At 41.3% G+C, this 144,179-nt stretch overlaps 5 protein-coding genes and 1 non-coding gene across 6 annotated transcripts; 3 read left to right on the top strand and 3 right to left on the bottom strand.

Moving 5' to 3' along the window:
* Window positions 1-29,996: 29,996 nt before the first annotated feature.
* LOC145392300 (5S ribosomal RNA) lies at window positions 29,997-30,115 on the bottom strand. The gene has a single exon (XR_013895971.1). It is a non-coding gene; the product is annotated as a 5S ribosomal RNA (ribosomal RNA).
* Window positions 30,116-47,862: 17,747 nt separating this feature from the next.
* LOC145392227 (proprotein convertase subtilisin/kexin type 7-like) lies at window positions 47,863-72,233 on the top strand. The gene is made up of 11 exons (XM_080266681.1): window positions 47,863-48,053; window positions 48,598-48,796; window positions 51,462-51,648; window positions 52,967-53,115; window positions 54,250-54,392; window positions 57,836-58,003; window positions 60,516-61,154; window positions 62,878-62,981; window positions 68,584-68,769; window positions 70,783-70,897; window positions 71,707-72,233. Exons 1-11 carry the CDS (start codon window positions 47,925-47,927, stop codon window positions 72,217-72,219), a joined length of 2,532 nt encoding a protein of 843 aa, XP_080122807.1. The 5' UTR covers window positions 47,863-47,924; the 3' UTR covers window positions 72,220-72,233.
* A 5,152-nt stretch (window positions 72,234-77,385) lies between these two features.
* Window positions 77,386-85,451, bottom strand: LOC145392049 (apolipoprotein D-like). The gene is made up of 5 exons (XM_080266506.1): window positions 85,320-85,451; window positions 84,259-84,392; window positions 83,711-83,805; window positions 79,593-79,688; window positions 77,386-77,519 (listed from the first exon to the last, which is right to left on the bottom strand). Exons 1-5 carry the CDS (start codon window positions 85,449-85,451, stop codon window positions 77,386-77,388), a joined length of 591 nt encoding a protein of 196 aa, XP_080122632.1.
* A 4,947-nt stretch (window positions 85,452-90,398) lies between these two features.
* On the top strand, window positions 90,399-102,294 carry LOC145392048 (schlafen-like protein 2). Its single transcript, XM_080266505.1, has 6 exons — window positions 90,399-90,568; window positions 92,913-93,005; window positions 95,135-95,276; window positions 96,730-96,819; window positions 99,252-99,413; window positions 102,083-102,294. Exons 1-6 carry the CDS (start codon window positions 90,399-90,401, stop codon window positions 102,251-102,253), a joined length of 828 nt encoding a protein of 275 aa, XP_080122631.1. The 3' UTR covers window positions 102,254-102,294.
* Window positions 102,295-108,034: 5,740 nt separating this feature from the next.
* On the bottom strand, window positions 108,035-123,621 carry VhaPPA1-1 (Vacuolar H[+] ATPase PPA1 subunit 1). The gene is made up of 7 exons (XM_080266680.1): window positions 123,556-123,621; window positions 123,129-123,221; window positions 119,218-119,350; window positions 117,434-117,581; window positions 114,488-114,620; window positions 113,954-114,069; window positions 108,035-111,501 (listed from the first exon to the last, which is right to left on the bottom strand). The coding sequence occupies exons 2-7, from the start codon at window positions 123,193-123,195 to the stop codon at window positions 111,469-111,471; spliced, it is 630 nt and encodes a 209-aa protein (XP_080122806.1). The 5' UTR covers window positions 123,196-123,221; window positions 123,556-123,621; the 3' UTR covers window positions 108,035-111,468.
* Window positions 123,622-124,259: 638 nt separating this feature from the next.
* Window positions 124,260-136,486, top strand: NC2alpha (negative cofactor 2 alpha). The gene is made up of 10 exons (XM_080266504.1): window positions 124,260-124,301; window positions 127,770-127,842; window positions 129,630-129,723; window positions 130,436-130,683; window positions 131,934-131,989; window positions 132,795-132,906; window positions 133,042-133,160; window positions 134,185-134,333; window positions 135,616-135,946; window positions 136,469-136,486. Exons 1-10 carry the CDS (start codon window positions 124,260-124,262, stop codon window positions 136,484-136,486), a joined length of 1,242 nt encoding a protein of 413 aa, XP_080122630.1.
* Window positions 136,487-144,179: the final 7,693 nt, after the last annotated feature.

Below are 144,179 nucleotides of genomic sequence, written 5' to 3'. Positions count from 1 at the left end.
ATTAGTTGTCATAGCGACTTCACCGTGTGTGTTATTATGCGCTAATATTACGCTATATATTTACGTAAGGCCTGAAATAATCTCAAAACAGTTCTATAAAGTTGAAAAGTGTATAATAATATTAGAAAGGTATTATGTTAGTAGAAAAAGCACAATACGAGTTGAAACATCAGTCACAGCGAGTTCACTCACTACGTAAATTAGCGCTAGCATTACGCTAAATGTTATCAAAAGGCCTGTGAATACGTAAAAACAGTTCAATATAATGTAAAATGGTATAATGTTATTGTAGAAGTATTATGTAAGTAAAAAAATTATATGTATCATGATTTTAGAATGTTAGCGATTCATGGGAACCAAGTTGGCCGATTTTGCTCGTTTCTCACGATGGTACAATGGTTATTTCTGCTCTATTTTTGTATATAATCCAATATACTCTTTTATCACATGTTTTTATGTTTGTAATAAATTCATTTCTACTTACTTTCATTGGTTTCCCAAACTTATAATACCATAGAAAACGTTTGATGCTCACACCGCATAGGGAGAACACGGGGCCAGGTGGGACCATTGCATACCTGGTTAAGCTAATTAGGGACCCCAGGGACCACTTTCTTTGCCACCGGCCATTGTTTCTGACCAAAAGCGAAAGTTTAAGCAAAAAAAAAAAAAGTCGAAAATTGCCCGGGATTGGGGGGTACCAGTGGTCGAAAAGTTGCCGGGACGGGGCGGGTTAAAAGCAGGGATATCACTTGGTGTGGCGTGTCTTCTAGAGGGTTGCTGTTGATGTGCCAATTTCGGAGAAAACGGAAAAATGACTTCTCGGTTCTTCAGTGCCCGCGTGTATGGATTAGATTGGAATACAATGACTGTTTCTGTTGCCGTGCGGTGACTTCACCGCTAGCACTAAGCCATGCGTAACAAGCGCACTCCATCTATAGAACTCAGTGGGAGAGACATCCGTTCAACCTTTTCATTCAAAAAAGAAAAAATAAAGTATATCACGTTTACAATGTAACGCCTGAATCTCTATAGCAACCGTTCTTCCCTGCTGTGACCCTTCATCCTCTGAATTTCAGTCCTTATTGATCACGCAAACGTAAATACAGTATCCGAAGGCAGTGAAGCACTGGCATTGTTTCTAAATCACTCTCCATAATGCACTCTGTGACTTCATTTTTGCGGGCACACACACACACACACCACTTTAAAGTGACATTTGATAAGACATATAGGAAAGTCTTGAGAGTTCTCTGTTGTTTTTTTCATTGTGCTGCTTCAGGACTCTACCCACCTTATTGGTGGTTGGTGGTGGCAACCATTATCCTCTCACTTGATTAGGTATTGCTGCCTACTTATTTCCTCCCCTTTCTCATTCTTTCCCTGTCTGCATTATTTTCTCTCATCCCACTTTTCCCTTTCCTTTCAGTCACTTTTAATTATTTTTTCCACTTCAGGTGGCTGTACAGTGTGTGACAAGACTAATGGTTTCCTGTAACTCAGGAAACCATTTACAATATCAGGTGGTACCCATATAACTGAATTACACGGTGAAGTGGAACCTGCTATGGTGCCCCTGTTAACTGGTTGGGGACACAATTGCATCGTGCATCCAGGGACCAATTAAACTTCCACACTGTTACCTGCATCTCACTGTACTGTGGTGGTGTCAGCCACAAGGGACAACCCTGCAGCATCAGTTGCTTGTCTGCGACTGATGGGTCTGCTCGGCCAGCCAGACTGGGGTTGATCAACAACCAAAGGGTAATACTGTACAGTGATCCCTTGGTTACTGCACTGTAATTGCTACCGGACATGGTGTGTGATAAATGAACTGTACAAAAACGAAAGCACAAAACCTTTGGGATTCATCCTAACTGGTACCAGACATCCCAAGTGCAAACCCAAATTTTCCTTTTTATGACAATTAAGTCACACAATACATACGTAGTGTTATGCTGGTAGGATTAGGGTAGCGTTTCAAATGTGGAGATGCAAGGAACTCGTGCTCGGGACAGAGAAGCCGTTAACATTGACAGACATCTGGTGGCAGATGATTTCCAAAGGTCATCCATTCCACACTGATGACATGAAGCTGTTCTTCTGAGCTTGCCTATTTCATCTCCTGATCTTATCTATTTCCTCCTTCAGTCTTGCTCCTCAGTGTATGTATGGATTCACTATATGATTCACTGTACTAGGAGGTGTGTATGCATTGTTCATTTCTGCACCCACTAGTACTGTGCTACAAATAATTTTCAAAAAAATGACAAAATATACTTTTTCATTTTATGTTATAAAACAACATACATTATCTGCTCAAGCAGTACTGAAGATAAAAAATATAGACCAGATAGGAGGTATACCTACCTGCCACGAAATACCCAAAATAGTTGTAGTAGTTGTGCAACCTGGCTCAATTACTAAGCAGACCCATCAACCACATACAAGCAGTAACCCCTGCAGGACCACCCCATGCAGAAAAATTATGTTCCCTTGCAGTTGGCAGAACCTCACCATAGCGAGACACGGGGATTAATGTGGAGGTATAGTTCCTGAATGGATGCCACATTTGCATCTGTACACACACTTAACAAGAGTACCATGGTACCACAGTAAGTTCCATGTCACCCCATTATTTGATTATATGGTTACCACCCAGCTCTGTAATTAGTTTTCTAGGTTACAGAAACTATTAGGCTCGACAAATAAAGTGAAAGGAAGAAAGTAAGAATGTGAGAAAAAAGGAAGAGACTAAGGCAGACAAAGAAAAAGAATGACGTGAAAGAAGTAGGCAGCACTACATTAAAGTGAGTGCACAATGGGCGCCTCCACCTACCACCGCTGATACAAGTAATGAACTACTCTGGATCATCCTTTTCTGTACATGTAGAACAACCCAGAATCCAGCACTCTGAACCAGATAATAAAGCCACCACCAAAACCTTTATTCTCCACAAATTCTTAAAGGACAAATTACTCATCACAGGCACCCAAGAGGAGAGCAAAGTAACATAACTGGTCCCATGATTTAATGGACAGAGATATAAAAGTCTCAGGAGAAATCCTACATGCTGAGAAATATGTAACAATATACAGCAGACCATCATTAAACCCTCATCATACAATGAACGGGTAGTGGTTTGTGATCAACTGTTTCTACGACGATGAAAAAGTTACCTTCTTCAATATATGATAGAATTTTCACTTATATGATGTTTATCCCATACAATGCCTCACTGGTCAATATACAATCATTATTTTTGCATACATGATCGCCATAATGCAAGTCTACAGTTATCTGTTTGTTTTAAGACAGCATTTGCACGCGTGACTATCAAGTGTGTTAGGGTCAGTGATGGAACAATAATGTGATGTTGGACTTAAGTAATAAGCGAAGTGCAGTGAAGTGAATTAACTATCAGGTTAGGTGAGTTGGAAAGCTTGTTTTTTGACATTTTTGGGTAGTACTTTAGATGAGCTGGAAACTTTATTTTTTTAACCATTTTTGGTGGTAAGCAGCAATGAAGAAAGTCAAAATGGAGAAAGTCCCAGGAATTGATGGAGTGTGTGGTGAAATGCTGAAGCATGGGTAACAGACAGTAGTAGAATGGATATGGAAGATGTGTTGACTGGCCTGGAAGGAAGGCAGAATCCCGGAGGACTGGAAGCCAGGTATAACGGAAATGGGGAAAAAGAAGCTTTTTCAAATCAATTTTCTTTACATTCACCTCTCATCCAATCTTTGTCTACCTTTCCAAAGCTTTGCTTTCTCAAGTTTCACTGCCTTCTTTAAACTTCTCTTTCATTTCTCCCGTACTACAGCAGATATGAAAATTTAAATTAACTAAAGTAGGTGATCATTTGACTGGAGCAGGTTGTGGGGACAAACTTCTTCTCCTTTTCTCATTCTCAGTTTGTATCTCTTTAATGCTTTCATTTAAGGTTTCTGTTTCCTCTCGCATTCTTTTTCTTGCCTCCAACCCTCCCTCCTTTTCTCTTCTGCAGGGTTGAGCATATGACTCGAATACCCATGAACGGAATGTGATCATCTCATTGAAGTGGACGGCTGGGATGAGTCTTGTCTCAGTGTTGGAGTCATCAAAGACATCCCATAACCCCGTCCTCACCCGCACCACCAAGGCTGGCCGAGACCTGAGAGAAGTACCTCGTCATTATAATCAGTATTACTGTTTTTATGCATTTTATACTTACACATTTATCTATCTATAATCCGGTCCTTTAATGCCTCATCAAAAGTGTAGTGACCTAGGGCTAGACTACTCACTACATTACTGGCTAGAGTTACCAGTCATTATTTCCCATCTGGCATTATTTGAGTTATAAATTCCCACCACCCCTTTGATGCAAAAATACAGTACATTGATAAATTAAGCTCCACACCTGGCTGGAACATCTTAACCTGCTAGACCACCAGGCATCATACCTGTATATACAGTACATTTATATTTAGAGACCACTGACCAAGGCTGCATTTGTAGTCTTCCACTTGGTGGCAGCCATCCATGTGTTGCTATTATGAGCAATTTCTCTCTTAAATTCCCTAACCAAGGGGTCTCCATGCAGAACCTCACCTGTTTTCCCATCTGCCTCGGCACACTTTCTTCCACATTCAATTCCTGTGACCCTCCTCAGCCAGTTCCTCTCCCCTCTCTTCTCAGCATGTCCAAACCATCTCCACTTTTAGCACTGGTTCCCATCATTTCTCTAATATTCCATTAAGAAAAGACTCAAACATGCTTGATTGCATCGGCCATAGTCACCTAAAAGCAGTTCTCCATGCTGATCAGTTTCTGGTAGCCTCTAAGCTCACCTCTTACTGAGTTAAAGAGCCAAGGATGTTCCATAAAAATATAAAGTGGTAGGTCTGCCACAACCTGATGCGATAAAAGGCGACAGGTGTTTCCAGCCCTTCACTCCTCCCCCTTTTTTTTTTGGTGACTTGAGTAACACACAGGGCATACTCAAGCAGTTGTCTTGTTTTTGTCACCTTGGACACACCTGCAACAAACTTGCTTAACTCTTTTCCGTTATACCAATAAATAAATAAATAAATAAAATCACACATACATGCCTATGTTCATTCTCAAGAAACTTACGAGGTACGGTATTTCCTAGTGATTGCAGCACACTTGGATTTGGGAGTGTGACTCCCAGCAACAAAAACGAACACAATGGAGGGAAGGTCCGAGATAAGGGTATCCAGTCCCTTTAAGTTCAGCTCTCGTCCATCACTCTCAGACAGCACAAACAAACGCTCCAGCCGTTCACATCTGCGCAGGCCCGCCCACAGATTGGTAGCTGGTGCTAGGTAGTTCTGCTCTATCCTGTGGAGTGGATCAAGGAGGTAGGAGTCATTTAAAGGTACACCAAAATAAAAAATAGTCTACATTCATCATCACAATAATAATGCAGTTAAGTGCTGTTTTCAAATAGGACTTTTACTCTAAATGGATGATGTACAATGAGAAGTGAAAGCAAGAACACTTAACCCCTTAACCGCGGGGCGTCACTTTCGTGACGCTTGGGAGCAAGGGATCATACTGCGGGGCGTCGCTTTTGTGATTCTGTGTTATTTTGAATTCACCCGGGCTTCCAAGTGGGGGCTTGTATCATCTATCAGTACTGCCAATGTCCAACACTAGTCAGCACTCCTAATCTCATCTGTACTCCCATCCATTGTTGACAATTTAGCCATTTCTCCCCGTTCTTGACTCCCCTCCCTACCCCCCCTCCATTACCCTATCCTCTCGCCTGCCGGGCCGTGCTACGGTAAGTAAATCTTCCCTGGAATTTTTCACTGATATCATCCATTGAAATAAGCCCTATGTCCTATTCTTATACCAAATAATATATACAAGAAAGAAATAAGGTAAGTGAGAGTGCCATACACCTGGAATTGGCTAATTATCACCTGACAACACCTCACGTGCACTCGTTCGCTAATTTTCGCTGTTTTTTTCCCCTTGAAATATGCCGTATAATCTATTTTCGTAATAAATATACGAGGGGTGATTAGAAAGAAATGACAGTGAGTCCATAAACTTTTATTAGCATGAAGAACTATCAAACTATGACTCACATTCCTTCAAAGTACTCCCCTCCAACCTCTATGCAGCGTTCCATTCTCTTTCTCCACTTCATGAAGCAAGCGTGGTACTCTGAAGACGGTATACTTTGGAGTTCTGAATTGACGGTCCGTGCCAAGTCTTGGATGCGATGAAATTGCTTCCCAGCGATGGCAGATTTAATTTTTGGAAACAACCAAGTCACAGGGAGCCAGGTCAGGGGAGTAGGGTGGGTGGGGGAGCAGAGTTATACCTTGTTGTTCCAGGTACTGCATATTGAGGCGAGCTTTGTGGGGTGCAGCATTGTCATGGTGCAGCAAAAGGCGAGACCGACGGCGGGTTGGTGCGGTGTTGGCCTTGTGTTCCAAGACTTGTGGAAGGACCTGGTCTGTGTAGTATTGGGCTGTGATAGTGGACTTTTCAGGCATCACATCCACGGATATTGGTCCTTGAGAATTGAAAAATATGGTGAAAAGGCGCTTCCGGCTGCGAAATCCTTCCTTCAAAATCTGAGGTCGAGGGTCTTCATCGCCCAACCACACCATGTTTGACTGCTTGTCACGGGTTGTGAAGAATGAAATCCAACACTCATCTCCAGTAGCAACATCTGAGAACCTTTTTGGACCATTTGGTTCAAATTCAGCAAGCCAGACACGACAAATCCTCACCCGTTCAGCCTTTTGCTCATCAGTCAACAAATGGGGTATCCATCGAGAACACTTCTTCCTCAGGTGTAATTGTTCATGCACGATGTCATATGCACTCCCATAACTGATATCAAGCTCCAAGGCTAAGAACCTAAGAGTTACAGTTGGATCCTCGTCAATGATGGACCGTGCACGGACAGTTGTTGCTTCGGTCACGGAGGTCCGGGGGCGTCCAGAGCGTTGTTCATCTTTCAATTCAGTTTTTCCTGCTGTGAAAGCACGAATCCAGCAGGAAACAGTTTCCAGGGAAGGAGTAGTGTCTGGATAAACTTGTAATAATTCCCCTCGAATCTCTGTTGCTTTCTTTCCCAGTTTCCACCTCGTAAAAATGTAGAACCTGCAGCCTTCTTTCGAGTAATCCATGTTTCTGGCCAGAGAGCAAAAACAAGAGTGAAGCATTCACTCACAACAATAAAACAAGAAAAGTCAGGCATACAGCGACAAGTTCAAACTCGTAAGGACAGGCAACTCTGCACTCTCCTTGCTCCCCTACCTCCCATCATTCAAGGTTTTCATGTTATAGCACGAACTGTCATTACTTTCTGATCACCCTTCGTACATGTAAGGAGGGAAGGGAGAAGCCTAAGTGATATTTACATTCACCTGGAACTACCTAATTTATAATGTATTGTCTAGATTTCCTGCCAATCATTTCAGTGCTAGACATAGCTGTTTCAAGAGCTAACATTGGTAGCTCTGAATATCCCCTAAAGTAGGCTTCTACCCCAGCCCTCCGTTATCAGTTTACTCTCATCTTCCGAAGTGAGGGTACGTATGTTTCTTCTTGCTGACTTCAAGGACTTTTTCACCCCCATGCAAAGGGCCCTGTGACCTTTACCCCCTACTAAACCTCGTGTGGAAAGAGGTAAAGGGCTGACAATTGATAAAAGAGTGACTACGATCTTTATATTGAGTAAAACAGTGCAAGTGGAACTGTGAATAATGTGTAAACAGCAAGTGAAAGTAATGAATGTAAATATACGTGAACAATGGAAAATAGTTTTATAAGTTACTTCAAGTGACAGTGCATAACACAGTGTAAATAAAATAGAAATGTAAATAATGTAAATAACGTAAATAAAATAGAGAACGTAAATAGAAATGTAAATGAGTAGTATTATAAGAATACGAGTATATACCCTAGGAGTAATGAAAGTGAAAGTTTCACTCTAGCATGTCTGAATGCTATGAGTTATGAGAGTGAAGATGAAAGCGACATTCACTCTCAGTGCTAGTGTACAGGACGAGAAAGTGAATGCTACGTATTTTACTGAAAGAAATTGAATCCCTACAGTGACAATAAACTAATACTACTGAAGGAAACTTATGGATAAAGACTGCAGATATATATAAGTGTTATATAGTAATAGAAATATAAAGTGTGAGGGGTTTTATGAATAATAAATGACAGAGTACCAAGAGCGAACTAGTGCCAGTGCGACGATCAGACGCGCTCATAATTTCCATTGCTTTCACAGTGTTTTTTTTTTTTTGAGTATGGATCCCAAACTACTTGAAAATTGTAGAATAGTGTTTATAGTGTTTGTATCTGGCTGTGGTAATCATATTACGGGTTGTCGGGAAGTGTAAAGTGGAGACTTCATTACCCTACTTCAGAGGTCTCCACAAGTCCTACGGTAATCGACGAAGGCTCAACAATCATTCCAGGAGAAAGCTGAAGGTATGTGCCATAAGGATATGTAATTTTATTATTCTAGGACTAATAAGTGATTTTTGGCAAATATTTTTTGAGAGTCTGTCGGAGCCCAAATAACCCAGCGGGACACGCAAGTCATTGGTAAACAAGCCCGCGGTGTAGGGGTTAATAAAGGAGTGGTTTTGAAGCAAGGAGGTAGTGAAAGGCATGTGATTAAAATCTTTTGGGAGGACACACACAGATACAAAACTCTGTGTTGAAGTCCATATTGTGTGAGTGTGAGGCACTGGTATGGCCTGAGTATCAAAAATCAAGAGTGACAGCAGCAGAAATGGAACTGTTAAGGAATGTATGTGGATACTGCAGGTAGGGTTGGGTATGAAATGTAGAGATGTATTACAGATACCAAATAAGGAAGTCAACTCATCAGAGGTAAAAGGGTGTGCTTTGATGGTACAGTAAGCATTTACATTTATGTCTCTATTTATAGAGATTCCAACATGCTTGCATGCATCAGCCTTGGTCACCTAATGGCGGCTCTCCATGCTGCTCGATCACTGGCAGCCTCCCTATTCAGTCCCTTATCCCTGAGGTCACACTCTATGGCCTTATCCTAGGTCTTTTTCGGTCTGCCTCTTGCAACCCTACCCCCAACATTAACACTTCTCACTTACTGTACCTAACTGTCATCCCCCATCCTCTTCACATGCCCAAACCATCTCAATTTACCTCTCCTCATCACAACACCAAAACACTCCAGTCCTATCCTTCCTCCTAACTTTTCCATCATAAACCTAGCCCCTCAAGGCCTCACACTCAAGGATGCAGTGTACATCCACCTAATCATTGTCATTTCTGTATTTTTGAGCTTGCGAATATCCTCTTCCTTTACTGCCTAAGTCTCACTACCATACAGAATTACACTCCTAACACATGCCGCATACAATTATCTCTTTGCACGGAGGGAAAGCCCTCTCAATGTGAGGAGAGGCAACAGGTCCCTGAACCTCTTCCAATCACTTCCCACTCTAGACACAGAGCTAGCTCCAGCCCCCTCCCTCCTCCAGCACATACCAAGTCTCCCAAGTAACAAAACTCTTACACACATTCGAGAGACTCACCAGCAAGATCAATCCTTTCATGCCTGACAATCTCCACATGCTTTCTCCAACACACCACACACATGAAATCAGCATTATCTCACACTCTACCTCTAACACCAATACATCTCATATGCACCCACTTATCACAAACGCTGCACAAGATGGAATTACTTCCGATACAGGAAACTAGTTATGAATAAGATAGGAAAAAAAAATGTGACTGAGTTTAGGGCTGGTAGGAGGCCTGAACAGCCACAAAGATGAATGAATATACATCAGTGCTCGAGAAAACAAAGTATGGAAGTTGAGTAAGCATATGAGTGAATAAAGTGTATCTGGTGATGCCTAAGACAAAGGTTTCACTCTTTTTTCAACTTTAGAGTCTATGTAATGGTTCTATCTTGTGGATGTCTGAGTGGCAAATGTGAAATGAGAGGAAAAAATATGCATGGAAGGTTTGTTTGTTACAGGAAGCTAAAATTCTGAGGCTTTGAATGATAAATGAATGACTGTATAGCCCATCACACACTGCAATTTCTTGACAGTTCTCCTATTTATATGATCTGCTATTTTACTTCTGCATCTCCTGGTATATTTTAGCGTGAAGCACGGGTTCGGTTGTAAGAGTGTAAGAAAGTTTCCAGATGTCATGTCCTAATAAACTTAACCCTCCACTTCATGGACATCTTTATTTTATCTTGGCTAAAGCCAGGAAATATAATTCAACTTCAGTAAGACCTGCTCAAGCCGAAGGGGCTGGAAACGATCTTAATTAACCCTTCAGCCTTAGTATATACACACATTCTGTAAGGCAGTGTTTCATTTCCATATGGGTCAGTCTTCCTTGACATGATGGCTACTTTCAAAGAGATCACCTGGCAATTTTATTAAGCTTGGGAAGGATGTCTATGGAAAAAAAAAAAAAAAAAAAAAAGGAGATTAGAAACAAATTCACTGTAATTCGTTCAATGTTCAATCTGAAGACATCTTTCAAAGTCCTACTCTAGCTAATACCAGGATATTTCACTTAGCTTCAGAAAGATGTTTTCCAGTAGTACTGTAGTAGTAGAAATTGTAGCCCCAGGTTCATAAGAAATGTGAACCCAGTGGCGTGCAAGCAGAAGCAGCCCTTCTCTTGCAGCCCACCATTCTCCTTTTGAGGTACAGGAAGGGAACTGAAGAATGTTTGTATAACCAAGTAATGGAGCTGCCCAGTTATATCAGTGCCACCACATGAAGTGTTCCTCTTCAGCACCAAGTTTTTGGTGAAAACTGTTAAGCTATCATACATGAATACTGTAAAAAATACCTTCATAAATCTTAATTCATCCATCCATCCATCATCCAATCCTACATTGCCCCATAAGGAGCATAGAAGCCCAGGGCTAGGCAAGTTGATCCTAGCATTTAAGATGAGAGTGACCTGCCACACTCATCCCTGAGTGGCATTACGTGAGAAACAAACCCCAACCACTCCTTGGATATAAACCTTCACCAGCTCAATTGCACTGGAGTGCTGTAATTACTCACTAAACCACCAGGCACCAAGAATTCAAACTTGGGTAAGTAAATCACTCCATTTTATCGTATTGTACTGTAACGTCTAAAAGGCTCCACCATGCTCACAAGCATTGGCCTTTGTCACCTAATGGCAGCTCTCCACGTGACTTGATCTCTGGTAGCCTCTCTATTCAGTCCCTTATACATAAATGAGGTCACATTCTATGACCTCATCCCAATCTTTTTTGGTCTGCCTCTCACAACCCTCACAATCTTTGCTATAACAAACATTCATACTTACTTTCAGCACACAGTGTCATCGTCCATCCTCCCCATGTGCCCAAACCATCTCAGTCTACTCCTCTTCATCACAACACTAATACACTCTAGTCCAAACCTTCCTCTCAACTCTTCAATCATAAGCTTAGCCCCCAAGGCCTCGCATTCAAGGACACATTACACATCCATCTAATCACTGTCATTTCTGTATGTTTTGGTCTATGAATATCCTCTTCCTTTACTGCTTGTTTCACTACCATACAGCCTTACACTCCTAACACATGCTCCATACAAAGAGCCCCTAGCACAGAGGGAGAGTCATCTCATCAGGAAAGGCAACAGCTCCCTGTGTAACAGAGATACTAATATCAACTGAGAATTTGGTATATTCTGGAAGTATGGACAGACCTGAAGTGGCGGAGGTTGTGGCAATGAGGAAGTGCCTGAGACAGGTGGTTCAGGTATGTGCAGGAGCCAGATGGACCAAGATGATGCAGTCTCAGGAATTCCAACTGATGACATCCTTGGGCAATCTGACGACCAAATATACATTATCAAAGGATATGGACAAGTATTCTCACCAGCTTATTAGGCTTTCATGCATCTTTTCCTTTGTGATGTAATGTCAGTACTACACCTTAATTTGTCTTGTATGTACTTTGTCTTTCAAATATCGACACAAGTGGCATAATTAACATACAAGAAAATACAGTAATCACCGTACTATCCGGACGCCCACTTTCCAGACACCCCACTTACCGGACATTGTGGGCCTGGAGCTTTGGAACCCAAAAATGGCCAAAAAAAAGAAAAAAAAAAAATCCCCCTAAAATCCAAATTTTTTTCCCACCCGTAATTTGAAATTGCCGCACAGCGTCGAACAGCTGTTTACACCATGGCCCATTCACCCCTTCCTTCCTCCCCCCTCCCCCATCAGGGTTGCCATTTGGTATTTTTCATTACCAAATGTGGGCCAATTTGGTAATGAAAAATTCATTTGGTAATGAATCAGAATAATGCATTACCAAACGGATTTTTCACATGTATGAGGATAAACAGGATGGAGATGGTGGATTGTCTGCTCTCTCTGATTAATCTGCTAGCCTGGATAGCGTGAAAATAATCAACATGCTGCTGATTATAAGGAGGGTGATTACATGTATTTCCACTTGTACAGTATATATAATTAGTGAAGAATAAATGATAGCTTTAGGAATTTGGTAATGAAAAGTTAAATTTGGTAATGAAAATTGAGGAGTTTGGTAATGTGGCCGTTGCGATCTGGCAACTCTGTTTCCCCGTCACCAACAATGTCCAACAGTTACTGCCTAACTTCGATCGTGCGTAGATGCTTATTGCAATGGAAGCCACACATGCTCGTCTTTTGTGAATAAACAGTGAATAAACTGCAATACCTCGTCACCAGACCACACGGGAATTTACAGTGTTGTGCAGTGTTAAGAAATTAGATTTTAGAGTGCAAAGGATTAACTGTGGAGTGCAAATTGGCGGTTGAAACTGGCGTGGTGCAGTTAAGAACAATGTGCAGTGTTAAACAATTATTACTCACAGTGCAAAGAATTAAGTGCAGCACAACATTGGATTACTGTACGTGCTTGAAGAGCATTTTTACCCATGCCAAAGCCTTAGAGAAGGCAGCCACAGACGTGCTGTAAGTACCCTGGCTGAGGTAAAGTCACTTCTAATTCCTCATTCTTTGGTTCCTTTTCATTTATTTCATGCTTTATGTCCATTATTGGCATGGATAGGGTCTTAAATCAGTTTAAATAGGTGCTATGCATGTCTGGTAGGGAGTTATATAGGTGGCTGCCAGAGTTAGGCTGGGTTAGGGTCCTTAATTACCAGTCCAGGAACCAGGGGCCCACTTTCTGGACGGGACCAATTTCCGTACATGCCTTTGGCTCTATTACATCGGACAGTAGAGGGATTACTGTACTGCCATTTACTGACCTTAACTACTGATGAGGAGGTACTATGGACCCTCCATAACCAAAGAGCATACAGTTCTTGGTCTTAGTGGATGGTTAACCCCTTGATCTTAATGATGCACTTCCTATTTTATTCTTCCTACTTTCTGAGGCTTTTATTCAGCTATGAGGAGCCATTTTGAACTTCTGGGGTTACATACAGTAAACCTTCGCTATAACAAATTCCGATATAGCCAGTTGAAATACATGTCTTTCCTACCCTTTTACTCCATCCTGGCCTGTAACTGCCCTCTTTATATCGTGACTGCTGAGTTGTGATGACAAACTAGTCATGAAATAGTGTTATGACAAGGATGCGAAATAAGCTGCAAAAGGGCAAAATTATGGGCCTAATTAATGTAAAATGGGCATAGTTTACATTTCTAGCACTAGAATATGCTGCTGTAATCGTTTATTTTCTAACATATGCTTGATATCCCACTTCAAGGTGCAGGCATCCTTGGGTATAACGGACTATCAGCTTTAACAAACCTGGCCTTTCCTCAATTAATCCAAAATAGCAAGGGTTAACTGTATAGCCATCCATCCATCCATCCATCCATAGCCCGACGCCCTAATCCCGCAAAGGGTGGCCGCAGACAAAACGCCTCCAAGTCACTCTGTCACCCACCATTTGACTCCCCTCCCCCCAACTCACCCCCCCCTCCCTCATATACCTCTCAACTCCATCCCTCCACCTCATCCTCGGTCTACCCCTCCCTCTCCCTCCCTCCACCTCACCTACATACACCCTCTTAGTCAGTCTTTCATTCTCCATCCTCTCCACATGTCCAAACCACCTCAGTGTATTTCTCCTAATCTTTTCAACCACATCCACATCTACCCCACAACGTTCCTTCACTTCTTCATTCGTCAACCTGTCCCTCCATGTCACTCCACATGCTCCTCTCAAGTAACTCATTTCCACTGCTCTCACTCTTGACTTGTTCCCCTCTTGCAAGGTCCACGCCTCGCTTCCATACGTCAGGGTAGGGATCACAATACCATCATGCAGTGACTTCTTAACTTCCATACTCACCTCCCTATTTCTCATCACTGCTTTCAGTGTGCCAACAACCTTCCTTCCCTGCTGTACCCTTTCACGTACTTCATCCCCCAAAGTTCCATCCTTACTCATCACACTACCCAAGTACTTGAATGCACTCACATTCTCCATATCCTCACCATCCAACCTCACTGCACACTCTGTGACTTCATTCCTCTCAAACACCATAACTTTACTTTTGTTTACATTAACTTTCAGCTTCCTCCTCCTACACACTGTCCCAAATTCATTCACCAAACCTTGCAACTCCCATTCATCTTCACTCAACAATACTGTATCATCAGCAAATAGCAACACCGGAAGCTTCCAAAACTCACCCTCATTCATTAGGGCCACCCCCACATCCACTGCCCTACCTTGTACCTCCTTTACGACCCCATCCATATATATATTAAACAGCCATGGAGACATTACGCACCCCTGTTTCAGTCCCACATTGAGATCAAAGAACTCACTCAGCTCACCATCCACGCACCGTAGCCTAGCTCCCTCGTACATACTCTTCACAGCACTCAACAATTTCCCCTCCACTCCATATATTCTTAATACCTTCCACATACCTTTCCTATCTATTCTGTCATAAGCTTTCTCCAAGTCCATGAAGGCAGCGTACACTTTCCTTCCCTTCTCTAGATACTTCTCCACTAAACATCTTAGAACAAATATCTGATCTACACACCCTTTTCCCTTCCTAAATCCCCCTTGTTCTTCTCCAACTAGCTCCTCTGTCATATGCCTAACCCTATCAATGAGTATTCTACCATATATTTTACCAGTCACACTAAGAAGGCAAATACCCCTATGGTTACCACATACTTCTCTCTCCCCTTTTCCTTTGTACAGAGGAACAATTATACCTGATTTCCAGTCCTCTGGAACCCTTCCCTCTTCCCAAGCCAATCTACACAACTTCCATATCCACTCCACAACAATCTCACCCCCATACCTAAGCATTTCACCACACACTCCATCAATTCCTGGGGCCTTTCCCAGCTTAATCTTCTTCATCGCTTCCACTACTTCCGACCTACTGATCTCTTCCTCCCTCCTCTCATCTCTTCTTCTCCCAGCCATTCCCCAACCACTTATACTCACACTGCTCTCACTCTCTACATTCAACAAATCCTCAAAGTGCTCCTTCCATCTCCTCAATTTCTCTCTTTTCTCCACCAACAATCTATTATTCCTATCTTTCACTCCCCTACTATTTCCCCTTTCACACTGCCTTACTTTCTTTACCTCCTTCCAAAACAATTTCTTACTCTCCCTCCATTTCACACTCAGATTCCTCCCAAACTCTTCATCCACTTTCTTCTTACTCTCCTTCACCAGTCTCTTAACCTCCCTTCTCCTGCTCACATATACCTCTCTCTTCTCTCTCTCATCTTCTCCCCTACCTCTACTCGCCAACCATTCACCATATGCCTTCTTCTTTTGTTCCACAGCTCGTTTCACCTCATCATTCCACCATGCTGTCCCTTGCACACCCTTGCATCTCCCTCCTCACTCCACAAACTGCCTCACACGTTGCGCTTATCTCTTCCGTGAATATCTTACATACGTCTTCCACCCCTTCCATCTGCTCTAGCTCATACCTTCCCAATCTTTCTTCCACTATGCTCTTATACTCTGTCCTCTTCTCACTATCTTGCAATTTCTCCACTCTTCTCACAGGAGCTGCTTCCTCCTGTCTTCCCCTTCGCCTCCTCAACCACTTTCTTTGCAGCTCTACCTTGGCCATCACTAAGTGATGGTCCGAGACTCCATTCCCCCACCCTCTCCACACTCTTGCATCCAACACTTGTCTTCTCATTCGCTCATCCACACACACGTAGTCTATCATTGCCTTTCGTTCAACAAGTTCACCATCCATCCTCCTCATTACTCTCCATGTATACCGGTGGATCATCTTATGTCGAAAGTAGGTGTTGGCTATTGCCAACCCCTGACCAGCACAGATGTCCACCAAAGCACTACCATTCCCATCTACTTCCGCTGGCACACCCCACTGACCAACCACTCCATCCACTCGTACATTCCCGACTTTGCCATTCATGTCTCCAATCAACAGCACTCTCTCGCTCCTCTCAAACTTGTCCATACATGCTTCTACTCTACTTCAAAACTCATCTTTCACTCTTGCCACTCGATCCTCAGTTGGAGCATACACACATACAATCGCCCATGCTTGTATACCTACTTTCATCCTCACCCATACAATCCTTGCACCCACTGTTCCATACTCTCTTATATTCTCCTTCCACTTCTTGCTTATCATCAGACATACTCCCTCTCTTGCCCTCTCATCCTCACTGACTCCCGCACATATACCTACACCGTATTCCCATTCTCTCATCCTTTCACCTTCCATTTAGTTTCAGTCAATCCACATATATCCACTTTTGCATCCTCAAGCACCTGGACAATCTCTCTCTCTTTCACTTCATCATTCACTCCTCTCACATTCCACGTTCCTACTCTCAGAATGTCCTTTGTCCGTTCCTTAGTCGTCAACGTATGGTCCGTCCGGGTCCGAGGCGCTTTATTTGCTTTTTTAGTTAGTTCTTTTTACGGGGTGGGGCACTAACCCACCACCAACCCTTTTAGTCGCCTCGTACGACAAGCAGGGATACTGGGGGAGTATTCTTGAAACCCCCCTACCCCCAGGGGGGGTAGCCATAATTATCATAATTCATCACCAGCAATCTTTTCTGAGCTTAATGAAATCGTCTCAAAGTGGTAAAAATAATAGACTAATGAGAAGAGTGTATGTTAGTGAGGTGGAAGAGGGGGAAAAGCGAGGGGAAGACCAAGGATGAGATGAAGGGGTAGAGTGGAGAGATATGAGAGAGGGGGATGTTTGAGATGAGGGGAGAGCAGTGAAATGGCAGGGGACAGGGAAACATGGAGACGATTTGTTTGTGGCCAACCCCTTACAAGATTACGGCATCTGGCTATACAGTAGATAGATAAGACAGAAAATATGTCCTCAGACTTGATACAGTTGTCAGCTATATCACTAGTCTTGTATCCTTGAGCTACAGCTGGAGTACAAGTTTACATATCTCAGACAATATCATCAAAGGACACTATCTATGCATCTAACTATTATCCTGGTATCAAAGGACAATCCTCAAAGGGTAATATCTATGCATCTATCTATCATCCAATCATCAAATGACAATATCTATGCATCTGTCTACCTACCATCTAGTCCTTTATTGCCCCCATATGAAGTACAGGGACCTAGGACTAGGCTACTCAGTCCTGACGTTTGAAGCTAAAAATGGCAGTTGTGAGTTGGTAGAAAGGCTGTTTGCTGGTCCAGTGGACAAGGGGTTCAAATCCCATTTGGGGTTGGGAACAGTTTAAATTTTTGAATTTCATTAAAGTAGATTTAACTAATCCACCAATTACTCACCAACATGTTGTAAAAACACCCCCACTAATACCAATGAACCAGTTCTGTATGAGACAGCCCTAAATGTACTCAATATGGATGGTGGGTGTTTGTGCCAAAGTGGTGACATGTGGAGGTGTACGGAATGTAGGAGGACTGCTGGACTTTAGGGAACAGACTTATGCTCAGAGTGGGGAAAAAGAAAAAAAAAATGTTTACTTATGGGTGGGATTATGTACGCAATAAAACCCAACCATCCCCAGGATGTAAATAGCCTTATGGGTCACAGGTGGTTGAAGTACCTTAACCCACGACATTATAAGTGCCTTAACAGAATATTTACTTACTGAAAGTACTGTATATATGTTATACTACACTGTCAGATAAAAAGATTATACTATTTCAAAAAAAAATAACTTGTTACACAACTGTTTCCTAACCAACTGTAATCAAACCAGATAATGAATGTTCAGAACTAGATTATACATGGATAGACGTCTACTAAGAAGTTAAGAAAAGTATTTAAAAATATACATATACTGTATAAGTGAAAAGAAAAGTAGGAAGCAAAATAAAGGCCATCTGCAATCCTTTATCACTGACCTGAATGAAAAAGGTGCCACTCCTCACAGGGATGCCATTTAAAGTGAGATGTGTGAGGTTTGACAGTTTCTTGATATTTTCAAGGCACTCCCACCAAATGCGGCCAGGATTGCAAGAAACTGCACTGAGGAAAGATGAAAGGGTGGTTGATTACTGTTTTACATGGGTGGCTGGTACAGGTACTTGAATTTGGCTCTCTTTTGTATTGTTTTTGTTTTTTTCTTGGAAGGAATGGATTGTGGGCTCCTGGCCTTTGGTTCCTTCTTTCTTGCATAAAAAAAAACAAAAACACACACACACACACATGGCTAGGTTAACCTAAAACATGTAAGAAATTTTACTGCCTACCAAGAGACAGGTCGCTATTTTTTTTACTTTTAGCTTTCCCTACGGAGAAACTGTCCTTATTTATGTTGATTCCATTTCCAACACTTCACATTTATGACTCCTGATAACGTTATGAACTGCTTCAAGTTACAAAGATATCTATACATTTATGTGTAAGGTTGTTTAGTTTCATATCATTTTGAAAGGTCTTGTTCATGCTGGCATATATCAGCCTTTTTCACCTGATAGTGGCATTCCACGTGGCATGACCTCTGGAAGCATTTCTGTTCAAGGCCTTAGTTCTGGAGTCGTTTTGTAGGACCTCATCCCAAATGTTGTAACTCTACCTCTTGGTGCTCTACCCTCCACATCCACACTCACAGAACTTTTCACTGGATTTTCATCCTCCATTGTCACATTCTTATCCACGGAATCTGATTTAATACCTGTTGGTGAGAAGCCCTTATGATCGCTGACACACTCTGGCCACAATTTCTTACAGCACGCATTGACTGTTTCAACTCCATCATGGCTGATTGCAGGATACTGACACTGTGTGCAATGTTGAAATTGTGCCAGTGTGTAGGAAGATTAAACTCAGAGTCACGGTCCATGACTTTAACAATTCTCTGCATGCTCCGGCAGGTGTACAGGGGTTTCAATGCACGAATTACTCACTGATCCATTGGCTGAGTAAGGAAGGTGGTATTTGGAAGCAGGTACATAACCTCATTCCCCTCAACTTCTAAATGCTGTGGATCTGGGTGACCGGGGGCATTATCTAAGATGAAGAGAACTTTAAATTCCAGGCCCTGATCATTTAGGTACCGCCCAACCTCTGGAATAAAGCATATGTGAAACCAATCACTGAACGGAAGTTTGGTCATCCAGGCCTTGCTGTTGAACATCCAGTAGACAGAGAGAGACAATTTTGTTCAGTTTTTCAAAGCTCTTGGGTTCGCTGCCCTGTAGATAAGCCTGGGCTTGATGAAATGGCCTGATGCATTGGTACACATAAGGAGTAAAGCCATCTTTTGCAGTCTTGCAACCTGGTGCACTCATCTCCTGCATACTTGTGTAGGTCCTGGTAGTCTTTTTTCTCCAGAATAGGACTGTTTCATCAGTGCTGAAGACCTGTTCTGGTTTCCAGCCCTCCTCATCTATCACTTTTTTTTAAGATTGGATAGGCGGTGGCGGCCTCATGATATGTTGACACTGATTTACCATAGATTTTAACATGCTTCAGTGAAAACCACTTTCGAAAACGATTAAAGCAGCCCTTGCTTGCAGTGAATGGCTTTGGGTCATGGTCTGCTGAACAGCCTGGCTTAGCTGAATCTTCAGTAATGTAACAGGTGTGAAGAATGAGAGCTTTTTCACGAATGAGGTTTGAATCCAGTGCCATATTTTTGTCTCAACAATCATCTAGCCACAAACAGAGTGCCGTTTCCATGTGTTATCATTTTGTCCCTAACATTTGCTGCATTTCTGGCACTACCACCGACACTCGTAGTCACAGCATGCCGTATTTGGGCCTCGTTTTTTAATGTACCGCACAGCACTTTCATTCACATCAAATTTCCTGGTCAGTGCTGAATTTGTTTGTCCACCTTTCACCAAATCAAGGATTTTCACTTTGTCTTCTAGAATCAAGGTTTTCTTAGGACACTTGCTAGGCTTTGGCTGATACTCATTTCTCCATTACCTAATTAAACTTTACTATCAGTGTTGACTGAAATCAAGTTCCAAATCAGATCTATGAATCACAAAACCCACTCAATACCATCACAATGACCCAAGTAGGCTGCACATGACTCATAATTTTCTGCCTTCTTCAGCCTTGAATGGTTTTCCTGATATTACGTGGGAAGGAACACTTAATATAACTATGGCTCATTCAGTGATCTCGCTGTTGAGGTGCAGAAGGTAGAAAACTGCAGCCACAACAATAACACGTGCAAGATAAAGAATCAGACGAGCTGGTACTACATCAAGGACCAACACTACTCCAGTTAAATCACCTGTTCCCTCTTGATGACCATCTCAAGGACTCTGCTGAACACTGGCAAGTAACTTATCCAGAGCTGAACAAAATCAATGAAAATACGGTGAAAATGAAAAAAACATCCCTATTTGATACAACCCCACCCCAAAGTACCTGACGTTGAAGCCAATCTCCAGCATCCTCAGGAGTGGGCAGTTTTCCAGCACCAGATTGAAGGCAGCGTTGTGAGCCGCCTGCCCTGGACTGAACCCCACACGTTGCTTTGTTGACCCAAATGTAGGTGCTGGCATATGCCCATCTTTCTTGGGATCTGTCACCTTCTTTTCCAGTGTCTCTATACAAGGAGGGAGAAATTTGGTATAGGAATCAGACAGACCAATAGGCAAGTTCATGTAACACTATCATAAGCATATTTCCACAAATCTTTTTAGAATTTCACATGCTTATCTGAAGTATCCTCTTATTCCAAAACTTCTATCATATTTATCTTCACCACCAGTACTATAGAAAATTGTTTTCTGGCTGACTGGTAGTAGCACATAAAAAAAAAAAAAAATCATCATCATCGTCCAGACCTCTTTTCCCACCCTAGGGCAAGGTGAGGAATAGCAAAAATAAAAAAAGTAAAAGCTGTCAAACTAAAAATACCTGTATATCTTCAATTGTGAGGAGGGGTAAAATGAAACTGTATCTGACTATTTTGTATTGTGCTTAATGTGTGGGGTTTGTGGTTTAATAGTTGTTTTAACTGTAATCATACTATATAACACCAGTGACCTTTGGTGGGCTGTCAGGATCAGATAATGTAATCAATCAATCAATTACTCAGTCAACTCTGGGCCTAGGGCCCAGCAGTCCTAGGTGCCGTATAATTTTAAATGTCAAGGCTTTAGCTTTAATACCCATCATCCTTACTGAATACATGCTAGGGCTGTCCCATTTAGGAATGGTGTGACTGTATTGGTGGGGGTGTTCTTGACATGCTGGTGGACTTCGTGGAAGATTGGTATACTTTTTTCTACAAGATTCAAATACCTAAACTGTTCTCTGCCAGTCTGAGATCAGTATCACATACCGTACAGTATATCACACAGAAACAGCTGCTCTAACTTCTAGAACTTGTCAGCAATACCCAGGACCCTTGCTGGTTGATGAAAAGGTTGAATCTAGTGCTTTAATATCTTAACCCCCTTCGATTCAAGGTGACCCAACCCTAGTGCTTTAATATCTTAACCCCTTCAATTCAAGGTGGCCCACCCCTGGTGCTTTAATACAAATGATATTTTCCATTTTATTCTTGCTATTTTTATACAATCCATTCAGGTTAAGGGAGAGCAAAACAGTAATGAAGAGGTTAATGAAAGCTATATCAAATCCCTCGAATCAGAAAAATCTTCCCTGAGCTGAATGAAATTGCTCGAGGGAGTGGCACTAAACTGTAAGAAACTGTTGGATGTAAAGGGTTTGCAAGTAAAGTAAATCACCTCCTACTGTTCTGAAGCTTCCTGACACAGGTGAGAGCCAGTTCAATGAAAGCAGGTAAATCACTTCCACATGGCCTATCTATACAGCTTACTCTGATGTAATGACATTTTACCCTTACCTTCTCAAAGTCAGAGAGTTTACCTTTTACTACTCTTTACTACCCTTTAGTACCCCTTACCACCCTTCACTGCCATTACTACTACTACTACCATGACATCTACTACTAATAAAATTACCAAAATAAGGCAATGACATATTTTTAATTTTACTCAGGTCATTGCCAGATGATATTATTCAAGTTAAGAAGAATCTTTACTAGTGAAGGAGTTAATGGTGGCTATTATCTAGCCCCTCCTGTCCAAAAAGTCTTCCATATGCTGAGTAAGTTGTTTGGTGCCACCAAAAAAAAAAGTAATGAAACAGACAACATTAATTATCCTTGAAATCATCTTTATTAAACCCCTATAACTTCAGCTTGGCCTTAAAGTGATATCTCTCTATTCTGAATGTTAAGTTGTTGAAACAGAGTAACAAAAGTCTGTGTTGCTAGTACAGTAGAATATGTTGCTAGTCATGAAGAAATGTGAAAACGGTTGTAGAGCGTCCTGGTCCCTATCGAGATGTTTTAAAATTATCCAGCTTCACTTCCACCGATATGCTTTTACACTGCTGCTTAGCCTTCCCATCACCATCAGTACCTTCAGTGAGATGCTTGGAACTAAGCTTGGCACTGCTATCACCACTAGAGCCACTGGCACCACCTCGTGGAGCACCTTTGCCAGACATGATTTCCTTATTTACGTCCCCCCCAAAAAAAAACATACAAAATCACTCTATCGTTACATACACTGCATTGATCACTAGCACTGCAGTAACACAGTTATGATGAACAACGATACATTGAAATGCAAGAAAAGGTGAGGTAACACGATGTAGCACAAGCAAGTGCTAGGGAGGTCTTCACTCGGTCACAGATGCAACGAGAAGGACAGTGCAGAGAGTGGGACCCCGCACTATGAGAAAGACATGGCTCACTAATGCTGTGATGCGTGTTTAGTTCTACGCATGTAAACAATGTCAGCCATCCTGCGGGGCACAGTTGGGCACCAAGCGCACACAGTTCAAAACATCATCATCATCATCATCATCATCATCCGGACTTCCTTTCCCATCCTAGGGCAGGATGAGGAGTAGCAACGCCCAGACAGGCCGAGTCTGCCCAGTGCAATGGGCCACGCTTCCATTCACTCATCATTCAAGCCCCAGGAATCCTGGCTCTATATGTACCAAACAACCCATCGGATAACTGGAGACTGGCCATTGATAGGCAGGGAAAAGCGTTAATTTTTTACATCGCTATGGTATCGTTTAGCAGTTGACTGCACAGTGGGGTATGTCTATGTACAGTATAAATACCGCATACAGTATATACTGTACATACTTTATATGTTTATATACAGTAAAACCTCACTACAACAGACTACAGTAATACCTCGATATAACACACTTCAATACACCAGAATTCACTCTGAATCGAGGAGCTAGACAACTAAATTCTTGTATGATGGAAAAAGTCCGATATAGCAAGAAGCAGTCCAGACTACATGACCATTTCAGTTACGTTCACCCATAATAAGGTAAATAAAAGACGTGTTTATCAGTGTACAGTACAGTATCATTACATATATTACATCATTTGATTATTGTAGTAAATGTATAATACAGTACAGTACTGCAATGGTAGTGAAAACAGTTTAAAAAACACTGGTGCAATCTGGACTGAAGTCTGATATATTGGAAAAAGCCCTGGTTAGCAGAGGGAAGTCTGGGTGTCACTTATATCGAATTTTTTTCTTTTTTCTTTGAATGGCTTGGGCCCCAATTAGTCCATTACAGTGAGGTTTTACTGTAATTAGGGCCCAAGCCATTCCGAAATAAGTAAAACTCTGATAAAGGCAACATCTGGACTTCCCCCTGCTAACCCAGACTTTTTCCGATATATCAGACATTAGTCTGGATCACAATGACGGTTTTTCACCGTGGCAACACCAACTGCTTTCATTACCATTGCAATAATGTACAGTATTATCCATTCACTACAATAATCAAATGGTATAATACTGTATATATACAGTGAGTACCCGTGTTCAATGTTTGCTTTATTCTGGCCATGTGACATTGAACTCGATTATCGCCGAACTCGCAATACAGTACTGTACTGTATTTGATTACATGTAAATACCCGTGTTCCATCTGACTCACGACAGTATCCACACACACACACAGATATATATATATATATATTATTGGACTGAAGGGGTGGTGAGAACTGGAGGCAGGGCAGCCTGATAACAGAGGACAGGGTGACATGGAGGCCATCTGTGTCCAGATACTCTCTACAGGATTAAGGTGCCTAGTTATAAGCAGAAATATAGAATAATGCAAGAAATCTGAATTGTATGACAATAATTATTAAATGCTTTCATACAAGAGTTGCAGTACAAACCAATGAGGGCACAAATAGGCACACTGAGGTGAGTAAGGCGAGTGAGGGATGCGATGGCTGAGGTCTGGGTGGGGCCCAGCTGGGGTCGACAACACACGCTCAGCTGCTCTATGTTCGGAACTGCTTCTTGTAAATGCTTTAGGTCCTGAAGAGAGGTAAATAAAGTACAGAGAGTATAACTATATGGTACTCTTTTACTTTAACTTGGCCTAAAATTGCCATCTCACCATACTGAATGCTCAGCAGTAACAAGATAATCCATCCATCCATCCATCATCCAATTCTTTGTTGTCCCATGAGGAGTGTAGGAGCCTGGAGCTAGGCAAGTTGGTCCTGACATTTAAGATAAGAGTGACCAGCTTCACTCATCCCTGAGTGGCACTAAGTAAGCAATAAACCCCAACCACCCCTTAGATATAAACCTCCACAGGCTCAAACCGATTGGAGCGCCTTAATTACCGACTAAACCTCCAGGCGCCATAATTTGGTTGTATTGTTACCACCCAGTGTAGTAAACAGTTTCCTGGTGTACAGGAAACCATTTGGCTTGTCACTCAGTATATAGTCACCCATAGGAAGGGGAAAGAAAAAGGACAGAGAGAGAGAAGAGGGAGTATAAAGTTGCCCACGGGCAGAAGGAAGAGGAAAGAATCAAGGAAAGAAAGAGAGAAGAGGAAGGAAGGAAGAGGGAAAAGGGCAGACACCCAAAGCAGCACTACATCAAGTGATGGTGGGCGCCCCTGCCTGCCACCATAACAAGATAATACCATCCATCCATCATCCAATCCTACGTTGCCCCATACGAAGCGTAAGAGGTTGGGGCTAGTCAAATTGGTCCTGACATTTAAGATGAGAATGACCAGCCTCACTCATCCCTGAGTGGCATTATGTGAGCAATAAGCCCCAACCACTCCTTGGATATAGAGCGCCGCAATTACCCACTAAACCACCAGGCACCATGATTTGGTTATATGGTTATCATCCGGCATAGTAAATGGTTTTCTGGTGTAAAGGAAACCATTCAGCATGCCACTCAGTGTAAAGTCACCCACAGGCAGAAGGAACAGGAAAGAATGAAGGAATGAAAGACAAAAGGGGGAGTGTAAAGTCATCTGTAGGCAGCAGGACAAGGAAAGAATGAAGTAAAGAAAGAAAGAAGAGTTAGGAAGGAATGGAGGGAGAAGAGGAAAGGCAGACACCCGAGAGAAGCATTACATCGAGTGAGTGGATGGTGAGCGTCCCCACCTATAATACCACTAGAATATAATGCTAGTCATGAAGTGCTATGGAAAGGAGGCAGAACTGTGACATTATCTTATTCTGCCACCAAGCTATGTGAAATAAGCCTCAACACATGTTCTAGATGCCATCACAAGAGGCCAACACTAGCACACAATGATTTATTTCATCATTATCATCATCATCATTATCTAATCCTCTTTTGTCCCATGAGGAGCATAACAGCCCAAGGCTAGGCAACTTGATCCTGACATTTAAGATGAGAGTGACCAGCATCACTCATCCCCGAGTAGCACTGCATGTGCAATAAACCCCAACCTGCACATGCTCAATCTGACTAGGGTACCTAATTACCAACTAAACCACCAGGTGCCATAATTTGGTAATACAGTAGAACCTCTCTATAACAGACTAACTGAGGCCCAAGCCATTCTGAAAAAGGTGAAATTCTGATAAAGGCCACATCCAGAATTCCCCCTGCTAACCCGGACTTTTTCTGATATATCAGACACTGATCCGGATTGCATCAATGGTTTTTAAACTGTTTTCACAACCACTGCAGTCCTTTACTGTGTTATACATTTACTACTATAATCATATGGTATAATACATATAATTATACTATACTGCACACTGATAAACTTGTCTTTTATTTACCTCACTGTGGTGAACACAGCTGAAGTGGTCAGGCAGTCCGGACTGTTTTCTGGCTTTATTGGACTTTTTCCGATATAGAGTTTAGTCCAGTAGCTCCTCAATTTCGATAAAAGCAAATTCCGGTCTACCGAAGTCCATTATATCAAGGTTTTACTGTATGGTTAACACCCAGCGTAGTGAATAGTTTCCTCGTGTACAGGAAACCATTTGGCTTGCCACTCAGTGTTGTCACCCGCAGACAGAACGAAAAGGAAAGAAAGAAGGAAAGACAGACGAGGAAGGAAGAAAGGAAAGGACAGTCAACTGAGAGCAGCACTACATCAGGCAAGTGGATGGTGAGCACCCCCACATACCACAAATTCATTTATTTAAAATGTCACTTAATTTTAACCACCCTGTTAGACATAACATAAGACCAATTCATGTGGTGGGTGGATATAAGCAACACGAGGTAATTTTTAAAAAAAATTCATCAAAGTACAGTTTTATGACAATGAGATGGTATAGGCCATACTGAAATAAGGGTATGAAAATTCCAAGTTAATATCTGGCCTTTAATGAGCACAAAAACATTTTTCAATTTAATTTTCAGTTTGACACATATGATGTAGAGCATGCTGTAGTCATATACAGAACAGCTCATGATGCATGTCAGAATTTATGAGCAAATGATGCACAGTTTTTATTATAATAATTCTCCTCTCTCACTCACTTTCTCCCTCCCTACCCTCTCACCAGAGATATGTTGAGTCCATGGAGGTGTAGGCTGTGCAGGTGTGTAAAATTATGCAGTACAGAGGTGAGGCTGAGGGTCCTGGGTGTCTGCCCATTGATCAGCAGTTGACGCAAGTGAGGCAGCCACCTGGCCTCACGCAGCTGCTCGTATACATTTAGGGTCAGCAGTAGGTACAGCCGCCGGCACTTAGACATAATGTTAGCTGGGAGGTGAAATAGTCAATAAGAAGAAAATAGAAAAAAAAATACCAAAAAGAGAAGTGAGTAAAATATGAATGAGAGATCATCATCATCATAACCACAATTCAATCTGTGGGTCCAATCCAAAAACAAAAAAGAAAAAGCACAATAGTAGGAGAATTTTTAATGGAGTGCTTGGTGCAAGAGGCCAAGCAATCATTCACACATTATTGAAGTCTCTGAAATCTTGTCTCAGCTTCATAATTACAAACCATCTGCATATATAATTTTGCACTTTTCACTTTGATGATTTACTTCACTAATACCTGTATAGTTACCAGTGTTTCATCAATCCATCCATCCTCCATCCAATCCTACGTTGCCCCATGAGAAGCGTAGGAGCCCGGGGTTAGGCAAGTTGGTCCTGGCATTTAAGATGGGAGTGACCAGCCTCACTCATCTCCGAGTGGCATTACGTGAGCAATAAACCCCAACCACCCCGTGGATATAAACCTTCACCGGCTCAATCTGATTGGAGCACCGTAATTACCCACTAAACCACCAGGCGCCATAATTTGGTTATATGGTTACCACCCAGCGTACTAAATGGTATTTCCTGGTGTACAGGAAACCATTAGGCTTGTCACTCAGTGTAGAGTCACCCATAGGCAGAAGGAAGAGGAAAGAACGAAGGAAAAAACGACAAAAGAGGGAGTGTAAAGTCACCCGTAGGCAGAAAGATGAGGAAAGAATGAAGTAAAGAAACACAGAAGAGGAAGGAAGGAATGGAGGGAGGAAAGGAAAGGGCAGACATCCGAGAGCAGCACTACATCGAGTGAGTGGATGGTGGGCACCCCCGACTACCACTAAGTTTTTCATCAGTTACCAATTTAAAAAACGAGTGCACCTTGTACAACTCTATACATATTTCATTCATTTTTCTACTACCTCAAATTCCATCATAATAATCACATCATCATCATCATCATCATCATCATCATCACCATTATCACCTATACCCAAATTCCCACCTGCATGACTGGATGAAGCAGGATCCAGAAACAAAGGACGAGAAAGAACAAATGTATGAAAATTATCAGTCTGCCTAGCTGAATGGGCCACATAAGCATTTACATAACCACACCTTCCTTTATGTGTAAATGGATGGAGTTAAGGTAAAGTTAAAATAATGAGACAAAGCAAGGGGAGTGAAGAATTTCTGGTTCACCATCTGCAGATGATGATCTGCTGCTTGTTAACAGCAAACAAGACCACTGTAGATTGGTGAAGAATTAACGAATGTTTATGAGTGGTGTGTTATGAAAAATAAATGTGCACAAGAGTAAAAGCCACAGTCATTGAGAGAGGTGACTCACAGTGTGGTGTGATGTTGCATGGACACTTGAATAGATGGAAGAGTTTAAGTACAGTAATTAAAATAAACACAGTGGCACATCACTCAGTTGTGAGACTGATCAGGTGATTTTTTCCCTACCCAGGCAATTCAAACTATTAAAAAAAAAATAAAAGTGTTGGAGTGCATAAAATAATCCTAAATATGCAACTGTGCATACATGAGTTTCATGTCTGAGAGGCTCATGCTGGAGGGGATTTGATCGTTTTTGTATGTATCAAGGTTGTGAAGTCAGAGTCGGAGTTGTAAAGTCATCTGTTTTTGGTTGGAGTTGGAGTCAGAGTCAGTAAACTTCCCACAACTCCAACTCCAAGCTTTTTGGTTCTGAAATGGTATCAATCACAACTTTTCAATACTTTATTCAATTTATTTTGCAATCATGTACAATATAATGGTTTATTTGTTATCATGCAAGCACTATTAGTAAACAATAGGGTGGAGTCAAAGGCTTTTTGTCTCATTAACTCTCCTCCTCTTACTGGCTCCCTTCAACCTCTGTCTCTTCGCTGCACTGTTGCATCTTTATCTCTTTTCTATCGCTACTTCAATGGTCATTGATCCTCAGAACTTTCTGCCTGCATCCCTCCACCTCTACAATGGGCTAGTAGCACCTGTCTAGCAACAACCTCTCAGCCCTTTTCCGTCCAACTCTCTAATGCATGAGTTAACCATTACTCCCAGTCCTTCATTTATGCAAGAGTTAACCATTACTCCCAGTCCTTCATTTATGCAACAAGTAAACTCTGGAACTGTCTCCCTCTGTCCGTATTTCATACTTCCTATGATCTCCAGTCTTTCAAACGCAGTGTGTCCAGGCATCTCGAAATGAACGGATCTTGAATTTGGCTCTCTTTTTTTTATTGTGTTTGTTTTTTCTTGGAGGGAACAGTTTGCAGGCTCCTGGCCTTTGGTGCATAAAAATATATATATATATATATCATCATTCATTCATTGCCAGACGCCATGTATCCCAGACGGGGTGGCCAAGGGCTCAGAGTTAACTGTTTTACAGGGAGGGGCACCAATCCTCCACCAACCCCACTTGACACGTAGGGATGCCAACAGCATCTGGTGTTCCCAGGCGGTCACCCATCCAAGTACTAACCAGACCCAACGTTGCTTAACTTCGCTGATCGCATGGGAAGCGGTGTACTCAACGTGGCATGGCCGTTATATATATATATATATATATATATATATATAAAATAAAGATTTAAGAACTGCATCTTTCAAAATTCATGAATATTATTCATTTACCTGCATCATATCCATGTGCCATATTATCAGTACAGCATGTACTTAAGTCGGAGTTGGACTCAGAGTTGGAGTCAGATTTGAAAAATTTATGAGTCAGAGTCGGAGTCAGGAAATTTTATCAATGACTCCACACCCTGGTATGTATGTACCTATCTAGCTATCAGTCTACCTATCAATTTCTCTCTCTCTCTCTGTATACATACAGCGTGTGTGTGTATATATATATATATATATATATATATATATATATATATATATATATATATATATATGTTTCATATCATTTTTGAAGGCTCCAACATGCTTGCATGCGTCGGCCTTGGTCACCTAATGGCGACTCTCCAAGCTGCTTAATCTCTGGCAGCTTCCCTGTTCAGTTTCTTATCGCTAAGGTCACACTCTATGGCCTCGTCCCAGGTCTTTTTTTAGTCTACCTCTCACAACCCTACCACTAATGTTAATACTTCTCACTTTTTGTATCCAATTATCATCCTCCATCCGTTCCACATGCCCAAACCATTTCAAACTACCTCTCCTCATCACAACACCAATACACTCCAGTTCCATTCTACCCCTCAACTCTTCCATAGCAAACCTAGCCCCCCCTCAACCTCGCACTTGAGGATGCACTACTCATTGACCTAATCATTGTCATTCCTATATGTCTGACCCTGAAAATATCCTCTTCCTGTACTTCCCAGGCCTCACTCCATATATATATATATATATATATATATATATGTATATGGAGGTGGTAGGTGGGGGTACTCACCACCCACTCACTCGATGTAGTGCTGCCCAGGGTGGTAACCATATAACCAAATTATGGTACCTAGTGATTTAGTGGGTAATTAAGGCACCCCAATCAGATTGAGCCTGAGCAGATTTATATCCAAGGGGTGGTTGGGGTTTACTTCTCACGTAATGTCACTCAGGGATGAGTGAGGCTGGTCATTCTCATCTTAAATGTCAGGATCAACTTGCCTAGCCCTGGGCTTCTACACTCCTCATGGGACAACATAGGATTGGATGATGGATGGATGGGTATACTGTATATATATCCATCCATCATCTAATCCTGTGTTGTCCCATGAGGAGCTTAGAAGCCCGGGGCTAGACAAGTTGGTCCTGACATTTAAGATGAGTGTAACCAGATATTCATTTAGGAGTGACATTATGTAAGAAATAAACCCCAACCATCCCTTGGACATAAATCTGCACAGGCACAATCTCACTGAAGTGCCTTAATTACCCACTAAACCACACAGGCACAATCTCACTGAAGTGCCTTAATTACCCACTAAACCACCAGGCATCATAATTTGGCTATATGGTTATCACCCAGCATTGTAAATGGTTTCCTGGTGTACTGGAAACCATTTGGCCAGTCACTCAGTGTACAGTCACCCACAGACAGAAGGGAGAGGAAAGAATGAAGGAAAGAAACACAGAAGAGGAAGGAATGATGAGAGGAAAGCGCAGTCACCTGTGAGCAGCACTACATCATGTGAATGGATGGCGAGCAACCCCAACCTACCACTAATATAAATAAATAAATGTAGTGTCAGATGTGAGGGATGAGGGAGAGGTGAATTACTGAGAATGACGCTTACCGAGGGCAGACGGGTTGTACATCTTCATCATCGTCATGGGTGTGTTGATCCAGAAGGTCCTCCACTCAGCATCAACCCCAGCCCCTGCCACCACTGTGTTCACCAGTTCCCTGTACATCAGTAACATTATAAGTTACTTCTTACCTGAGAACCACTGATGATGCTACCACTTTCCAAATCACAAGTTCCAGAATTTCACAACCAACAAAAGTTCTCATTTCACTTAATATTACACACTGCACTATTTCTTATGCATCTGCACTGTTCTTTGACAGTAACAATGGTGTTTCAATGGCCTATCATGCACATAATGGAATGAAAGGCAGATGATCCCAGCAAATCTAAACACTGGGCTGCCATGTTGACTTAGAAAGCTGACTGTCGGTTGTGTGCATCACAGTGTCTGCACACGATTCTCGGAGATGGACATTGCAATTATCGTTCTAGCAAAACTGCAACTAATCTTTCATCGTTATTCACAAAAAAAAGTATAATTTTTTAATTACTGTCGTAGCAATTTATCACTTAGCAAACAGTTGTATAACAACACTTTACTGTATACCTTTGCCAATCACCTCACATTAGACAAAGCTGTCGGTCAATCATGGTCATGCCTGGCCCAGCAGACCAACTGCATGTAAGCAACTGCCCCTGTGGGGTCATCCTATATGTTCCCTGGACCTTTGATATGTCTGCATTTTAGTGTGGCATGTGTTATGCTTTCCTCCGTAAAGTGTGTTATACTGTGTGGGCCTATTCTACAAGCACGGCAGGTGTCATCTGTGATTTTACCCAACTCAAATCTAAGCTAGTAATTACTAGACTGGGTGATCCTGATAACAGCCCACCTAGGCAAATTCAATCAGCTGTATTTAAGAATACCTCTGACAGTTGGATGTTTGGAGTGAGGGCTTGTAGTACGGTGTTCTGAGTGAGATGTACTGCCTTGCACAATTAATGCATATGTAGGTGTTTCTTCATTGCTAGTGTTGGAGTGCCTAGATGTGGGGTGCTGCTGAAGAGGCTCTGGTAATGTTTGTGTGGTGGTTGTTTTGTGTGTAGTTCTCTCCGAGAAGGAGAGTATGTTTTCACCCCTATTTGTCTGTTTGATTGCTTGTCTGTTAGCAGGATTACTCAAAAACTAAAAGAGAGATTGGAACCAAATTTAGTGGGTAGATAGCCCATGTTCCAGGGAACAACTGATTAAATTTTGGGACCAATCTGGATCATATTACAGATTCTGAATCCAGGAAACATTTTTTGTGAAACCCCAATGCATGATGAGAAAACCTAACCCATTATTAAGAGTGGTTTGGAAATTACACTGCCCTTGTTGGAGAGATGCACTCCGCTGAGTGCCCCTCTAGCTGTGTTGTGTGGGTCTGTCATGCAATGTCAGGGGCCTTGTGAGTTGGCACAGGTTGCCACTTAAAACCGTGTGCCTCTAATATCAAGATATTCTCTAACATGGAGGACTTTGGTTTCAGAGCATATGCGAGCAATGGGAGTGGTACTGATGCAGCCAATGATGATACATTAAGCATAAACAAGTCAAAGTAAGATACCTGTGTGTCTCAACTACTGAAAGGAACAATGAGTTTTGTGACTTACCAACAGAACTGTAAGCTGCACTCTAATTATAGAAAAAAAAAAGTGATATACAAGGTGATTCACTACCCTAAAGCCCTAAAATAACCCTAATATAATGTATGCATCATTAATGAAACTTTGTACTTAGACACTACTGTACTATACAGCTTAATTCAGTCATACAGTATACTGTACTGAGAAACTCTCTGACTCTTGAGTTTAAAGAGGCATCCACAGCAAATGAAATGCCAGTCTCCTGCCAGCTCAGCACAGTAAGCATCAGTTCAGCTACTACACTGATCCAGTGATAATGCCCTACTTGATAACCTGGCATGCATTCTTAACCCTCTCATGCATGGAACACATTATTGCGTCAAAATGTCTTCACGTGAAAGTTCACTTGACTCACAAATGAGTAAAGAAAAATTTACAACCTCATACAGAAAAAAAAAAAAATTCTGAGCTCAGGGTGTCAAAACTTAATGCATCACAGGTAGACATAAATTCCTCAAAATAAATGAAATGGCACCACTGTAGCTTGCTACAACAAGCATAGCATCAGCTTTTTGTCATCGCTGTCCTCCCGGCAGGAACTAGTAACATGCTTATGCGGGTCATTTAAATTTTTACCAACTCTCGGGCTGCCATGTACATGGTATATAATTTCTACATGCCAGGAAGTATTATTTTTGTAAAGCAAATTACTGGCATTGCCATGCGATATTCCCATTTCATAAAGAATGTAAATACATATTTGTGTGTATGATAAACAGAGTAAGACATGGATGGAGACGGCCAAGATGGTGTGATGATGTGCGGTAATCTGTGAATTAGTGTTTACAAGAAAATGCACTGCGAAAGAGGACTATGAACACTAGAGATTAGCTGCTGCTTTCAGTTGTTACATATTTTCTGTAAAACTATTCCATGTATCAAACTGGGAATACCACCACTGGCATGCTTGTAAGCAGGGCATTCTAAGTACAGTACAGTAAATGGTGCATGTAAAAAACTTACAAGAAAAGTTTTGAGTTAGGAGATTGGGAAATTTTTTTATGCTTATTCAGGTTACTTCTTGCATAAAAAATAAAAAAATACAACACTTCATATAACACATTTTTTTTTATACTCACCTTACAGACCATTCTTTTGCAAAACCAGTGATGTATACTATATGCCCACTAAGGAGATTCTACAGGAAGAAAATTGTCTAAGAATTTATATGATGGGTGAACGAGCTTCTACAGCAGCCAAAGTGTGTCGTCGTGAAATGAAAACTTAATAACTTGAGTCATGTACAAGAGGGTTAATTATCCATGTTTACCTCTACATCTTTTCTGTGGACCCACCTTCATGGAGAAAAAACCTTGTACACTTCATGAGCTTAGAGGAAACAATATACAGATACTGCAACCATCCCTGAGGATATATGACACAGAACATTCACTAGCATTGATCACTGGCTCTAATTCTTTCATTCTTTAAATAGATGATTGAGATAATTTTCAATATTTAAAGAAACGGTGGATATCCTGTAACAAAATGAAGAAAATAATTACCAAATTTCACTTAAAGCATGTTCATTAATTACAAAAACATTACTCTTAGTGGTAGGTGGGGGTGCTCACCATTCACTCACTTGATGTAGCGCTGCTCTCGCGTGCCTGCCCTTTCCTCTTTTGTCTTTCTTTCTTTCATTGTTTCCTCTTGCTTCTGTCTATGGGTGACTCCACACTGAATGACAAGCCAAATGGTTTCCTGTACACCAGGAAACCATTGACTATGCTGGGTGGTAACCATATAACCAAATTATGGTACCTAGTGATTTAGTGGGTAATTAAGGCACCCCAATGAGATTGAGCCTGAGCAGATTTATATCCATGGGGTGGTTGGAGTTTACGTCTCATGTAACGTCACTCAGGGATGAGTGAGGCTGGTCACTCTCATCTTAAATGTCAGGACCAACTTGCCTAGCCCCGGGCTCCTACGTTCCTCATAGGGCATCACTGGGTTAGATGATGATGATGATGATGATGACGACATTATTCTAAAGTCTAACAGCAGTGAATCATCTTTTATGATACTGGATGATAGAACTACTGAGTAAGCAAAAAAAAAGAATTATTCTTACCCAAGGATGTTTAAGGAGAAATTGCCTCCTACATTGTCCACGATAAGGTCTGTGAGATGAGGTAGGGACACATTCAGTTCTGATCCTGCAACACAACACTCCAATCAATGATCTAAAAATTGGGTTAGGGTACATGCAGTGAAGAAGAGATCATTAAAATTTTCTATAATAAAATACAGGTACACCACCAACTTTCCAGCATTGGATCATCCAGCACCTCTTTTAATCTAAACAAAATTATGAGAGAGCACTTGAAATTTCCGTACCCACCAGACTAGTTTACCGGGCACCCACCAGTGGTGTTGAAAGTAGCATGTGGTCATTTGCACTGCTTACACTGCATGCCTTGGTGGTGATCTCTGTACTCTGTCTGACTCTTCGCTTATTTTAGCTACATTTAACCCTAGCTAAGGCTTCTGAAGATGTAAGTGTTGGTGGATGTGTCAAGTGTAACCACCAGTTTATATCAATACAGGATAAAGTAGAACTGTTAATAACACTGGACGATGGTTTTTCCCATGCGGAAGTTGTGACACAGATCGTAAACTGTTTATGATCTAAGAAGCAATGGGAAAAAAATATTGAACTTCTATGCAGTGATCTGAAGAAGCAAATCAACATTAGAAAAACTATAAAAGATGGTATGGGTACTAAGGATCACCGAGTGATGATGAAAGGGTTTTGACAATGCTGGAGTGATGGAGTGGACTTGTTGGGTAGCATGATAATGAACCTATCTATCTATCTACTGCCAAATGCCTCAATCCTGTAAGAAGTGGCCACAAACAAATCACCTCCATGTCGCCCTGTCCCCCACCATTTCACTACTGTGTTCCCAGCTCACACCCCCCTCTCTCATATACCTCTCCAATCCATCTCTCCATATCATCCTTGGCCTCCCCCTCCCTCTCCCCCCCTCCACCTCACTCACATACACTCTCCTCGTCAATCTCTCGCTCTCCATCCTCTCCACATGGCCAAACCACCTCAATGTGTTTCTCCTAATGCTTTCTCTCACATCCACACTACAATGCTCCTTTACTTCCTCGTTAGTCAGCCTGTCTCCCCATGTGCCTCCACATACTCCTCTCAAATAACTCATTTCCACTGAACTCACTCTTCACTTGTACCCCTCCAACAAGGTCCAAGCTTCACTTCCATAAGTTAGAGCTGATACCACAATACTGTCATGCAGTAACTTATTCACTTCCACGCTCACTTCCCTGTTTCTTATCACTGCTTTCAAAGAGCCAGCAACCTTCTTCCTTGTTGTACCCTTTCAAGCACTTCACCCTCTAAACTTCCATCCTTACTCATCACACTACCCAAGTACTTAAACATACTCACATCTTCCAATTCCTCCTCATCCAAACTCGCTGTACATTCAAAGACTTCATATCTCTCGAAGACCATTACTTTACTCTTCCCTACATTCACCTTTAGATTCCATTTCTTAACAATCTCAGTTATATCATAAAGAAATTAAACTAGAACATGAATGTGATTACAATGAAGGGTGGCTTCTAAGGGTCAAGAAGCATAATAGAATTTCCATGCATAAAGTGTGTGTGTGTGGAGAAAAATGGTCCACAAACCACAGAGGAGCTGCCCAGTATGTGGATGGATTCAGAAGCTTTGTAGAGTACATGATGAGATGAGTACCTGTTCTGGGCAGGTGTATAATTATATGAAACTGCATTATATTGGTGATGTACAGCTCTAAGGATGATAAGAGGACGAAGAAGGCCCCATAGGAGTAAAAAATAAAATCTAAGGACAGAGTTATTGCATTAGGGTGCCCAAATGCAGCAGGCATGCACATATGTAAACCACTGTTGAAAGAAAAAAGTAAATGCCCTAAGGCCTTGAAAGATGTTAAAGTTTACCCAGCAACATACTATGCAAAATAGAATGGCTGGATTACTTCCAAGAATACCTTAGATTTTTTTTCTCCTTCCACCCCCAAGAAGCCAGAGCACATCGCATATCTGTAGGCTTATCAGAAGACTGCAAAATTCTACTTATTCTGGACCATTATTCAACTCACCACACAGCTGAACTCAATGTCTGTACACTGTATCTACCATCAAACTGTACGTCATTGATCCAACCCCAAGACCAGGGAACATTGTGTTGTACGAAGGCTAACTATCGCTCACTCTTCGTGAAACATATGTCAGAGGTAGTTAATGCTGGCAAGTTCATATTGAAATTTATTCAAGAATTCAGAAAAAAAGATGTGCTGTGGCTTATTGTTAGGGCCTGGGAGAATGTACGAGCATCAACCCTAAGAAAGCCTGGCATAAGCTGTGGACTGCCTTGATGTTCAAAGATGCACAGGATGAAAATGCTGACAATGACTTCACTGGATTTAATGTAGCAATGAAAAGAAAAAAAATGTTCATAAGTTGCTTCAGTATGCAAAATGTATTACAGGACTTGTTGCTAAGGATATACCAAGTAACCTCAGTGGAGAAAATCTGGTCAAATGGATGAATGAGGATGAAGAAATGCCTATCACCATACTGATTCTGAAATTACAGACATAGTTTTGCATCTTGATAAACACAATGAAACTGAAAAAGGTGAGACAGATAAAGATGAAACATGTGGCTGAAAGACTTAGTACTGACAGGTTAACTGAGATGTTGGATGGTGTAATCAAAGAGTTGAAATGATGTCCCTTCATGATGGAACATGTGGTAACGAATTATTATTTGATGCATGAAAAACTGCACAGGGAAAGATCATCATCATCATCATCATCATCCGGACCTCCCTTCCCACCCTGGGACAGGGTGAGGAGCAGCAACGTCCACACAGCCCTAATTTGCCCAGTCCAATAAGCCATGCTTCCATTCACTCACCATTCAAGCCCCCAGAATCCTGGCTCTATCTGATGCCCCAAATTCTGTAGCTTCAAATAAACGTATCCAATAGAGGCTGAAAGATCAAAACATGAAATGAAACAAAGGCATTTGGGAACCGAATGCTAACTGCCTGCCAAAATATGTTGTTGGATAAGGTATAATTTATCTACAAACCAAATCTGAAGAAAATTTGCAAAACTCTACAGAATTTAGTCACCACATTTCAAAAGAATGCCAACCCATACCAAAAATACAGTATACGGCAGCTGGCATTTGGTTGTCTTTGGTCAAATCCTCACCAAAAGTAATAGGTGTCTGCACCTCCACATATTTGCTATTTCCTGAAAATTTGGTGAAAATTCACCCAAAGCTTTCCTAGCTATTTTGGGGTCACACACACACACACACACACACACACAAACTATATTGCCTCGCCTTGCTAATGGCGGAAGATAACAACTTCATGTGGATGAAACATCTAAGAGGAAAACTACCATTGTCAGACCAGTAGGCTACTGGTACTTTTTTTTTTTTTTTTAACATGTCTGACTCTCAGCATAGGCTTCACAGACTGCTCCCAAGGCCCAGTAATCCTCCTGCATACCATACACCTCCACATGTCACCACTTCAGCACTAACACCCACCGTCCATACTGAATACATGCTAGGGCTGTTTCATACAGGACTGGTGTATTGGTATTATTGGGGTTACTTTTACGATGTGTCGGTGGGTGTTTTGGTACATCAGTAAAGTCTGCTTTTATGAAATTCAAATCCTTAAACTGTTCCCTGCCCCAGCGGGGATTCAAGCCTGGGCCCATTAGGACTGCAGGCCACCTTTCTACCGATTCAAGTACAGTACACAGGATGTCCCACCTGCAACATGAGATCCATGATAAAACAATCAACTGTGAATCAAGACAGTAATACAGACAGTCTTAAACATCCAGATGTTTGTGATTAGCTCTATTTCGCCAGTAACACTGTAAAATTTGCCACTTTGACAGTGGTCATGTTGCTGTACTCTTTGTATGTACAGAAATTAATATCTGCAAACCTACCCTTTTACACATGTACTTCATATAATAACTTAATTTACATTTAATATTTGCAAAATTTAAGTTTCTAGCAGTCCATAGTGCTTTAGAGAACAACACTTGTGGTGACAGTGATAAGCATAGTGCCATAAACAAAGAACCAGTATCAAACACAGTAATGACAAAAACCCAATGACTGACCAGATGTAGAGCTGGGAGAGGCAAAGAAGCTTGAGGCATGATGGTTGGTTACAGTGAGGGAGGTGAGGGCTTCTGTGTGCTGCAGGAAGTGGAGGAGGCTGAGTGGGTTGCGACTCAATAGCACCGTCAGGGATCTCAGATGCTTTGCTGTGTCTCGTCCCTCTTCTAGACTCCCAGCTTTTACGTCATCTGGCCAGTTAATGGATAACTCTTCCAGCTGTAAACAATATCACTTTTTATGAGATGGGTCAATTCACCATCATCATCATCATAATAACCTTTTTCCACCAACCTAATGATGCTCTGCACATACAGCTGCTTCCCAGTCTACAAACTTAACTGAGAGAGACAGTTGGTTTGTAGCATGAAAAGTGATGTCAAAATTCAGTAACACCTGAGGTCAAACATAGGCACAGTACAGTATGTACAAATCATTGGTGAACATATGAGTGCAGGTAGACTCAGGGATAGTTCCTGAAGCCTTTGCCCAGTTGGGGTGAGGGGGTGGGCGAGGGAATGCTTATCCACACAGATGAGCTGATCTAATACTACTGATACTCTCCCTATCCCTTCCATGCCACATGAACTATGTGGCTGCTGGCAACAAGTGATGGGTAATACCAACAGATGCATAGCCCTGCAATCTACTCTTAACTCCTTATTTACAGAACTCTTGACTACAGACACCTCTGTGCTGCAAAGAGCTGTGAGATAAGATGAAGAGTAATCTAAAATCTGGATAATACATAAAACACTTCCAGCAGGAGCACCTCATTCTGATGAATGGTTTTCCTAGAAAGCATATCCTAAACAAGGGGATAAACATCAAGAACAATGGTAGCCTAATATCTGGTCACTAAAAACTGCTAGAGGATAATACAGTATGAGACTGGCTGTTATTGTGTTACTGTTAGTGTTTTTAAGACTGATGATTACTTGGTAATAAAACCTAGTGAGTGAGGGTGCTGTGAGCAATTATGGTAATAGGTGGTGACTATTTACTATGCTGGGTGGTACCTACAGTATATAATCAAATTATGGCACCTGGTGGTTTAGTGGGCAACTAAGGCGCTCCAATCGGATTGCGCCTGTGTAGGTTTATAGCCAAGGGATGGTTGGGGTTTACTGCTCAAGTAATGCCACTCAGGGATGAATGTGGCTGGTCACTTTCATCTTAAATGTCAGGACCAACTTGCCTAGCCCTGGGCTCCTATGCTCCTCATGGGGCAACGCAGGATTGGATGATGGATGGATGGTGGTGACAAAGAGCAGTCTTGGTAGCCTAAAAGGTGATGGCAGTGAGGTTTGGATGCCTTTCCGTTGTTGTCCAGTCACCCTGGATGAGTGATAAGCACCTTGGGACAGGCTGTGAGGATGGCCAGCAGCTGTGTGGCAGTGAGTGGTAAGCCCAGTATATGCAATGATGTCAGGTTCTTCAGCTTTGTTATAAAAACAGGGAACTTGATCCAGTAAACATGGTTGGCAGCGAGTGTTGTGATGTTCCGACATCGGGTCCGAGGCAACAAGAAGTCTCGCAAATTATCTGTGGTGATCTGATAAGCTCCCTGCAGGTCAACATGTCTGAAAGCAGACAAAAAAAAATTCTAAAACCTATTTAGTAATACTGTAGTATAAATTAGCTTTTGAAACTTCTGCAGTCTAGTTTTGGACCTGGATGAGGTACGGTTCAATCTTCACCCAAAAATGTTAACTTGGGAATGTCTGGTAAATTTCTTATTGAACCCATGGTATAACCTCCTTGTTTAATTACATGATTTTAGGCAGTCCATCTCTGTCATTAAGGAAAGGTTGCCTTTAGTGGATGTGTTGCTGCTGTTGTTTTTGCTTCAGGGTCACCTAGATGCAAACTCAGTGGACTGCCGGCTAACTGAATGTGTGAAGCATACAGCAGTGTGGCATCCACTGTGACCTGGTAAACAACAGCACTTAACTCCATAGGCCCATGAATAACTCCATAGGCCCATGAATAACTCCATAGGCCCATGAATAACTCCATAGGCCACATGAATAACTCCATAGGCCACATGAATAACTCCATAGGCCACATGAATAACTCCATAGGCCCATGAATAACTCCATAGGCCACATGAATAACTCTAATCTACCCATGGAAACTACGCAGAGAAACTTAGATATTCTGGTTGACAGTTCCCTTAAGTTTAACATCCACATCAGAAATACTGTCAACAAAGAGGCAGGTCTGGCAAATAATCTACTTTTACCCTCTCCCAAAACGGTAATTTTATGATAACCCAGTATTTATCTCACATCAGACAACTGTTGGAGTTTGGGCCTAACTATCTGAAACACTGGGTAAGGTACTACGGAGATCTGAGACTTCTTGAGTGCATGCAGTGTAGATGGGGAAAACAAACTGACAGCCCCTCAGAGTTATGCCAACTGCTTATAACCTTGAACTTCTACACTGTGCAAGGAAGGTTAGTTCAAGCTGACTTACTTAAATGCTGGAAATTTTTCCACTGTCAATCCTCTATTGTGCAACAGTACCTCTTCCCCACTCCAGTAACTAGCACTAGGGGGTCACAGATCCAAGGTGGTCAAAACCTCATATATCAACTGAATGTAGATAAAGGTTCTTCAGTGTTAGGTGCATCAATCATTGGAACTCCCTACCTGATGAGGTTGTCAGTACTATAGTCACAGCGCACAACACTGAGGTTGTCAGTACTATAGTCAGCGCACAACACTGAGGTTGTCATTATTGTACCCTGGCAACCTATCCATCAACTATGCTTCCGATTTTGTGTATAATTATACACGTGATTTATGTATAATAATATTCGAGTATAATATATTCGTGTATAATAATATGATTTGTGTATACAGTAATATGATACAAAATCGGACATACTGTTGACAGGTGGGTTGCCAAGGCATGATAATGACAACCTCTGAATTGTGCACCGTGACTATAGCTCTATCAACTCATTCAAAAGATCTCTACACTTATTACTAGGAGTCACTCTGTTCAGATATGTTGACTGATGCTCCTTACAACAATAATTCCAACTAGCTGTACAACCATGTGGCATATGGCACAACTCAACCCTTCCCATGGCATCAGTCTACCATGCATATGGTATAAAAGATTTGGCTGGCATGCCAGCAGATATTGGCTACCCTATTCACCAACTAAATTTTTGCCGAGCCAACTGTTAAACAGGGATAGACAACCGGGTGAGTACCGTGGTACAAATATTTCTCAAGTGTATGCGGCTGCTAAACTTCATAGTAATAAGGCAAAAACTTACCCAACAACTCGCCGGTCACTCACGATATTGCAGAATCTATTGCTGACGCGTGCAACTGCGAGCAAATCTGAAGTCGGCAGAAAACTTAGAATAACCACAAGTAACTCGTCAGGTAACAATTCGATGTACCCACTCATGGCTTGTCATTAAAGTTATAGTATCCTTGTATGAATTAAATTGTTTCTACAGTATCTATTGAAATCAGTTTTAATTCCCGCTATAGCGCATACTATCATGGAAGATAAAATTTGTATACCAGCGTAAAAATCCTACACTGTTTACATTCCATTTCGGATACTTGTTATCTCGGGACATTGCCATCGAGTAAATATAAATAAATCTTAGGTTGCGAAATTATAATGAAGTAAATGGGTGTGGGATATATAGTGTAATGAGCTAAGTTAGCATTAATGGCGAATTACATTATACGTCGAATAGTCTAGATGTAAAGAAAAAAAAAAAGATGGGGAGGGATGGGTACATTACATATCTATTTTGCTGAAGGTGTGTGTGGCAGGACCTACCTGTACCTCTTTTTGTTATGCACGGTATGCACAGATTTGTAACTCTGTAGTTTTGCTGAAGCGTGTGTTTGGGGCAAGACCCACCACCTCTTTTTGTTGTATAGCCTATACAACTAAAAACATTTATCAGTCACTAATGGCAAGTCCAAAGAAAGAAACAAGAAAACTGGTCTGAATAATGATTCTACTGAGAATCGTTTTTCCGACTTTATATTTGACATTATCAAATTTTACAGAGGTAATCTCCACTTCCTGCCGTAAATTAATACTCTCAAAGTAGTTATATCATATTATGCTGGCATATACGTGTCAAAAGTTTAGGATCGTAAAATCATGGTTTAATAAACTTGTATTGAATTATTGCAATAATCGGTCAAAATACGAGACCAACGCAGCTGAAGATGGTGCTTTATTTGTTGTGGTGGGAGGTGTCGGGGTTGATGGTGTGGCAGTTTTCCCATGAGAGGGTGGTTTAGCCGGAACTTAAGTTGCAACAACACGTAATGAGGTACTCATCAGATTTAATTCAGAAGTCTCCCGCATTTGACTAAAGGATAACTCTGAATCGTTAAGGCTTAAGGCCGTAGTGTTGGCCGCTTCCCTTGAAACCCTCAAGAAGTTTGGGGCAGTTTGTGATTGCCTCTTTTGTCACTGACTGTACAATTAATGATTTGGGTTTTAATTGAGGTAATAATGTAGGTTGGTAAAATTTGGGAAATACACCCAACTAACAGATACTGAAATTAATATGATTGTTGCTGAGTCTAAGCATTTTCTCTTAAAAAAGCTTTCGTTGCTAATGCTTTTCATTGTACGTATAGATGGGAGGTGGAAGTTTCCAACTCCTATCTCCACCTTTCTTTGCATCTAACCTAACTTTAATCTAACACAACCTAATCAAACCTAACCTGATTTAATCTAGTCTGGACGTAGATATGATAACAGATGGAGGTACGAACTGAACAAACCGCACTCCCATTCGATATCTACTTAGTTGGAATTATACCCAACCAGTGGAAACTGAATTTTATGTGTTCATTTAGTTTATGCAGTTTTTGGTGCATGGGGATGCCCATCATCCATTGACAATGTAGCGCTATTCCGGGGTGATTCTAAATTGTGTGACAAGCAAATGATTTCCTGTATCCAAAGGTATCATTTAATATAGTGGATGGTAACCATGAACCAACCCATACATGTTCCCCTATTTGTCAACAGGTGGGTTGTCAGAGGGTTGCTGCCCCTCCCCATAAAACCACTAACTAAATAGACAAAGTGCCTGGGACCTACAGGTGACTACCAAGGACCAGACAAAGGACATGATGAAGATGGCAAGATGGGATGTGGATTGCGAACACTGAGCTCTGTAATATGGAAGGGCTTTCTCATGGGCAGCGCCTGTAGTTGTGTGCCCGCTGCCTGGGCCCCAGGGCGGTGCTGATGTAATGGCAGCCATATTTACGCACCTTCCCTGACGCGTGAGCCCTTGAAATTGGCCGATGAATCTGGAAAATAGCCTATAGTGGCATGGTCCACTGCATAACTTAAACTTCTTTTCTTGAAAACTTGTGATCATCTTGAGGGTATTGTGATGAAGGATTATGGGATTTAGTTGATGCCTCTGTTCTAATGTAGCTAATACTAATTTTGAACTGGTAGTCATGAGATTTTCAGGTTTTAACCTTGAGTGAATTGTTTAGAAGAAGTAGCACATTCACTGAAAAATGGAATGGATGGAGAAGAAAACTACCAAACTGAAGAAAGATATCTGAGAAAAGCAAAAATACTCCTCAAGGTAACCATTTCTACATACTGACTGGACACAGCCTCTAAAAACTCCTTCTTACAGATACTGAAAAGTTCTTAAGAGCCAGTTTAATCATAGTGTAGTTCATAGTGGAATTCAGTTGAGCTCCCACTCCCATAGTACAGTACACATTGTCTTTCTTTATAAAATGGAATTTGAAATTATATTATAGTAAGACCTCACTATAACTGACTAATTGGGGCCCAAACCATTCCAAAAAATGCGAAATTCTGATAAAAGTGACATCCGGACTTCTCCCTATTAATCCGGACTTTTTCCGATATATCAAATGTTAGTCCAGATCGCATGAACAGTTTTTAAACTGTTTTGACTACTATTGTGGTACTGTACTGTGTTATAACTTCACTTCATTAATCAGATGGTAAAATATATATAATAATACTGTACTGTACACTGATAAACATGTCTTTCATTTACCTTATTGTGGTGAACATAGCTGAAATGGCCAGACAGTCCAGACTGCATCTGACGTTTTCCGATATATAGGAATTTAGTCCAGTAGCTCCTCGAGTCTGATGAAAGCGAATTCCAGTCTATTAAGGTCCGTTATATTGAGGTTTTACTGTAAATTATTGTTATAAGTTGTCAGTTTTGACATTCTGTTTACCATCTAATTAAAAGGTGTTTTGACATTCTGTTCACAACCGTATCCATTAGCCTTCTCCCCAGATACTCATGCCAGTACTGATCCATTGCATCATTTACAGGGCTAATGTCAACTTTCCTTTGCAGATCTCCATATTACACCACTCTAAAACTCATGGATGTTTATCACTCCATCCAGCTTGTCCCAACACCTGTCCTCTTCCACACCTCTGCAGTTATAGGGAGCATGAACAGTGTTATGTCTGTTACTTTCATCATCTTAAACATAAATGTGTCTCACATATACCTTGAATTGATTCATTAATGTCTTTTATTTCTCTCGTCATTCATCATTCAATATTAAAGCAACTGTCTCTGCTCCACCAGCTCATGCTTAGCCTATATGTGACCTTGCTTATTTCACACTTTTTTTTTCGGTGGTAGGTGGTGGCAACTATCACTCTTTCACGTGATGTAGTGCTGTGCTGCCTACTTCTTACTTCACCTGTGTCATTCTGTTTCTGTGTCTGCCCTCCTCTCATCATATTTCACCAATCTTTCCTGCCACATTTTATTATTATTCTTTCCACTTCAGGTGGCTGTACATTGAGTGACAAGCCTAGTACTGTACTTTCATGTAACACTCAAAACCATTTACAGTGCTGGCTGGTAACCATTTAACCAAATAACAGGGCAGTGTGGAGCCTACTATGTTGCCCCCGGTAACTGGATGGAGAGACACATGCAGCCTCCAGCTAGGAACCAAATGCCCACGCTCTTCCCTGCACCTTACTTTGGTGAAGTGTCTACTGCAAGGGAACATCAGTTCACTGCACAGGACAGCCATGCAGGAATGGTTATTTTCCTGCAATTAATGGGTCTGCTGTTGTTCAGCAGGAACAACAACACCTTTCCATTCCTTCACTTCACTCTCTTTCATCTTTATCTCACATAGTTCCATCACATCTTAACCTCACTTATCTGAGCACCTTCACTACCGAACTTCCAATACCATTTTCTAACCTTTATTATTCATATCTCACATGCCACTCAGCTATATGAGTCTGTGTACAGTACCGGTATTATTTTTTTTGCATTCTAGACAGACTTGAGATCCAAATCAGAGGCTTTCAGGATGTTTCTCAGTGGAATGTAGAGAATTTGAGTAGCTACTGTAACTCATGACACACCCTCCTTTATGCTTTTTTTTCTTGCTTCACAGGTTTTGCTATGGAGATACCAGCCTTCCTGCACACTCAGAAGAAGATCTCTATGAGCTCCCTAAGACCCCCCACTGCCACCTCCTTGTTCCAGCCTAAGCCACCTTGGAGCTTCCTCATCAGAGCATTGGTGCTGAATATTGCTCTGCTTGGCTTAACACTTGGGGAGAAGGTGGACCATTCAGAGCATCGCCACAGGGGAGATCTCCACTTGGTCCGAGGAAAGAATGTCCATTCTCTAGCCTGGGTGGTTGAAATTGTGGATGGTTGCTCAGTTTCCTCTGTCACTGGTTATATTAGAAAAAGTAACTTCATGCCAGAGTATGGGTTTGAAGTGCACAAAACCAACCAGTCCAAAGTTAGGTTAAGTTCTGGTAGTTTAAGAAAAGAGGAAAATATTGCATTGAGGACAGACAAAGAATCTTTAAATGTATATAACTGTAATGAAAACATTCCAATGCAGCTTGTACTAATGAAACAATTGACATTCTTTGAAAACATGTACATTCTTGCTCATCCTTTCTTTAGTGTATTCTCACATGAAAGTAGAAAGAGAAGGACACATTATAAGCGAAAGATTCTAAATTTTCACACAACTCAGAATCCCAGATGGAGAAACAGTTTTTCAGAAACAAGTGATGTTAATATATCTACAACAACAGAGAACTTGAGCCATGGTATGCACGTTTCTGATGTATCCAGCAAAAAGCCATCTCATGATACCAGTGCATCCAGTCAGACTCCTACCTCCAGTATACCCAACCAGTGTCACATCAGAGACTCTCTTTATCCAGAACCCACATCACAAAATCGAGACATCTTCCTAAATATAGAAATGTGTGTGGAGAGGTACCTCAAAAATCATCCATGTGTGCGCTATGCCAGGCAAGAAGTGTTAAGACTGAGGAAAAAGCGGAAGAGGATCAAATTTCCCGATCCTTTATATCATGAGCAGTGGCATTTGGTAAGCGGAAGTTGTAATTTGTGTGTGTACAAATAGAAGTCCTTTATCATTTGTATATTTATGAGATTGAGTTGTGTTCCTAATGTCCTTTCATCTTTTAGTTCTTCATTTTTTTTTTTTTTTTTAAATAATTTGGGTACACTCAACTTCCTCTCATAACTACTTCCACAAGCCTGTGCTGTCTCTGGAAAACTTAATATCCTTGCATGTTTATCACTTACCTGGTATTAATATTACTGTACTTTATGGTGTACATATTTTGACTGACGTTTTGTGTTGATAGGTACTATATTTTGAAGTCTTCCTTATCTGTTTCTTCTGTTTCTGGTACACTTTGCATCACCTTCATCAGTCATCTTTTCTTGTTCTCCTGATGAGGTACGTGTTGTACCTCTGTGTCTCAATGAGCATAAAAAATACTAGTAGAAAATTATCATTGTCATCATCAGTGTAGTTTAAAATAATGTACAAATTGTAATAAATGGAAATTGATTTCCTGGGTACCTGTACCATGTTTTAACAAGTGCTAACCAACTCCACACAGAAGAATGCAGAAACCGGAGAATATGACCTGAATGTGGTTGGGGTGTGGGAAAGCGGCATCACTGGTCGTGGTGTGACAGTATGTGTTATTGATGACGGTCTGGAATGGCAACACCCGGACCTCAGGGATAACTACAACCCTGCTGGATCTTATGATCTCAATGCAGATGATGCTGACCCATCACCAGTCAAAAATGGAGGTGAGAATTAGATATGATTTGTAAAAGCAGGCAGGCTTGTATGACTGTGTTGAGTGTGAGTTGTTAATTAAGAATGTGTAGGAGTGGAAATACCGGCAATCGAGGAAGCCAGGAATGATGTGATGACACTTTGCAAGATGAAGATGATAGGCAGTAAAATTGATGAATAGGAAGTTAAAATATGTTTAGGGTCAAGTATGGTGTGGATAGAGAAAAGAGAGAATTGCATTGTTGATTAACAATGAATTTTTAAAAAGAAATTTAGGAGTATATCTATTCAAGAAGTGTTTATGTCAAGTTTATGTCTGAGATGGTGAAGTTGTGCTGATTATTGAATATGAACCTTGTAATAATAGAGGTGTGGAAGAGGAAGACAGGCTTTAGGACCAGTTCGATAGTATTAGGATGTTTGACCAGAGTTATAGGGTGTTTGTAATGAGAGATTTGAATAGTAGAGTTGATGCTAGCCCTGTGAATGATGGAGTGGGTTCATTTGAAAGTGTGAGGGAAGAACAATAACATGGAGAGTGAAGAGCATGTGTCAGGAAAGGTTATGCATTAGTAATTCATATTTCAAACAAAGAAGCACACAGATTTGGATGGAAAAGGGAGACAGAAAATCTTGAAAGGAACCTGGTTGATTATATGCTTGTAAAGAGAAAATGGCCTGAGAGTGTTATTGACACAAGCAGTGAGAGGACATTGTGGCAATTTGTTTGACCAACTGCTTGTAATATGCAAGGTAAAATGGAAAGGATCTTAAAAGTTAATGTGTGAGAAGTGTACAAACAGTAAAGCAATTTCATGCCATTACCTTGGGTGCCTTCAAAACTAGCATTGGCATGCTTTGATGAAAAAATTGCCTTTTGACAACACAAGAGCTGGTACATACAGTAAAACCTCATTAAGTGGAACATATGGGATACAGGCCATTTTGACTGCTCTGAGTTCTGACTTTCAAGGTACAAATCATTCATTTGGTTTCAGCCACATTCAAAGTATATTAAAACATAAATTGACTCATATATATGATTCTGTACAGGTATTTACAGATTTTTACAGTGCAATATTTAAGCTCCTTAGATAGGAAAAGAAGTTTGGTTGATAATAATTATAATGATGATAAACAATTATGAATCCTGCAAGCAAGGAATGACACTTCTTTCGGCATTCTGGTAGGTGACATAGGGATGGTAGGTGATGGAGGTGATAAAGGAAACTCTTCAGTAAGCAGTAAATTACAGTACATTGCAACTCAGTTTGACAGGTATATAATATATCAAAATATTCTTCATTATATTTTAAAAATTCTTTGAGCATAGGTATTTTTACCTACCTGAAATTACAAATTTACTCTACTGGGTGCTGACTCGCCAATGTCTTACTGTACAGTATTAATATTATCATACTCATCATCATCATCATTATCATCATCATGATTTTTTTTCCATTAGCCTGTAGACATGGTTCCTATACACCTGCCAGATAGTTATTTAGTCATCAGTTAAATAAAAGGAAAAGGATGTGCCAAATCCTTGACCTGTGCATTTCTGTACATACTTCATCCAGCTGACTTGATCCCCAGTCAGTTCCCCAGCCTTATCAACTTCATCACCTCCCTCTTTCACACACTAATATATCGTTCCCACATACCCTGTTCTTGGCCTGCCATGCCGCTTTCCCAATTTAAAACTCAAACATATCATGTCGTACCTTTCTGCAGGGAGGACGGTGCACTGTAGGAGGAGGGCAGCATCAGCCTGCAGTCCACTGGGTTCACATTCAGATGAGCCTGGGGTTACAACAACAACTACTACTACTACTACTGTAATAAACGAACTGAAACTTAACGAATTACTGTAATCACATTGTCCTGGCCGAGATTCAGTCTCAGGCCTTCGCGCTTAATACGCATGCACGTTACCACTGAGCCAAAGAGAGGATCCTCTCCTTGCTTCTAAGCAACACAGGCTTTTATGTACCCCATTACACTACTACTACTACCACCCATCCATTTAAGTCTGTTTTCTGCATATGATCATACCATCAAAGAACCCTTTCTTCTGCCCAGTTATTAACAAACTTCTTTACTCTGCATCTTTCATGAATCATTGCATTTCTAATCTCACCCACTTTATGCACTTCATATATATTCATCAGCATTCCCATTTCCAGTGCTCATACTTTTGCATCTTTACACTCATGTCATACCAAAGTTCCACATCCACTTGTTAAAGTGAGCACCAACACACCTTCATGCTATCCTCTTGCAGCTCCTTACTCAGGCTTGTGTTTCTTATAAAAGCTGTCTTGGTACTTTGCCAAACTTCATCCCTGAGCCACCGTCCTCTTCTCCACATCCTTTGTAGTCACCCTAAGAAGTGATGTGGAGTATCCAGAAGTTTCCAATCAGTGATAATGCACATATAGTACAGTGACCAAAGCATTCTGAAACTATGCCATCGCTTCTTGGGGGGACTGTACATTTATCTCTTTTTCTGTTATTGCACCAAACTCTGTAAACCCTTTCATTTCCTTAGTTCATACATCTTCATTCACCTCATAATCTGACTCCTCTTCCTGTCTAACACTGTAGCAGTTTTCTTCATCGTCAGTGTCTCTTTAGTTTAATTTACCATCAAATCATCTCTGCTTGTGTTTTCAGAGCGCAATGAGCATGGAACCCGGTGTGCAGGTGAGATAGCAGCAGTGACTAACAGTGTGTGTGGCGTGGGTGTGGCATACCGGGCCAATATCTCCGGCATCCGGGTGTTGGGTGGTCGAATGACGGACTCCATGGAAGCTGCAGCGTTCATACAGGGGCTTGATGTAAATGATATCTACTCCTGCAGGTTAGATGTTGCTTGAGGGAAAAAAGGAATTTATGCCAGCTGCATCTGTTAATTGCCTGATGCAGTTTTCTTTGAAGGATGACTATCATAAAATAACCTGTAGACATGGCTGTCCATACTGTGTTCAGGAACAACCCATGCCCCATGACACATTACTTTCTCACATGTATACATCTGTCCATGCTATGTTAAAGAGTGTCCCTTGTTCCCTGACACATTATTTTCATGTACTTGTATATGTTTGTTCATGTCCCTTGTCCCATGGTACATTGGTGTAGTAGCCAAAATGTTGAAAGCATCTGGAGATATAGTGTTGAGATTAGTGAGTGATTCAATCAGTGTTGTTATAAATGAGTGCTTTGCACCAGACATTTCACTGAAGAAAGAGGTTGTGGACGTATATAAGGGCAAGGTTGATGCTCTTGATTTTGATAGCTACAAGGACCAAAGGCTGTTTGATCACATAAAGTTATGGATTGAGTTTGTGAGAGTGATTATGGAGAGTGAATTTTAATGAGATGTAGGCTGGTCTCATGCCTAACATTGGAACTACCAATGCAGTATTCATTGTTATACTCCAGGAAAATTTCTTTTGGAAAAAAAGAAAACTTAACTTTGTTTTTGTTGACCTGGAGAAAGCTCTTCATTGGGTACCTAGATAAGTGGTACAGTGGACAGTGGGAAAGTTGGGTATTGAAAAGTGGAAGGTTAGAGTTATGATAATGTGAGTGCAGAAACTCATAGTGACCTGTGAGTTCTTAGTGAATGTTGGAGTACATCAAGGACCTGATCTTTGACAGTTACTGTTATTTAGGTTTCTTGATGCAGTGTCAGGTAACTGTAGAACTGGTCTGTGTGTTATATGCCAGTGACTTTGTGATGACTGAAGAGAATGGAATGGAAGGGAGACTGTAGATAGATTTAGGAGGTGGTAAGATGATATATATATATTTTTTTTTTTTTTTTTTTTTCCCCCCCTCATGCATGTGTAAGCCTTTTTTCCACCCACTGATAATGGTAGCAGTGATCCTGGCTGCCATGTAGCAACATCATTGCTATTGTCCCACCAACCAAGGGCCCTGAGTTTCAATTTAGAATATTCCTTCTCCCAAGCCACCTGCCATCCAAAGCTGATAAGTGAATTTGGATAACATGAAAGTGATGATCAGTAGAGTGAATGGTGGAATAGGTGGTGGAAGGTGTATGGTCATGTGAGATATGTGTTTGAAGAATGTTCTGTAAAAATCCTTTTTGTGTAATGCTTGATGTACAGGAGGTTAATTGATGTCAGAAGTGCCAACTTTGTTCCATTCCACAGCTGGGGCCCAGATGACGATGGACGAACAGTTGATGGACCACATCAGCTGGCCAGGCGTGCGTTGGAACATGGAGTAACTCATGGCCGCTCAGGATATGGGGCTATTTATGTGGTTGCTTCTGGCAATGGTGGCCGCAACAAGGATAATTGTAAGCATCGTTGTCGTTGTTGCTGTGTTGATGGTTCAGTGTTCATCTGAATTTGAATGTGGTGGATTACAGGCAGAAATTGCCCATTTTCCTTTTGCCCATCCTCCTTTGGGGGGATATGGAAGGAATGTAAGGATGTTTGTGACTGTGATACCCTCTGCAGAGTACCGGTATGTGTCTTCATCATTTTAACCTAGTTTTCCCACCAAAGGATGCTGTGAAATAGGGTTTTCGAAGCAGTGAAAAAGATAGCCCAGTGGAGGAAGAAACTGTCAAAAATATTCTTAGTGAAATTGGCCAAACAGTCATTCACCCTCCATTCTAGTCCATGAAGGATGGGCTGGAATGGAGGGTGAATGACTGCTGGAGAAGACTCATCTTGAATCCCAGCTTTGCCTTCAGAATTTAGAGAGTACCCTTTCATGTTTCAAACAGTTTATATCTGTATGAATTGTTAAACAAAGCAAGGCCCATCACATTGATTGTGTGTCACCATTTGTTTAGATGCAATCCATGCTGAGTGATAGTCCATTCAGTGGCTAAGCAACAGTCATAAACCCAACATCCATGTGGAGTGTTTCTTACTTTGAAATCTGTGACCAAGATGTAGATACCCTCCTGCATCTTGAATGCTCTCTGTGCTTTCGGATGCAGAGTAGCAGACCAGTCAGGAGGGATCCTCCTCCAGTCTGACTTTAGCATGTTGAGAGGATTGTCATGCAAATCAGGGTTCATATCTGTGCCTAGTGTGTCAGTCAGCGTCTAGTCATTTCATCGCGCCTCACTTCTTGTCACTACCCAGCTCTTTTCCCATCACTGCTAACTGCAGTTCCTGTCACTGTTCCTATCACTGCTAACTGCAGTTCCTGTTTCTTCTCTCCCCTCTTCCTATCACCATACTTCTGTTCCTGTCACCACATCTCTGTTCCTCTAACCACACCCTTAGTCTTTTCACTCTGTACCTGTTGCCACACCTCTGGTTTCTTCACTCATCATTCACCACACCTCTAGCCTTGTAACTCTGTATATGTCACCTCACCTCTAATCCTTTTACCACTATTTCTGTTACTATTGTAGTCTTATTGCTGCTTGTCTCTCTCTTTGTGCCTCTCAGTTCTTCCTGTCTCCCCTCAGGCAACTTTGACGGTTATGCCAACTCAGTGTTCACGGTGACTATAGGAGCAGTGGACCACAGGGGTCGGATGCCTTATTATGCAGAGGAGTGTGCTGCAATGCTTGCTGTCACACCCAGCTCAGGAAGTCAAGGCAGAGGCATTGTGAGTACGGTACTGCGGAGAATTGGATGATAGACTGTACTGGTGTGGTGGCGAATAAGGGAATAAAGTGTATTATAAGCAGATATGAGAAATATATGTGTAGAAAATGTGTTGACAGTATGATTGATTGATGAAAATAGACTTGGCATCAAAAGTCATTGCCACTGGATAATAATAACCCAGTTCTCTGCCATCAGGTGGACAGGGTGATGTAAAGTGTGACCACCACTTCTGGGATGAAGGCACCTTAGCAATAGATAGATACAGTAGATAAGTAGATGGAGAACAGTGAGCAGATATTTAAAAAACCAGCAGTCACACAGAAATCACACATATACATAAAATTACAGCCAGTTGATGAACTCAGCATCCCGAGTAAAGGAAAAGATGTCCTCTACATTACATATGTTGCCTCCCTAAATACAGCTCCAAAGAGAGACAAGAAGACCTTCCCCCAGCTGGTGCCTGGAGAAAAAACCTATATCTTTGGAGACTGGGACACTCAATCCAAACAGCAATCTGCACTGATAAGAGAAGAAAAGTCATATGTTTGCAGGCTAAAGGGAGTGTAAATTGTGGATACCTTGAGTAGAGAAAGTTAGTGCAAGTGTGGGTAAGCAGAAGGGAGAATAAGGTTAAAATAAGCAGAGGACAGGAAAATAAGATGTAAAGAGGCAGAAGGAGGGGAAATATGATATAAAGAGATAGCTGGCAAGAATACTGTGTTGATGGTAAAAGGAAAAGGACAGTAAAAATATTCAGAGGTACTGTATTAGTAAAGCAGTGAGGAAAAGGGAGAATGATGAATTTCGAAGAAAATGAATGCAGATTTCTCTGAAGGCAAGAAGCTTTTCAGAATGGGTGCAAGAATGGAAAATGATTTTGGAAAAAAGTGTGAACTATGAAAATGGAAGTATGGTAAAAAGAGAGAGAGGGAGAGAGTAAGGGGCAGATTGATATACTTTGCTGAAGGAACTCTGAACCAAAATGATATGAACAGTTCTCTGGTAAATGATTAGATTTGATGGTACACAAACGAGGAATGTGGTGTTTAAGAATGTACGTGGCGAAACAGAATATTGCTGTAATGAAAATGAAGTATGAGAAGGCAGCAGTATTCAAAGAGCACTGTATGTGCAGTAATGATAAAATATAGAGGTGAGATTGCAGTGAAATGTTTAAGAGGAACATGTCCAGAAGTTTGGATGAGTGGCAATGTACCAGTGGAGTGGAAGGAAGCTGTAGATGTACCATTGTCTATATATCTGTCTATCTATTGCCAGACACCTTAATCCCATAGGGGGTGCCCACAAACAGATTGTCCCCCACGTTACCCTCTTCTCTGCCATTTGGCTGCCTGTCCTCCAACTCACACCCACTCTTTCATATATCTCCATCCCATCTCATCCTTGGTCTCCCCCTTCTCCTGCCCCCTTCCACCTCATTCTTATACACTCTTCTAGCCAGTCTCAAATGGTCCATCCTCTCCACATGGCCAAACTGTTTTAGGGTATTTCTTTGAACACTTGTGGTCACGGCCACATCAACACCACAGTGCTTCTTTACTTCCTCATTTGTCTCTGTTTCTTCATATATCGTCACATGCCCCTCTCTAATAACTCATTTCCATTGTTCTCACTCTTGACTTGTGCCCGTCCACCAGGGTCCAAGCTTCACTTCCATATGCTAGAGAGAGACTTACAATACTGTCATGCAGTGACTATTTTACTTTAATTTTCATACCACACCAAAGGCTTACAGCCATAATTTAATGTGGACACCACACTTGGACCATTGTTAACTATCAAGGTCTTCATAGTGCTGACCATTCTCAATCCCTGCACCTTTCTGCTCTCCACGTCGTTTATATATTTATCTTTTTCTTTTACTGCACTCTGATACTTGAATTTACTTACCAGTTCATAATTTGTCTGTCTCCAATCACTAACATATCACACTTACTCACCTTTTATTCAGCGACTGTCATATTACTCTTAACTGTGTTACCATTTAAAGCATGACACTCACAGACATCCACAAAATATTGTACCAGCCTGTAAGGTCTCATTCATGACCAGCAAGTATCACAGCATCTTCAGCATATATATATCAGATCTGAGATACTTGCCCTACACCATTGATTACCATCCTTATTCTCCACAGTTAGAATTTCAAACTTTCTCATAACCTCGTCCACATATATATTGAACAATCATATCCTCACTCCAACATAGATATTAAACCACACATGTAAACATCCTTCTTCTCTTACACATGCTTCACTGCCATCATAAAAATGCTTTGCATCATTCAGCAGCTTTCCATCTACACCATACATTCATAAAACCTTCCATGATACATTTGTTTTCCATGTATGCTTTTCCAGATGCAGAAATGACATAATTACCTTACAATCCTTCTCACATGCTTTCTTCACCGTTTGTCATATTGCAGATATCTGATCCATAGACATGCTACAATGAAAGTGACTCTTATTGTCACTCAGCATTCTTATAAATTCCATACCTTCTCTGTGATTATTCATCCATATACTTTATCTTCCCTGCACTAAAGATACTTCTGATCACCTTTACCTTTATTCTTTGGCACAGTCATGGCCTTCTTCCACTCCAGTAGAAAAAATTAAATCCATCCATCCATCCATCATCCAATCCTACATTGCCCCATGAGGAGTGTAGGAGCCCGGGGCTAGGCAGTTGGTCCCGACATTTAAGATGAGAGTGACCAGCCTTACTCATCCCTGAGTGGCATTACATGAGCAATCAACCCCATCCATCCCTTGGATATAAACCTTCACCAGCTCAGTCCAATTGGAGCGCAATAACTACCCACTAAACCACCAGGCGCCAAAATTTGGTTATATGGTTACCACCCAGCATAGTAAATGGTTTCCCTGTGCACAGGAAACCATTTGGCTTGTCACTCAGTGTAGAGTCACCCACAGGCAGAAGGAAGTGGAAAGAATGAAGGAAAGAATGACAGAAGAGGGAGTGTAAAGTCACCCGTAGGCAGAAGGAAGAGGAAAGAATGAAGGAAAGAAAGACAGAAGAGAATGGAAGGAAAGAAGGATAAAAAATTAATTACAATGTATATATACTGGACATGAGTTGCCTGTAACATGGAGCTAAGAATTTCAAAGAGTAAACAGTACCACTTCTGAGATTTCAGGAATACACAACAAGGTTTAATTAGTAATGCATATTTTGATTAATTTCAGTAATATAGTGGTTGGTGGCCAAGCACATGCAATTTACCATACTGTGTTCACTGCTGTTTGTTATATTGCATATACCGGTATGGCATATGAGCATTTAGAGGAAAAGATTTGTCATAAGGTGTTCAGTTCAGACATGACAGAATTACATTGTGGATAGTTCACTGTAAATAAACAAGCCAGTCCTGACGAATATCCATTTGGTCAGGTGACGACAGACTGGCGTGAGTTGAGTACATCAGGGTGCACTCGTCATCATTCTGGCACATCTGCTGCTGCTCCCCTGGCAGCTGCTGTTGTTGCTCTGGCCCTGGAAGTACACCCGTGTCTTTCATGGCGTGATGTGCAGTACCTCATAGCACTCACATCCAGGAAGGTAGGTACAGAGAAGTGCGGTATTGTATACAAGATAGTTTTGCTGTGCTTAAGGGAAATCACAGGCACCAGAAATTTAAAAAACTGTCACAGTTAATGTTTGACTTTAACTAAGTACAGCATTAAGAATACTTATTGTAGCTTGTGGTGGACAATTTCTTACATATCATAGAAACCCAGCACGGCCAGAGAATTAAGAGAACAATAGGAATGCATGTAAAAAAAAAGGGGGGGGGGAGAAAGAAAGATGCAAGTAAAGGTACAGAATTTGTTATGGGAAGTTCAAGTGCAGGAAATTAAGACTGGTATTGCAGAGTTATGTCATTTTATAGCTTCAGGACCAATTAAGTGGTAGCTGGGGGGGCTCACCATCCACTCACTCAATGTGGTGCTGCTCTAAAGTGACTGCCCTTTCCACTCTACCTTGCCACTTTCCTTCCTGTTCTGTTTCTCATTCCTTCCTTCTGTCTACGGGTGACTATACACTGAGTGACAAGCCAACTGGTTTCCTGCACACCAGGAAACCATTTACTACGCTGGGTGACAGCCATATAACTAAATTGTGGCGCCTGGTGGTTTAGTGGATAAATAACCCCTAGTCGCCGGTTGTACAGTATTTTGGTGTAGCCGTTCTCTCCCTGCAGGCATTTGTCCCAAAATACGCTATTTTCAAATCTTAATATCTTGGAAACTATAGCAGTTGGGAAAACAAATTGAAGACCATATTACCCATCAACTCTTCTTGTGAAGGAAAACATCCCCAGGTCTGCAGGTGGTTGCATTGATAAGTAAGGATGTGAAGAAGATGAGCAGCTTTGGGTGCTGGAAGCAGGATGTATTCATGCGTGTGCATGCAGTCTTGGTCTTAGCTTTGGCTTTGCTGTCAGCATGATAACTTCTCCATTACTAGATGAACTAGACACAGTGGTGTTCGAGGCACGCCCTATGGCACTATCACTGAGCCCTTTCCTAGTATCCATGGAAAGAGGCTTGGCAGGGGTGGATGAGGTAAGGAGTTGGTGCTAGGTGGGAATGGAATCAGACGAGGAGGTTTCAGAAAACATCGTTCTACACCTGGCAAAGTGACAGAGAAGACTGAGGTACCCAGGCGTCGGGTAGCCGGAGTCTCTCTCTACCTTTTGGTGATGAGATCAAATGGTGACCACATCAAACTATGGCGCGAAAACAATTGCATTTATTACCGACACCTGGCAACCTTTGTCCACCCCTTTCGCGTCAGTCCTTACACCCGTGTTAAGGCACTCCAGTCGGATTGAGCCTGGGTAGATTTATATCCAAAGGGTGATTGGGGTCAGTTGCTCACATAATGCCACTCGGGGATGAGTGAAGCTGGTCACTGTCATCTTAAATGTCAGGACCAATTTGCCTAGCCCCGGGCTTTACGCTTCTCATGGGACAACACAGGATTAGATGATGAATAAATGAGACCAGTACAGTAATTGCTAGATCAGGGGCTGTGTGGAGGGTTTTGTCAGACCAAATAGGCCAGCAGGTAAGGTTTGGGAAAGAAAGATAGACAGTCATGGCTGTGGAGGTAGAGTACAAATGTATAGTAAATCAGTATGCACAGAAGAAAATATAACTAAGTTTTAGCATGTACAGGTATTATAAGACTGGGAGTAAATGTAGGGTGAATACAGAATACTTTAAGAATGTTGATGGCTTTAATTATTTTGTTGTGTAAACATAGCATAATTGAGGAGGTGCCTAAAGGAATCTGAATCACTCTAGAGAAGAGCAGTTGGAAAATTTGCCAGTATTCTGGATGGATGATTAGTTTGTAATGTAATTCATATGGACCAAGCCTGAAAATATCCAACTTTCAACACTCAAGAGGGAATGAAACTTGAGCAGTAAGTAATAAGATAACTTTTTATGTTATGGCACTTAGAAAGAGTCATTTTCAGAACAGCTCAGACTTAAACAGGATAGATGGCCTTTTTTTTTAGTGCAAATATAGTATTCCTGTATTTCAAAAGTATTTTAGGAGTGAGGTGTAACATTGGTAAATGAATAATGTAAATCACTTTAAGATCATAGAGATACTAAAAGAATTCATGTGCTTATTGTAGTTAAGGTATCAGAAAAGTTATTTGAAGTGAGATTTTGGGATAAAAATGTGAAAGCATTACCATATGCAGTGCTGAAAATAGAACGGTACAACTGTAAATGAGAGGGAAGAGGAAGGAGCACAACAGAGTGACAGATGCTTGGGAGACAAAGTACTGGAAGCCTTGAGACAATTTTATCATTGCTGTCCCTTTGTAGAGGCTTCCCAGGATAGATAGCAAGGCACTGGATGGAGTTGAGAACAGTAGATGTAAAATGTGTATAACGTCATATTAGCTTCAGTGATGTCTGACAAGTGGCAAGCAGAGAACACAGTATGAGAGGGTAGTAATTTGCATAAACCTTAGAATAATGTAAGTTTATCTTGGCAATGCTGAACCCATTTTTCTCACTGCTGATTTTTTTTTACTCCCTTAACATAGATTGATGCAGGAAATTCTGACTGGACGAGAAATGGGGCAGGTCTGCATCACTCTCACCAGCATGGCTTTGGTTTAGTCAGTGCAGCTGCCATGGTGTCGGCTGCTGCTGTGTGGGAATCTGTTCCATTTTCCACATCATACAGTTCACCGAAAATGGAGGTTGGGATGGAGATAAGAATGAGGGAGGAGGGTCAGAAGGATGAAGTAGGGGACAAAAACAAAGCAAGGGAAAGTGGAGAGGTAAAAAGTGTTCAAAGTCAAGGGAAGAATGGAACTGATGGGAAGGGAGAAGGCTCAGGAAGAAAGACTGATGAAACTGGTGAGAAAGAGAGAATGAAAGTGCCTTTAGAAACAGTAAGAGAAATGGGAAAAGCCAAGGAAGAGAGGAAAGGGGGTATAGAAGGAAATAAGGAAATAAAAAAATGGTTGGAAGAAAAAGGAGTCAGTGGAGTAAGTGATGAAATTATGCAAGCCTTACATACCTTGGAAGAAGGAATGGAGAAACAAAGAAGGTCTGCAAAAGTGGAGGAAGGGCATGATAAGGAAAGAGAATCAAATACCTGGGGAGTAGTAGCAAGGCATATAGTAGAAGAATCCACTCTCCATGGATATGCTCTGTCCACACTGGAATTTGTGCAGGTGAGATTCTTTTGTGATGTTCTCTGTTGTTTTTGTATCATGTAACTTTTACTGTACTTATTTAGGTAAATGTGGTAACACCTAGTTGTGTAATACTGTACCTCTTGCAGCATGGAGAGGCCTGGTGACATTTTATTGACTTATTCCTGTTACCTTAAGATGAATTTACTTAGCTCTGGGAGAGCTCTTGTAGTGAAGGGGTAAGTGAAGGCTATGTCTAACTTTATGAGTTTGAAAAGCTTCTCTATAGCATAGTCAGATAGTCTGGGGATGGCAAGAGTTAAATGAAGAATGCATCATTGGACTGAAGGGATTAACAGTGATGGACTTTTTAGTTTTCCCATAGTCAGGTTACCATCATATGATTTTATTCAACTTAGGAAAGATGCCTAGGTGTGAAGAGATTAGTGAAGGCGTATATAACCAGTCGACCTAGAAAAATCTCATTAAAGTCATTTGGAGATAATGAGAATAAAATCAAAATAATATCCAAAGCTAGTAGGGGTACAGGTATATGAGTAGCCTACAATATGCCCCTGGGGCGGCATTACGTGATTGATAAAGCTCCAGGCACATTCTTATCGAAGCAATGCATTGTGCACATGACTTTCAGCCTACTCCATCTGGTGATGTTACATTTCATTATTTCATGCCACCAAATGGAATAAGTTGGTTATTTGCTATACCTTAAAAATGCAGTGGATTAAGGTAGTATAGGCTGCCCTCAAGAACCTACATCATTAAGTTGGAAATATGGGATTGGTTGTGACTACATAATAATTGTTACTGCAGTTATATTAGTTTATGGTTATTGTATTAGTATTAGCTGTAATAGTAGTAGTATTGTTATTGTTGCTATTATGTGGTAGGTTGGGGCGTTCACCATCCACTCACTTAATGTAGTGCTGCTCTCGGGTGTCTGCCGTTTCCTCTCCTCCATCCTTCTTTCCTTCCATCTTATTCTGTCTTCCTTTCCTTTATTCTTTTCTCATCCTTCTTCCTATGGGTGATTTTACGTTCCCTTTTCTGTCTTTCGTTCCTTCATTCTTTCCTTTTCCTTCTGCCTGTGGGTGACTCTATACTGATTGACAAGCCAATGGTTTCCTGTACACCAGGAAACCATTTACTATGCTGGGTGGTAACCATAACACCAAATTATGGCCCCTGGTGGTTTAGTGGGTAACTAAGGTGCTCCAATTGGATTGAGCTAGTGCAGGTTTATATCCAAGGGATGGTTGGGGTTTATTGCTCACGTAGTGCCACGCAGGGATGAGTGAGGCTGGTTACTCTCATCTGAAATGTCAGAACCAACTTGCCTAGCCCCGGGCTCCTATTCTCCTCATGGGGCAACGTAGGATTGGATGATGGATGGATGGGTGGTTATTGTTATTATGCAGTGCCCACCAGAGCTAGGTGTAAGACTGGTGTTGATGAAAATGGAAACTCTTGAATACTGTATAATATTTTCCATGCTGTGATAATTGAGTTTAATCTTCTTATGCCCGGAAACAAGAATTTTTGGGAATATGAATTTTATAGTATTCTCCATTTTCCAACATAGATAGACCTTAGTCTGAGGCAGCAGGTTGATGGCACATGAGGAAAGCCTGCATATATTTTTGTTAGTGTCTTAACCTACAAACCAGTGTTTTTTTAGTGTGAAATATGAAATAGCACCAGACCCATCATTGTAGTTGTCCATATTTATTGACATTAACATCAGGTTGTTGTGAGCATTGAGCACCAGCGTCGTGGAAGCCTGCGTATAGAATTGCAGTGTCCCAGCGGCACTCGCTCAACCCTCGCCACACCTCGAGCTGCTGACAAGTGAGCACCTGCACCACTGTTTTTAATATTATTTCTGTGACTTGTAAGTTTTCATTGAGCTTTCCAGATTGAGTCTGATGCAGTGCTGTGAAATAACCTCTGACACAGCCATAAAATTTGTTGGGGTATGGTATAATGAGAAGCCAAATGGTTTCCTGTACACCAGGAAACTATTTACTATGCTGGGTGGTAACCATATAACCAAATTTTGGTGCCTGGTGGTTTAGTGGGTAATTATTGTGCTCCAATTGGATTGAGCCGGTGAAGGTTTGTATCCAAGGGGTAGTTGGAGTTTATTGCTCACGTAATGCCACTCAGGGATGAGTGAGGTTGGTCACTCTCATCTTAAATGTCAGGACCAACTGCCTAGCCCCAGGCTTCTACGCTCCTCACGGGGCAACGTTGATTGGATGATGGATGGATGTAACTCATGTTTTGTCATGTTATGCAGTTTTTGCTATTATGAAAATAAAAAATTGAAGGAACGTGATGCAGTAGTTTGCTTGTTATGTGGAGCCAGATTCTAAAGGCTTGAATATGTGGATGATTGTGAGGTGCTTTGCAGTGGGCATGCTGTTGATAGTTCTCCCACTTGTATGTTGTCTCTTTTCTCATTTCTGTGTCCTACTTCAGCCAACTTCACGTGAGACTAAGGGTCATTAGTCATTCAGTTAAATGATTCTAACTTCTATCTCTGTCTGTCTATTGCCAGACGCCTTAATCCCATACGGGGTAGCCACAAACAAATCGCCTCCACATCACCCTGTCCCCCGCCATTTCACTGCCCTGCTCCCAACTCACACCCCCCTCTCTCATATATATATATACCTCTCCACTCCATCCCTCCATCTCATTCTTGGCCTCCCCCTCCCCGTCTTGGAGAATTATCCATTTTGAAGTTAGCCATTGTACAGCAGATGTTTTCTTAGGGCTGGAAATGAAACCAAACTGCCAAGCTAGATACTTACTTCTGACAGTGCTTGAAGATGTTAAAAAAAAGTAATCTGAGATGTGTATTATGACTGGAACAATGAGAGATTCTTAGCTCGGACTTTGACTCTGTGTACTTGTAGCTGAATGTCTGTTGCCTGTGAGTGATGATTGTGTGGCTAATTGCCAAGCTTGTACCCCCCTGGGGGTAGGGGGGTTTTCAAGAATACTCCCCCAGTATCCCTGCTTGTCGTAAAAGGCGACTAAAAGGGTTGGCGGAGGGTTAGTGCCCCTCCCCGGAAAACAACTAACTAAAAAAACAAACAAGAAGCCTCGGACAAGGACTGACCAAACGTTGACGACCCAGGACCGGACAAAGGACTTGGTAATGTGTACATGGAATGTAAGAGGAGCGAATGATGAGGTGAAAGAGAGAGAGATTGTCCAGGTGCTTGAGGATGCGAAAGTGGATGTATGTGGAATAACTGAAACAAAATGGAGAGGAGAAAGTGTGAGAGAATGGGAGTATGGATGGGGTATATGTGCAGGAGTAGATGAGAATGAGAGGGCAAAGGAAGGAGTGTGTATAGTTGTGAGTAAAAGATGGAAGAAGAGCATAAGACAGTATGGATCAGTTGGGTCAAGGATTGTGTGGGTAAAGTTGAAAGTTGGAATACAAATGTGGGCGATTGTGTGTGTGTGTATGCGCCAACGCAAGATCGTGCTAGAAGAGTGAGAGAAGAGTTCTGGACAAATGTGGAAGTGTGCATGGAAAAGTTTGGAAGGAATGAGAGAGTGTTTTTGATCGGTGATATGAATGGTAAAGTTGGTAATGTGAAGGTGGATGGAATAGTTGGTGAGTGGGGTGTGCCTGCTGAGATAGATGAGAATGGGAGTGCGTTAGTGGACATCTGTGCTGGGAGGGGGTTGGTAATAGCCAATACCCTCTTCAGGCATAAAATGATCCACAGGTATACATGGCGAGTGATGAGAAGGGTGGGTGGTGAACTGAATGAAAGGAAGGCAATGATTGATTATGTGTGTGTGGATGAAAGGATGCGAAGATGTATATTGGATGCAAGAGTTTATAGAGGTTGGGGGAGTGGCCTTTCTGACCACTACTTGGTGGTGGCCAGAATTAGGATGCAAGTAAGATGGAGGAATAGAAGAAGGGAAAGACGAGAGGAAGGAGTAGTTGCAAGGAGAGTGGAAAGGTTACAAGAGGATGAGAAAAAGGCAGAGTATAAGAGAGAAGTGGAGGAACGATTGGGCAAATATGAATTGGAGCAGATGGGAGACGTGGAAGGTGTGTGTAAGATATTTACAGAAGAAATATGTGCAGCATGTGATGTGGTGTGTGGAAGGAAGAGAAGACGGAGGGGGGTGCAAGGAACAGCGTGGTGGACTGAAGAGGTGAAACAGGCTGTGGCACAAAGAAGAAAGCATACAATGAATGGATGAGAAATAGGGGCGTGGAAGAAGTTGAGAAGCAGAAGAGAGAGTTATATGTGGAAAGGAAGAGAGTTGAAAAGATTAGTAAGAGAGAGTTAGAAGAGAGTGGATCAGGAATTTGGAAGGAATTTGAGTGTAAAGTGGAGGGACTGTAAGAAAATGTTCTGGAGAGAAGTGAAAAGAGTAAGACAGGGTGGAAGTGAAGTTAGCAGGGAGTGAAAGATAAACATGGTAGATTACTAGTGGAGAAGGGAGAAAAAGTGAGCAGATGGAGAGAACACTTTAAGGAATTGTTGAACGTAGAGGATGGAAGTAATGCGAGTATAAGTGGCTGGGGAATGGCTGGGAGAAGGAGGGAGGTGAGAAGACAGGTAGAAATCAGTAGGATAGAGGTTGTGGAAGCAATGAAGAAAGTTAAATCGGGGAAAGCCCCAGGAATTGATGGAGTGTGTGGTGAGATGCTGAAGCATGGGGGAGAGATAGTAGTAGAATGGATGTGGAAGATGTGCAGATTGGCCTGGGAGGAAGGTAGAGTCCCGGAGGATTGGAAGTCAGGTATAATTATTCCCTTGTACAAAGGAAAAGGGGAAAAAGAAGTGTGTGGTAATCATAGGGGCATTTGTCTTCTTAGTATAATAGGAAAAGTGTATGGTAGGATACTTATAGACAGAGTTAGAGAAAGAACAGAGAAATTAGTTGGAGAAGAACAGGGAGGCTTTAGGAAGGGAAGAGGTTGTGTAGATCAGATATTCATTCTTAGATCTTTAGTGGAAAAGTTTCTAGAGAAGGGAAAGAAGTTGTATGCGGCTTTCATGGATTTGGAGAAAGCATATGACAGGGTGGATAGACAAGGATTGTGGAAAGTGTTAAGAATATATGGAGTAGATGGGAAGTTGTTGAATGCTGTGAAGAGTGTGTATGATGGTGCTGGGGCTGCAGTGCGTGTGGATGGTGAACTAAGTGAATTTTTCTCTTTGAAAGTTGGTTTGAAACAGGGATGTGTCATGTCTCCATGGTTGTTCAATCTGTACATGGATGGGGTAATAAAAGAGGTACAAGGTAGGGTAGTGGATGTTGGAGTGGCCCTGGTGAGAGAGGATAGTGTTTGGAAACTCCCTGTACTGTTGTTTGCAGATGATACTGTGTTGTTGAGTGAAGATGAAGGGGAGCTGCAAGGCTTGGTGGATGAGTTTGAGAGAGTGTGTAAGAAACGGAACCTAAAGGTGAATGTAGGGAAGAGTAAAGTGATGGTCTTTGAGAGAGGTGAAGTCAGTGAATGTATAGCGAGGTTGGATGGTGAGGAATTGGAAAATGTGAGTACGTTTAAGTATTTGGGTAGTGTGATGAGTAAGGATGGAGGTTTGGAGGGTGAAGTGCTTGAAAGGGTACAGCAGGGAAGAAAGGTTGCTGGTTCCTTGAAAGCAGTGATAAGAAACAGGGAAGTGAGCATGGAAGTAAAAAAGTTACTACATGACAGTATTGTGATACCAACTCTAACGTACGGAAGTGAAGCTTGGACGTTGTTGGAAGGACACAAGTCAAGAGTGAGAGCAGTGGAAATGAGTTATTTAAGAGGAGCTTGTGGAGTCACGTGGAGAGACAGGCTGACGAATGAGGATATAAAGGAGCGTTGTGGTGTTGATGTTGATGTGATAGGAAGCGTTGTGAGGAACACACTGAGGTGGTTTGGCCATGTGGAGAGGATGGAGGGTGAAAGACTGACGAAGAGAGTGTATGTGAGTGAGGTGGAGGGTGGAAGAGGGAGGGGGAGACCGAGGATGAGATGGAGGGATGGGGTGGAGAGGTATATGAGAGAGGGGGGTGTGAGTTGGGAGCAGGGTAGTGAAATGGCGGGGGACAGGGCGACTTGGAGGCGATTTGTTTGTGGCCACCCCAAACGGGATTGAGGCGTCTGGCAATAGATAGATAGATAGATAGATAGTATCCACGTTTTTTTACAGTACCCTCATGTCCAGTACTGTATTTTTGTCAGACAGTACTACCATGCTGAACTAAATTTATACTGAACAAACAACAGACCTTATGGGAAAAATGAATAATGTCAGACAAGCCTTGAAAAAGTCCCCCCAAAATTCAGCTTAACTACATTTTGACACAACTAAGATTTTACCAACCTTTAAGATAAGTGGTGATGGGCTTGGGGGGGAAGGGGGAGGGGTTTTAAAGGCTGTAGGAGATCCTATTGACCCCCTGGATGAGGGCCTTCAGGATCCTGAGGAGGCCTCTTTGCCTTAACCTCCTTCATAAATCCCTCATGGTCACACACTGACACATCATCATCATCGTCATCAGGGGGAAGTCGTGCTGCTCCTGCTTGTTGTTGAGGTTCCCTCAAGGCACTCCTCTCATCATCTCAACTCTCAGAGAACCTTGTGATGAGGGTCTGCCTCCTTTGATTGAAGTGCTGCCTGTGTAAACCCACACAGAACCAGATGCTGTTTTCCACATTAACTAACACTTTCTGGTGGCGCACTTCAGTGGTATCCTTGTTCAGTTCCTCCCTCAGTATCTCCACAGCATGTTAGATTTCCGCAGGTAGTAGTACTGGACGCAGTACATCAGTACTAGAGAAGAACTCAGATTTGGCCTATTTTGTGCAGCCAATCCGTACTAGGCCAACAAATCCATACTACAGCAATAAATTATTATTATTATTTTTTTTGCCGACTGTATTGAATGCAAATAGTACTGGACAAACATGTACTGGACACGAGGGTACTGTATTATGATTATGTGGCTCATTACCAAGCTTGTAGCTGCATTTTACTATTATGGTAGTATCTCGTAGGGTAGATGGTAGCCACCCATCTGCTGCCTAATGATGTATCATTAGTGTGCTACATAATTACTCACACATTCAAGTCTTCATGGTCTAGGCTTCATCTCACAAGCATAACCATCTGCACGTAGTTTGTACAATATCTGTATACGCATCACTGTACATCTGTTGTGTATCATTCCATTCGCTGTCAGATTAAATGAGGGGTGCCAAACCACTGTCAAGTGCTTTTCCATGCATACTTCATTGAGCCTTGTTGATCCTGTGTCAGTCCTTACCTAAATCAGCTTCCATGCCTCACTTTTTTGTCTTCCCTCCCCTCCCCTCCTTCCCACTCACACACCATTACGTGTAGTTCTGTAGCCTTTTCTACTGACAGTCCCATAGAAGCATCAGTATGCCCTTATTTTACCCCATCAGCTCCACACTTGGCTTAGTGGATTGGGCACTGGGTACTGTGCGGTGTTGGGGGGAGGAGGCCAGTGGGCAGTATATCCTCAGGGTGGCGCAGATTGGCTATCCGGAGGCATCAGGAAAGCTGCAGTCATGGCGGCTGGTTCTGCACGGCTCACCCATGACCTCATCTCAATTCCAGGACAGGCGCAGGTGAAGAGGCTAGAGCAGTGGGCTACGAGGGTTAGGGTATAAGGGGATTATGGTAGTGGTTATTAGGGAGTTGGGTATAGGGAGAGTTGCATATAAGGGTGGGAATAGGTTACAAGGGGGGTAGGGTAGTGGGTGAAAAGGAGCACAGTAAATGTAGGGGGCCACGGTAGCAGGCAAAGGGATGTTACCTGGTGGTGAATGGGGTATGATATTTTTTACTGGTGTTAGAATGTGGAGACTTCATCATCCTGGACTTGTATTTCAAGCAACCTTGTACACAACACTGTTGGCACAGGAGGTGGAAGGGAAGTTGAATCTGTGGCTTCTCTTCTCTTCTGATGTAGGTCCTCCCAAAGAGATCTAACTTTTAGGGATTGTAGGAAGTTGAGTAAAGATGATGGGGTAATTTTCTGCTCTTGGTTCAGCTGTGTAAAATTAGGTGTGTACTGTTTAGATTTTAGGATTCATGCACAACATTGACGAGGAAAATCTTATAACTTCAGCTCTTTGAAGAAAATTGTTATTGTTTGTGCATAGGTCATATCAAATTTTGCTCAGCTATATCAACCATATATCTTCCTTAATCCCCATATGCACAGTGTAATGCAGTATCCATAAGCTTTCATTCAGTAGCTGTTTTATCTTCCCAGCCTTCACAGCACTGTTGTGGGTTGCTTTTCTGGGCCAATTTCACCCCTTAGAAATTATTGCACAAGTGTAAATCTTGCATTACTGGCTTTGTAAGATTAATTGTGGCTACATTTTTGTGGTTGGAGTAAATATTATATTTGAACGTACTGCCAGCCTCACAACTTGAAACTTTGCTGTGATTCTTTCCAGTTGTATTTATAGATTTGTATATGACCAATAGTTCCTAAGAAAATAGTGTAAAGGTATCATCATCATCATCATCATGCGGACCGCCTTTCCCACCCAAGGGCAGAGTGAGGAGTAGCAACGTCCAGACATAATAATAATACAGTAATAATATTAATAATAATAATAATAATAATAATAACAATAATGATAATAACCTCTTCCTGTCAACAGGCAATTCTACATTGAGTTACAAGCTAAATGGTTTCCTGTACACCAGGAAACCATTTACTATGCTGGGTGGTAACCATGTAACCAGACTATGGTGCCTGGTGGTTTAGTGGGTAATTAAGGGACTCCAACCAGATTAAGCCTATGCTGGTTTATATCCAAGGGGTGGTTGGGGTTTATTGCTCACGTAATGCCACTCAGGGATGAGTGAGGCCGGTCACTCTCATCCTAGATATCAGGATCAACTTACCTAGCCCTTGGCTCCTATGTTCCTCATGGGGCAACACAGGATTAGATGATGATGATAGTAATAATAATTATATATCTGGCTGTTGCCAGATGCCATGATCTTGAAAGGGGTGGCCAGATGCCTTTGAGATAGTTGTTTTACGGAGTGAGGCACTAACTCTTCGCCAACCCACTTGTTGACACGTATGGGTTGGTTATATGGTTACCATCCAGTGTTGTAACTGGTTTCCTGGCTTACAGGAGACCATTAAGCTTGTCACTCATTGTAAAGCTACCTGAAAAGGGAGAAGAGATATAAAAAAGTGACAGGAAAGATGGGAGAAATAGGGAGACAGGAGGCTAAACAGAAAAAGAATGATAAAGGTGAAGGGAGAAGTAGGCAGCACTACATCAGGTGAGTGGATGATGGTCACCACAACCTGCCATCAATAATAATAATAATAATAATACGGTCTTTTGTTTGTCAGAAGTGCCAGTTCTTTTTAAGGAATTCACTAGTGCTTACAGCATTCTCACACTTGCAAATCTAAAGTACTAACCTTGAGCACTTCAGTCTGTGTTTACAGTTATAGTACTGGCTTCACCTTAAAGCCTCCTTTTATATATATATATATATATATATTTTTTATACTACCCTGACATAATAAAAGACTGACTATAAACTCTTATTTTAACAGTTCACAGCACCCTTCTGAATACTTGTCTCATTCTTGCTAGACTGGTGGAACGAGCAGTGCGAGGGGAAGCCGTTAATGTTAATCGCAGTGCTTTGTGTCACCAGCCTGAGCTACACTTCCACCCTTTCACACCATTGCCTCAGCGCTGGCTCAAGGTTGGGATGTTCATACTGGTATTGTGTCCATCTGTCAATAGCTGGATACCTTAATCCTGGAGAGTGTGGCCATGAACACATCACCTCCACATTGCCCTGTTCTCTGCCATCAGGCAACCCTGCCTTCATCTCTCGCTATCCTCACAAATATTCTTTTCCCATGCATCCCTCTATCTCCCTCTTTCCCTCTCCCATCTCTCTTCCTCCAACTTCATTCACATACACATTACTCATCAGTCTCTCTCTCTCCATTTGTTCCACATGCCCAAACCAATTCAGGGTACTACTGTACAGTATTCCTAATGAATGGATACTTTGTATGTGATGGTATTGTAGTTGTCAAAAGAAAGAGTTTGCAGGTTAGTACAGTAGAAGTTTTATCATCCAGATGTGGAGGCATACTGAAGAGGTTCTACTCAGACTGAAACTGTTGTATCTCGTTACTAAACAACTTTTCCGTTTGTGGGTATAATTCTTCCATTTGAGCCATTATTGGCATTGTGATATCAGAACATAAATTTCCACATGTGTTGCATTGCACATGTAATTACAGCCTCCCACTTTTTTCGTTTTGAGAAGTGAAAAGTGGTGTTATAAGATGGCAGCTAATGCAATATCCCTTCCCCTGAATTATACACTTGTACAGTAATTATTGGAGTGGATTATACTGTCCATCAAGTATCACCCTTCATGCACAGTACAGTATATCAGTACATATTTTTGCATTCTCTGTTTCATATGTTACTGTGCAGTATGTATTGTAATTTGCTATTTTCTTTTATTTTAATCGGCAGTTTTTTGCTTTTCAGGTACTGGTGATCACTGGAGTGTTCTTAGTCGTATTAGCAGTGTTTTCCTCCTTCGAGTACATATTTTGCCACAATGAAGAGAAACATCGCCTGTACCTCAAGTTACGTGACATTGCAGCAGGGCGAGCGTACTACCACCCTAGGAGGACCGCCCAGGACCGCCAGAACCAAAGAGAAACTGGGGAACGAACACAATTGGCAGGTGGGGAGCAGAGGGCAGATGGTGAGAGGCCAGAGGAGGAGGAAAGCTTGCTGGTGACCACAGATGGTGAAGGGAGGGAAGCAATGTCGTTGGTGTCTGTGGAACGTTTAACATCACCTTCACCATCCTGTGATGCCGATATCTCTAGTTTAGATGATGATGGGACAGATGACGATGCAGGAACAAGCGACACAGTGGTGCCTCGGGACACAACTGATGCTGCAACTGATCTCACAAACGATGAATTTATGTCTGAGGCAGATGAGGACCCTGCTGCCCGAGGAAGAGGGGCAGGACTAAGGGGACACTGACCAGGAATGAGGAGGGTAAGAGGATGGGACTAAAGGGGAAGGAGGGTACTAGATGGAATAGGAATAGGATCAAAGTACAGGAGTTTTAACCAGGAGAGAGAAGAACTACAGATGAAGACTATCATTTTAACCCTCTCAGGTGCAGGTGGTTTGAGTCGTTAGGTTGTTTAACGACCTGTAAAGCGCACCATGACACGAATCGGGTAAAATAAAATACCAAAATATGACACATTAGCTGGAAACTTGTGTCCTCCTTTGTTTGACATGATGTGCATCATGGTGCGTTGTACAGGATGGTATTTAATGACTTGATCGGAGTCCGTGCATGAAAGGGTTAAAATGCAGTATGAAATTTTTAAGGACAGTTATTCATGGTACACTAGTTGGACTCAAGTAGCACTTTAATATAATATATAGTACAATAAATGCTGAGTACCGTACACTGAAGACTAGTACTAGTAAGGAAAATACATTTTTATTTTTTGTACTTCACATACTGTACAATACAGTACGGTACATGCTTTCTCACCTTTAGTCATTCATTGACATTTAATTGCATCAGGAAGACTTAAAAGAAATGTGATCATTATAAGTTGTACTTAGGTAGTTGTAACTATAAAAAGACAGTGCCTGTATATACTTATGGTGCACAAAGAGGAGAGATTTGAAAATTTATACTCAAGTCCTAGTGACAGTGCATGTATCTATGACTAAGATTTTACAGATTAATATTTTTAACTATGATGGACTCCAGGTAACACTGGCTTTGTGGGAAATGGATTCTCATAATTTTAATTTTACTTGGATTCTTATAAAGCTGATTTTATGTCAGTTACTTTTAAATATTTTGTCTAGAAAATTCCTCATAAAATTTTTTCTTAAGAATACTATATAGAAAAGCTGCCTGTCTTAATCAGGTAAAATATATACCTGTTATTCTTTGCTTCAAAGTGAATGTGTGGTGATTTTTTGAGGAATTTTGAAAAAAAAAAAAAAAAAATTTCAAGTAATTTAACACCCAGGATAATGACATCATTTTTATTATGGCCCCTGCATCCTCCTCTAGTGTGAAAAGAAAATACTGTAAAATCAATCCAATATCACAAGCAGTGAGCTGTTGTCCTAAGGCTGGACTGTCGTACTCCATCGCGAAAAATGTGATGGCTGGCCCATGTCTCTGGTGGCATTTTATGACTGAAAACCTTTAATTGCCTCATAAGGCTTTGACACTATATAACACACTACCATCACCATGACTGGTACTTCAGACCATGAGTAAATGGGTGAAAATCACTAGCCTATTTGGTGCAAAGGTACTATTGTATTGAAAGTGGTCTATGAACATGTAGTTCTGCATGTTAATCCTCCCCCCCCTTTCTCACATGCACACGCGTGCACGCACACACACACACACACACACACACACACACACACACACACACACACACACACACACACACGACTTAATTTGTTATTACCTAAGTAAAGAATTTGCTTATACAACACTCCCTTAACTATGTCATACGCATTCTTGAACAAATTATATTTTTGTTGATGCAGTGGCCCTTTTAACCATAAGTTGATAGATAAATATCCACACAAATATTCCTGTACTTCCAGTATTCATAATGGGTTACCAATCTGCCGTGTAAAACTTTCCAGTGACTTGTTAGTATTTATTTTATTTATTTTTTGGCCAGTTACTCAGAACAGTATTCTAGTCTTTGTGAAGTATTTAATCCACTAATGTTCCTCCATTAGTGTGTATGTATGTATGAATGCTGTTATATTCAGTTGATATAATTCAAACTACTATATGAGTGTAGAAGTGACATACCTGTATATCAGTGTAATGCACAATTATTGATGAGGAAGGCATTTTGTTGGTTACCACAATGATCAATATCCAGACCCAGTTGGAAAGCCTGCAGCAAAACTCACAGATGTATGTGGAGGCATGAACCAGCTGAGAATTAATGGGAGTACAAGAGTTTTTCCCTTCTTGTGCCACAGGAGGTATAGGGCTGCTAGTGACAGAAGTACTGGGAGGAAGTATCACCAAATCCCCCCATTTATACAGAGGAGGATTTTCAACCTCACCATTCCCATTCCTTCTAGCACAAATGGGAAGAATGTATATGAATAGTAGTCTTCCTTCCCTGTTAGCAGAACATTTATTATTCAGTTGATGTTTACATTCATTTGGGTAGCTTTCACTCAACCTCACATTGTTAGAACTTGCCAGATGGAAAGCAGAAATATTTTACAAAAATGTGTAACTAATAAACACACCAAACATACAGTTGCCTGTACTTGTGAGAAGGTTATTGTATTTGGTACAGCACTGTAGAATGTGATGGCTGTTTCACCTTTTAGTAGTATTTTGCTACTTTTATAGGGTGTTTCCTGATTGCTAAGGCTGTGTTATCTTGTTGAGTAAGGAGTAGAACTACTTTTCATGATAGTTAAATAGTTGTTTCTGTGGTGGGTATAGCCTATGTCATTTATCACAATTGCAGTAAAGGAGTCTCAGATTCTGAATATGAGCTGCATGTCAGACTGTGTAGATGTTCAGTTTTTCAAGAGAAACCGTACCATAGTTAGTACAAAATATTCAGAGTGAAACACAACCATACTAATCTGAACCTTGCATTATTATAAGTTTCTTCTTATATTTTGCATAGTTTTGTAGAGCGTCTATTTTTGAAGTATTTTATGTTTTATAAGTACACAGAGGTCAAGTACACCCAAAGGATGTGTCTTAATAGTCAGTAGTTTTAAGGTTGTGTGAAGTGCATTTTAAGAGTGCAGTCTTGCCTAAATGTGAAAAATATACAGTACTGGACAAGTAGAGTGATTTTATACTGTTGTTGAATACTGTACAACAGTGTCTTTACAGAAAGGGCATTGTTATTATTAATGAATAGTGATATCCTTATTGACTTTTTATCATCATCTTGACTTCTTTCCCAATCAAGGATGAGGTGAGGTAGGGTTGAGAGAGCAGGGGGGGGGGGTAATAGTGGGAGAGGTATAAACAGCATGCCCAGATTCATAATTTACTCACACTCATTCACTCACCATTCATGCCCTAGAATCCTAATCATTCCACCTCATGGTCATATAACTTCTCTTTATATACCATACTTCAGTGTGGTCATATCTTCTTAGGCTAAGTCTGAGTGAGATATTAATGTTTACATGGAGAAAAGCTGTTGCATACTTTAACATTAAAGGATACCTTCTGCAATGTACAGTTTGGATTATCTTCCAAAACCATAATTTAGTGTTGTATTTTACTAAACAAATGGAGACAGCAGGTACTGTTGTGAGCAAAAAGCTTGCTGACAGTTCCTGCCAGTATTATGTTCTGTCATCCATAGTTCTCATTCCTCCTTAAATGTCACAGTACCTTTCTGTCTCATACTCTTTTACTGTTTTGTTTATAGTGCTACCATATTAATATTTCATGTAGTACCTTTCATTGCCACACCCAGCATGGAAGTGTCAACAAACTTTTGTTTGTCATAGTCCATGACTTGGGAAAGCCAAGGTGCTTAACTGGTAATTAAATACAGGTACAGTAGTTGATTCTGTTCTCACAGCCAATTGTAGAGAGACAGAGCCATTCTACATTGTATTATTTACCTGGTGATTCACTGTTTTCTTTGTTCGGTGGATTGGAAGTTGTTAAACTGATTGGTTGTGGAATTTTGTACTGGTACTTTCTGAATACTTGTTTCATCAGTCTTTCATATACCCAAAGCTTTGTAATATACACAGAAGTTTACTACTGCTACAACTATTAATACTACAGCTACCACTACTACAAATACTTCAACTACTACTATTATTATTTTTCTCTTCCTGTAGATGCGCTTTACATTACCTGTCACATTCTGTCAGTCCATAGACCATTAAGAGAAGAAAACAAAAATGCCATCACAATATTCTGTCAGTTCCCAGGCCTCATTAACTTCCACACATATTCAGGTATACAGTAATTTACATCCACCTTCTTGCCCTCTCACACTTCCTCCAACATTTAGACTTAACCACATTTACCGTTTTCTCACTGTCGTACCTGCATCCATTCTATCAATATGACCAAGCTTACCCATTTATACCTAATTTTATCCATTCTCTCACATAAACCAAACTTACCAATACTGTATATATATCCCTTTTCCATCACCCTGTCTACATTCATTCTTTCATCTAACCAAACTTACATACTGTACACTCTTTTTCACCACCCTGTATGTGAGTGCTGGAGAGGTGGTTTTGATAACAAGTGACTCTACTGCCCGGTATTACAAACGTCTTTCACCCCTCTCCCTATCCTCCGAAAAGAGGATGGTGGAGTGCAGGAGACGGACACGTAGGCTACTCTTGTCATCCACTGGGTTCACATCTAGATGAGCCTGAGGCCATAACACCACTACCATATTATCTCCATTCGTTAGTTCCCTATGATCATATCGTCTCGGGTACACTCTGTGATAGTTTTTTTTTTTTTTTTTTATGTGAAGAAGGCTGTGAGCCCACAATTATTGTTCCAAGAGAAAAACAAAATACAAGAGAGGGCCAGATTCAAGATCGTAGCAGTAGTAGTAATAGTAGTAACTTCAGGCTCATCTGAACATGAACCCGGCACACTGCAAGCTGAAACTGTCCAAATTCTTCTGCAGTCCATCATCTTCCCTTCAGGGGACAGGGAAGGGTTTGAAGGATACAGTATTTGTATAACCGCAAACACGGATTTTGTGGGGGTAGAAGCAGGGAGGACATGAGAGTATACGCCAACTTCCTGGTTTTGGCCAATCAATTATTGCCTATACTATAAAAAATATTAGGTACCAAACTACAGTATATGCAATAAAAACCTTATTGTATCTTATTAAGCTTTCACTTGTCTAAATTATTGTACTTTTACTACTGAAGCAGACAAATTACACTGTTTTAATTATTTAAACATTAATTGGCAATTCAAAGAATCACGTCTCCTCCCCCGTCTTTTCCAAAGTTCTGGATCCATCTTATAATTGGGTAGTTCCACCGCTCGGCCACATTGGTGCCACCACGTGCAGGCTTCCCTCTCCAGCACCAAGAATAAAGTATGACAGACGATTGTACAGAACGAATTAACTGCTGTCCCTGGCAGCACTACGGTGGACACCTGCTTCGGTTCTGCCTCCTGAGGTGTTCGACCCTGAGACCGAGCGCTTTGGCCATGTTCCTTGCGTTGCGAATCACGTAGGCCTTGGGGTACTGCTGCTTAGATAACAGCCACAAGATCTCTGCAGGGGAAGGGGAAGGTAGGCCACCATCAACATCTTCCTTTCAGTGATGCCTTTTAATAACTTATTCTAACTTCAGTTTATTCAAACAGCTCGGGAGAGCTCTTGGCACAAAAAAGTGTTTAACATCCCCTGTATAATAAATCTGAGTTTTGTAAAATTGTCTGGAGTACCATGTTTAGATGCTTGCCAACCCCACACAATACGTCATGGATAACTGTGTGACTGCAATGTTCTTTCAGTTTAACTTTCCAAAATTTTCGTCCTTTTGGAGTACATATCGCAACCCAATACGTGACAGAAAGAGTTAGGGCTCTACATCTACTTCCACAGCACTTCTTCGTGGCTTGCATAATATTCCAGAGCTAATGTTTTGGCTAAGTTGAAGTGAAAAGAGTGCAAGTGAAAACTGCCTCGTGTTAGTCTAAATAAAATTTCGAGGCGTACTGTACACACGCGGCATTAATTTCTGACAAGGGGTGGACCAACATGTGTGTAATTTTGTCTATTATCCCTTCCCTCTTTAAGACTTACTTTCTTCTATTCTTGCTCCCAACAAACGATTTTATTCAACATAGGTTTTGTGTGTGTGTGTGTGTGTAATTTTGTCTATTACCCCTTCCCTCTTTAAGACTTACTTTCTTCTATTCTTGCTCCCAACAAACGAGTTTATTCAACATAGGGGAGACGTCAGAGTGAAGAGGTTAATGAAGGGTACATTTAACTCTATCAGTCAGGGGATGACATGAGTAAAAATAAATATTCGTAATGTGTCTGAAGAGGTTAAGCAAGAAAAGGAGGAGGAGGAGGAGGAAAAATAAGGCTTAGACTGAATGCCTGTCAACTACGCAAGGTTCAATAAGGCAGACAATCATTTTTAAGTCCCAATCTTCCCTCAGACTACGAAACCATCGAATTTCCAATCAAGGTTCCTCTTTTAGATCTAGGTACGATTGGGCAGGAGTATGCAAAACCCGCGACCCCTAAGCTGCAGGCCAAGTGCATGTGTTTCCATTGAACCACTGTCACCGCCACTCTCTGGATCCATCACTTAAGCTGCGTTCACCACCAAGCGATTCGATTCGATTCAATTCATGGAGAATCATATCGATTCATGATTCGTCTTGATGCGACATGTTAATTCCTATAGGAACTGTTCACACCAAGCGAATCAATTCAATTCAAATCATGGCGATTCAAGGCGATTCAGAATCACTGATGCGCGATGGTCCATTTTTTCATCAGTCACGGCGATTCAGTGGAGGAGTGAGCACCATGCTACCGGACGTCCTGATAAATTTAGTGAGAGAGCGACGTGCTATTTATGATGCTAGTGATCCTAAGCATCGGGACAGGGATGCCATAGCGGCTTTATGGAAGGATATTGCTGCAGAAATCAAATGCACAGGTGGGTTAAGTTTTTGATCAATACAGATTGTTTCTATTCAGTACAAAAGAAATAGCCGCATTTGGCAACTCACGTATATTTCAAATGCGAGAGATAACCTCAGTAACGGTCAGGCGCCAGGCTGTCTAGGTGTCTTATGTGGAAAAAAGTATTTCCCCTGTACGCCTGTGATACTACTCCCTGTTGATTCTGACAGTTTGATTCTGTCGGTATGAACGGCGCTGATTCTCCATGAATTGAATCGAATCGAATCGCTTGGTGTGAACGCAGCCTTAAATTCAAAGGGTTGGTGGAGAGGGCTGCCTTGATGTTGTGGCACTGATATAACCACGAAGCTCTCCTGCCCATCTGTACAAACGTCCCTCAACTCCCTCCCTATTCCATCTATACAAAGGTCCCTCAGCTCCCTCCCTATTCCCCGAAAGAGGGATGGTGGACTGCAGGACAAGGGTAAACTTGAGCCTGGAGTCCACAGAGTTCGCATCTTAATGAACCAAAACTACAACAAAATCAATAATAATGCAAAAAAAAAAAAAAAAAAAAACACAGCAGCAAAACAAAGCAAAAACAACAGCAAAACAAAATAAAAGCAGCAAACAAGAAAAACAACAAAAACACCACCACCAACAACAAAAATTAATAACAAAACAACAACACTAACTTACCTGTGTGTCCTAGCCTGATTGGGTCCTGCTGACACTGCCACGCCAGGGCAAAGGAGGCGTAGTCAGTGGCCAGGATTAGGTACTCCCCCTGCAGCACTGGGGGAGGGGATAATAATAATAATAATAATAATAATAATAATAATAATAATAATCAAAAGAACAAGAAAAATGTCCAAAAAATACATGGTATATTAAGTCCTTGTTCCATAGGTATACGTGGTAGCCTATACGTGGCGAGTGACGAGATGGGTGGGTAGTGAACTAAATGAACAGAAGGCAATGATTAATTATGTGTGTGTGGATGAAAGGATGAGAAGGTGTGTAATGGACGCAAGAGCATACAGAGGTTGGGGGAGTGGACTTTCTGACCACCAACAAAGTCCAAATGAAATGGAGAAATTAAAGAAGGGAAGGACAGGAGGAAATAGTTCATACAAGGAGGGTGGAAAGGTTACAAGAGGATGGAAAAAAGGGCAGAATATAGGAGGGAAGTGGAGGAGCGATTGGGTAAATATGGATTGGAGCAGATGGGGAAAATGGAAGGTGTGTGCAAGATATTCACTGAAGAAATCTGTGCAGCAAGTGAGGTGGTGTGTGGGGTGAAGAGAAGACGAAACGGGGTGCAGGGAACAGCATGGTGGAATGATGAAGTGAGAGAGGCTGTGGCACGAAAGAAGAAACCATACAGTGAGTGGATGAGAAACAGGGGCGTGGAAAAAGTTGAAAGACGGAAGAAAGGGTTATATGTAGAGAGGGTGAGAGAGATGAAAAGATCAGTAAGACAATGTAAGAAGATAGTGGATGAGGAATTTGGAAGGAATTTGAGTGTAAAGTGGAGGGAATGTAAGAAAATGTTTTGGAAAGAGGTAAGGAGAGTTAGACAGGGTGCCAAAGAAGTTAGTTGGGGAGAGAAAGATAAAAATGATAGATTACTAGTGGAGAATGGAGAAAAAGTGAGCAGATGGAGAGAACACTTTAAGAAATTGCTGAACATTGAGAATGAAGGTAATGCAAGTAAAAGTGGCTGGGGAATGGCTGGGAGAAGGAGGGATGTGAGAAGGGAGGAAGAAATCAGTAGGATGGAAGTTGTGGAAGCAATGAAGAAACTTAAAATGGAGAAACCCCCAAGAATTGACGGAGTGTGTGGTGAAATGTTGAAGCATGGGGGAGAGATAGTAGTAGAATGGATGTGGAGGATGTGCAGATTGGCCTGGGAGGAAGGTAGAGTCCAGGAGGATAGGAAGTCAGGTATAATTATTCCCTTGTACAAAGGAAAAAGGGAAAAAGAAGTGTGTGGTAATCCGAAAGGCATTTGTCTTCTCAGTGTAATAGGAAAAGAATATGGTAGGATACTTATTGACAGAGTTAGGGAAACAACATAGGAATTAGTTGGAGAAGGACGGGGAGGTTTTAGGAAGGGTTGAGGTTTTGTAATCAGATACTTATTCTTAGATCTTTAGAGGAAAAGTTTCTAGAGAAAGGAAAGAAGTTGTAGGCAGCCTTCAGGGATTTGGGGAAAGCTTATGACAGGGTGGATAGACAAGGATTGTGGAAGGTATTAAGAATATATGGAGAAGATGGGAAGCTGTTGAAGGCCGTGTATGAGGGTGCTAAGGCTGCAGTGCATGTGGATGGTGACCCGAGTGAATTTTTCTATTTGAAGGTTGGGTTGAAACAAGGATGTGTCATGTATCCATGGTTGTTCAATCTGTACATGGATGGGGTAATAAATGAGATACAAGGCAGGGCAGTGGATGTTGGAGTGACCCTAGTGAGAGAATGCAGTGTTTGGAAACTCCCTGTACTGTTGTTTGCAGATGATACTGTGTTGTTAATGAAGACGAAGGGAAGCTGCAAGGCTTGGTGGATGAGTTTGGGAGTGTGTGTAAGAAACGGAATCTAAAGGTGAATGTAGGGAAGAGTAAAGTTATGGTCTTCGAGAGAACTGAAGTCAGTGAATGTACAGCGAGATTGGATGATGAGGAAATGGAAAATGTGAGTGCATTTAAGTACCTGGGTAGTGTGATGAGTATGGATGGAAGGTTAGAGGGTGAAGTGCTTAAAAGGGTACAGCAAGGAAGAAAGGTTGCTGGTTCCTTGAAAGCAGTGATAAGAAACAGGAAAGTGAGCATGGAAGTGAAAAAGCTGCTACATGGCAGTATTGTGATACCAATTCTAACATATGGAAGCGAAGCTTGGACCTCGTTGGAGGGAGAGAAGCCAAGAGTGAGAGCAGTGGAAGTGAGTTATTTGAGAGGAGCATGTGGAGTCACATGGAGAGACAGACTGACAAATGAGGAAGTGAAGGAGCATTGTGATGTGAATGTACATGTGATAGGAAGCGTTAGCAGAAACACACTGAGGTGGTTTGGCCATGTGGAGAGGATGGAGAGTGAGAGACTGACGGAGTGTATGTGAGTAACATGGAGGGGGGTAGAGAGAGGAGGAGGCCAAGGATTAGATGGAGGGATGGAGTGGAGAGGTATATGAGAGAGTGGGATGTGAGCTGGGAGCAGGGCAAAGGGACAGGGTGACATGGAGGCGATTTGTCTGTGGCCACCCCTTACGGGATTAAGGCTTCTGGCAATAGATGGACAGACAGAAGTCCTTGTTATGTCGAATTTCCTGTCGTTATTTTTTTTATTAATCCCTTCAATACGATGACTTACTGGAAAGACACCTTCACGTCCTCTCTCTCTCTCTCTCTCTCTCTCTCTCTCTCTCTCTCTCTCTCTCTCTCTCTCTCTCTCTCTCTCTATTACATTTAAAGTTCATACTAACTCACAAAAATGCTAATCAAAATTCTCCTGTTACCCCAAAAGCCGATTTTCTAGCGTCTGCCATTATATAGTAACAGTTATATGAAAAAAGTTGTGGCACTTGAAAAACATCCCCAAATTACCACAAAAAATGTCTATGATGAAGAAGGATTGATGATTCTTTTGCTGTGTTAGAGAATGGTGAAGGAAATGAAGACTCTGGCAAGGTTTCTCGTCCATTATTGAAGCTCCCTTACACCTTTTCCTAAACAATTTATTTTGCTTATTACACCTTACTATCCTCGTCTGTGTTATAGCCTATAGTCTTTTAATGTAGCCATACTCTGCTACTACGTACAAAAAGGATATTAACCAGCCATATTTAAAAAAAAAAAAAAAAAACAGATCGCTAAGGAAGAGGTGTTAGGGAGCTTTAACCGACTGGAATACGAGTCTCATCGGTTAAGGAAGCTCCCTAACACCTCCTAAGAGAATTACTTTGCTTAGTACACCTTGCCGTCCTCCCTTGTGAGATTCATGCTAATATCACCATACTCTGCATAAATAACGTACAAAACGATATTAGCCAGCCGTATCCAAAAATAAATCGGTAAGGAAGAGGTGCTAGGGAGCTTCCTTAACGGACGCAAATACGAGTCTTGGAAACTGTTTAGTATTATGGTTGCTGGCTGAGACGATGCTGGGTTAATTTTGCTATGGTTCTTTCACCTTAACTTGGCCCAGATTTTGGAATTCTTTGAGCTAATTCTACGTAACTCAGTGACAGAAAAGGGCAATGCAATGGTTTTACATCCTGTCCATAGCACTACTTCGTGACTAGCATCATAATCTAGTGTTAATCCATTGTTATAGCTCAGCATTCAAGATGAAGAGAAGGCAGGTTTAGGCCACGTCAAAGTGAAAACAGTGTATTGGTTTATAACGTAAATATTTTCACACAACAATACAGTAACAGTAGTATGAGAAGCAGCAGTAGTAGTAGTAGTAGTAGTAGCAGTAATAGTAGTAGTGGTGGTGGTGGTGGTGGTAGTAGTAGTAGTAGTAGTAGTAGTAGCAGTTGTAGTAGTAGTAGCATTAATAGCAGTAGCAGTAGTAATAGTAGTAACAGCAGTAACAATAGTAGTGGTAGCAGCAGTTGCGACCTCAATCTCATCTGAACGTAAACCGGTGGACTACATGCTTTCGCCCTCCCGCAGTCCACTATCATTCCTTGCGGGGATAGGCAAGTTACTGAGGGACATTAGTACACACACAGGCAGTGGAGCCGCTTGGTTATATCGGTGCCACCACATGAAGGGGCCTCTAGCAGCTAAATACAGTAAATATTAGATAACTCACAAGGAATGCTAGGACGCGCCAAAACATAGCGTAGTCGGCCGGGTTCTTTCTTGTCAAAAGTGATGGCGTTTTCGATGGTGCGCACTGTGCCTGTTCTGGACAACGAAGAGATGGCCTGTGTTTCAGTTTTATACATGCTAGTTGCTGCTATCACATGCATAGTTACCTGGTTTGTCATATATTTTTGTTCAGCTAAGAAAAATCCCTAACAGCCTTGAGATTTGGGCAGCAAACAGTAGAGAATTTAAATGCTTTATGATAAATATTTGAGTCAATAGCTACCAAGTTTATAATTGCAAAATGTAGAATTGGCAGTCTTGCAGCGTACTGTGTATTGAACATCTATCCCACAGTACTAACAAGACTCAATACACAAAACATGTTAAATACCAAAGGACAAATGAAAATTATGAAGTAACAGACTGCATCATGACCTACTGGTGTTTCAGCCTATAGTTTCTATATCTAGTGCTGTACTGTAAAACTACGTAGATTTCTAGTATTGTACGTTGCTTAAAACAACAACTAAATAAATTAATTAATCTCACAGTGTGTCTTTCCAGTCGAGACGAGTGTAGTGTCCGCGGTGAGGGTCGTACAAGTAGTTCTCCACCCAGCAGGTTCCCGCCAGACCCTCGTACGACACAAAGAACCGCTCAATCTCATACCACCGTCCCAGGAACTGTCACCAGGGATATGCAGGCAACATTAAAATGCAAAACACACAGGGTGGTCCGTATATAACACCCCCCTTCCACTCCACCGCGGGAACGGCGTTATCAGTGTCTATCCTGTGTCTTCATTCAGTTCCAACTCCCACTGCCACACCCACACCAGCAAACTGAGCCGTCCCACAACACAAAGGTACCATCAGGTGAGTTGTTTCAAGTGAAGCGCTAACTACAGACCATCCTGCACTTACGTTCCCCGTCGTAACTTAGTTCTGTTTTTTGGAGGAGGAATATAAATACACTGGAAGATTCTAGACGGTCCATTCCTTGTTCTTACTGCATAAAACTGATATGACGTACGATATTTATCTTATCTTGTTCCTCCTACAGCAGTAAGTTGTTTTGAGAGGAATCAATCGTAAATATTATGTTTGAAATTCTCTCCCCAAGAAAGAAAGCCTAAGTTTATGCAGAACATATTACAACGGAACATCGGCTACAAGCATACGAAATTACTATACATTCTTTTCATCTTAATTTGGCCTTAATATTCGTCCCTTCACAGGTTCTAATAACAGAATAAATGGGAGAAATGGAGTTCCCCCGAGCTAAGCCCTGTATTGGACTATATAGCCCCGCTAGGGTTACAGGAGCGAGCTACCACTCCCGGCACGGCAGCCCGGGCGAGGCTCGAACTCGCAATCCCCCGATTACGAGTCCGGCGCGCTACCACTGTGCTACCGCGCCCCCCCTAATAACAGAATAAGCAATGCCGTGGCTCTACATCCTTTCTATAGCACTTCTCGTGACAGCATCATAATCTAAGGTTAGTCTATGTTACAAATCAGCATTGAGTTGGAGAGATGGCAATTTCAGGCCAGGGTAAAAAGAGTATAATACAGGTGATTAGGTTGAAGGCGTGGAGTGCACAATTTTACCCGTTTGGGATCGAAGTTTCTCATTGGCAGGATCTTGGGGCAGGGTCCAGCGAAGAACACCTGTGACACTGAACACCGCACAACTGCTAATACCACCAGCGGTAGAAGGAGATGGCAGGATGTATGGCTCATCCCGACTATTTATTTACAAGCCGAGATGTGGGAGTCTTTTGTTCCTTGCTCTGATCGTCTGAAAAGAATGCAGTTTTTTTACATTAATATTCTATATGACACAGTAGTGATACAGGAAATGCTGCAACCTCTTCCTCAGTGGTGTAATTTGCTTAATTACCCCTGACCATTTTTATTGTGAGTGTCATTTATACAGTTATAATATCGAAAAAGTGTGCATTAGTAAAGGGCAGGAGACTACTGAGATGTAATGGATAAAGAAGATCGCATGGAAAGAAGTGCCACGAAGTCTGCAATGTTATTTAGAATGCATATAATAATCCCCTTGAAACCTAGTGCCACAGGGGAGGGGGGGGAGGACCCAGTAAGACACTTGACTTCCCATTGGAATTTTCGGATTATTCAATGTGTGGACAGTACTCAGCGATGCCCCCCTCCCCTCCTTCACCACCACGGCTTTGGCCACCCATGGTCTGAACAACTCGACTGTCTTATGCCAGCTAACGTAGGCCTACTTTATATAGCCAAGTCAACAGAGGCCTGGAGTGGGATATTCGGACATAAATACGAAGGTTCTCTGTCGTAACCTGGGCTACTTTTGCAGGAGAAACAAGGAAAGGAGAGTGCATAATATTCCCACGTCTCTAGTTTTTCCTACAAGTCTAAAGTTTTTCCTACAAGTCTAAAGTTACGGCAAAGATTCAATCGTAAATAATGTTCAAGTAGGCTATCCCATCCCTGAGCTCCATTTTTCAGTTATCATTCTTACCATCTCCAATGAATTGTTTTATTTTTATTTTTTGCAATTTCAGAGAGACTTTTTGAGCTGGAGGGGTTTGATATATAGCTTTTACGAACCCCTTCAGCACGAAATGTCCTCGCTAAGTTTAATAAAATCGTCTGAGGTACAGGAAGAATAATCATAGAGAAGCGGTTAAGTGAATGATAAAGTTGGCTCTGTTTAACCCCTGCAGTGCGATGTTTTTCCCTTACTTTTTTTATTACCATCTCCGAACAATTTCCTTCAGTTTATGGGATGCGTTTCCAAAGGGTCATGTCACGAGAAAAGAATACGTAGAAGAGGGGGGAGGAGGAGGAGGAGGAGGAGGAGATGAAGAAGACGAATAAGATATAAGTTGAAGAAGGAGAGGATGGAAATGAAGACGGAGACGAAATACAGTAAATGGTGCTTTAACCTGAGCAGAATGAAAAATGTCATCGCACTGAAGGGGTTAGCCTGCATGTCTCACCTCACAAAAAAAATAATAATAATAATAATGCACAGGCTGGTCCATAAACAGCGCAACACTAGAACCTCACCTGACGATACTTTACGTGTTACGGGACAGCTCGGTGTGCTGGTGTGGACGTAGGTGTGACAGTGGGAGTAGGAAGGGTATAATAAATGCTGAAGGCTAGACATTTTCAACGCTGAGTCTGAGCCGTACCCGCAACACACGAGAAAATTATCGCCCACAGGAGTGGAAGGGAAGAGGAAAAAGGTCCATTATTTCATCCCAGCTAACGCCAGACAATTTTATTCAGCTGAGTGAGTCATAAGGAGCCTGGGAGTGTTGCGTGAATGCTAAGGTTTTCTCTACGTGCCTTGCATGTCTGTGGTAGGTTATGTGCGTCCACCATCCACTCACTCGATGTAGCGCTACCTTCAAGTGACTATACAATGAGTGCATGTCAAATGGTTTCTATCCCAGATATCATTCACTACGCTAGATGGTAATCACATAAAGACGTCTGGTGGTCTAGTGGGGTTAGGCGCTCCGACCAGATGAGGACATTAGAGTTTACGCCCCCCAAATGGCTGAGTGTTATTGCTCTTAATATATACCACTCTGGGGCCAGCAACTACACTCTTCACTCTAACTTGGCCTAAAACTGTTGTCTCTTCATCTTGAATGCTGAGTCATAAGAGATTAACCCAAGAACACAGCGCAAGTCACGAGAAAGTGCTAAGGAAAACATGAAGAGTCGCATTACTGTCTTTTTCTGTCATTAAACTACAGGAAATAAGCTGAAGTTGAACGAAAATATGGGCCAGGTACGTTAAGGTGAAAGATCTGTAGTCACCCTTGCCTTAAATGTTCGGATTAGGTAGCCTAGCCCCGGCCCCCTACGCTACTTATGGTGAAATAACTGACTGGATAACAGATGAATGGGTTGTATGCGTTTGTCTCGCTTCACGCAACAATAATAATTTCGCGCTATCCTACCACGCGGCTCAGGCAAACGACATTCGCCTCTACGTACTGACCACTTAGAGGCTGATACTGACTTCTGTCACTTACATAACCATCCACTTAATCCACTTAGCAATAATAACGGTGAAGTAATCCTCGCCATGTCCATAACAAGGCACTGTATAAAAAAAAAAAAAACACTTATAATTTGGCCAACTATAGTTAACTGATGACTTTGAGCGCTAATGAATTCTTTAGAACTAGCCCTTTTCAGGAACAGTAATTATCACCCATCATCATCCAATCCTACATTGCCCCATGAGGAGCGTTGGAGCCCGGGCTAGGCAGTTGGTCCCGACATTTAAGATGAGAGTGAAGCAGTAATTATTATTATTATTATTATTATTATTATTATTATTATTATACGCTACAAGATATTACGTGATAATTTAACGGTCGTGTTGTTAAGTGGCTTTGGAGATTTGGTAATAGTCGTTTATTCTGCATATTATAAAACAAATAATCTCTTATATGCTCTGATACAAACTTCTTTTGTTGTCTATGCATTCTGTATACCTTTACAACAATAAATATTTCAATCAGTCAATCAAATCACAAACAGGGGCATGCTACAGTCCAGTGGCACATCCTTTCAGTTGCATTCGTCGCAACAAGTGTTAATCTGTGGTTACAAGTTATCATCAGACTCTACAGTATAGTGACCGACTGACTGAAATACTTGTTGTTGAAATGATCCCATTATCCGTGAATAACCGAATGTGACTATTGTTGAAAAAGTATTGAAAGATATTAAATTTTTGTTACAACTCAACATTCAAGATGGGGAAATGGCAATTTTAGGCCAAGTGTCAGTCAGAAAAGTATAGAAAACCTTCTAAGCTGACGCAAAATATGACCTCAAACTATATAACTTCCTTACCTTAGGCGGAACTACACACCCTCTGTCTCTGACGTCCTCGGTCCCACTGTGACATAACCAACGCACCATACTGTCACTTTCACGTCCGCTTTCTCTCTCCACCTGACGCTATCCGTTTATTAAACAGCCTTTCCTTTATACGCACGGGTATAGTTGCAACGTTCTTTTTATGATCGTGCCGCGAACTCTCCACTGTTTCCGTACCATGTTTTGTGGTAAATGAGCTTTGTGAATCGATAGAGCCTATTGCAGTGTTGTTGCTCAGTTAAATCATTTGGCCAATGGGCCGTGTCCGGTTAAGGAGGCTTCTAGCACCTCTTCCTCACGAGGTTATTCCCGTATTCTTTTGTACGTTATTTAGGCAGTCTGTATAGATATTAAAGACATACATCCTACGAGAGAACGATAAGATGCAGTGTGCAAATTAAATAGCTATGGAAAACGTGCTGGGCTGTCGAGAATATGGGCTAAGTTGTAGAGCGAACCTAAACCATAGTAATACAGGAATGGTAGTCTGTTTATAAACTCACCTAAACCTATTACTAAAGCTGCATTTTCTTGCTGCCATTTTCCAAGATCTGAGTGGCCACAATCGGTCACAGCTTGCAGTTTTCTGAGAGGGGATTTGTGGTGAAATTCTTGACCAATCAAACTGGCTGCACGCAACTGCGATTTTAGCAATCTTTACCTCAGAAAGCAAGTAATAAGGTAAAGTTAATATAACAAAATCGATTTATGACTGGCGATGGGTTAAGTAAATGGTTATAGACCTGTTTTGCTATACCGTTGCTCCTACAAACTGATAAGCGTTATCGAGGTAAACAATCCAGCGTGGTGGCGTGACGAAGGTGGATGCTACCTTGTTCACTGATTGGCAAAGAGATAATTCAAGGGTAAATTAAGGTCAGTATGAAGAAATACTGATATCTTTATTGTTTAAATCTCTTGGTTAGGTATAGGTGAGATTAGTTTTGCAACCAAAATCAGTCCGCCGATATGTAAGGCCTCCATGTAAGACCACTATGGGTACAACATCAGTTAAGTAAAAACAGCGATAAAAGGGGACGTTTTTCCGTATTGACCGGCATGGCGGTGGATCAGGATGACAGAGAATAAGGATGGTGATGGATCAAGCAGTGGCAGATCAGGATGGTTGTGGATCAAACAGAGGCTGATCAGGGTGGTGGTGGATCAGACATTAGCAGATTACGATGATGGTGGATCAAGCAGTGGCATATCAGGATAGTGGTGGGTTGGGAAGGTGCACCATGGTGGCTCAGGATGGTAATGGATCAGTTGGTAGATCAGGATGGTGGCAAATCAGTTATTAGTGTTGAAGACAGCAGACTTTCAAGCTGGATCTTTTCACCCTCACCTCATGTATTTGAAATACTAACCATAAAATTGCCAGTAAATGATCCTTCCATCAAGTGGTGTTACTTCAGTGGATAGTATAGCACTCCAGACACCAGCAATTATTGGTGCAGTAATTGAGTAGTTCAGGCTGAAGTTCAAGAACACGTATAGGTAATGTATAATTTCAGTGTAAGAATACTGTGGTCTCATTATGAGAGCATCTCACTCAACAAATTGATAGGTAGTTATTGTTGCTGTTGTTGAGTAACTCTGGTCTGTCTGGCAGAACAAGCCTAATAACCACAGGCAAGCAACTGCTCCTGCAAGTCTACCCCATAATAACCATTTGTAAAGCATGCTGTTGCTCGTTGTAGATAGAATGGACAAGATAACATTGTATTGTTTCATCTATGAATTATTTCACTGTATGAACACCCTGCCCTCCACACCCCCAGGATGGATGTGGTTCCTGAAGAAAGACACTATGTTGTGGGTGAGGTGGTGCAGTATGAGGAGGATCAGTGTCATGAGTTTAAGGGACACCGCTGCATTTCTGTCCACGACATCAGCAACATATGCCTTGGAGGTGATGGTTCGAGAGAACGCTCCAGGAATGCTGTGTCCAAGTAATGTACAGTAATTTCACTGTTATGCTGTTATCAACCGATTAGCTTCCAGGGTTCCTGTGTGAGGGATTGTGCTGGAAGGGTACTAAGTGTACTGCCCTCTGCCTATTGACTCATAGTCGTGAAGCTCATACGTCCCAACCCCTGGGCTCCCTTCTGCATTAACCTTTGACAATGCCCAGTTCTGTCCTACACCGAGGGCGCTGGATGCAAGTGGGTTAAAATTTCTTATCTTTCACCATTATTTTCTCTATTACAGAGCAAAAGAAAATCTCACCTTTCTCCCTTCAGTTGTTTTAGCTGATAAAAAGTGGTAAAAGTGAAATGAAAGCAGTGAAAAGTGAATATGAGGAAAAGGTAGTGGAGTTAGTGTCAGTAAACTGATGGAATTAATTCATCATCATCGTCATCATCATCATCATCATCATCATCATCATCATCATCATCATCTAATCCTGTCTTTCCCCATGAGGAGCATAGGAGCCTGGGGCTAGGCAAGTTGGTCATGACATTTAAGACGAGAGTGACCAGCCTCATTCATCCCTGAGTGGCATTATGAGAGCAATAAACTTCAACCACCCCATGGATACAAACCTGCACCGACTCAATCCGATTGGAGTGCCTTAATTACCCACTAATCCACCAGGAGCCATAGTTTGGTTATATGGTTACCACCCAGCATAGTGAATGGTTTCCTGGTGCACAGGAAACCATTTGGCTTGTTACTCAGTGTAGAGTCACCCACAGGCAGAAGGAAGAGGAAAGATTGAAGGGAAGGAAGACAGAAGAGGAAGGAAGGATGGAAGAAAGGGAAGGGCAGACACCTGAGAGCAGCACTACATTGAGTAAGTGGACGATGAGCACCCCCATCTACCTTTTATAGAATGAATTAATAAAATATATTCAGAGCATACAAACAGTACTTGATTAAGAATGCTAAAAGCTTGAATGGTTGCACAAGAGTGTTAGGTACAAAGATAGGGACAACATAGTGAGATGTGGAAGTAGAAGAAACTGGAAGAAAAAAAAAATGGATGGAGGTCATGCAAGAAAAGAACTTGGATAGTATACGGGGGGAATATTGTATATACTGGTGCCTTGGGTAATGCCATTTTGTTGTGTGAATACAGCAGACCTTGAAGTTTTACAGTTCCTTTATTCTGTACTACAATCTTATATTGAACAGCAAACTGCTAGTATCATGTGGGCGCACTACTGTACCTGAGGGTCCACTGTACTGTGAACAAGAATTTTATAAGAGAGTAGAGAAGAGAAGGAAGGTTGTTGTATTTTTTGTTGTTGCTGATCAACCCCAACCTGTCTGTCTGAGCAGACCCGTCAACAGAATTCAAACAACCACCTGTGCAGAAGTGTCCTGTGAAGTGAAGCAATGTTCCCTTGTGATTGACAGTGCCTCACTGTGCAGAGGCTTAGTTCCTGGATGGATGCTGCATTTATGCTTCTCCATCCAGTTAACAGGGGTACCATAGCAGGCTTCACTTCACCCTGTAATTTGGGTATCACCCAGCCTTGTAAATGGTTTTCTGGGTTGCAGGAAACCATTACGCTTGTCTCTCAATGAAGAGTCATCTGAAGTGCAATGACAGGAAGGAAAGGGAGAAATAGAAAGAGATGAGGGCAGACACAGAGACATAATGAGAAAGGGGAAGGAAGAAGTAGGCACCACTACATTGGGTGGATATGGTCACCACCACCTAGAGAAAGAAGGTACAGTAAATACTCGAAAGAATAAGAAGAAAAATGAATGACAATTTCTTTGTCAAAAGGAAACTGTCAGAAAGAGGTGAAGAAGTGTAGTAAAAAATTGGTAGAAAAAATGGGAAAATGTAAGGAGTGAAAATGGAAGAATGATTACAAATGGAAGCAAAGTAAGGAGTTAATGAAAGGGTTCCTAACAACTAGATGAATGAATATGAGGAGAGCATAGTGGTAGTGAATAGATTGCATTGTTTGGATGGTTTACAAAGAAGTAATTGGTGCATATAACTGTGCCAGTGTGAAGGATGAAAAATGCTGTAAAAAACTGAAGAATGCGGACATAAGTTGTGAATGATGTACTGCACTGATTATGCAGAAATATTCTGCCGTAATAGACAGAGTGCAATGAACTGTTTGTGAGAAAGATGCTAAAAACTCAAATGAGAGTATAGTAGTTGTATCACTGAAGTGGCAGAAGACTGAGACTGTGCCATACCAAATAAACTTGAATTTAGTCTTATTATTGCATTTTCAAAGCCTGTCTATCAATCTGTCTGTAGTAAATACTATAATACTGTATATAAAATAGCTACCTAGCACACTGATATTATTTTTCATTTTACAGTTCAATATGTGCGATGCTGAACTCTGGTCAAGGTGGCACCATCTACCTTGGGATAAATGACGATGGGATGGTGCGAGGCTTGGCTCTCACCAGGTGCGTGGCTACATTATGTTTGATGTTACACAAATATATCCAACCTGAGGGCATCTTTTTAAAGCTGAGTCAAAAGTGCCAGGCAGTAGTGATAATACAATATAATTTATCCAACTGAAGGGGTTATGTATAAATTTTGTTAGATACGTTTATGGGTATGTTTTGGAAGGAGGTAAAGAAAGTAAGGCAGTGTGAAAGGGGAAATAGTAGGGGAGTGAAAGATAGGAATAATAGATTGTTGGTGGAGAAGAGAGAGAAATTGAGGAGATGGAAGGAGCACTTTGAGGATTTGTTGAATGTAGAGAGTGAGAGCAGTGTGAGTATAAGTGGTTGGGGAATGGCTGGGAGAAGAAGAGATGAGAGGAGGGAGGAAGAGATCAGTAGGTCGGAAGTAGTGGAAGCGATGAAGAAGATTAAGCTGGGAAAGGCCCCAGGAATTGATGGAGTGTGTGGTGAAATGCTTAGGTATGGGGGTGAGGTTGTTGTGGAGTGGATATGGAAGTTGTGTAGATTGGCTTGGGAAGAGGGAAGGGTTCCAGAGGACTGGAAATCAGGTATAATTGTTCCTCTGTACAAAGGAAAAGGGGAGAGAGAAGTATGTGGTAACCATAGGGGTATCTGCCTTCTTAGTGTGACTGGTAAAATATATGGTAGAATACTCATTGATAGGGTTAGGCATATGACAGGGGAGCTAGTTGGAGAAGAACAAGGGGGATTTAGGAAGGGAAAAGGGTGTGTAGATCAGATATTTGTTCTAAGATGCTTAGTGGAGAAGTATCTAGAGAAGGGAAGGAAAGTGTATGCTGCCTTCATGGACCTGGAGAAAGCTTATGACAGAATAGATAGGCAAGGTATGTGGAAGGTATTAAGAATATATGGAGTGGAGGGGAAATTGTTGAGTGCTGTGAAGAGTATGTACGAGGGAACTAGGGCTACGGTGCGAGTGGATGGTGAGCTGAGTGAGTTCTTTGATCTCAGTGTGGGACTGAAACAGGGGTGTGTGATGTCTCCATGGCTGTTTAATATATATATGGATGGGGTTGTAAAGGAGGTGCAAGGTAGGGCAGTGGATGTGGGGGTTGCCCTAATGAATGAGGGTGAGATTTGGAAGCTTCCGGTGTTGCTGTATGCTGATGATACAGTATTGTTGAGTGAAGATGAATGGGAGTTGCAAGGTTTGGTGAATGAATTTGGGACAGTGTGTAGGAGGAGGAAGCTGAAAGTTAATGTAAACAAAAGTAAAGTTATGGTGTTTGAGAGGAATGAAGTCACAGAGTGTGCAGTGAGGTTGGATGGTGAGGATATGGAGAATGTGAGTGCATTCAAGTACTTGGGTAGTGTGATGAGTAAGGATGGAACTTTGGGGGATGAAGTACATGAAAGGGTACAGCAGGGAAGAAAGGTTGTTGGTACACTGAAAGCAGTGATGAGAAATAGGGAGGTGAGTATGGAAGTTAAGAAGTCACTGCATGATAGTATTGTGATCCCTACCCTGACGTATGGAAGCAAGGCGTGGACCTTGCAAGAGGGGAACAAGTCAAGAGTGAGAGCAGTGGGAATGAGTTACTTGAGAGGAGCATGTGGAGTGACGTGGAGGGACAGGTTGACGAATGAAGAAGTGAAGGAACGTTATGGGGTAGATGTGGATGTGGTTGAAAAGATTAGGAGAAATACACAGGTGGTTTGGACATGTGGAGAGAATGGAGAATGAAAGACTGACTAAGAGGGTGTATGTAGGTGAGGTGGAGGGAGGGAGAGGGAGGGGTAGACCGAGGATGAGGTGGAGGGATGGAGTTGAGAGGTATATGAGGGAGGGGGGGGTGAGTTGGAGGGAGGGGAGTCAAATGGTGGGTGACAGAGTGACTTGGAGGCGTTTTGTCTGCGGCCACCCTTTGCGGGATTAGGGCGTCGGGCTATAGATAGATAGATAGAAAATTACAGTACATGATTATGAGGGAAATATTGTATTGCCTTAATATATGAATTATTGCCATTTGTTTTCATTTTAATAATTTAATCTGAAGAAAAGAAAATTGAACCTATAGTATAATCTTGTATTTATTTTGTACCATATAATTCATTTGAAACCTCATCTATAATACTTTTATTTCACATACCATATTTGCCAGGTACCAGAAGGACCACATAGAAGCATCTGTGGAATGGACTGTCAGCAGATTCACACCACCCGTGCCAGAATCACGCTACTCTATCAACTTTGTTCCAGTGCTAACCTCACACACCTCAAGGCATCCTACCCAGCCACCACAAGTGTAGGTTCCTTAGATACACAATAAACTGATGTGTAATCATTATCATCATTTGTTCCACCAGCCAGACTTCCTTTTGTCACTGAAGGATAGGGTAAGGTCAGATCCAGAAACAAGAAAGAGAAGATTGCCTACGGGTGACTCTACACTCCCTCTTCTCTCCTTTTTTCCTCCCTTCCTTCCTCTTCCTTCTGTCTATAAGTGACTCTACACTGAGTGAGAAGCCAAATGGTTTCCTGTGCACCAGGAAACCATTTACTTACGGGTGGTACCCGTATAACCAAATTATGGCACCTGGTGGTTTAGTGGGTAATTAAAGCACTCCAACTGGATTGAGCCTGTGTAGGTTTGTATCCAAAAGATGGTTTGGGTTTATTGCTCACATAATGCCACTCAGGGATGAGTGAGGCTGATCACTCATCTTAAATGTCAGGACCAACTTGCCCAGCCCTGGGCTGCTACTCTTTTCATGGGGCAACACAGGATTAGATGATGATGATGATGATACACTGTACATGTCTGGATAGATAGATAGACTTGACATCTGAGGAAGCCATGGACAAAACTCGCAAAAAAAAAGTAATACTGTAATGACATAAATGAACACTCAGGGACTGCAGCAGCCACTTTCATCAGCTGGTGTGAGGAATGAATACTTGACTTTCCCCAGTGACCTTAACCTGTGACTGATGGTTCTCGTAATAGAATCCCTTTCTTTTTGCATTAACCTGCACCCTTCCACAAAGTATAGGGTAAATCAGATAAAAATGATGGAAGTTGACCTTTCTATGTGATGCTGACCCTTAACATATTGCTCTTAGTAACAATAGGTCAACCTCTTTGGTGATTTTCATTGTAGCTACCAAACTCTATGCAAATCAGACCAAAACTGTTTTAGTTGTTTTGTTCACACAGACACATGGGTTGAACATTGATCTTGCTGTGACCATGATCTTTGTGCTCAAAACTTAATCTTTTTGTTCTTGCCTGAACCTTAACCCTTCCACCAATTCATCTCTTTTTCTCTTCAGTAGCACATCATATTGAAAGTCTCGCAACAGTCATTGCTCTGCTGTTGTCTCCATTTACTTTCAGACCACATCACTATCATATAAAAATGTAGCACAGCACTGAATTGACATTGGTGCAGTACATCACAGTGCCTGTGTTGGAGTATGCACTATAGTGAGTTAACATGACCTAACCCCTTTCACTCCAGGTGGCTTCCTAGTTGTACTGGTCAGACTGGAGGGTAGATTTGACTTGCAGTCAGGGAAGTTCATTCCTACCTCAAAGCCAAGACTTACCAAATTTCATTACCGCAGCTTAGTATCCAGGTTATGGGAGTGTTGCAGATTCATCAGATGAAAGCAAATCAACTATTGCATATACAGTAATGATACATTAGTGTATATGATACCTGCCTTACGGTTTAAAAATTGCTTCTCAGAAAGGTGGACAGCAGTCGCCGCAGTGAGCCCCACCATGTTGCTCAGCCGCAGTATTGCTGGTGTGACCACGATGCAGTTGCACAGCTCAACCTGGTAGGTCTATCATATTGCAAACCTCAGGGCCTGTATTCTGTGCCACTTAGGAGGCTTTCCAGCATCTCCATCATAGCTGTTATATAAGTCATCCAGGGTTTGTCACAGATTTCATACACAGGAGACTTGAATGTATTAACATGCCATATGCAGAAATAAAGTGGTAATGAAGAGGCAGTGTACTAGGGAGCCTTCTTAGCTGATGAAAATACGAGTTGAGGAATCCTAGGCAGTCTTCTGTAGCCACTGGAGTAACTATGTGTATGTGTGCCCTTCAGACCCATGGGTTTGTCTTCAGCTGACTGAACCTGTTTGTCACCAGCCAGAATAAGATTATTAAGTACAAGGTCCAAATGGGATTATACTGTAGGATCTGTGTGTCTGCAAGGGCTTGGTGAACAAGAGATGTTAGGATTCAAAATAATGAATATTATACCGTACTGCAGTTCATAACTGATGGGAAAAATAGGGTATAGTAAGGGTACCAAGATTTTTCCTACCTTTAACCTATTTCCTGTATGCTGACAAAAGTTGCAAGCACTGTACCAATATTGTTGCATAGAGAATAATTGATAACTGTACAGTAATATCAGTAACAATAATGTGTGGAACACTGAAAAGGAAATACAGTAGGTGGACCTGCCCTCCATCTCCTCACTTGAAATAGTGATACTTTCAGGTGACTTTACACCATTTCAGTGGTTTCCAGTCTTAATTGCACCACATTTGTATGCTGTGATTATCACCCAGGTTTGCCATAGACTGAGATTTTTCACTTGTATTTGGGATGTGACCAGGAGCAGCATTTACTGTAGCACTAATATAGTGTAGGATGCCAGATAGCTGAATTGATTACTAGCAGGTTGGTAAGAAGAGTTTTGCACGTACAGTATTTGCCATGTTAGATTGAACATTGTAAATTTACGTATGACGTGGCAGGGGTCACTGCTATAATATATGCCAGACCCTGCTAGCGGCAGAGGCCAGATCACCGTGACATTAGTCTCTGGGTCACTCATCATAACCAGGAGAGAACTGAGTCAGACTAGAGCCCTGAGTCCAGCAGTCTTTCCTGTGTCTGACTGGATGCTAGACAGTGTTTCTCAGGAATTTGGGTCATATTCACAAAGATTTTTTTTTTTTTTTTTTTTTACATATACTGTACTGTACTGTGTGGTTGAAGATTGATCGTAAATACAAAGTCGTTTTCGTAACTGGCCACTTTAGGGTCATAGGCACTTTTTTTGCCTTTTTCAGCCAAGAGCCTCCAAGGGAATGGAAATAAACAGCATGATTGTTCATGTTAACATACTGATGCATCATGCATCTATCTATCTATCTGTCTATTGCCAGATGCCTTAATCCCGTAAGGGATGGCCACAAACAAATTGCCTCCATGTTGCCCTGTCCCCTGCCATTTCAGTGCCCTGCTCCCAGCTTACACCCCCTTCTCTCATATACCTCTCCACTCCATCTCATCCTCGGCCTCCCCCTCCCTCTCCTCCCCTCCACCTCACTCATGTACACTCCTCATCAGTCTCCCACTCTCCATCCTCTCCACATGGCCAAACCACCTCAGTGTGTTTCTTCTAATACTTCCTATCACATCCACATCATGCATCACCTGTTATGACATTTTTCAGAAAGTTTTCATCAGTGTTTGAACTGTCAAACAGCTCCTAACTGAGTGTGACATGGTTCCCTCTTGCTGATCTGTCAGCAGATGTTTCACAGATTTTGTGGCAGCATGATATATCTTCAGTTTTTCGGTTACAATCATGTGGCTTGAACCTTTACAGATGCCTACTTCTTCGGAAACTTCACAGACAGTCAGGAGACGATTTTCACAGATCACAGCATGCACTTTCTCAACATGATTGTTGTCTGTCGATGTGGGAGGTCGTCCAGATTCGAGATTGTCTTCAGCGGATGTTCATTCCAATTTGAACCACTGGAACCACTTGTGATATTGTGTACAGCTCAAACAATCCTCCCCATAAGCCTGTTGCAACATTTGAAAAATCTCCATAAAATTTTTTTTTTTTTTTTAATTTGAAACAGAATTTCATGCAAACGTGTCACTTATCAAGATCCTTCATCGTTCAGCTTGCAGGAAATCACCAAGTGCTTTAGACACACATTCACTCAAGCATGTGTACCTTGATGACTAAGTGACATAGCGTGATGCAGCTAGTGTTAGATTAAAGCTCAAAGAAACCACTACACAGCACTTCCATCGCAATTGCGGTACACCAGCTAGTTGGTGTGCTATTTAAAAAGTTTTGGTTCATTTTGGGCAGACCTCATATATTGTTTTATGCATCTCTTGTAACTCTAGCGGATGTTTATGCATCTCTTGTAACTCTAGCGGATGTCCACAAAGCCCTCAAGTATATACCAGTAATAATGTAGCATCAATAATTTTTTCACAGGGTAAAACTGCAGATCTTTATGTGGTGGAGATTCATATTCGGCCATGGGACCAACACCAAATGCCTTGTAGTTCTCAAAGGCCTGCCTCTCCCCCTGTGCCTACCCTGCACCTCAATGAAGCCAACATTTGTTACATCAGACAAACTTGCCGCCAGCCAGCTGTGAGTAAATCATACAGTTACTCCTCTACAAACAAATTTTTGAGTTTCAACCTTTCTGAGATAAGAACTGTTTTGAGAAGGATAATTTGTATTTACTGGGTTCTTTATTCATTGATATCTATAGATTACCTTACACAGTGCACATTCATATTAAGAATGTACTTGGAGCAGTGTAAAGGTATAGATGGGGACAGATGCCAAGATGCTCGTAGCCTTGGTGCCCTTCTGTATCATAGACCTTTGAATGTGTGATGGATTCTTCAGTCACTGTCCTGGGATACAAAGCCATTTCATTATCCAGGTTACTGGTTGCATCTCCTAGGACCTAGGTGTTGCCCTGGGTCTCATTTTATCTTCCAATATGGATGTACACCTGAGTTGCTTGATGCCCACTGCCTGGACCAGGATTTGTACCCTGACGCCAATAGGCCATTACTTTTGCAGTCAGCGATGTTGAACACTCATCTTCTCTGGCTGTGATTTATGTGTATCGGACTTTGGATGTTAATGAATTTCTACTTACGAGCTTTTCCACTCGCAGACCAGCTCGTGGAACCAATTAAGTTCATAAGTAGGGAAGCAACTATGCTATAGTTTGTTGTTTATTATGCCCTTGTGCAGTTTTGAATTAACCTTTTAGGTATAGTGGTGCCCTTTCTGTATTATTCTTGCTATCTTCAAACAGATTTGTTCAGTTTAGAAGAGAGGAATCTGAGTGTGAAATGGAGGGAGAGTAAGAAATTGTTTTGGAAGGAGGTAAAGAAAGTAAGGCAGTGTGAAAGGGGAAATAGTAGGGGAGTGAAAGATAGGAATAATAGATTGTTGGTGGAGAAGAGAGAAATTGAGGAGATGGAAGGAGCACTTTGAGGATTTGTTGAATATAGAGAGTGAGAGCAGTGTAAGTATAAGTGGGTGGGGAATGGCTGGGAGAAGAAGAGATGAGAGGAGGGAGGGAGAGATCAGTAGGGCGGAAGTAGTGGAAGCGATGAAGAAGATTAAGCTGGGAAAGGCCCCAGGAATTGATGGAGTGTGTGGTGAAATGTTTAGGTATGGGGGTGAGATTGTTTTGGAGTGGATATGGAAGTTGTGTAGATTGGCTTGGGAAGAGGGAAGGGTTCCAGAGGACTGGAAATCAGGTATAATTGTTCCTCTGTACAAAGGAAAAGGGGAGAGAGAAGTATGTGGTAACCATAGGGGTATTTGCCTTCTTAGCGTGACTGGTAAAATATATGGTAGAATACTCATTGATAGGGTTATGCATATGACAGAGGAGCTAGTTGGAGAAGAACAAGGGGGATTTAGGAAGGGAAAAGGGTGTGTAGATCAGATATTTGTTCTAAGATGTTTAGTGGAGAATTATCTAGAGAAGGGAAGGAAAGTGTATGCTGCCTTCATGGACTTGGAGAAAGCTTATGACAGAATAGATAGGCAAGGTATGTGGAAGGTATTAAGAATATATGGAGTGGAGGGGAAATTGTTGAGTGCTGTGAGGAGTATGTACGAGGGAGCTAGGGCTATGGTGCGAGTGGATGGTGAGCTGAGTGAGTTCTTTGATCTCAATGTGGGACTGAAACAGGGGTGTGTGATGTCTCCATGGCTGTTTAATATATACATGGATGGGGTTGTAAAGGAGGTGCAAGGTAGGGCAGTGGATGTGGGGCTGGCCCTAATGAATGAGGGTGAGATTTGGAAGCTTCCTGTGTTGCTGTTTGCTGATGATACAGTATTGTTGAGTGAAGATGAATGGGAGTTGCAAGGTTTGGTGAATGAATTTGGGACAGTGTGTAGGAGGAGGAAGCTGAAAGTTAATGTAAACAAAAGTAAAGTTATGGTGTTTGAGAGGAATGAAGTCACAGAGTGTGCAGTGAGGTTGGATGGTGAGGATATGGAGAATGTGAGTGCATTCAAGTACTTGGGTAGTGTGATGAGTAAGGATGGAACTTTGGGGGATGAAGTACGTGAAAGGGTACAGCAGGGAAGGAAGGTTGTTGGTACACTGAAAGCAGTAATGAGAAATAGGGAGGTGAGTATGGAAGTTAAGAAGTCACTGCATGATGGTATTGTGAGCCCTACCCTGACGTATGGAAGCGAGGCGTGGACCTTGCAAGAGGGGAACAAGTCAAGAGTGAGAGCAGTGGGAATGAGTTACTTGAGCATGTGGAGTGACGTGGAGGGACAGGTTGACGAATGAAGAAGTGAAGGAATGTTGTGGGGTAGATGTGGATGTGATTGAGAAGATTGGGAGAAATACAGTACACTGAGGTGGTTTGGACATGTGAAGAGAATGGAGAATGAAAGACTGACTAAGAGGGTGTATGTAGGTGAGGTGGAGGGAGGGAGAGGGAGGGGTAGACCGAGGATGAGGTGGAGGGATGGAGTTGAGAGGTATATGAGGGAGGGAGGGGGTGAGTTGGGGGGAGGGTAGTCAAATGGTGGGTGACAGAGTGACTTGGAGGCGTTTTGTCTGCGGCCACCCTTTGCGGGATTAGGGCGTCGGGCTATAGATAGATAGATAGATAGAAGAGACATATTGATTAACACTATTTTACTGAGTCAACTATTTCAGTAATAAAATAGTATAAATATGCAATGTGCAGAATTAATTGCTAAGGAAAAGGTGCCACAAAGCCTCCTGCACCAGTTAGAATATGACCCTTTGTGCCACACAGCTGTGCCTGGATGATGTAAGGCGATTATTGGTGCACCGAGTCAGTGAGCACTACAGACTCAAGATAGCTGCACTCCAGCACCAGGCCAGGGTGCTTAGACAGCTGGCTATGGCACATGGGGTTCAGTTGGTACAAGATGACAATACCAGACCAGCTGCAGTGGATAAGTGAGTGTGGGATGGTTTGGAAGTGAGGATTTTTGTCTGAAGGCTGGAGTGAGAAATCACGAGGAGTTTAAAGAAGTTACATGAAGTTTGTCGAGGTCAGAGGTGGAAAGGTTGAGAATCCAGAAAGTAAAGGGAGGTATAGTACAGTATATATACAAGCAATGGTTTCTGTTCATCCTGTCTCCCTGCCACCAGCAGGAGAGAAGTCATAGCCAGGGTTTCAGTGAAGATGTGTGGTTCATTGTTGAATTATTTGTGAAGGCTTTCATACAGTATATGAGGAACATTTTACAACATTGATGTTATTCATATAAAAATCTGGAAAAGTTTTGAGCGGACAACATAGGTCAGTTTTCAAAATGAAATCCCTCTCTGTAGCATCCTTCAGCCAGGGTTGGGGTGTACGGTGAGCAAATATTTTGTTTCACAACTATACACTGACAAAATACATCTGAGAAGGTATTGTAGAAGGAAAGCCGGTGAACTAACAGTATTTGGATACATGAAGAGAAGAGCAGGTGAATTGAATTTGGTTAGTATTGTCTATGTTCTCATATTCCTGGTTTTCATTTTCCATGGGGTTTTGGATTTAAAGTATACAGTAGACCCTTCCTATATTGAAGTAATTGGGGGGAAGCCTGATCCGATAAAGCCGAAAATCTGTTATATCCTAGACTCCCTTCCCTGAGGTGGGATTTCAAGCATGTTTGGAAATTAATGAGTATAACAGAATATTCTAAAATGGTACTAAAAATGAACACAAGTCAAGAGTGAGAGCAGTGGAAATGAGTTATTTAAGAGGAGCCTGTGGAGTCACATGGAGAGACAGGCTGACGAATGAGGATATAAAGGAGCGTTGTGGTGTGGATGAGGATGTGATAGGAAGCGTTATGAGGAACACACTGAGGTGGTTTGGCCATGTGGAGAGGATGGAGGGTGAAAGACTGACGAAGAGATTGTATGTGAGTGAGGTGGAGGGGGGAAGAGGGAAGGGGAGGCCGAGGATGAGATGGAGGGATGGGGTGGAGAGGTATATGAGAGAGGGGTGTGTGAGTTGGGAGCAGGGCAGTGGAATGGCGGGGGACAGGGCGACTTGGAGGCGATTTGTTTGTGGCCACCCCAAACGGGATTGAGGCGTCTGGCAATAGATAGATAGATAGACAAAAGATGCTAAAAATGAAAAATTGTGGGATCAGAAAGTGTAAGGGATGTATATGATGCACTGAGAAGTGAAGATAGATAAATGACAGTTTGCCATTACATGAGACTTAGTGTTAACATATAAGAAAAGAACCACTCTGCCCTTGTAGAATTCCTGTGTCTTTACATGCAGTATCAATGATGATGCTATCTTCCAACAGATTCACCACCTTAGCAAACTTTTTTTTTTTTTTTCTGCTATGTATGGACTTCTTCATGCCTTGTCCATCATCTGCTTATGGTGAGGACAGTTGTTGAAAGTTTTGGAAAGAGTAAGAAGCTGCAGGTTGTATTTATGGATTTGGAGAAAGTTTAGGATGGGGTAGATGGGGAGGGTTTATGAAATATATGGGAAGTGCATGATGTAGGAGGTAGTTATAGATAGTAAACTCATTATGAAGATAACACTTGTAGTATATGTGTAAAGACTTGAAAGCTTAGTGACTGATAGCTTTACTGTAGGTATGAGAAGAGGGATGTATAGGTAGTAAATGGTTGGCTGCCATCAACTGTGGGAAGTAAAGTATTCTACTACCATGAGAGTGATTGTGGCTACAAGGTTGGGATTTGGCAACACATTTTGTCATTTGGAAGTCGGTCACAAGGAAAGAGTCAAAGTCGAAGCTGAGATTCTCACCTCGTTACAGAACTTACACTTTATAGATTTTTTCCCAGCAGTTTCCAGGAACTTTTGGGAAGTAATTAGCAAAGTACTGTAATGGTATCTGAAAAAGAATATCATAATTTGGCACGTGGAAAAAGGAAGCGAGGTGATATGCAGAGGTGCTTGGAGAGATTGACAGTTTCAGATATTTTGAAGTTATACTGCATACACATGGCAGAATGAAATGTGGGGTTAAAGAGAGAAAATCAGGGGATAAGAGTAATTGGAGAACATGGCAGTATTATGAAGGGTGACATGACTTTTTTGGAGGTGAAAAAACATTGTGAAAGTGTATTACTGCAGACATTTGCGAGGGAGTGAAACCTGGGCAGTGAGTGACAGAGAACCGTCTTAATTAATGGTACAAGCTGTTGAAATTAGCATTTTCAGAACAGCTGCAGCCATACAGAATGAATTGGGTAAGGAAGAGATAAATTTGTATTTTGGAATGCAAGAGAGGTAGTAGTGATAATATATGGAATGCATAAATACTGTAGATAGAGAAATATGTTGAAGGAGTTTAACATTTTCAAAGAATGTACGTAAACAGGGTACCAAAAATGCTTGAAAATCAGAATGAGGTTAATGATGGAAGAAGACCATATTTGATAAGGAAGAAGAGTGTAGCAGGCTGTTGGTGAGAGAGACAGGGAAGAGGAAGAGAGAGACTGCGAGAGTGAGATATTTGAGGACTAGAATCATTTAAATTGTCTATTAGAACCTGTGCCTTCAAATGTTTGTTCATATCTCCACCTAGTATCACAGGTCCACCAACACCCATAGCCCCAAAGAAATGCTTCAGGTCATTCCAAAAGATATTATTATTCTTAACATTTTGTCCAACCTGTGGAACATAACTAGGTATCACTGAGGACACATTCCTACCAGCCATAAGTATCAGAACTTCTGCCATTCACCCTAATCACATTTATCACATTTTCAACCTACTTTTAAGCCAGGCAGATCCCAACTACCCCAGATCCATCATCCCATCCTTTCCCATGTAGTTTATGTCAGTCATTCTTACTTTTAATCCATCATGGCTGTCCCTTCCTTCTAGGGTGTCTACTGTATTGAACTTAGCACACATCTACATTCCTCTTACCCATTGTCTCAGTCACATCCATTGCTCTTCCTCTCATACTCCCAGTGTCAAATCAACCTAACACTCTTGAGTGATATAGGTCTTTTGGGCTTGCATCTTTCTTTAAATTTGTTTACTGGTCTGTTTGTGATAGCGGCAGTGATGAAGCAGGAGCACCACCTACAGGGCCCTAATTTGAACCAGAACTTGAAGGCTCAGAACCCAGTGACCCAGGGCACTGACAGCATCACAGGGCTTGGAGTCCTCACCACAATGGGTACAGGAACACTTACTCGAGCAAGTCTTACTACCATGGCAGTCCCAACAACTGTCACCTGTTTTTGGGCAGGAATTAGCCTCTTGGGGCACTGCTTCTAAATTAGGTTTCAGAACATAATACAGATGCCCATTTTATGCCCCTATTGGCACTGTATATTTGCAAACCTCCAGCCAGCTAGTGGAGATGCAGCATATTGTGTTCAACAGGGTCCAGTCCTTTCATCGTCATATTTTAACCATGTCCTTCATGGACTGTAACAGTACTGTCTTGACTTGATGACTTGGCAATAACTTCACAGCACTCCAAAGCTTGACAAGGTACAGGCCAGCCTCAGCAGAATGTATACTCACTAGAACACTGGCTCTACAGCGCCTAATCAACCATCACCCTTCTCATTATAGACAGACATGAATCACACACTCTGAAGTCTTCCTTCTCAGTAATTAGTTGGAAATACTCCCTAAGTTCTAGGACTTATGCTGGATAGCATAATCTCAACATACAAGGAACAATAATGTATAGGTATATCATAAACTTGATTTCTTGCACTCACAGGAACTTCCTTCATGCAGCAGTAGGAATATCTGAAACTTCTACAAACAGTTCAGAAGACCAAAATGAATTATGAGGTCCAAGCTGAGCTCCCACTTTAGCTGTCACAAACATGGAGTACCTTAAAAAGCAACATGCAGTCCTGTGAGAAATAACAGGGTGCACAATGGCCACATACATGATTGCTTGCATCAAGAAGCAAAATTCTTCCAAAGATCACGTGAATATGAGTCATACAGTTCATTACAGTATTTCAACTCAAGATCCATGCCAACCATGTAACTATTGCATCACTCCTCCCTACTGCAAAGAAAGAGAAAGAAATTAGCAACTTACGAACACTTCACAGTGCCTCAAGAACATTCCACTTCATCTACCAAACACATCACAAACACAGATAAAGACACAGCCACCTAAAACCTCCACCAGACATTCATTCTTCAGAAACTACCCTCCCCGGAAAGACATAAGTACATCAAGACAGACAATGATAAGGCATCCACCCTTCCCTACATCATTGCCAACATAAAATAAAACTTAGAGTTAACTATGTTCACACTGTACTGCAACATCCCACATCCCAAGACACCTCACTGTCACAGCACAGACAGCCCTTTAACCCCTTAAACGCGGATCGTTGCGTTTGCGACGCTCGGCGAAAAGGACATAATGGCGGATCGTCGCGTTTGCGATTCTAGTAAATTTTGAATAACCGCGGGCAAGCAGGCTCCAGCTGGTATTGTCTATCAGTATCACCACCCTCTAGCTACAACTAGCATACTTTACCTTTGTACTACTGACCTCAGTTGTTGCCAAATATCGCGTTTTCCCCCCGTCCCCCCCCCCCACGGCCCGGCCAGCCTGGCTGTGATACATGGCAGCGCTCTGAGCGCTCAGAACTGTAAATCTGCGCTCTCCTCTCACAAGCAGTTTATGCTACTAGGAAAGGCTTGTTTCCCCAGTTGTAATACTAGCTTTTTTTCTCACGGTTTGCCTGTTTAGTGTCAGTTTACTGCAGGCTTTCAAAGTGACATTATGGCGAGTTCTAGCTCTTCCCAGTCGGTGCAAGCGGCCGACAGGAACGAGAATAAAGTGGCGGGCGTAAGGCAGAATAAAAAGCGCGCCGTGGTGATCTTTTGGGAAGTAATGTGATTGAAAATAATGTAGTATACGTTTTTAGCTGTGAAAATGGAAATGTTTGTTGAGTGACGGGAAGACCGCCACCACAGTGCATGTCGGCCGTACGCTTCGTTGATTTTAGCCTTATTTTCAGTGCTTATTGTACAAATACGGAATCCTAACTACCTTTACGTTGTAGTATAAAGTTTACTGTGACAGAATGAGGCTGTGGTAGAGGGGAAACCGGGTTGCTGGAGGTGTGAAAGTGAAGATTTGGTTACCCAACTTTGCAAGTCTCCACAAGTCCTTGGGTAGTCCAGGAAGGCTCAACACCTGTCTCTGGAGAAAGCTGAATGTAAGTACTATATGCCCTAAAAATTTTAATGTTCTGGGGTTAATCTCTGATTTTTGGCGAATATTTTCCTACAGCTACTCAGACCGCGATACAACCCTGCCACTCGGGGGGGAACGACTGTACACGGCCGCGTTTAAGGGGTTAAAACCATTTCAACAAAACATCTTTGGTATTGTCTGGTTGAAAGTTGTTAGGGCCCTGTGGTCCACTTGGGGGTTGCAACAACAGTATAGATTGTTTTTACAAGCAAGACAATATAACAAATATAGGCTACATCTGTTTTAATCATTAGTCCCTTCAGCCTGGGGATTTTTTTTTTTTTTTTTTTTTTTTTTCTGCTGGCAAACCCCTGATGATTTTATTTAGTTTATGAAGGGTGTTCCAAGACTGAAGGGGTTTGAAAAAATGTCAGTAACCCTTCAGGCCAGGGACGTTTGTCAAATTAAATTTGGCTCGTGCTGAGGTTTACTAAGCTTAGGAATATATCCCATGGCTGAATGGGCTGATATATTTCCAGTACTTAGAGCCAAGATGGAAACAAAGGAATGTTGAACAATCACTGGCACATTCTGTAGGCTTTTATTCACACATACAACCAAAAGCTTTGACAAAAATAACACTTTCAAGTACACCACAACTTTCACACCCACCTAGAACACAGTAAAAATAACCAATGTATTCACTACTCTAACCTAATCATGACAGATTAGAAACTGTTATTATATACATCTTCAAATGATCAAACCTGGCTTTAATCAGTTACTGATGCTCTACTGAACATTCACTCATTCTTTCTCTCTCACTTTAATATCTACATTTCTGTTTGACCCTCAGTTAAATTAACTATTTAATATACAACCGCATAATATTTGGAATGGTAGTTACAAGCCCACACAATAATTTATATATATATATGTACTGTACATACAACATATATTCACAGACCATAATGCAGTACTGTATACTATTCATTCACTTCAGAGGTAAGATGAGCCTTTCCCACTGATGTGTTACAAACCAATCACAAGCTATGTCTGCTGCAACAGAAAGCTCTTGGGTATATTTTAAACAATTCAGGTTGCAGGAGCTGATAATCTCCCTTATGCAATGCTTTTTGTACATACTATCATTATCCATGTCTACTGTGATATAACACACAAAATGAAAGCATATCAGAGGTGTTTAGTCCAAGTGAAAAAAATATTACACATAATTAATATTATGCAGGCACTGATGCCTGCCTACTACCTCCACTCAAATGTGAAATGACAAGGTCTAAACAATCATACCACAGTCATAAACTGTGAATATACTGATACAGTACTGAGTATTGTTGCAGATAATTTAAGTGAGAGATAACACAGTATACACATTTATGTTTGATCCTTTTTCAGGGACACAAATGATGATGTTATTCAGCAAAAGCATTGGATAAGAGGGAAGTTTATCAGCATCTGTAATCAAAACTCTGGAAAATATACCTGAGCTTTCTGTTGCAGAAGACATAGCCTGTGATTGGCTAGTGACACATCAAGAGTGGGCTTTATCTCATCTCCCAAAAAGTAAATGAACACAGATATTACTGGCATCTGTAACTATTGGTCAAAACAATACTAACAGTTTGAAACTTGTGTAATGCTGTATATGAGTGGGATATTTCTTGAAGCACTGGGGTTATTTTAATTGTTTACCTTAGCTCCTTCAGCCTGGTGATGAACTATTATATTTTATTCTTGCATTCCTCCAGTTTGAAAGTCTACTCTAAGTTGAATCAAATCTGGAGAAGCAAAGGTAAAGGTAGGGGCAGACACCTTGAGGTTCTTAGGCAAGTTTTTCATTTTTGTAACTTAGGTCTCTGAGCCTCTAGTGCTTATTCACCCATATCCTGGTATACAAGGCTACTGCATCATTCAGGTTACCATAGTTACCTCCTTAGGTGCTACCCTAAGAATTCACTTCACCTAGCAAACCACAAAGGGTAGTGGACACCCGAGTCAAGTGGTGGCAGCTGCCTGCACCAGGATTCAATCCCTGGCACTAATGAGCCAACAACTTTGTAGCAAGCAGTGCTAACCACTTGGCCACTATGGAGGTGGCAGGAATGAAGGTGTTAAAAAGTATATTACTGCTTCTGTTGAATGACTATGTACATAGTAAAAAAAAAAAAACTTTAACCCACATTCATTGCACCATGTAATGTTTTGTTATTCTTAAAATATTACATTAAACAACCATAGATACTTGATGTTACTTATGGGATTACATTATTTAAATCTATCAACAGAATACTGTACAGTATACAGTATATTAGCTTTTCTTGTTACACTCATATTCAAAACTTGAGTCACATCTGACAAAACTTGTTCATGTAATTAATTTACAACAGCCACAAAAAAGGGTATTGTGAATGTGTGCAGTATTTTAATATCCACTAAAAACTGGATAGAGTAAATTTATATAGTGGCTGTCCAAATTTTTTTTTAATAATTGACAAAATTAAATACTGTATTGCAAAATAACCAGAGCTGGTTATGTCCAGTCTGAGCCAACACTAATTGTGGCACTCCTCCTGAAACTGAAGTGCCTGGCTACAGATATGATTGACAGATTCTGCTTGCTTTGATTAATTCCTCTGCTAAAGATATTTTTCAAGTACAGGTACGACAGGTAACAGTTCTTGGACATACGCTACACACTTCTGGCTGAAAAAATTTGGTAACAAGTTGAGAAGTAACTGTAAGTTCACTTAATGTAAGTGTGGCTAAAAATGGACAGAAGCAGCTCTGACTTAGTCTTTAATATACAGCTGTGAACAAAGATCATTCACTGTTCACACTGCATAACTGTTCCATTCTCTTTTGTGCTGCATACAGTAAACCAAGTACAAACAACATCTGATACTCTTCCCTCATATGTATCCAAGATCCTGTAATGTAAAAACTGGAAAATAAATTTGACACAGCCTGTACTGTACACATTAAGCACAGCAGAAACAGTAGACCCTCATCATTCATGGATTTTCTTTACTTGCAATCCTTGGTCATTAGCTGATTTCGCTTTCTATGACTCTCAAGTGTCCCACAGTAACTTCTGCCACAGGTCCCACAGTAACTTCTGCCACAGTTGGTAATCCACCTACAATGCCCATAATTGGGCTGATTACCATAGTGTCCATATTTTATTTAGTTGATTCATGTCTAATGTCTAGGTCTAGATGTCTGACCCCCTATTTTGGCTGCTGCAAGGATGATATACTGCTGTTCAAAGCTAAAAGCAACATTTTTTTATTACTGTGAGCAAAGTAAGGCTTGGGGATGGTTTCTCTAAATTTTCGAGTATACATAATGCAAAAAACTGACAGTCTGCAAGTTTTGTGGACTTTGATTTAACAAGCCTAACCCTGCTGAATACTGACGGTCTACTCTTTCTCCCCATTCCTGTACTTCTCCCTTTCAATTAGTTCAACTTTGATACACTTTATATGACAGTAAGCAGCAAGAGTTTATCTGAAACGTGCTGGTACTGCAGTATACATTTATTTATCCAAAGCAGTTTCACTACTATACAGTACAGTAGTGTGGATGGTGGGGAGAGAGAGAGAGAGAGAGAGAGAGAAAAAAAAAGCTGAACACTGTAACACAATCTGTTTATAGTCAACAAATGTGTATTCTGTTTCCTACTACTCAGCTTCCATTTTTAGCCCCACCATGAATTAATTAAAACTGATTTACTGTGCTATTTACATACAATATTTAAAAAATATTTCTTCAGTATAATGATACCTCTCAGAGAAGCATCCTAGACCAAACCACCAATGTACTGTACTGTATAAGTGAAAATGAGATGACTGCTTCTTGAACCAATATCCAGGCTCTCCAGTCTCACACATTGCAGGACCCACCAATCCTGGAAGATGATCCGATGGCATTCCAGCACACTGAATTTAAGACATATCTGAAGCCACGTTACACCTTGTCCCCCATCTTGGCCTTTGATGTCTGAAGAAGAAAGGTTATGGATGACAGACCAGAGATGGGTTAGCACAATATTGTACCTAGGTCTTAGATTCACTTAGTTAACCATCTTCAATACAGTGATGTACAGTATTATTTTATACTTAATTTTGCTACTCTTGGATGAATATATAGCCCAGGAAAGGCTTTTTAAAGTGGATGTGTTGGGTACAGGCTTTCTTAACTCCTGAATTCAGTAATGTACCGGTTTAGGTATTTTATATTTTGTTCTTGCTATCTCCAGACTATTTTATTTAGCTTAGAGACTTCTCAAACTAGAGGGTTAGACACTGCTGTCAAAAACTCTTCACTGTTAAGGGTCCTTCCTAATGTGAATACAATTGTCTATTAGTGAAGTTTATGCCATATCTTTTATTATTATGGGCTCTACTAATCTGAATAGTGTGGTGTAGAAGTAACTAGCAACAATAAGCTATAAAAAAAAAATGAAGAGGCTAATATCTGTATGAATTATGAAACAATGTAGAGCAAAAGAAAAACATTGATAATTCTTGATATGAAAATCATCTGGTAAAATGAGTGAGGTTCAACATGCAGGAAGCCATTTACTGCAAGTGTCATCATCATTCCAACCTTAATTCCCACCTAAGAGATGGGGTACAGTACAATCCTTAACCAAAAGTAAAAGAATCCACAAAAGGAGAATTATCACGCAACATGTCCAATGAAAGAGGCAATGAAATAATCTGAGGCTTTGAAACTGTGTCTCCTCCACCTCACAAGCACTTAATATTTTTTCTAGATGAACTTCAAATACTCCTGTAGAACAAGCCATTCCACTGTATGTACTGTGATAAAAAGGTTGCAACCCTTGTAATAAGCATCTCCATACACACTTCACCTATTTGATACCTTGTCAATGCCTTTGCTTTCTCACATATTTATCATATCCATCCATTTTCTTGGTCTGGCATGCCACCTCCTACCTTCACATTCACTCATACTCTTTTCACCACTTCATCCATTTTCTATGACCAAACCATCTAAACTCACTAACTTCTACTCTTTCATCCACAGACTTCCACACTCCATAACTTCTGTCCAATCTACACAACCCACACACATTCCACAATAGTAACACTTCCACTGCCATCACTCTTGACTTTTCACACATGCCATACCAGCCTCACACCAATAATGTGTGCAATAACGTACTTTCATGCACTCTTTTTACAGCCTCCAACACAGTTCTGCTTCACATTAAGACCCCAGTGCACTGGCCACCTCTCTTCCTTGAGCCCCTCTACTCTCCACTTTCTTAACACATATATCTCCTGGGCTATTACTGCACTGCGGTACTTCAACTCTTTCACCAGTTAATTGCTCCATTAACCAGTACATCACACATTATAACTTCTCACAACAGACATCACTTTACTTTGATCTGCTTTCTTTTTCAAACCACACCTCACATACATTCACTAAACTTTGAAGCTGACTGGAAAGATCCTGTTCACTGCAAGCATTATCTACATCATATTTGAACTGCTACACAATTAGCTATTCATCACCAGCCCTGCCACGTTTTCTAAACCACTCAATCTGACTTCTCTCATAATTTATGACTCTGGGAGCATCATACACCCTTATCTCCACCCCTGATAAGGAACCATTACCTTAAACATCCATCTATTCTTATCCTGTATATGTTTCTTTATCATCATATCAATCTTTAACAGCACTGTAACAGTTCTTTCTCCACACCATACATATAAACACCGTCCGTAATTCCTGCTCACCTTGTCATATGGTTTTGCCAGATCCACTGTCATAAAATACTTTAAATTCCTTCTCACCTGGTCCTTTCACTATTTATCTTACAGCAAATATTTGATCCACACATCCCCTAATGCTCTGAAAATCAACTGTTCATCACTCAACAGACGTTAAGATATCTTCTTACCTTCTGCAATATTCTTCTTCCCTTTCCTACAGCACTTAGCAGATTTATCCACAACTAATTTTTGCACTCGCTTTGGTCACCTTTACATTTATCCCTTCCTCCCAGCATCTGGCATACACTTCAACCAGCAAGGCACAAGGGAACGAGAAGGGTAGGGATGGGGATTGGGGGTGTGGGAGTGAGAACAGTGGTTGGCAGGAGTAAAGTGGAGAAGGATGGTATGGTAAGGTCAAAGACAGAGTGATCTGATCACAGGCTCAACCTTCCGTCTATCAGATCCTATGAATTGGAATCTGGCTGGTAATGCCACATCACGTATGACACCTGGGATTTTAGGAAGAGGCTGATACCATGGAGTGGCTCATCTGAGAAAGTACCAGTCTGACAGATTCTGAACCAAGCACTTCTGTTGTGGTTAATAAATCTCAGCAATTTGATGATAAATAAAACCTAATTTAAGAAGTACCTTGTCTTCTGCACATTAGGGAAGTCTTGTAAAATTATAAGTCTCACCTGTAGGATGCCAACAATGAGGCCAAACAGTCCAATGGCAGACCCAAAGATCTCCACAATGAGGATACGAACAAACAGCGAAGCATCGGCAGCATCAGCTAAAGCAGCAGCTGAGCCTAAAGCCAATACAGGTGTGGTTAATTTATCAAGCCCGGGTCCACAAACAAATTTAAATCACCCTGTTTTAACTTAGATTCTAAGATGCACAATGGACAAGTGATATGGGCAGTTTCCTTGTCCTTCCTGGGTAAGAAATTAAGTTTTAATTGTAAACATTTGCAAATCTGGGCCCAGGCTTGTAGTTAGCTATGTTGGTGGTGAGTGTAACTACTGACATGATTCATATATACAACTGGAGGTAAAGTGTCTTCTACTTCTCACTCTCCTATACTGGCTAAAATAATTTACAACTGGAGGTTTCAGATGTTTCTCTGCTGTAGTCAATTCTCTGATATAAAAGGAACCCTTCCCTACTGGTAGATTGTTAAATCAAGGATTCCTTGTGCAGTACTCATAAAAATGTCAACAACTTACCAACAATCCCGACACAGAGGCCACAGAAGAGGTTGGTGAGGCCAACGGTGAGGCCACCAGCAAACATAAGGTAACCAGACAACAGGTTCTGCTCAAAAGTTCTTGGATCTTCATCTGCCTTCTCTGAATATGGCTGGAAGAAATAGGGAAGTTAAATATTAATCTGAAGAAGGAATTTATGGTGAGAGAAAGAGGTAGTTAAGAAAAACACAGGGTAGTACTCCATTTGCATGATATATATGGAGAGATATACATTTTGAAAAGCAGTGTTCCATGCTTGCACTGGTCAGCATTTTCACCTGATACCAGTTTTTCACACTGCTCAATCTTCAATGGCATTCAGCTCAGGTACCCTAATCTTGAAGTCCAGCCTTAGGGCCACATCATTAGTGTTACTGGCCTGTCCACAAGGGCCTTCCCTTCCACACTCACAATATTCACTTAAATGCCTTCTCTCGTGTCCAAACCACTTCAGTGCAGGTATATCTGTAAACATCATTTCAATAACATTCTCACTGTCCAAGCATCCACTTAGTCTACACAAACTGTTCTTTCCCTTGGTCTGGTATTACTTATCCATCTTGCCATTCTCATTTCAGTATGCTTCATCCTATGGACAGCTTTCTCCTTAATTCTTCAACAACGTAATGGTTGGTCAACATCAATAGCTACGTCAGAAAATACCACCATCTACATAACTTACACTGTTCCTGTCAAATACTGTACTCCTCTAATTTTTGCCTTTTTTCTGCACTTCTCAGTTCTGTGAGTAGCTTGTAACAGGGTCATGCAGCAGTGTACCAATATATATGTATTTACCTAGCTGTAACATACATGTTTAAGAAGGTACTGAGGGACAATGAATGTGGGACTCTTAACATTACAGGAAAGAGGAAATGCCTCACCAAAATACTGATGAATGTTATGCCAACCTTTCTTATTTCACCATTTATAAAGAAAGTTCCTTCAGTCAGTAGAGGCAACAGCTTTCTAAACTTCTTCCAATCACTTCTGACTCTCACAAATATGCAAGCTGCTACACCCTCCACCCCTTGCCAGTCATGCCATTCATATCCCCTTATGACAAAATTCATCAACACACAAAACTCACATCCCCTATGATAATTTCTTGTCTTGGATGGACCACAAAATATCCCTGAAAAATGTCACATTAACAACTGGTTTAATCTTGCAGTCTACCTTTCCAACCAACAATCTACATGACTAATATACACTCCCTTCATAACCACAATGCAAGATGAAGTTACTTTCAACCCAACTCCTGCATACACTGTATAGCATAAAGTCATAAACATGTCTTCACCAACATTTCTATATCCACCCAACTAACCAATACCTCTGTCTTTCCCAAACTCACCCTCATACCCACAGACTGCACACCCTCTCCCACTTCCTAATTTCACCACAGAATCCTCTTTACTATCGGCAATCACAGCTACGTTATCCACAAACAACAACAACAGCAGCATCAACCCTATCCTGAATTCTCATGACAGCACTCGAGCATCATGATAAACAGGAGGAGGCTCAAGATAACACCCTTGATGCTTACCGACCTTTGGTCTAAATTCTTCACACTCCCAACACCTTTCACGCTTATACATAGTCTTAAACCATCATGTATTTTCATTCACATGCACACCAGCCACCATCATGTACACTACTTTCATTCTCATGCATACCAGCCACCCTCCCAATCCTGATCCTTATATAAACTCCGTGGGTTCCCTATCACATGCTTTTACCTAATGGATGAAAATTAGGTACAGCAAACATTTCCCCCTTCCCCCTAAGACTCTTTTTCAGGTAATTAGTACAGTACTGTATAAAGATTTACTCTCATGTACCTCTACCTGGCTGAAATCCAACTGCATCTTGTCAAATATTCACTGTCTCCCTATTCATGCTCTTGCACACCTCAGCAACTCTCAGTACCTGGGGCCATATTTATAAACACTCCTATGCTAGGTTGTGCAAAAGATTGCTTATTTATACCACTATCTTTAATCACATGGATATAAAACACCTCAAAATAATATCAGTGAATATTAAAGTGCCAAATCATGAGAAAAAAAAAGTACAGAATTAGTTAGCCACGGAAGTTTTATTTTGTGAATTATGTCAGACCAAATTTAAGCTTTAGCAACGTTGGGTCTGGTTAGTACTTGGATGGGTGACCACCTGGGAACACCAGATGCTGTTGGCATCCCTACGTGTCAAGTGGGGTTGGTGGAGGATTAGTGCCCCTCCCTGTAAAACAATTAACTCTAAGCCCTTGGCCACCCCGTTTGGGATACATGGCGTCTGGCAATGAATGAATGAATGAAACATGTGTTAAGAGTTTTAGACCCCTTTGGATATCTCTCTCTCTTAGTTCCATAACACAGTCCCACGAAACTGTTCATCTTACTTTTACTATTATGATTTTATTTGACTAAGGTGAGATTTGTGTTCTAGGGACTAATGAAAGCTAAATCCAGTGTTTAAAAATTTTCCCCAAGCTGAAAAGAATAATTATCAGAAAAAAAAAAAAAAAAAAACAATTGTTGGGTTGAAAGAGTTAAATCATCCAGTTTGCAGTTCACCATGATAGTTAATGATGTTTGAAAACAGGGTCAGTTACAAGACAACAGGACTCTGACATATGAACAGGAGGGTCAAGTACATTCAGGGACAAAAGTTGGCCTGCTGTTGCACTGTGTCTACTTCAACTTATGGCATGTCCATCATTTTCTTCACTGATACATCGTTTAAAGCAACAACACTTATGGGCAGAGAAACAAACCAAGCCTCTTACAGCTTAAGAATATTAGCTTGCAAAGGGAAGTGAGAAGCAGAGGAGAAGAACTGTTAGGCAAACTTTGTCCCCATCCATACAATACCTTAAAAAAAAGAAAGAAAGAAAGAAAGAAAAAAAAGACGTACTGTAAGAATACCAGCCAGGATGATGGCAATGATAAGACCATAAATTGCCACTGCCTCACAGAAGATGACGGAAATGAGGTTCTTGGTCTTGATGCGAGGGGTACGCACTCCACCTCCAACGATGCTTACACCTGTTGTTTGGATCCCCCTGCAATGACACACAAGTTAGCTACAGATAACAATGTCAACAGCCAATCCCATTTTTCCCCATTGATGGCACAGAAGGCTAATGCTAAATTACTGTAATGCAGTATAATATGTTTAAGGGTAAATGACCAGTCTTCCCTGGTGGCCATTTCAATGTCAAAAAGCCTCAAGGTGTCTCCTGGGGATTGAACCTATGCAATGCTGTCACTCAAAGTGGGGGTTTGAACCATTAATCACCAAAAGATCACATATATACAGTCTATCCTCGTCTAACATGGTTTTCACTAATACAAAACGGGTCTAACACGGTACAATTTTCAGGAAGCACTATCGCTTCTAACCCGGCCACTGAGGAAGCTAATGCGGTTATTTGAACCAGGTGGGCGGTGATGAGATGAATCATTAGAGCGTTGCCTTGCCAACGGGCGTTATCTACCTCCCAGCCAATCACGCTTCAGCTGCTGAACTCTAGGAAGAGGATATCTAATGCCAGCAGGAAGAAGAAGCCATGGATAACATAGATGATGATGTGAGCAGTGTTCTAAGTGCTACTGACTTTGATGGATTTTAACCAGTGTTCTCCCTTCTACCTCCTCTCCGGTATAGTGTGTCTCCTCATATCCTCCCATAAGGTTAATAAAATGTGTTTTTTAACTGCAATAATACTCTTTTATAATTTTTTAAAACCATATTAATGCTTTCTAGGAGGTTAAAATTGGGGGTATAAAAAAAATTTGCACCACAAGGGGGGAAAATGTGGACTTTGGGCAGGGGTGGGGAAGGAAATGGGGGGTTTCAAGAGTCCCTGTAACGTGCAATTTCCCTAACGGTTGGGATGTGGAAGCAATTAATCGTGTTAGACGATGACAGACTGTACTGTATGAGTAATACTGTATTTTTACCAGCTACAGTGTTAGAAACATTTTTCATTCTTGGCTTCAGCATCTTGGAATGCAGCTGATATCCTTCATTTATTTTGATTCCCATCTCAATACTCAAGCCTAACTCTTGATACTGGGCTGTGGCAACCCATTAATTAGCAGCTGTTACAAGCAGTCCTGTACCTCCTATGGCATAACAGGGGATATGCATTGTACCCATGACTTCCTTTCTCCTTTGAATGTGCTTCTAGCACAATAAATATTTTTCTTTTGTAGTGTCATTTTTAAAAGAGCATCATGGATGGAATAAAGGAATGTCGTTATATAAGGCAAGAATGTATGTATAGTAAGTCTACACTGTAAGTCGCCTCTCTGACATTCTTTTTTTTATAATAAATGGGAGAAATGGCGTTCCCCCAAGCTAGACCCTGTATTGGATCATATAGCCCCGCTAGGTTACAGGAGTGCGCTACCACTCCTGGCACAGCAGTCCCGGGCAAGGCTCGAACTCGCAATCCCACGATTACGAGCTTGATGCTCTACCACTGAGCCACCGTGTCCCCTTTTTTATAATAAGTACACTATAGATTTCAGTAAAATTGCCTGTTAAAGTTAAATGGTTCCTTACAAAGTTGACTTGCCAATTTCCACTACATTACAGAACTATGTGGAAAAACTTTTGATATACAGTAATGAAACATTCCTGATTAATAACAAGGGCTGCCTAAACTGTCCTACTGTATGTGGCACACTTACATTGCTGCCCCCACCACTGAGAGGGAAACTGTGAGGCCAATCCCGACTGATGCCCAGAAATACGGTGACACACCAGTCAGGAACCATCCAAAGTCGATCCTCTCACCCTGGCCTGTTATTGTGTATCCGATGCCTGCCATGGCAGAGAGAGGTGGGTATTTCAGTGCAGAAGTAGAGAAGGAGTGAGGTGAAGGGATAAACAGCAACAGGGAAATAATGAGCTGATATAATGGAATATTAAAAAATACTGGGAAGGAAGGTGGTGAGAAGAGGTAAGACAAGAGGGGATATAAATGGGAAGAATGATATAAAAAGAGGCAATGTGGAACATACAAAGGACAAAACCAGAGGAAATGGATAACTTATATAAAGATGGATGAATCATAAGTGTAAATGAAAAAGCAAAGGGAAAGTACTGCAACAGTTAACCACTAAACAATGGCTGAGAACTTGGGAATACTGAGATCTCACTATTTGTTAGTTTGCTTCTGTTGGTGTTGGTTATTCATAGGTTAATAAACCATCTAAAAATACCGTACACTACAGTACACTGAGGTATACTTTGGGATCATGTAACAACCTGTGTTCCTAAATCATCTGCAAATATTTTAAGCAAGTAGATTCTAACAGCTGGTGATGTACAATGGCACTACATTTTTTTTTTTTTTTTTTTTTTTTTTGACAGTTAAATAATGGTACAGCTGTAGGCCCCCCGCCCCTTTTCTTCCCCTCAATGATATTTGCAATTTAAGGGAGATTTTGTCCCCAATTTCCATGAATAAAGAGGGACCATTTCTCATTAGAGGGAAACATACTTCCATCCATGGGTTATCAACTATTTCAATTAATCCCCAAACATTGGCCAATGATTGTCAAACTTGTTATTTTCCTTCCCAGAAAGAAATCTCCAGTCACCCCAGGGCTGAAGTGCAGGGAAGGTAGGAAGAGTAAAAGGTGAATTGGGGTAAATTTCATGAGCTAGGTTACAAAGGTGTGCTGTACATAGGATTAATGATGAGGTTAATTTTTATATATGGTAGAATACTCATTGATAGGGTTAGGCTTATGACAGAGGAGCTAGTTGGAGAAGAACAAGGGGGATTTAGGTAGGGAAAAGGGTGTGTAGATCAGATATTTGTTCTACGATGTTTAGTTAAGAAGTATCTAGAGAAGGGAAAGAAAGTGTATGCTGCCTTCATGGAATTGAAGAAGCTTATGACAGAGTAGATAGACAAGGTGTGTGGGAGGTATTAAGAATATATGGAGTGGAGGGGAAGTTGTTGAGTGCTGTGAGGAGTATGTACGAAGGAGCTAGGGCTACGGTGTGAGTGGATGGTGAGCTGAGTGAGTTCTTTGATCTCAATGTGGGACTGAAACAGGGTTGTGTGATGCCTCCATGGCTGTTTAATATATAAATGGATGGGGTTGTAAAGAAGGTGCAAGGTAGGGCAGTGGATGTGGGGGTGGCTCTAATGAATGAGAGTGAGATTTGGAAGATTCCGGTGTTGCTGTTTGCTGGTGATACAGTATTGTTGAGTGAAGATGAATGGGAGTTGCAAGGTTTGGTGAATGAATTTGGGACAGTGTGTACGAAGAGGAATCTGAAAGTTAATGTAAACAAGAGTAAAGTTATGGTGTTTGAGAGGAATGAAGTCACCGAATGTACAGTGAGGTTTGATGCTGAGGATATGGAGAATGTGAGTGCATTCAAGTACTTGGGTAGCGTGATGAGTAAGGATGGAACGTTGGGTGATGAAGTGCGTGAAAGGGTACAGCAGGGAAGGAAGGTTGTTGGTTCACTGAAAGCAGTGATGAGAAATAAGGAGGTGAGTATGGAAGTGAAGAAATCACTGCATGATAGTACTGTGATCCCTACCCTGATGTACGGAAGTGAGGCATGGACCTTGCAAGAGGGGAACAAGTCAAGAGTGAGAGCAGTGGAAATGAGTTACTTGAGAGGAGCATGTGGAGTGACATGGAGGGACAGGTTGACGAATGAAGAAGTGAAGGAACATTGTGGAGTGGATGTTGATGTGGTTGAGAAGATTAGGCGAAATACACTGAGGTGATTTGGACACGTGGAGAGAATGGAGAATGAAAGACTGACTAAGAGGGTGTATGTAGGTGAGGTGGTGGGAGGGAGAGGGAGGGGTACACCAAGGATGAGGTGCAGGGATGGAGTTGAGAGGTATATGAAGGAGGGGGGAGTGAGTTGGAGGGAGGGTAGTCAAATGGTGGGTGACAGAGCGACTTGGAGGCTTTTTGTCTGCAGCCACCCTTTGCGGGATTAGGGCGTCGGGCTATAGATAGACAGATAGAATTTTTATTTATGCAAACCATTCAGCCAATAGCTAGAAGGTTGTAAAAGTTGTCTCTTCCAAAGAAAGGTGATGGTGTGAAAGTGAGGGGTGGTGGTGGTGGTGTGCATGAGGGTGGTGGTACCATAGTGTGGGAATGGTGGTATGAGTGAGGGTGGTGGTGATGTAAGTGAGGGTGGTAGTGGTGGTATGAATTAGGGTGATGGCGGTGCAAATGAGGATGGTGGTGTGAGTGATGGTGGAGGTTGTGGTGGTGTGAGTGATGGTGGTGGTAGTAGTGTGAGTGAGAGTGGCAGTTGGGGTGTCAGAGAGGGTGATGGTGGTAGTGTGGAAATGGTGGTGGTGTGGTGAGGGTGATGGTGTGCAAGTGAGGATGGTGGTGGTACTGGTGTGCAAGAGAGGAAGGTAGTGGTGGAGCTGCAGTCAGAATGAAGTGCCTTTATGTCTGCCAATTTGATACTGTATATGGAGATTTTGGTGATGCTATTAAACCGTGCTGTGATGTGCAATACAAGTTAAGAGTTATGGGTAATACAATACTCATTAAATACATCATCGTTACTGCTGCTATTCAGTATTATATCTTATTCTGCCTGTCCACTAGCTTGATTTCTGTTCCATCACATCACCAGTTCAACCATTTGTCTTGTTATTGCTGTGGCCCCAGGCTCAACTGAATGTGAACCTGGCAAACTGCAACCAGAAGCTGTCCCTCTCCTGCAATCCACCATCCACCTTTTCAGGAAGAGCGAAGAAGATGAAGGATATTTGTATAACTGAAATGTGAAGCCATACCAAAGACTGATATTGTTTTAAGGAAATTTATCGGGAAAATTATATTCACAGGAAACAATCCCTGCATAGAAAAGCAATTAGGGAAATACACAAAACAATCAGGAAATAAACTTAACTGAAAAAACTCCTTCTGGTCAAACCCCTACACTATGATTTTACCATACAACACGTGACCCGCATAATAGACTTAGAAATTTTAGGTCATCCTAGGGCTAACTTTGTGTGAAAAGTAATGTATCAGTATGGGTCCAGATCTTAACCATTAAGGAGGTACTGTACAATTACTGATGACCTCATGGTAAAAATGGTCTCGTAATTACCCCGTAAGATCATCAGCAATTATTATTATCTTTTTAATAAGAGGAAGAAGGAACCAAAGTCTAGAAGACCACAAGACTGTTCCCTCATAAAAAAAAAGAAAAAAGAAAGGAAAAAGAAAAGAAAAGAAAGAAAAAAAAAAAAAGATTCAAGATCCGTTTACTTCAAGATGCCTGAAAATATGGCATTTAAAAGATTGGAGGTCATAGGCAGAACAAAATACAGACAGAGAAACAGTTCCAGAGTTGACCTGTTGCATACATGAAGGACACAAACGCGACGAGAGTTTACTGCCAGACGGGTGTTATGTAATGGCTGAGAACTGGACCCATCCTGTCATAATAATTTTAAAAACTATCAGCATGTAAATAATGTAAGCACATCGCATGAAAGACAGATAATGGTTAATAACCTGGAAGGCAGAAAATGGTTAAATAAGTGGTGCACTAAAATTGTTGGCTATCACAATAATTCACAAACCTATTGCAACCAGCAGGAGAAGGTAGAGGTAGAAGCCATACGTCACATAGGACTTGATGTACCCCATGGCTGCAGTTTCAGTGGCTTATGGTTCTGTAAATAAGGAAAGCAGAATTTGTAGCATATTGCACTGAATGACCTCTGTTCAGTTTTATTTAATGAACTCCTTAAACCAGTCTTCCAGTTTTACATACAGATATCCCACACAGACCAGCAGGAGAAAGAGGCCACCAGTAACTCGAGTATAACTTATGGGTTACGGTGTCAAGAAATTTACATGGATGAGAGTCAATGTATACTACCGACACTGTTTTAGACATGAAAAGATACAGGTAAACCCGATTATCTTTCATTGTTTACTACACGGGGAAGCTTCGGTGAGGCAGTTTACTTTCCTTAATATATTTCAACCCCCACCAGCGCTTACCTTATTAAAAGAAGACGAAAAACAAGGAGATTTGACAACTCCTCTCCTCAGCCCTCGGGATCGATCACCTGACTTACCTTGCATTCAAGTTTTGGCAAAATTGTTTCAGCGTATTTACCTAGTACTTTTAATTTTTTTCATTGGTGATATTATTTATGATTTTAATTTATGTGTTGAGCAAAAATCTTTGATAAATTTTTTCTATAAGTCTAAGTTTAACTTTGTCAAAATAATTTTTTAATTTTCCCAATGTGAGATAATTTCACTGTCCGCTAAACAAAAATAAAAGAGAAAATAGCCGGCCTTAACTTATAAATAAATTATTCGTGGTATTTAAGGATTAATATAATTTTGCTGGTATTATTTTCTATCCAATATTTGTACTTTTTACAAAATGACACACTAATCTTATGGTGATAATAGCCAATCAGGCCGTGTTGTTGTTAGTGAGAGAAGGAGTGGGCAAGGGAAGCCCCTCCCGATTCCATATTACTCTTTCCTTCCTCCTCACTTCTCCACATCAATGAAATCCCTCCACTCGGGCCAGGGAGTGAGTGGAGGAGCGAGGAGAGACGCGGACTGGGGCTGTTAGAGGCAGTACCCAGGAGCATTATCTTGTGCCTCTCACCAGTTTGTTAGCAGACTGGAAGAGCAGTTTGTGAAATAATATTGTTCATAATTCAGGGTACCTCATCAGCGCCACCATGCCAGGGAAGAAGAAGAAATACAATGCCAGGTTTCCCCCGGTAAGCATATTCCACCCTGATGATGTATTTACTTTGTAACAACGGTACTTGGCATAACTAACGTACTGTAGCATTAAGGCAAATGGAATGACCTTGTGTATATTAATATACGGGAATGACTGATGAAATATAAGGAACACGTCCCACCCTATCCATAATTTAGTACTATGTGATTTACTACATAATTAGGATTTTTCATTGGAGGGATGTGGACGTCTGGCAATAGATAGATAGATAGATAGGATGTGTAGGGAGGCATAGAACCATCATATTTTGCAGCTTTCTTTTTTTTTTTTCTTAAACTCTTCGTGGAATTTTTTGTATTTTTTCTAATTGTCTTTTCAAGTTTCGATATATTAAAATACAAAGACGGTGATGTGGTACAGTATTTCCAACTTTCCTGTTGGAATGAAGGATTTGGCAGGATCCTTTTACTTTTTTTTTTTCTAAATATAGATTGGCATACTGTATAGTTTTTTTTTTTTTCTTAATAATTGCTTTTAAAAATGTTCATAAATGAGGGGTTCCATTAGCCCACTGTATTGCACATCATATTGTGTACGGTACATCTTAGATTTTACATAATATATATAAAGCATTTTAAGTTAATCACCAAGTGCTCCTTCCTAACCCGTATCATATTTTAATGGTGATCTCCTATATCATATATATAAATATTTTGCTTTATGATCCCGCTTCCCATCCTCATTGCATGGTCGTGTGACAGTTACCGAACACCAAGGTTAATGAACGCACTTAATGCATGACATCGTTTAGCACAATTTATAACTAACACACAGTTTAGTTTGCATGCAGTGAGGCAAGTTATAATCACTGGGGGGTCTGGGAAGCAAAGTGTCAGTATCTCCAGTTATGCTTCCGCTGCCAATTATGGTTTTTAAATTGTGTGCATTTGTATGGTGTGCTGATGTCCTGTTTAGTCAGTGGGATCGGCAGTAAACACGCTGTCAGGGGTATTGAGGTGGCTTTCTGTAATATTGTAAATAAAGTAGGTATATTTTGTTTGCATTCTTCAATATTTTTTGTTCAAAAATCATAGCTATATTAATCACATGTGGGGTACCATTATTTAGTATTAAAATTATTTTCATAAGAGCCTGGGGTCTACAAGAAAGCATCTTGAATTGCATCTGTCGCATCACTGTTGTCTTGTTTTACCTTTTTAATTTCTTTTAAAAGTGGTGAAAATCATTTTTTTAAATACATCATTTGTTTACAGTCCCTAACAAGGGCCAAAGACAGACGTACACCAGCTTTTGTTCAATGACGTGGACAGCATTGTAGAACACCATAGGCTACGTGAATGAAATTACCCTTATCAGTGCATGTTTATCCAAATGTAACCTAAATTTGTTAAACTTAGCCCAACCTCATTTATTCTAACCTAACCAATTTTATGCTAACCTAACCAGACTTATGCCAACCTAACCAAACCTATACCTGATGTAATCACATTCTCCTTTTTTATTGATGGATTCTCTTCATACTCAAAAACACACTTCTGTACTATGAGTCACAAAGGTATCAGTGCCCAATGTTCGTGAAACGTTAGGGACCACAGAATGAAGGTCACTGAAATAATAGTGCCTGACCTACCACACATTGGTAGCCCTGATATCGGGAGGTGTCATATATCGCCAATTAGCAATATCCTCTTGCAGACATATTGTATAGCAAATGTTACAGTATGTTTATATAGACAGACATTACAACCCTCCTTCAGCAGTTGTTCAGATGTTTTTGGTAGGCATCGGACCCCCTGTGCACCAATACCTTTGTGGCCGATAGTACACCTTTACAAAGTCACTGAATCAGTTCAAAGGTAGGTGTTTTTTTTTTTTTTTTTTTTTTTAAGGTAGTCATATGTCTCCTTAAGGATTACCGACATCTTGAACTGGAGGGGTCAGATATAGCCAGCCTTAATAAACTGCGTCAGTATGAGAGACTTTTCCTAGGGTGACTACAATTGTCTTGGAGTGGTGAGAAAAATAAAAAATGCGGTCATCCATCCTCAAGGGATTACTTTCCAATTGCCACAGGTACTTACAGGATATTTTGCTGTGTTTTGTAGAAATAAAGTTTGTTTTTGTTTCTGTATATAAAGGCTCCAACGTCCTTGCATTCATCAGCTTTGTTCACCTAATGGCAGCTTTCCATGCTGCTCAGTCTCTGGCAGCTTCTCTATTCAGTCCCTTATCCCTGAGGTCACACTATGTGGCCTCATCCCAGATATTTTCAGGTCTACCTTATGCAACCCTACCCCAAACATTCACACTTCACACTTTCTGCACCCAGTTGTCATCCCTTATCCTCTCCAGATGCCCAAACCATTTCAGCATACCTCTCGTCATCACATGCCCAAACCATCTCAGTTTACCTCTCCTTATCGCAGCACTAATGCACTCCATTCCTATCATTTTTCGTAACTCTTCCGTCATAAACCTAGCCTCCTAGGTCTCACATTCAAGGACAGCCTGCTCCTCGCAAATACCAGTAACTCATTTCCACTGCACGCCTCTTGACTTCTGTCCTTCCAGTAGCGTCCAAGCTTCACTGTTGTGCATTAGATTGGGGATCACAATACTGTCATGCAGCAACATTATTTTTTACTTTTATTTATTTTTTTAAGTTCCAACTTCAAAATGTTATAAATTGTTGGCTCCTTGTCATCTCTGACAGCAACAAGCAACACTTTTCATTCTTCCCTTACCTATGTTCTTCTTTGAGACCTACTGTAACTCTGCCACCCAACAACCATCCTCGTTTATCCATAGCTTAAAACTTGTCTCTTTTCCCTCATGTACATCACTAGGCTTCCTGCTAGTACTGTACAGGTAGATGTTTCACTCACACCACCTGCAGTACTGTATACCTCACCCCATTTCTGTGCAGCTCTTTAATGCAAGAGTTAACCAATACTCCTAGTCCTTCATGTATGAAGCAGGTCAACTCTGGAACTGTCTCCTCTGTTTATATGTATTTCTTTCTGCCCAGGACCTCCAGTCTTTTAAATACAGTGTGTCCAGGCATCTTGAGCAGAGTTTGAATCTGGCTTTATTTATTTATTTTTTTTTTTATTATTTTTTTTTTAAAGGGGGTGAGGAACAGTCTTGCAGGCTTGTAGGCTTTGGTTTCTTATTTCTTGCATAAACAGAATATAGCTACATAACTTTTTATCGTGTTATTCATTTACAAAATAATCCCTTCTGTTTTTATCATTCAGCCCATCCATATTTATTTTTGTTTTATTTTTTTTTATAACCTAAATGGCTTTTCTGCTACCCCTCACCCTGTTCTTCTCTCCACCTCCATTATTTTATTAGTTAATTAGGCTATAGTATCGGTAGTCTGAAATTTGAAAAGTATGGTACCGGTACTGGTAGGTATTTTTATGTTATAGATGCTGCTGTAGTCTACAGTACCTTATTCTACAAATTTATGTTGCAGGCAAGAATCAAGAAGATTATGCAGACTGATGAAGAAGTTGGGAAAGTGGCAGCAGCTGTCCCTGTCATCATCTATATCCTTTTATCACAAAGGCTCAGGCATTGATATTTCATTCTTTAGTCTTATGAAAAGATAAACTAAATGCATTTTTTATTTTTTTATTATAATGTTTACCGTACTTTGATGTTTCAATTTCTGATTGAAGTTTATCAGTTTTTTTGTCTCTTCTCACTTTATTGCTAGTAGAGCTCTGTACTTCATGCATATTATGTTTTTATCTTGTGGTTTGTTGGTTGATGTGACATTTGGCATAGATTTATTCTGATTACTCAGGAGGGATGACCTCTGAGAGTGAAGAGTACTTAGATGTAGAGAGAAAAGAGGGCCACCACCAATGAGGGAAGTGAACTGATACAGCTGCTTGTATATAAATTTTATGAAATAGCAAAATATTGATTAGGTTGCACGAAGACAAGAAAAACAGCACAGTTTGCTACTTGTTGCCAAATCTGGCACCATTTGATCATCACAGAGGTGCTTGTTTCAAAAACTTAACTGACTACGTTGGATGAATTTACCTTCTTCATCATCATCATGGCGGGGCAAACTCTGCGGGGCACATAGTCTCATTCACCCTCCAACTCCATCCACGGGGGTCCCATTGTGCAACCCTCCAGGCAGTGACTCTTCCGCCTCTAGTTATCTCTCGGCATGAATGATCAACCTGTTCTGATCATGAGTTCCGTGGCCGTCCCCATGGTCTCCTTCACCTTGGGCCAACTCTGAGAGATCACCCTGTGGGCAGGGCCAGCCTTAGGAAAACAGGCCACAATCCCATATAACTGGAGGTGGTGCTGACATATTATGTGGGTAATAGGTCTCAACTCAGTCTCATGGAGCAGTCAATTGTTCTATACCCAGTCATACCAGTGATATCCCATGATCCTGTGAAGGCACTTGTACTGAAGGAGTCAGTTTGCTACCTCAAGTCACTATTTAGTGTCCATGTCTTACTGCCTTAGAATAAGACAGAGAGCACTGGTGCCTGAAGATGAAAATTTTTGTCCTTCTGCATAAACATTGATAATGCCAAATAAATGAGTTGAGTGAATTCATAACCTTGTAGGCCAGACTGATGTGATGAGAAATCTCATTGCCTAACCTTCTGTTGTTGTTCTATCTGTCTATCTTTTGCCATACGTCATAATCCCATAAGGGGTGGCCATTTGAGTTATTTGTTTTACAGGGAGGGGCACTAACCCTCCACCAACCCACTCGTTGACACGTAGGGAGCACGTATGGTTATATGTTTACCATCCAGCGCTGTAAATGGTTTCTTGGCTTACAGGAAACCTTTAGGCTTATCACTCAATGTAAAGCCACCTGTAAAGGAATAAGTGACAGGAATGATGGGAGAAATAGGAAGAGAGGGCAGGCACAGAAAAAGATTGATAAAGGCTATGGAAGCAGTAGGCAGCACTACATCAAGTGAGTGGATGATGGTCGCCACCACCTATCACAGCTGTAGTTGTTCATTTGTCATAATATTTTTTGTTTCAGTTTTCATGTTTTTACTTTTTGTGTGAGAAGATTGTAAATGTTTTGAAGATAATTGTAGGTTTAATTTTGTTCTTTTCTCTGGATTACTTGAATTGTAGAGAGGGATGATTACCTAGAATGTCCCCTGACCCAGTTGTAGTGGGGGATTTATCTCCCTCCACCCCCCACCCCAAAATCTGCACTAATGGATATGACTTAAGGAATGTCTCAAAATCTTGTCATCTTATCTGTCTTTTTTGCCCACTGATAGGTATTCAGACTTGCCCAGTGCATTTGTTAATGTCCTTAACTGCCAGCTACCTCGTGGCCTGGAGTTGTTTGTGGAATCACTGTTGACACGGGCTGGAGAAATCACCAGTGCGCGTAATGCCCGTACCCTCACTCCAGCACACCTGTAAGTAGCTACTCTACTGTACTTCAGTCCTTTCTGTTAGAATTTTTTCTGTTTGGAGGGTGAGTATGATACCTGTAGTACTATTATTACTTTTCATGACTTGAACTTTTAGCTTGTACAGTACAATACTTTATCTTTTCTGGATCCTGCCATAGCACATCTTGAAGTGGGAAAGAGGGTTATGGTAATGAAATAAATATGAAATGATATGTCATGAACTGTTGTATCTTTGGGAAAGGGGGAGGAAGATTACTAATCATATTTTCCTAGTATTCCTGTCTTGAAAGGGAACTAATAAAAGCAATAGTGGTGGGCCAGAAACTTGCCTGTTTTGTGGTGTAGTAATGGTGTTCCCAGCACATGTGTTGCGAGTAGCATTGCATCTCCTCTGATTGAAATGGGAATGTGTACTTTGAGATTCCTTTCTCCCTTGATTAATATCCCCAAAGAGAAAAAAGAGCCTTTCTCTAGCCTGTCCCCATCCTGTTTGATCATGGAGCACTTGGTTATGATGATGATGATCCATGACTGCAAGAAGGCTTATCACACAGGACCTTCACATCACTTGACTTTTAATGACTGGAAGTTGTTATTTGTACTCATGGAATGTGTAAGATCAGACATGAGTCATTAATTATCGTGTATGATATTTCTGTTACATGAACATATACGAATTATTCAGACCAGTCCCTAACTTGTGACATCTCCTCAGGAAACAGTGTATCATGGCAGAGAAGAGGTTTGACTTCCTGCAGGACCTGGTGGCATCAGTGCCGGACATAAGTGGAGACATGGATGGTGACGCTACACCTCTCACCCCAGCCACCCCCCTCACCCCTGCCACACCCCTCACCCCTGCCATGCCTCTCACACCAGCCGCCACACCTCAGACACACCTTCCCTCCAGCCCACCTCCCCTGCACCCACTCCACTATCACCCCTACTCCCCATTGTCAGCAGGTATTTATTTATTTATTTATTTTTTCATTTAGCCTATCCCAGCCAGGAATAGCACAGTATACAGGAAGATCTCATTATAAGTAAGGGATCTTATCCAAAATATAATCTTTTTCCATTTACTTGATGATGTAAATTGAGGGAAACTGTCAGATCAGCATAATGGGTAGCAACAAAACTCTGACAGGTCATTTTCATTTATCATAGACTTTGTAAGAAAAAAGAAAGTAAGGCAACTTGTAACAAAGACTTTACTGAATTGAGGGTGGGGGTTCAAGACATGGAATGGTGATGAATGAAGCAGCTTTTGTTAACCCCTTGAATTCAATTACGTATTTTTTTGCATATGTTTGATATGTTATGATGATATTATTCAGCCTGGGATAGTAAGATGTAGCATTAACCCTTTAGCACACCATGACATGATTTGCATTGCCAAAATTATTTCTCAAAGCTGGATGGCGATGTGAATCACGCTTGAGAAATACCTCTAATTGGTGTATGGACATGTTCTGAGTTGCAAAACTTACCTCCCAGATTTTCTTTTGACGAATTGCATCACAAGCTGGAGTAAACAACCTTGAATGAATAAAGTTGCTCAGCTGCCATTCACACCTCCCCCAGCCTGGAGAGTATTGTGTTGTAACTCACCCAGCTCAAAACTTGCTTCTGTGCATGACAGGATTAATGTACTTCTTTAGTATGAGAATGAAGTTGAATGAAATTATCTGGAGGTAGCAAGAGTATAAAAAAAAAAAAAAAAAAAAAAAATCACCCAGACTGATAATTCCACAGAGGTTTAAGTACGATATTTTTTTTTTTTTTTTTTTTTTTTGGGGGGGGGGAGGCTGTTACCATGCTGTTTGCCATCTTTCTTTCAATGAGTGCAGCACATCATTTCCAGTGCCACTGCAACTACATTTACTTTCTCATAGTTAATGATGTCAGTATTCGTGTATCTTCAACATGTGCCATAGTGCTGCTGTCAGTATTTGTGCATCGTCATGGACATACAGAGCTGCTGAACATTGATGGTTCGGAAAACTAGATACCTTTACTGTATCACACCCCTACAAAGGTTACCACTCATGCTGTGAATGCTTCCTGTTTGTTTCACAGTAAGGGCCTATTCACACCAAGGTGGAAGTAGGGAATATCTTGATGCTGATTTTCTGATCATGTAGGTTTGAATAAAAATTAGAACACTTTGCTTCACTGGGCCATGCTCTGTACAAGCTGTTTTGCACCGTCAGACAGTGTAGATGACACTGAGAACCATCTTGCCCAGAATGTGGCTGAGTGCTATCAGGTGATCTTCCAGTTTTTATTAAGATTTACACTGCAAAACTGCTTTATGATTTGTCTGATTAAGGTATCAGTGTGAAAAGGTTCCTCCTGAGTGAGAGTATGCTTGAGCATTACCTCTGTATGGCATTCTGTTTTTTAACTTTCAGCTAGGGCACTTGGTTTATATTGTTCTTGCTACTGTGAGATGATTTTATTCAGCTCTGTTAGCAGGAAATGGGGTGTAGTAACTCTCTGTGAAGTATGGGGACATGAAGAAATATAACAGTGTGAAAGGTAGCTTGGAAGATACTACTAGTCATGAATATTGCATATGGCAGGGAGATCATGTGGTTGAGCCAAAGCTGGTGGAGATTGAGTTAGAGGATGATGTTCTTGACTATGTTCAGTTTTGCTGCGTGGGGAATGTGATTAGTTTGGAAGGTACGCAGAAACTAGCTCTGTTGTATAGTTAAAAGTTGGCAACAAATGTAGAGAGCTGTTGTTCCTATTGACAATGAAGGGGCTCTGTATGAAAGTGAAAATGTATGCTGTATGAAAGTAAAAATGTATGCTTTGTGTGCTTTGAGTGAGGGATTGAAATGTAGGTAGTTAAAGAAGATAATGTCTAGATTTGCATGTGCCATTAATGCAGTTGTTTATGTTGTATTGTGTACACATTAAATACTGTACAGCTGTGAAACTGTTATTGAATGTCACTGTTTGGCATATGACCATCACCATACACTCTGTCCTTAGGTGGGAAGAGTCAGGCTAATGATGATGGTGGTGGTGGTGGAGTTCCATCTATTTTCCCTTCTCTCCCCCAGGTGAGAGCGGGAAAGAACTTCCAGTGCGGGGAAGAGGGCGAGGTCGAGGGAGAGGGAGAGGACGGGGCAGAGGAGGCGCTAATCCTACAGAGCGTGGTGCACCCAGACCCAGGTTAGTAGTTTTTTTTTTTTTTTTTTTTTTTTTTTTTTTTTTTTTTTTTTACAGATCAGCACTGGTTATCAAGTCATATCACTGGCATAATCAGATCTGTAGCAGGCACTGACTGCTTTTTTTTCTCATGCAGAGGTCGGCCACGAAAAATGGGAGTGTCTGGAGGCAGAGGGATAGTGCGAGAAGACGAATCTGAAAATGACCTTGATTCAGATGACTCACTCACGCTTGACCTGGGTGCTGAAGGGACACAGGTAAGTCCTGGACCAATATGTTTTACTGATGGTCTTGTGGTTAGAAGTCACCAGAGTGATGACTACCATGCAGAAGGCCTTGATCCCAAAAAGTTGACATGGGGTTTTTGATTATATAATGCCTTCAGTGAACAGGACTGCAGTAGCCTAGCATTAGACCCATACACTTTGAAAGGATTAATACAGCATTAGTTGTATAGTTGTAGCCAAATACAGAAATGGGGTAACATGGAGCCTGCCATAGTACCCCTGTTAACTGGGTGCTATTAACTGGTTGAAGAGACACAATTATGGCGTCCATCCAGGAACAGATCCTTAACACCCTTACCTGCACCACACTGTGGCAAGGCAGTGTCTGCTGCAAGGTAACATCATTTCACTGCAAGGGACAGCCATGCAGAGGTGATTGCTTGCCTGCTGTTGGTGGGTCTGCTTGGCCAGAGAGAGTGGTGTTGCTTAATAACATCATATGGTATCAAGCATTACAGATTGTAACTCTACCACTTATGCCATCACTATTGATAATATCCACTACTTTGCTTGTACCCTCACTTAGTTTTCCAGTGTAGATGCCATGACAGTTTGTTCGATATCAGGGAGTACATAAGGAATTTGGACTGTCATCTGAGTGCTCAGTGAAGTGTATCACTCATACATTCAAACCCTCAAAATTGTTGATTCCTCTTCTGAGACCAAATGATCCACATACAGATGTGCTTTATCATGACTAGCTTCATCTATCCATTTTTGCCCCCTGCCCCTTTTTTTCTCTCTCTCTTTACCTTGCTGTTTCACATGTTCAAATGCCATATCCATGACCATCATCATGGGCTTAGGAGAATTTATTTGAACCTGAGGGATTAGCTGTAGTCTTCACCAACCTGTTTATCAGGGTCATTCCTAATCTAAGTATACTGTAAATGTGTGGAGGTAGCAAGAATGAAATAAAAAAATACATTATTGAACTGAAGGAATTAAGCTGCAGGATTTCCTATGTAACCTTGCTGTTTTATATGTGTTACAGGATTCAGAGACAGATGAAGAAGTGATAGCAGCCTCAGCGGACCCAGAGGCCACCCCTCGGGGCTCTTCCTCTTCTTCCTCTTCATCATCCATGTCCTCCTCCTCCTCCTCCCTTCCCAAGACTGCTGTCACTCGCCCTTCACAGTTTGGGTTAGTGTTATAAATGCAAAGTTGTTGGCATAAAAATCAGTTCACTTCATTACTGTATGATAAATAATGAAACTGGGCAGGTATTGTGATCTTTCATATTGTTTATAAAGGATGGGGTGATGGGAGCAGTAAAAACATGAGTAATGGAGAGAGGGATGGTATTGGTAATGAATGGTGATGGATGGAATATCTCAAATTTGTTGTACGCTGATGATGCAGTGCTAGCCTACTTGGAGATACCGGACAAGAACTTGGGAAATTAGTGCAGAGTTTTGCTGATGTCTGTAAGCGTCGTGCCTTGAGAAAAAATGTAGAAAAGAGAAAAGTGATGGTAATCAAGAGAGAAGGTGATTCCCAGTGTGATGTTACAGTGAATGGAGAGAGACAGGAATCAGTGAGAGAGTTCAAATACCTGGGTACAGTGATAGACAAGAGGGGAAGATATGCAGAAGAAGTGGAAAGTAGAGTGACACAAGGAAGAAAAATAGCTGGTGCAATGAAGGCCTTGATAAGAAAGAGAGGCTTGAGTGCTGCAGCTGCACGAGGCTTACATGGAGTGTTAGTGCCAACTTTAACATGTGGATGTGAGCCTATGGTGTGGCATGAAAATGAAAAGTCAGGAATAAGAGCAGTGGAGATGGGACTGCTGACGAATGTATGTGGAGCACAGAGGGTGGATAGGATACGAAATAATGTGATTCGTGAAAGATGTGGAGTGAGGAAGTCGGTGGACACCAGAATCGAAGAGAATGTACTGAGATGGTATGGTTATGTGGAGAGAATGGATAACAATAGAGTGGTGAAAAAGGTATATCTGAGCAAATTTCAAGGAGGAAGGAGGCGAGGTAGGCCAAGGAGAAGGTGGAGAGATATGGTGGATGAGTGTGTGAGGAAGAGAGGTTTGGAAGTCGGTGAGGCTAGGGAACTGACAAGAGATCGAGCTGGCTGGATGAATGTTGTGAGGAATAGTGCATGATCAGGGATTTGGCACCCCTTTTTAACGTGGCAGTGTCCGCATTGACTCTATAGGATACGTTTATGTGAAGCTACAGATCTTGGTGAATGTTTTTGGCGTATCAAATAGAGCCAGAATTCCAGGGGTTTGAATGATGAGTGAATGGAAGCGTGGCCCATTGGATTGGGCAAATCTGGGCTGTCTGGACATTGCTACTCCTCACCCTGCCCTAGTGTGGGAAAGGAGGTCCAGATGCTGATGATGTACTCATTATCAGTATATTCCTTCACTTACTGATTCATTCATATATATATTTTGAAATTCCAGGGTGGGTGATGGAACTCCACAGGTCTCAGGACTTCAGATCTCTGTTGGTGGACACATCAGCCAAGGAGGAGCAAGTGTGGTGGGGCGGAGCAATAATGAGGCCTGCCCCTCTTCTCCTGCCATAGCCTCATCCGCTATCCCCACTCCTATCATAGTCTCTTCCGCCATACCCACACCGACCATAGCCTCTTCTGCCATACCCACTCCAACCATAACCTCCCCTGCCCTACCTCCTGGAATTCATATATCTATTCCAGGACTGACCACACCTTGCTCCACACAGCCTCCATCCTCACCCAGTTTTCGGCCTTCTTTTGGGGTTCCAGTGCCAGTGATTAAATCAGTTCACGCTGCAACGGGGCGCCCTCCCCCACCCAGCTTACACCCACATCCTCCCACCACAGCAAACCAACACCCACACCCTCCCACATCACCGAGCCAACACCCACACCATCCCACTCCACCTGCTTCGCACCTACCCCCTCCTGACTTACTTCCAATAGCAGGTAGTCAAGTGGATGAGGATTATGACTCTTAGGGTCACTCATAAGTTAAATTCTTCTTCTAAGTCTCCTTCTTTGATATTCATTTTGCTATTAAACTAACAGGAGGTCACTGAAAGATAACTTGTTAAAGTTTCATTGCAGTTTATAAAGCTGATTTGCCAATTTCCCAGTTTACAGTACCAATGGTGGTGGAGGGTAAAGCCTTCATATGGTGACACTGATATAACCAGACTGCTCAACTGCATGGTTATACAAGTGACCCTCACTTACGTCCCAATATGCCAAAAGGAGAATGGTGAACTGCAGAAGATAACTTGAGCCTGCAGTCTGCCAGGTTTATGTTTCAGATGAACCTGGAACTATAATTACTATTACCATTGCACTACAGTAGTAATTGTTTGGAAAATGAAGCGTAAATTGTGGAATACATCCCTGACTTTCAATGAAGACTGCCTGTACACGTGTACCCACTGCCTATTCATATTTAGTACTGAAACTCTTATGTTTTCCTCTTTGTTGTAGTATTTCTAATTTCATTCTCCATACCTTTCTGTGTGGCCATCGTATTCCTTGCACTTATGAGTTTCCTTAAAATAATGCTTAATTTCTTCCTTAAGATTTGTGTGTCATTCAGTAGCCAGTCTGTGTTTTATTTCTTATATGATTTCTTGAAACCTTCCGTCATTTATTGTGTCTACCACAAGTAATTACTGTTGTCACTTTAAGTCTTGGTTTCCTGTGACCCACTCTTAGCTGAATAAAATAATGTGGTGTTGCCTGGAATAGAGTAATAGTCTTGTTCTGACTGTACAAGAACCTTTTTTCTTTCCATTTGTCTCACATGTTGGTTAGGTCTTTATAGAATTATCCCCCCCCCCCACACACACACAACAGATAACTATATGTTCTGTTATAAGAGGGTAAATGGTACAGTATTAACACACTCAGGCTCATATGACTCACTGTCAGCTGAATAACACAATCTGATGTTTGTTGGATTAGAATACTAGAGTTGTCTTTACTGTGAGAGGGTTAATGGCTTTCCCTTTCCATTAAACACTTCTCGTGGCTTATATTGTATTTTACGATTACTGGTCATAAATTCCTCTCTTTATTTTCTCGTTATTTTTACTTGCTTACATTTTTGTAATCCATATCTGTTCTCTCATTTGATTTTGAAATTAGTAGTCTATTTTGTGCTCTACCTGTATTACTCTTGCTTATCTTTTCTTGTGTACTGGAGAGGGGTACATTCACATGGTGGCAGCGATATAACCAGGTGGCTCCGCTGACCAGTTATAAACATGTCCCTCAGCTTCCTCCCAGTCCCCTGAAAGGAAGATGGTGGATTGCAGGAGAGGGTCAGCTTCAGCCTGCAGTCCACTGGGTTCAGACTGCAAAGTAAAAACTTTATCTATTCTTCATTCCCCATATGTTGTGTAAGTGATGGCCCCCCTTTGTTCATCCCTACCTTTTCTCCTGTTTACTTTCCTTTGGTATTTAATTCTTTGTTTACTCCCTTTAATTAACCATAGGTCATATTTCCAGAACAAATTCTTAGTCTTAATGTATTGTAGGTTTAAATACCTGATCAGTCTGTTATGATATTTTGTTTCTTAGGTTATAAAACAGGGCAGTGTAAATGTGTCCATACTGGGTGTTCATGATATTACATTAAGTTGATGGCGAAGCTTAGACATCCAATGTTATTTTGTAAGCTGGTTGAGAAGACCATAGTTTTTCACCTTAACTTGGCCTTGATGTTTATCCTTTTGCAGCTTATTTTATGTTGCTCATTGGCAGAATAAGATAGTACTACAGCTCTACTACCTTTGCATAGTACTTCATGACTAGTATCATATTGTAATATTAATATATTGTTATAACTCACCATTCAAGATGGAGAGATGGCAGTTGTAGGCCAAGTTAGAGTAAATAAAAGTATAGACATGTATTTGGAAGTTTTTGTAATATTCTGGCTTCTGGTATACATTTATTCCATGTTTTGGCATCAGAGAATGACGCTGATGATGAGCCTATACCTGGTGGCGCTGTATACCCTGGGTAGAGCGAAGCAGCTGTGCCATCAACCCAAGAGTCAAACTTCCTCATATATCCCTGCACCTCACTGTCGGGAAGGACCCTGGTCTAACCCTGGTGAGGCACTGTTACTGTACTGTACCTTTAGGATGACCTCACAGAAGAAGTTGCTTACATGTGATTCATGGGTCTGCTTAGGCAGATGGATTGGGGTTAAGCAACAAGAACAAACAACCATCAGAGAATACAGTGAGCCCTAATAAGAATTTCCAAATATTCTGTCTTTCCAGATGTACAACCATGGTTTCTCCAAAATTGTATGCAGTAATATAATTTGGGTATGCTGTATTGGAGTTGTGAATAGTGTGTTTGGTACATGTCAGGCTCTGATCATGTATATTTTGTACTTTAAATAGTGATGCTGGAGAGGGAGACCTTCATGTGGTGACACCAGTATAACCACTTTACTTCCTGATTTTACAAACATCCCACAGTTACTTCTCTGTTGCGTGAGAGGAGAATGGTGAACTGCCCAAGAAAGACAGCTTAAGCCTACAGCCCTGTGGTTCATGTTCTGGGGGTTACAACAGCAATGTCAACTTCAAATGGTGCTGCTCCGTGACAGAGTTGCGGAAAATGTTTAGGAAGGTACATTGTAAGTCCTTGTTGTAAGTTAGGTGTTGTAAATCTGTTATGTCATTCTTTTATTCTGTTTACCAGTTTACCCCAGCAACATACCTGTCATTTTATTCTTGTTGCTTTCAAATTGTTAACTAGAAGGGTTAATTAGTTATCCCTGCACCATCAGAGAGCCTCCCTAATTTCAGCAAAACTCATTTAGTAGGAAATTCATTTAGAAGTAGATAGTGGACTGCAGGATGAGGGCAGCTCCAGTCTGTAGTCCACCAGGTTCGTGTTTTAGATGAGCCTGGGGTTGCAACTATTGCTGCTACTACAACTACTACTGCTTCCAGTTTCCCCATTTACAGTTCCAGTTGGTGTTGGAGAGAGATACCTTCATGTGGTGGCACTGATATGTCTGGTTGGCTAACTGCCTGGTCATACAAATGCCCACAGTTCCCTCCTTGTCCCCCAGAAGGAGGATGAAGTACAGGAGGATGGTGACTTCATCCTGCAGTCCACTCAGTTCACATTCAGATGAGCATGGCATTCTATCTATCTATCTATTGCCAGACGCCTCAATCCCGTTTGGGGTGGCCACAAACAAATCTCCTCCAAGTCGCCCAGTTTGAATGATAAAATTGTGATATTTAGAAGACTTTCCTGACATGCAACAAGGACTTCTTGTAGCGTACCAAAAGATGCTAATGCTGTATTCCCATTGGTTTCTTGACGCATCCTGGTGTATGATTGATTCTGTACAGTTGTGAGGATATCAGGTGTGTGCTTAACCCAGTGAGCCTGTGGATTTATTATTATTATTTTTCCATCTCCTGACAGTTTCTTCCACTTTAGCATAGACTTTTCAAACTGGAAGGATTAGATACTGCCTCAGTGAACTGCCTAAGTATAAGAAGCTCTTCCTACAGTAAACCCCAACCCTTTTTAGGTGGGAAAATATGGTCTGGATGATGATGATGAATTGTTTGGTAGCAGGAGGAATTGAATAAAAAAAAGGATGTCTCCCAAATTTTTGGTGATATTTTCTGAAGCCCTAAATGAAGATAAAATGTATTTGGATTCTCAGTATTGTTTCTGACTACGTTCGGTAATCAGGGGTGCATCTGTGAATATTTTAGAGATGTTGCCAATATAATTTTTGAGTTGTTGCCTAGATCATTTTTTATTTGTTTCCCTTATCATTCTTGAGGTGTTGCCCATATCACTTTCGAAAATAGTGTATTAAGGGCACAACTTCCCATTTCTCTGGACCAACTTAACTAATTTTTATCAGTCAAGGGTGGTTTATATCATTTGTGTGGGAAGAATAAATATAATAGTAAAGATTTAAAGTACTGTACTAATCTTAGTGATAAACCAAGAGCTTTTGTCCAGGCTGCATGGACAAAACCCTGATCAAAGCCCATGGTAATGTGAGGTGCCAATTGTTGAAATAGTGTAAACATTGGTGCTCCATAAGTATCAGTCAGAAATTAGTAGCTTGCCTTCCCCTTTGTGATACAAGTTAGTACCACTTGAATCCAGGTAATGCCCTTTTTGCTTTATTTTTGCTGCTACTAAATAGTTTACTAAGCTTAGGAAATTCCTCTTATATTGAAGGAGTTTACTGATACTGCTGCACTGGCACTGGCAGGGAGCACTGTGTACTCTGGGTGGAACTAAGTAGCTGTGGTTTCCACCCAGGAACCATGTCTGCTGATATTTCCCTGCACCTCCTTGCAGGGATGAACCCTGACAAGTAGCTGTCATTCACAAGATGGTGCCAGTTCCTTGCACCATGTATGTTTTGTACTGTCCCCGTAGGGTGGCCCCACAGAAGCAGTTGACTACCTGTGATTGATGAATGTGCTTGGCCAGACAGACTAGGGTTAAACAGCAACAACAACTGATACTGTATATAACCCCTCCAGTTTAAAAGTCTACCCTGAGCTAAATAAAATCATCAGCATGTGGCAAGAATCATCTGATAAAGACATTCAAGGGTTTATTGAGTTAAGCATACAGTATAACCATATGTGTCTGATTAAGCGTCTTGAACATCTGTTATGTACCTTATGTATTTTGTTTTCATCTAGATATTAATTTGGTGTTGCTGTTCATGGTCTGTGTTAGGTAATTGTCAGGTTATTTGAAAAGTCAAACCTCATTCAGGTACTTAGAAAGTTAAATGGGGTTATATGGCTATGAAAATTTTAAAAGTTTAGGTTATTATTTTGTATTATTCCCGAACAAATGTTTGTTATTTTTCTCTTGTTTTCTGTTTGGATATTATTTTTTTGTCTCATTCCTCATCATCCCTCCCTTACCCACATATAACTGTTCAGTACCTTTCTTTTTCCTTTCTGCATCAACTGTCTTTCCCTTCTTATGTCTCCTTCCCCATTAACTACCACTTCCACGTATAACTACCTTCCTTGTCTTTCCAACCTAACTGCCCCCTTCCCCATCTGACCGCTCCCTTCCCTCATGTAGCTTTTTTCTACAGTACATTACTTCTGATCTCACCAACCTTCCCCAGGGGTGGATCCAGCTTGTTAAAAGAGGGGAGTGGGGAGGCAAAGAATGTTGGCCATTTTGCACCCATTGACTACTCTCATACACTAAAATTATGTACAGTAATTTGAATTGTATTATAATCAGGCCTGTTTCCTTGTCTGGTACACAGAGGATAAGGTCAAAATTTAGCACTTTTTTTTTTTTTTCCTTGTATTTCAAAAATGTACTTAGGGTTGACATTCTGAAGTTGTGCATGCAGGTTGTAGAGGCCAAGATATGAGTCAGGTCAAGCCAGTTCAAGCAGCCAAGACAAAAACAGGTAGCAGTGAAACTAAGGGATGCATTTTTGACAATCGGGTGATGAAATTTTTGTCAGCTCAGAGGAATGTAAACCAGTGTCATGCAGGATCACATTGCTCTTGAATGACAAGGGTTAGGTTCTTCAAGGAAAGTACAGTACCTAGTGAGCAGTGCTGAAACCTACATCTCAACATTCAGGGCAGACAACTGGACCTCAAGATCATTATATATCCCCTATCCCTCCCCCTCTCTCTCTCTCTCTCTCCCGCACATATTTTACTTTCCATCAACCGTAGGCTTTTTTTTTTTTTTTTTTTTTTTTTTTTTTTTTGGTGGTGGTGGTGGTCAACTCTTGTATCATAAATATTTTTTCTTCCTTTAACCTAATTTAAATACTTGTCCCTTCCCTCAGCAACCTTCTCCTTCTCCAACCTCCCTATCTCCCCCACATCTACCTCCAGTCAGTCTCTCCTTCCCTGCTCAAGATCCCTCCTCCCTTCACCCTTCCTCATCACTTCCTCCCTCCTCCCTCCACCCTTCCCCATCACTTCCTCCCTCCACACACACCCCATCTCTCCCTTTGTCTGTATCTGCCCATTCCTTCTTCCCTCCACAGCAGCAGAATACAACTAAATTTAAGAAGTGCCTTTGTAAAGTGATTGTCAGCCACTAGTGCAAAGAAAACTTGATGTCTGATCGGCGATAAACTGAGTGACTGGTTTGACTGACAGAGAGATTGATTGGTTGAAATAATGTTATGGTTAACTGAATGCTTTGGTTGAAACGAGATTTTCCCTCATTATGTGATGAATGACTTGGCAGTGATTGACAGGTTAATGATTAAAATGTAGATTGATAAGCCAAATTAATTAGTAGCATAAGGGCTGTGTCAGTTTGGAGGAAAAAACGAAATGCAGAGAAAGGACCCAAGTTGTATTCAGCGTTTCAGTTGAAGTGGTAGTAACAGGTGAAATGTTGAGTGAATCTTGGGTCCTTTCTCTGCTTTTGGTGTTTTTGTCCAAGCTGGGAACCTAACTGTATCAGGCTGTAACATTAGCTGGTTATTTTGGACAGGGTTGATCATAGAGAATCAGGATGCCAGTATTCTGAAGGGTAGTTAAAACAAATATTGACTAATGAAATACAGTGTAAGAAGAATGTCCCAGTAATTTTATTGTGGTGAATAAGTGATGGTTACTGGCATGTTATTTCATGCCATGAGCATATTGTCAGTATGCAGAAATCCTGCACAGTGCAATTTAAGGAGATGAAATATTGTACACATGAAAAATGCTGAATGGAGAGGTACTTTTTTTTTTTCTTTTTCCAGAAAATGCCCCACAACTTACCTCTAATGATAGTATGTGAAATTATCATGTGGATTTGAACAAGTACCATAGATGAGATTGTGTATACAGTATATTGTTAACTGAAACTGAGATCTTGTTTGTTTACTGAGTAGGCCAACCCCTAATTGCCCATGCTGTATAAGGCATTGATTTGGTAATATAAAAACTGTGGCTCAAAGAGACTGAAGTGCTAAAAGTACAGTAATTATGCCCATCATTTCCCTTTCCCAGATACGGTAACCCTTTGTTATATGTTGCCCTTTTTTGTCATTTTTTCAATTAACTTCATAGTAAAATACAATGCAAATGCAAATTAAAGTTCCATTTGTACATATAAGCCTTATGTACCATTTTCCCTAGTAAAGGTCCATGACTGCCCATAAACTGATATACCAGTTTACCCCAGTCAGCAGCACCATCCATACAGTCTGAAAAAAGATTGTTAAATTTGCAACACATCCCTGACATGTATATCAAGGACTTAATGCAAGCAGTCCTCATTAAAAATTAGAGATGTATATCTTTTTTTTTTTAGCATCACAGTTCTACACATAATTGCATCTGTAAACTTGGGAAAATAGTACATTGACTCTATAGGCAACAAAGAAACATTACTAGGCAGTTCTGTACTGAAGTGTGAACTCGCGTCACTCTGATGACATACAGTATATTGGCTTATTCTTGCTCTCGCCTGATTATTTTGTTTCATTCGGGTAAAATACAAAAGCACTGTGTTATTGGACTGATGTTAGGGGCAAAAAGGAATGTCAGAGGGGCAAATTATAACAAAGACTTACTACCGATATCTACCCCTGTAGAAAGATGACGTACCGGTGATTCACTGGGAGGGAGGGAAGGAGGGCAATAGTAGGGTCATTGAAAAATTATGTAAGGGATGATGATGATGATGATGATGATGATGATGATGATGGTGGTGATGATGTAGAAGAGCTTTTATAGCAGTAACAGCTACACAGTCATGTCATAGAAAACGATACTTGAGACTGTAAAAGTTGTGTAGTGCTGTAAAAAATTTATGACCATTGCTCAACATTAGTCCCAGTCATTCCGTTACTATTGTACTTTAATAATTCTTTGTGTACTTGCATGGGAGTGGTTCGAAACACGTATGACCAGTGAAACACCCATCCCATCTTGCGGTGCGTAATTTTTGAATGACCCCCTAAATATTGTATGCACCTGCTCTGACTTACAAAACCATAGGTAATAA

Source organism: Coenobita brevimanus, chromosome 21 (assembly GCF_032717465.1).
Source record: "Coenobita brevimanus isolate Jiangsu-jjx chromosome 21, ASM3271746v2, whole genome shotgun sequence".
Classification (NCBI taxonomy): domain Eukaryota; kingdom Metazoa; phylum Arthropoda; class Malacostraca; order Decapoda; family Coenobitidae; genus Coenobita; species Coenobita brevimanus.
The sequence above is the reverse complement of the archived record's forward strand: the minus strand, read 5'-3'. Positions and strand labels throughout refer to the sequence as shown.

Bases quoted from the DNA above. Each gene is read 5' to 3' on its own strand.
- VhaPPA1-1 (XM_080266680.1), bottom strand. From the start codon at position 123,195: ATGGGGTACATCAAGTCCTATGTGACGTATGGCTTCTACCTCTACCTT. The intron at 119,351-123,128 runs GTTTGTGAATTA...CTGCCATGGCAG, and splicing joins TCTCCTGCTGGTTGCAATAG to GCATCGGATACACAATAACA. The intron at 111,502-113,953 runs GTGAGACTTATA...TTTCTTCTTCAG, and splicing joins TCATTGTTGGCATCCTACAG to ACATCAAAGGCCAAGATGGG.
- NC2alpha (XM_080266504.1), top strand. From the start codon at position 124,260: ATGCCAGGGAAGAAGAAGAAATACAATGCCAGGTTTCCCCCG. The intron at 129,724-130,435 runs GTAAGTAGCTAC...ACATCTCCTCAG, and splicing joins ACCCTCACTCCAGCACACCT to GAAACAGTGTATCATGGCAG. The intron at 132,907-133,041 runs GTTAGTAGTTTT...TCTCATGCAGAG, and splicing joins CGTGGTGCACCCAGACCCAG to GTCGGCCACGAAAAATGGGA.
- LOC145392227 (XM_080266681.1), top strand. From the start codon at position 47,925: ATGTGTGTGGAGAGGTACCTCAAAAATCATCCATGTGTGCGCTATGCC. The intron at 51,649-52,966 runs GTTAGATGTTGC...TCCATTCCACAG, and splicing joins AATGATATCTACTCCTGCAG to CTGGGGCCCAGATGACGATG. The intron at 68,770-70,782 runs GTGAAGAGGCTA...CATTCTTGCTAG, and splicing joins CAATTCCAGGACAGGCGCAG to ACTGGTGGAACGAGCAGTGC.
- LOC145392049 (XM_080266506.1), bottom strand. From the start codon at position 85,451: ATGAGCCATACATCCTGCCATCTCCTTCTACCGCTGGTGGTATTAGCA. The intron at 84,393-85,319 runs GTAAAATTGTGC...CCCTGGTGACAG, and splicing joins GAAACTTCGATCCCAAACGG to TTCCTGGGACGGTGGTATGA. The intron at 79,689-83,710 runs GTGAGTTATCTA...CCCCTCCCCCAG, and splicing joins GGCGCGTCCTAGCATTCCTT to TGCTGCAGGGGGAGTACCTA.
- LOC145392048 (XM_080266505.1), top strand. From the start codon at position 90,399: ATGGATGTGGTTCCTGAAGAAAGACACTATGTTGTGGGTGAGGTGGTG. The intron at 96,820-99,251 runs GTAGGTCTATCA...ATTTTTTCACAG, and splicing joins CAGTTGCACAGCTCAACCTG to GGTAAAACTGCAGATCTTTA. The intron at 99,414-102,082 runs GTGAGTAAATCA...TGTGCCACACAG, and splicing joins AAACTTGCCGCCAGCCAGCT to CTGTGCCTGGATGATGTAAG.